The sequence below is a fragment of the Nomascus leucogenys genome, chromosome 23 (genome assembly GCF_006542625.1).
Source record: "Nomascus leucogenys isolate Asia chromosome 23, Asia_NLE_v1, whole genome shotgun sequence".
Taxonomy (NCBI): Eukaryota; Metazoa; Chordata; class Mammalia; order Primates; family Hylobatidae; genus Nomascus; species Nomascus leucogenys.
The window spans coordinates 26,220,465-26,360,689 of NC_044403.1; the positions used below are offsets into that span (position 1 = coordinate 26,220,465).

Here is a 140,225-nt window from a genome sequence, read left to right on the forward strand (position 1 = left end):
TTAGCATTTCCACTTCTAGGAGTCTATCCTAAGGAAATAAAATATGTGCAAAGATTTAGTTACAAGGATGGTCTGTGAATTTTTTTTTTTTTTTTTTGAGACAGAGTCTCACTTTGTCACCCAGGCTTGAGTGCAGTGGCGTGATCTCAGCTCACTGCAAATTCTGCCCCCCGGGCTCAAGGGATCCTCTGCCTCAGCTCCTTACAGGGATCCAAAGGGATCCCTGCCTTACAGGTGTGTGCCACCATGCCCAGCTAATTTTTTGTATTTTTAGTAGAGACGGGGTTTCGCCATGTTGGCCAGGCTGGTCTTGAACTCCTGACCTCCAGTGATCCGCCTGCCTTGGCCTCCCAAAGTGCTGGGATTACAGGCTTGAGCCACCACGCCCAGCCGCGGCTTATTTTTATCTAACTTCTTTTGCCCAACATAATGTTTTTGAGATTCAGCCATGTCGTTTTGTGTACCTGTGTATTACTACAGTGGAATATAGTAGGTTACTATTGTATGAATAGACCACAATTAGTTTATCCAGTAACCTGTTGATGGACATTTGCGTTGTTTCCAGTTTTTGACTATTATAAATAAAATCTGCTGTGAACATTCTTATACAAGTATTTTGGATATTTGTTTTTCTTTCTCTTGGATAAATACCTAGGAGTAGAATAGCTTGGTCATAGAGTAAGTGTATATTTAGCTTTATAAGCAACTCCTAAAGAGTTTTCCAAAGTAGCTGTAACATTTTAAACTTGCTGTGGTGTTATGATGTATATTGGATATCATCCACGGTTCCTGGCTCATAACTCCAATAGCCCCTGTTACAGTCTTTTGTTATAATGTTGGGTGCGTTGGGCCTCAGGGGCAGGCCTCTGACCTCCTGCCCTCTTTTTACCTGTTTCAAGGCAGGACTCTAATGATCCCCTCCTTTCTGATTGTGGGTCTAAATACTCTCCAATGAGAGGGTCCCACCCTATACCCTGGGAGAAGGAATGCTGATGACTTGAAGTGTCCATAAAAAACCAAGAGGACTGGGTGCAGAGAGCTTCTGGGTAGCTGAGCATGTGGAGGCTCCTGGAGGGTGATGCCCCCGGGGAGGGCATGGAATCTCCATGCCCCTTTTCCCATACTTCGCCCTGTGCATCTCTTCACCTGTATCCTCTGCAATATCCTTTATAATAAACCTGTAAACATAAGTAAGTTCCCTGGGTTCTGTGAGCCGCTTCAGCAAATTAATCGAACCCAAAGAGGGGGTCATGGGAACCCCAACTTGAAGCCAGTCGATCAGAAGTTCCAGAGGCTTGGGCTTGTGACTGGTGTGACGGGGCAGTCTTGGGGACTAAGCCCTCAACCTGTGGGAGACAGTGTCAGGAAGACAGTGTGGACATGAATTAGAGGACAGCCAGCTGGTGTCTGCCACTTGGTGTGTAGGGAACCCCCCGCAACACATTTGGCTATAGAAGTCTTCTTCTGTGTTGAATGTTGTGGTGTGAGAGTAGTGGAAAAACGCAGTTAGAGGGAGTTTCCCCCACACACTTGCACCAGCAATTTATGAGAGTTCCAGTTGCTCCATATCTTTGCTCAGATTTGGTATTGTCAACAACTGGATCTCTGTCATTGTAAAGAAGGATGTTGAGTTTTTTGGTGAAGATGGGTTCCATGTCATCTGTTGACAGCAAGAGCATGATGATGAGGTAGCATCTGGAAGTTTGCATAGAGGAGGTGTGAGCACTCATTGCATGGAGGGAAGGAGCAGGTTGGTCACTGGGATGTGGCAGGATCGCCAGGCAGTGTTAAGGCCCCGGTGGGACCGTAAACTTGAAGTCACAACATCTGCATTGACATGTGAGACTGTCCGTGGTATTCAGAGATTCACTGCAAACATAGAGAAGGAAATAGTTCAGTTCATCCAGAAGTGGGATGTTTCCATAAAGGTGTGATTAAAGTTCAGAAAAGCAAGGGACTTCATAGTATCAACAAAAGAGTGACAAAAACAGTGGGCTATAGGATGTAAGATGGACAGAAAAGGAAGTGAAAATGGAAGGAGCTGATGCCTGCAAACCAAGTAGAGGAGGCAGAGGACCGGCAGTCCTGAGAGAGGGGCTGAGGCATAGTGGGAATGGTTGAGCAAGAATTGAAGGTTGTGGTCAAAGAGTTTCCACATCTGAGAAGTGGAGGAAATGGCGAGTTGTAATGAGGATTAAAAGTGATAGAACATGTGCTTCATATGCTGTTACACATTGTATCAATGTTTGTTTGTTTCAATAGTCTACAAGCTTCTTGAAGGTAGGAATCATGTCGCAGACATTCCTGTCCCTAGCATGGTACCTGATGCCAGCAGGTGCTTAGTGAACCTATGAGTGAATCTCTTGGAAGGATGAAGGAAAGAACTGATTTCCCTGTAAGACTTTAGTGCTGTGAGAATTTTCTGGACTGTCTCATTTTAATTTTCTGGACTCTCTAATTTTATTTTTATTTTTATTTTTATGTTTTTGAGACAGAGTCTCGCTGTGCTGCCCAGGCTGGAGCGCAGTGGCACGATCTCGGCTCACTGCAACCTCTGCCTCTGGGGTTCAAGTGATACTCCCGTCTCAGCCTCCCAAGTAGCTGGAATTACAGGTGTGCACCACCACGCCTGGCTAATTTTTTGTATTTTTAGTAGAGATGGGGTTTCGCCATGTTACCCAGGCTGGTCTTGAACTCCTGAGCTCAGGCAGTCTGCCCACCTTGGCCTCCCAAAGTGCTAGGATTACAGGCGTGAGCCACCATGCCCAGCCATTTTTTTTTTTTTTTTAATTTTTAGTAGAGACAGGGTTTCGCCTTGTTGGCCAGGCTGGTCTTGAACTCCTGACCTCAAATGATTCACTCGCCTCGGCCTCCCAAAGTGCTGGGATTACAGGAGTGAGCCACTGCACCCGGCCTTTCTTGATCTTAATTGATCTAACAGGTAATGATTTGTTCAAAATAGTAATAGCATCAGTGTATTTGGTCATATATATATATATGTTATGCATAAGTAAAATGAATGATGGTAGTAATACAAAGGATGGGGGGAGGTAATTAGGATTATTTTGTTATTACAAGGTACTTGCACTACTTGTGAAGTAGTATAGTGTTATTTGAAAGTTGACTTGGATTAGTTTTAACTGTATATTTTAAACTCCACAGCAATCACTAAAATAAAAGAAATGGAAACAAATAAGTATAGCTGATATGCTAAGAGCAAGGAGAGAAAATGGAATAATACAAATGCTCACTTAAAATTACAAAAGCCAGAAAAAGAGCAGAAGACAAAAGTAGGAACAAACAAGAGCAACAAAGAGAAAACAGTAACAAATATGATAGGTATGAATCCAACTATATCAATAATCACCTTGAATGTCAGTGGGGTCTGAATGCATCAATTAAGAGACAGAGACTGTCAGAATGAATTTTTAAAAAGCCCCAACTATATGTTGTCTACAAGAAAACCATTTTAAATATAAAGGCACATACAGACCAAAAGTGAGTGGATGGAGAAAGATATAGTTAGCATTAATTAAAACATAGTGGGGCTGGGTGCAGTGGCTCACATCTGTAATCCCAACACTTTGGGAGGCTGAGGCGGGTGGATCATGAGGTCGGGAGTTCAAGACCAGCCTGCCCAACATGGTGAAACCCCGTCTCTGCTAAAAATACAAAAATTAGCCAGGCCTGGTGGCATGTGCCTGTAATCCCAGCTACTTGGGAGGCTGAGGCAGGAGAATTGCTTGAATCCGGGAGGCGGAGGTTGCAGTGAGCTGAGATTGTGCCACTGCACTCCAGCTCTGGGAGACAGAGCAAGACTCCATCTTGAAAAAAAAAAAGGAAAAAAAAAAAAAAACCAGTGGGAGTAGCTATATTAATTTCAGATGGAGCAAACTTCAGAGTAAGCAAAATTATCAGGCAGAAAGAGGGGCATTATATAATGATAAGGGGGTCAATTCTGCAAGAAGACATAATCCGTGCTGTGTTGCACCTAATAACAGAGCATCAAAAATACATGAGGCAAAAATTGTTACAATTGCAAGGAGAAATGATGAATCCACTATTAGAGATGGAGACTTCAACATCCTTCTTCCAGAAATGGACAGAGCCAGCAGGCAGAAAATCATTAAGGACGTAGTTGAAATCAGCAACACCATAAATAACGATATAATGAACATCAATAGACTGCTTCATTCAACAATGCATTCTTCTTACAGTCACATGGAACATTCACCAAGATAGACCACACTCTGGACCATACAGCACACCTTAACAAATTTAAGAGAATAGAAATTATACAATGCCTGCTCTCAAACTGCAATGAATTAAAGTAGAAATCAATAACAGAAAGATAGCTGAAAAATCTCAAAATACTTAGAAATTAAACAATGTGATTCAAATAACCCGTGGGTCAAAGAAGAAATCGCAAGAGAAATTTAAAAATATTTTGAACTAATGAAAATGAAAATACAACTTATCAAAATTTGTGGGATACAGCAAAAGTAGTGCTTAGAGGGAAATTTATAGCATTGCATGCATTATAGCAGGAAAGAAGAAAGATTTATTATACAATCAACTACCTTAGAAACTAGAAAAAGAAGAGTAAACTAAATCCAAAGCAAGCAGAAGAGAAGAAATATAAAGATTAGAACAGAAAGCAATAAAATTGAAAACAGGAAATCAATAGAGAAAATCAACAAAACCAACAGCTGGTTCTTTGAAAAGATTAATAAAATTGGTAAGCCTCTAGTGAGACTAAGAAAAAAATCAAGACAGAAATTACTAATGTCAGAAGTGAAAGAGCGGACATCACCACAGAGCCCATAGAAATTAAAAGGAGAGGACCAGGCGCAGTGGCTCACGCCTGTAATCCCAGCCCTTTGGGAGGCCGAGGCGGGTGGATCACTTGAGGTCAGGAGTTGAGACCAGCCTGGCTAACATGCTGAAACCCCATTTCCACTAAAAATACAAAAAATTAGCCGGGCATCTTGATGCGTGCCTATAATCCCAGCCACTAGGGAGGCTGAGGCAGGAGAATCCCTTGAACCTGGGAGGCAGAGGTTGCAGTAAGCCGAGATCACACCATTGCACTCCAGTTTGGGCAACAAAAGCGAAACTCCATCTCGAAAAAAAGGAGAATAAAGGCCAACTCTGTGCCCACAGATTTGATAACCTAGATGAAATGGATCAATTCCTTTAGAATACAATCTGCCAAAACTCACACAAGAAGAAATTGACAATCTGAATAGGCCTATATCTATAAAGAAATTCAATAAATAATAACCTTCCAAGACAAAAAGCATCATGCCCAGATGGGTTCACTGGTAATTCTATCAAACATTTAGTGAAGAAATTATACCAATTTTCTACAGTCTCTTCCAGAAGACAGACACAGAGGAAATACCCTAAATCATTCTATGGGTCCAGCATTACCCTACTACCAAAACCAGACAAAGGCATTACAAGGAAATACAACTACAGACTAATACATATATATTTTTGAAGCGGAGTCTTGCCTCTGTCGCTCAGGCTGGAGTGCAGTGGCATGATCTCGGCTCACTGCAACCTCTGCCTCCCTGGTTCAAGCGATTCTCCTACTTTGGCCTCCTGAGTAGCTGGGATTACAGGCACCCACCACCACGCGTGGCTAATTTTTGTGTTTGTAGTAGAGGCGGGGTTTCATCATGTTGGCCAGGCTGGTCTTGAACTCCTGACCTCAGGGGATCCCCCTGCCTCAGCCTCCCAAAGTGCTGGGATTACAGGGCATGGGCCACCATGCTCAGCCCCAGTAGACAATTATAGCAAGTTTTCAGGATACAAGGTTAATACACAAAGGTCAATTGCTTTCCTATATATCATCAATGAACAAATAGACTTTGAAATTAAATACACAGTACCAAGTATATTAGAAGCCTCCCCCCAAAGAAACACTTAGGTATAACAAAATATGTACAAGATCCATATGGGGGATGGGTGCAGTGGCTCACGCCTAGAATCCCAGCATTTTGGGAGGCCGAGGCAGGCGGATTACCTGAGGTCGAGAGTTTCAGACCAGCCTGGACAACATGGAGAAACCCCGTCACTATTAAAACTGCAAAATTAGCCAGTCGTGGTGGCAGGTGCCTGTAATCCCAGCTACTTGGGAGGCTGAGGCAGGAGAATTGCTTGAACCCAGGAGGCGGAGCTTGCAGTGAGCCAAGATCGTGCCACTGCACTCCAGCCTGGGCGATAGAGCGAGACTCCGTCTCAAAACAAAACAAAACAAAACAAAACAAAAAAATCATCTATATGAGGAAAACTACAAAATTGTGATGAAAGAAATCAAAGGAAATAAATGGAAGGAAATTCCATGTTCCTGGAGAAGAAGACTCAATATTGACAAGATGTCGGTTCTTTCCAACTTGATCTATAGATTCAATGCAATCCCAGTAAAAATCTTAGCAAGCTATTTTACGGACATTGCCAAACTGATTATAGTGTTTATATGGAGAAGCAAAAGATCCAGAATAGCCAACATGATATTGAAGAACAAAATTGGAGCACTGATACTACTGAGTTCTGTATAAAGCTAAGGTAGCAAAGATGATGTGGTGTTAGTGAAAGAATAGACAAAGGACTGGGCGTGGTGGCTCATGCTTGTAATCCCAGCACTTTGGGAGGCCGAGGCAGGCGGATCAACTGAGGCCAGGAGTTCAAGACCAGCCTGGCCAACATGGTGAAACCTCATGTCTACTAAAATACAAAAATTAGCCAGATCTGGTCGGGGGCACCTGTAATCCCAGCTACTCGGGAGGCTGGGAGGCTGAGGCAGGAGAATCACTGGAACCTGGGAGGCGGAGGTTGCAGTGAGTAGAGATCGTGCCATTGCATTCCAGCCTGGGCGACAAGAGCGAAACTCCATCTCAAAAAAAAAAAAAACTAAATAAAAAATAAAAAAAAAGAACAGACAAAGGAATTAATGGAACAGAATAGAAAGACCATAAGTAGACCCACATAAATATAGTCAACTGATATTTCACACAGGAGCAAAAGCGATACAATGGGGAAAAGATAGTCTTTTCAACAAAACATGCTGGAACAACTGGGCATCCACATGGAAAAAAAGATCTAAATGCAGACTTATGTCCTTCACGAAAATTAATATAAAATGCAAAATTAAAAAAACTCCTGGAAGATAACATGGAAAATCTGGATGACCTTGGGTTTGGTGATGACTTTTAGATATGACACGAAAGGCACAAGCCATAAAGGAAAGAACTGGTAAACTGGATTTCATTAAAATTGAAATTTTCTGGCCAGGCACTATGGATCACACCTGTAATCCCAGAACTTTGGGAGGCCGAGGTGGGCAGACCACTTGAGCTCAGAAGTTCAAGACCAACCTGTGCAACATGGCAAAACCTCATCTCTACAAAAAAAGGAAAAAAAAATACAAAAATTAGCTGGGCATGGTGGCACATGCCTATAATCCCAGCAACTAGGGAGGCTGAGGTGGGAGGATTGTTTGAGCTCAGGAGGTAGAGGTTGCAGTGAGCCAAGATGCACCACTGCACTCCAGCCTGGGCGATAGAGCCAGACCTTGTTCAAAAAAAAAAAAAAAAAAAAAAAAATTCTGGCTGGGTGCGGTGACTCATGCCTGTAATCCCAATACTTTGGGAGGCCAAGGCAGGAGCATTATTTGAGCCCGGAGTTTAAGACCAGCCTGGGCAACATGTGAAACCCCGTCCTACAAAAAAATTAAAAAATTCGTTAGGTGTGGTGGCTTAGACCTGTACTCCTAGCTACTTGAGAGGCTAAGGTGGAAGAATTGCTTGAGCCTGGGGGGTTGAGTCTGCAGTGAGTCATAATTGTGCCACTGTACTCCAGCTTGGGTGACAGTTGGGACCTTGTCTCGAATTAAAAAATAAAGTTAAAAGTTAAAAAAAAAATCTGAGTTGTGAAAGATGCTATCAAGAGAATGAAAAGACAAGCCATAAACTGGGAGAAAATATTTGCAAAAGACATCTGATAAAGGACCATTATCCAAAATTTACAAAGAGAAAAATTCAACAATGAGAAAACAATCAGACTAAAAAATGGATCAAAGACCTTAACAGACGCTTCACCAAGAGAGATATACAGATGGAAAATAAGCATATGAAAAGATTCTGCATATCATACGTCATCAGATAAATGCAAGTTAAAAACAACAGTGAAATACCTTACACACCTATTAGAATGGCCAGAATCCAGAACACTGACACCACCAAATGCCAGTGAGGTTGTGGAGCAACAGGAACTCTGATTCATTGCTTGTTGGAATGCAAAATGGTACAGCCACTTTGGAAGACATTTCGGTGTTTCTTACAAGGCTAAATGTACTCTTACCATATGATGCAGCAATCACACTCCTTGGTATTTACCTAAATAAGTTGAATATCCATACAAAACCCCACATATGTATGTTTTAGCGGCCTTATTCAAAATTGCCAAAATGTGGAAGCAACAGAGATGTTGTTCAGTAAGTGGATGGATAAATAAATTGTGGTTTCATCCAGACAATGGAGTATTATTCAGTGCTACAAAGAAATGAACTATCAAGCCATGAAAAAACACAGAGGAGCCTTAAATTCATATTGCAAAGTGAAAGAAGCCAATTTGAAAAGGCTACATACTGTGTGGTTCCAACTAGAGTCATGAGCTGCATAATGACATTGCAGTCAACAGCAGACTGCATATATGATGGTGGTCCCATATTTGTCCCATATGATTATAACACCATATTTTTACCATACCTTTTCTATGTTTAGATACACAAATACTTACATTGTGTTACGATTGTCTACATTATTCAGTACAGTAACATGCTGTACAGGTTTGTAGCCTAGGAGCAATGGGCTATGCCACCTAGCCTAGGTATGTAGTAGGCGATACCATCTAGATTTGTGAAAGTACACTGTGATGGTCACACAGTGACAGAGTCACCTAACGATGTATTTCTCAGAACACATCATCATCGCATGCCTACACATATGATATTCTGGAAAAGCAAAACTATAGAGGCAGTAAAAAGATCAGCGGTTCCCAAGGGCTTGGGGAGAAGAATGAACAGGTGGAGCACAGGGGAGGGTTTAGGAGTGTGAAACTGTGTGGTGTGATACAGTAACATGGATTCAGGGATATTATACATTTGTCAAGACCCACAGAACCTTACAACAGGAAGAACCCTAATGTAAACTAAGAACCTCAGTTGATAATAATATATAAATATTGGTTCATCTATTATAACAAATATATCACATTAATGGAAGATGTTAGCAGAAGGGGAAATTACATGTTTGGACGGGGAGAAAGGGTCTATGGGAACTCTCTGTATTTTCTGTGAAATTTTTCTGCAAATCTAAAACTTCTCTAAAAAACAGTCAAAATATTTGAAAAGCAAAAATAAAAAAACAAAAATAACTTCCCCGGCCCAGCGCAGTGGCTCACACCTGTAATCCCAGCACTTTGGGAGGCTAAGGCGGGTGGATCACTTGAAGTCAGGAGTTGGAGACCGGCCTGGCCAACATGGTGAAACCTTGTCTCTACTAAAAATACAAAAAAAAATTAGCCGGGCATGATGGTGCAGGCCTGTAATCCCAGCTACTAGGGAGGCTGAGGCAGGAAAATTGCTTGAACCTGGGAGGCGGAGGTTGCAGTGAGCCGAGATCGCATCACTGCACTCCAGCCTGGGAGACAGAACGAGACTCTGTCTCAAAAAAAAAAAAAAAAAAAAAAAAGAAAGAAACTTTCCCTTAATTCTGCATCTTCCTCCAGCTATTGTTTTATTTCTCTCCTTTCATAGCCAAGCTCCTTGAAAGAGTTGTCTAAGCAATACAGAAAATAAAAATTTACATTTATTGAATGCTTACTATGGGCCAAACCCTTCAACGTAGACTGATTTACTCCTCACAACAGTCCTACTGCATTAGTATTTTTTTTTACAGATTTGGACCCCAAGATGTAAAATATTTGAGTAACTTGGCCAAATGTACATTTTTAGTAAGGGGTAGAAGCAGCTTTGAAGATGAGCCGTTGGATCTTAGGGGTAGTGCCCTTAAATCACTTGAACCAAGGGCTACATTTCCTCACCAGGTTCTCTGCATTGGATAGCTCTATGGGCCACTGTTAAGCTATAGTCTGTGTTATTGGTGCTTCCAGGGGCATAATTTGAAAGGTGCTTTCTGGAATTGTGCAATCTGGTAGCCCAGTGTACCTCCCACCCAGCCTTCATTTAATTCCATCCCTGTCTCTTCATTGGATCTACTCTTGCTAAGGTCAATAACCACTTTTGCTAAATCCAATGGATACTTTTCCATCTTCATCTTACTTGATCTCTCAGTAGCTCTGGCATATTGACCACTCCCTTTAAAACATTTTTCTCCAGACATAATATTTCCTTGGTTTTCTTCCTGCATCTTTGGCTATTCTTTATTTTATTTTACTTTATTTTATTTTATTTTATTTGAGACAAGGTCTCACTCTGTCATCCAGGCTGGAATGCAGTGGTGCCATCTCAGCTCACTGCAACCTTTGCCTCCCGGGCTCAAACGGTCCTCCCACCTCAGCCTCCTAAGTGGCTGGAACTACAGTTGCATGCCACCATGCCCAGCTAATTTTTGTATTTTTAGTAGAGACGGAGTTTCACCGTGTTGGCCAGACTGGTCTCGAAATCCTGGGCTCAAGTGATCCACCCATCTCGGTCTCCCAAAGTGCTAGGATTACAAGCGTGAGCCACCGCGCCTGGCTGGCTACTCCTTCTTAGTCTCCTTTGCTAGCTCTTCCTCCTCTGCCTGACCGTTAAATGTGGGAGTTCCACAGGACCACATCTTAGGCCTTCTTCTCTTGTCACCCACATACATTCTGTAGGTGATCTTACATATTTTTGTCCTTCAATTTTTATCTTTATATCCAGGGTTCCTGAATTTACATCTCCAATCTTGTATGCTCACCATTTGATTGTCTCATAGGTATCTCATGTTGGTCAAAATGAGATCTTTCAGATCTTTTGCTATACTTAACCCAAGCTTGTTCCCTTTTATTTTACTTTATGTGTGAAATATACATCCCAGCAGAATACTGCGTAACTGTGTATGTATAGTTTAATAAATAATTATAAAATGAAATGATTATGTAATTACCACCTGGGTCAAGAAATGAAGCATTATTGGAAGTTCAGAAGTCATCCGTGCACCTCTCTCTGATCATAACCAACTTTCTCCTTCCCAGAGCAATGACTAAATAGCCTTTGGTGATTACCATTTCCTTGCTTTTTGTTTTATCAGCTTCACTACTTACACATACATCCCTAAACAATGTAGTTTAGTTTTTTAAAGTTTATGAATGGAATCAGATTGTATGTTTTCTGTCTTGCCTCTGTAGGGCAAGAAAAATCCTTTCCTTAATCCTCCTAGGTTCACTGGCTGGGTTCCTGAAAGTTAGGCTAACAAAAGTTTAACAAGAGTAAAACAAGTCGAATGTATTAATGCATGCATCGTGCATACATGCAGAAGAAACTTGGTGATGAGTAACTCAAAGGGGTGGTTAAAATTTGGGCCTGTATAGCATCTTAACAAAGATGCGTGTGCCTGTAATCCCAGCTACTTGGAAGGCTGAGGCACAAGAATTGCTTGAACCCAGGAGGTGGAGGTTGCAGTGAGCTGAGATCACACCACTGCACTCCAGCCTGGCGAGAAAGCGAGACTCCATCTCAAAAACAAACAAGCAAACAAACAACAGCAACAAAATGGCCTTATTTATTTATTTATTTATTTATTTTTGAGACAGAGTCTTGCTCTGTCACCCATGCTGGAGTGCAGCGATGCAATCTTGGCACACTGCAACCTCTGTCTCCCAAGTTCAAGCAATTCTTGTGCCTCAGCCTCCCGAGTAGCTGGAATTACAGGTGCCCGCAACATACCTGGCTAATTTTTGTATTTTTCATTTTTTTTTTTTTTTTGAGATGGAGTTTTGCTCTTGTTGCCAAGGCTGCATTGCAATGGCGTGATCTCGGCTCACCGCAACCTCTGCCTCCCAGGTTAAAGCAATTCTCCTGCCTCAGCCTCCCCAGTAGCTGGGATTACAGGCATGCACCACCATGCCTAGTTAATTTTGTATTTTTAGTAGAGACGGGCTTTCTCCACGTTGGTCAGGCTGGTCTTGAACTCCTGACCTCAGATGACCCACCCACCTCGGCCTCCCAAAGTGCTGGGATTACAGGCGTGATCCACCATTCCCAGCCTAATTTTTGTATTTTTAGTAGAGATGGGGTTTGACTGTGTTGGTCAGGCTGGTCTCGAACTCCTGAACTCAAGCGATTCAGCCGCCTAGGGCTTCCAAAGTGCTGAGATTATAGGTGTAAGCCACTGCACACTGCCGAATGTTCCAATTTAATAACAAGCAAAAGATCTAAAGAGACACTTCCAAAAATAAAATACCTGGATGGCAAATAAGCATATGAAAGTTGGTTAACAGCATTTGTCACTAGAGAAATGAAAATTAAAACCACAATGAGGTACCACTGCTCACCTACTACAATTTCTAGAACACTGGCACCAACCACCAAATGCTGGTCTTACTACAATTTCTAAAACACTGCCACCAACCACCAAATGCTGGTCTTACTAGCATTTCTAAAACACTGCCACCAACCACCAAATGCTGGTCTTACCAGAATTTCTAAAACACTGCCACCAACCACCAAATGCTGGTGAAGATGTGCAACAGGAACTCTCATTCATTGCTTTTGGGAATGCAAAATGATATAGTCACTTTGGAAGACAGGTTGGCAGTTGCTTTTTCCTTTTCCTTTTTTTTTTTTTCACTTTTTGAGACAGTCTCGCTCTGTCTCCCAGGCTGGAGTGCAGTGGTGCGATCACATCTCACTGCAGCCTCGACCTCCCGGGCTCTAGCAATCCTTTCACCTCAGCCCCTGCAAGCAGGTGGGACTAGAAGCACACATCAGCACACCAGGCTAATTTTTGTATTTTTTTTGTGAGATGGGGTTTAACCATGTTGCCTAGGCTAGTCTCGAACTTGTGGACTTAAGCGATCTGCCTGTCTCAGCCTCCCAAAATGCTAGGATTACAGGCGTGAGCCACGGTGCCTGGCCTAGGTTGGCAGTTTCTAATCGTGAGAAAACATCACATGAACCCAAATGGCGTGTCAGCCTACAAAATAATCAGAAAAGTGGAGTTTTTTTTGTTTGTTTGTTTGTTTTTTTGAGACGGAGTCTTGCTCTGTCGCCCAGGCTGGAGTGCAGTGGCGCAATCTCGGCTCACCGCAAGCTCCGCCTCCCAGGTTCACGCCATTCTCCTGCCTCAGCCTCTCTGAGTAGCTGGGACTACAGGTGCCTGCCACCACGCCCGGCTAATTTTTTTGTATTTTTTGTAGAGACGGGGTTTCACCGTGGTCTCTATCTCCTGACCTTGTGATCCGCCCACCTCAGCCTCCCAAAGTGCTGGGATTACAAGCGTGAGCCACCGCACCCAGCCTAAAAGTGGAGTTTTTAAAACTGCCAAGGTTAGTCATGTGTGTGGTGGCTCACGCTTGTAATCTCAGTGCTTTGGGAGGCTAAGGCGGGAGGATCGCTTGAGGCCAAGAGTTCAAGACAACATAGAAAGACCCCATCTCAAAAAAAAAAAAAACAAAAAACAAAAAACAGGTATAGTGGTGCATGCCTGTAGCCCTAGCTATTCAGTAGGCTAAGATGGAGAGAATTGCTTGAGCCCAGGAGTTCGAGGTTGCAGTGAACTATGATCACACCACTGAACTCTAGCCTGGGCGGCAGAGTGAGATCCTGTCTCTGAAAAAAAACAGAAACAAAAGCAAAAGAACTGTGAAGGTCATGAAAAAATAAGGAAAGACAGAAACTGTCACAGATCAGAGAAGACTAAATATTAAGGGATCATAATCACTAAGTGCAATGTGGTATCCTGGATTGGATTCTGGAACAGAAAAAGGATTTAAAGAAAGAACTGGTGAAATCTAAATAAAATCTGTAGTTTAGTTGCTATGTTTCAACAGTGTTAATTTCTTAATTAGTTTTGACAAATGTATCATGGCTATGTGAGATGTTAACATTAAAGGAAGCTGGGTGAAAGGTATACCAAAATCCTCTGTACTATCTTTGCAACTTTTCTGTAATTCTAAGATTTTTCCAAACTAAAAACTCATTAAGAAAAAAAACCCAAATGAGGCCAGGTGTGATGGTTCATGTCTGTAATCCCAGCACTTTAGGAGGCCGAAATGGGCAGATCACTTGAGGCCAGGAGTTCAAGGCCAGCTTGGCCAACATGGCAAAACTCTGTCTCTACTAAAAATACAAAAATTAGCCAGGTGTGGTGGTGGGCGCCTGTAATCCCAGCTACTTGGGAGGCTGAGGCAGGAGAATCGCTTGAACCTGGGAGGCAGAGCCAAGATTGCGCCACTGCACTCCAGCCTGAGCGACAAGAGTGAGACTCCATCTTAAAAACAAACAAACAAACAAACACACACACACTAACTGATGGGGATATAAGTCAAAATAGGAAAAAAAAAGTGGATATCTCTGGAATATCATATGTCTGCCAGAATATAAACTGGAACTCAAGCAGTAAGCATGACTGAGTGGAAAGTGGCATGAAGTTATCTTCTAAGGAACTAAAATGTTGCATATCTTCTGTGATGGTAAGATGGGTATATACCTATGTAATGCTTCTTCAGGCTATATACTTAAGATTAATATACTTTATATACTTTACAGACCAGGCGAAGTGGCTCATGACTGTAATCCCAGTACTTTGGGAGGCCAAGGCAGGTGGATCACTTGAGGTCAGGAGTTCGACACCAGCCTGGCCAACATGGTGAAACCCCATCGCTACTAATAACACAAAAATTAGCCAGGTGTAGTGGTGCACGCCTGTAGTCCCGGCTACTAGGGAAGCTGAGACAAGAGAATCTCTTGAACCTGGGAGGCAGAGGTTGCAGTGAGCCGAGATTATGCCACTGCACTTCAGCCTGGGCAGCAGAGTGAAAAAATATATATATTATATATATATTATATATACACACATACATATTTTATATATATGTGTGTATATATACACATATATATACATATTTTATATGTAGGTGTGTATATATATACACACACAGGCACACACACACATATATATAACACATATATATATATAATATATATACTTTACTACACGGGAAAAAATTTTACTGGTTTCTTATTGCTCTTAGGGTAAAGTTCAAAATTGTTGTAGTCTGTAAGTCTGAATGATGTGTTACCTGCCTACTTCTCTAGCTTCATCTCTCTATTCCTGAGCTCCAGCCAAACTATTCTTCCTATCACAGGGCCTTTGCACGTACCATTTAGCCCACCAGCAGAGCTCTCCTCTCCAACACCCCTTCGATTTAGCTAACCCTTATTTATTCTTCAGGTTGCATCTTAAATTTCCTCAGGGAGGGATTTCCTCAACTCCAGACCTAGAATCGGTCACTGGTTATATGTTGTGCTTCTCTTTTGTAGCACTTGTCTACAAAAGCAATAATTGTGATTATTTTACAAGCTCCAAAAGTTCATGTATCAGGTCTGTCTCGTTGGCTGTTGTATCTTAAGATGCCTAGTACATAGTAAATACTCAATGTTTACCAAATGTTAATTTGAATGTGAGCTCAGATTAAACAAACTAGTACCCAAGGCCATAAAATATGAGCTGGGACCCACGCCCACCAATAAATCCTGTTGACTCTATCTCTAAGGCATATCTCCAACCTTCCACCTTTCTCCATCTCCCTATTGCAGTAGCCTTCCATCTGGTCTTCCCATTTCTATTATTTATTCATTATCCATTGGATTATTATGAAATAATAAGATATGGATACTTCCTTAGCATAATAAAATAAATATATGTATTTCGACTGCTGCTTAATGAGAAAATACTGAAAGTATTGCCCTTAAAATCAGGATGGAGACAGAGCTGTCCATTACTATTTACTATTGTTCTGGAGGTACTATGCGATGCATTTAGATGAGATTTAAAAATATTAGGGCTGGGCGTGGTGGCTCACGCCTGTAATCCCAGCACTTTGGGAGGCCAAATTGGGCAGATTGCTTGAGGCTAGGAGTTCCATACCAGCCTGGGCAACATGGCAAGAACTTGTTTCTAGAAAAATTATTACAAAATTAGCATTATTTGTAGGTGATAACCTAAGAAAATTAATTGAAAAACTATTATAGGCCAGGCGCGGTGGCTCACGCTGGTAATCCCAACACTTTGGGAGGACGAGGCAGGTGGATCACGAGGTCAGGAGATCGACACCATCCTGGCTAACACGGTGAAACACCGTCTCTACTAAAAATTCAAAAAATTAGCCAGACGTGGTGGCGGGCTCCTGTAGTCCCAGCTACTTGGGAGGTTGAGGCAGGAGAATTGCTTGAACTCGGGAGGCGGAGCTTGCAGTGAGCTGAGATCGCGCCACTGCACTCCAGCCTGGGTGACAGAGCGAGACTCTGTCTCAGAAAAAAAACAAGAACAAAACAAAACTAAAAAACTGCTATAGATCATGAGGGAATTCAGTAGGTGGCTGGGGAAAAAGAAAGAAAACAAAACTAAAAAATCCCATTTTTATAGCACTTATAAAGGTAAAACACTAAGTAATGACTATAATGAGAAATGCCCATATTAAGGAAACATTAAAATGCTACTGAGGACACAAAGAGGAGGGTATCAACAAATAGAAAAGTATATCATGTTCTTGAAAAGAAGACCCGTCCCGGCACCGTGGCGCAGGCCTGTAATCCCAGCACTTTGGAAGGCTGAGGCGGGCGGAACATGAGGTCAGGAGTTCGAGACCAGCTTGGCCAACACGGTGAAACCCCGTCTCTACTAAAAATACAAAAATTAGTCGGGCATGGTAGCATGCACCTGTAATCCCAGCTACTTGGGAGGCTGAGGCAGGAGAATCGCTTGAACCCGGGAGGCAGAGGTTGCAGTGAGTCGAGATCGCACCACTGCACTTCAGCCTGGGTGACAGAGCGAGACTGCGTCTCAAATTAAAAACAAACAAACAAACCCAACACCCTAATTGATCTGTAAATTCAATACAATCTCAAAACACATCCTCAAAGGAGCCTTTCTTTTGGAGGGGGAGTGAACTAAATAAACAGATCCTAAAATTCATGTGGAAAAAGAAGAAAATATAGTTAGAAAGATTTTTAAAAAGAGAGAGTAAAAGGAGCTACTGGCCCTAATAGATATTAAAATATAAAGCTAAAACAATTGAAAGACTGTAATGTTGGCAAGTTGAAAAGATGGATCAATGAGAGAGAATTGAAAGTCCAGAAGTAAATTCAAACTTGCACAAAAATTTGGCTTATCATAACAGTAGTTTTAAATTAGTGAAGAAAAAATTATTGTTCAATAGATGACTGCAGATAAAAAGGTAACATTTGGAAACTAATAGAAATATAGAGGCCAGGTGTGATGGCTCACACCTGTAATCCCAGCACTTTGAAGACTGAGGCAGAAGCATCGCTTGAGCTCAGGAGTTTGAGACCAGCCTGGGCAACATGGTGAAACCTCATCTCTACAAAAAATTTAAAAAGTAACCTGGCATGGTGGTGTGTGTCTGTAGTCCCAGCTACTGGAGAGAGGCTGAGGTGGGAGAATCACTTGAGCCTGGGAGGTGGAGGCTGCAGAGAGTTATAACTGTGCCCCTGCACTCTAGCCTGGGTGACAGAGCAAGACCCTGTCAAAAAAAAGAAAAGAAAAATAGAAAGAGATATGAACAGTTAGTAGAAAATAAATTACAAATGGCTTTCTAACATATGAAATGTTCACTCATATGAAATGAAATGCTCATTCACAGTGAAATGAAAAACTTCACTCGCAATAAGAAATCCAAATAAAAATTACACTGAGATAACTTTTTTTTCTATCTTTCCATTTGGCAAAGATCAAAATATTTGATAACACTTCAAAGTTGGTGTTTATGTAAGGAAATGGACACTTAAAAATTTCCGATGTTCGGCCGGGCACGGTGGCTCATGCCTGTAATCCCAGCACTTTGGGAGGCCGAGACAGGCGGATCACAAGGTCAGGAGATCAACACCATCCTGGCTAACACGGTGAAACCCCGTCTCTACTAAAAATACAAAAAAATTAGCCGGGCATGGTGGCGGGCGCCTGTAGTCCCAGCTACTCGGGAGGCTGAGGCAGGAGAATGGCGTGAACCTGGGAGGTGGAGCTTGCAGTGAGCCGAGATTGTGCCACTGCACTCCAGCCTGGGCGACAGAGCAAGACTCCGTCTCAAAAAAAAAAAAAAATTTCCGATGTTCCAGCTCTATGGAGGACAAATTAGCAACATTTATCAAAACGAAATGTATGTACCTTCTAACCAGGAAATTTTATTTCCAGCAATTTTTTGGTAGCAGTACTTCCACATGTGCAAAATGACATAGGTTATTACTGTAGTGTTGCCTGTAATAGTAAAGGTTGGAAATGAATTAAAAATTATCAAAAGAGATCCAGTTAAATGGCACAGCCATGTGATAGAATACCACACAGACAGAAAAATGAATGAATGAGACAGTTTTTTTGGTACTAATATGGTATTATGGCCAAGCTATTTTAATAAATGAAAAAGGCACGGGGAAGAACTTACAGAACATCGTGTACAGTAGTCCACCCTCCTCCAAGGGGAATATGTTCCAAGACCCCCAGTGGATGCCTGAAACCGTGGATAACACTGAACCTGATTACTGTCAGTCAAAACACGTTTCTGTTCATGTCTTCCACCCACAAATTTGATGCCTTTTCCATCTTAACTAAGCACTTAGCATGCACCATGACTTTTGCAGTTTAAGGTGTGACAGCAAAACTAGTATGAATTTCTTTTTTTCTGCTTCACAATTGCATGAATAGAAGGTGCATTGTTACGTAAATATTAGCAAAGTCATCAAAGGAAGCATATTATGGCTTCTCTTTGGCATATCTAAACTACCAGTATCACCACTCTTGCACTTTGGGGCCATTATGAAGTAAAATAAGGGTGAGTTGAACACAAGCATGCAATACCTCAACAGTTGGTCTGATCACTGGGAAGGCTTGTAAGTGACTAAGAGGTAGGGAGCGTCTGCAGGGAGGAGACACTGGACAAGGAGAATTCATGTCTTGAAGGGACAGGAGTAGTGTTACCAACCATAGGGTCTTGGGGGTTGTTAATGCAATAGAAGTTAACATGAGGCCAAAACAGTTTTCCCAGACAAGGCTTTACCAGAGCTTATGCAGGGCATAAGGGAGGCAGCACAAGAGAGAGAAATCTCTGGCTGGCTCCTGGAAGAGACTCAAGAGAGTAATCTTAAAGGAGCTAAAGTGGGAAGGGAGTGAGTTTGAGCAGGCAGAGATGAGGAAATTTTGGCACCCGTTCAGTGTGATAACACGCTTCTTTATGCATCACGTGTCTCGTTAGCATGTTAAGTCTCCACCCTGGGTGTGATTTTTAGTATTATAATGAAGATAAGGCAAAGGAGCGCTCGTTCTTCTGGTCTTGTGGTGTACATACGGGAGATAGGGTTAACTCCTTTGAGTAAGATTTAAGGTGGGAGCTGCTTATTTTAATTTCTACAACTAGTGGGAATGGCACCTGGAGTAAGATTTATGGTGGGACGTTGTTCATCTTAGTCTCTCTAAGGGTCTGCAATGAGTGGCTATAGTACCTTGAGCAAGAGTCACGGTACAAGGTCTGGACAGTCTGGTTGGGGTCCTCACTGGCCACACCCCCCACCCCAGCTTACAATAGAGATTCTCGGTAGGGCACGAGTGGGGCCCAAGTCCCATCCCTACTCTGTCTCAGTAGGACAGCTTGAGGTTTCATCATGCTGTTCAGAACAGTGTACAATTTAAAACAGATGAATTGTTTCCTTCTGGAATTTTCCACTTAATATTTTTGGACCACAGTTGACAGCAGATAACTGAAACCATGGGAAGCAAAACCACAAATAAGGGGGGACTACTGTAGTACCATCTGTAGAAATAAAAAAGTAAAGGAGTATATTCATATATATTTGTTTGAATATGCATAAATTACCTCTGGAAAAGCATCAGAAACAGTAACATTGGTTGCTTCCAGGGCAGGGACCTTGGTGGTTGGGGGATAGGAGTGAAAGAGAGACATTTCACTGTTTACTCTTTGATACTTTTTGAATTTTGACCCATGTGAATAAATCACCCATCTGAAAGAGAGGAAATAAATACAATTAAAACTAAAAAAGAAAAGGAACACCAAACACTATGGTTTACACAAATGGGAACTTTTTTTTTCTCTCATAAAAAGAAGCCCAGAAGTAGGTGCTGTGCTTACTTACTGTTGATTTGCGTCTCAGTGATGCCTTGGGAGCCAGGTTCTTTCCTTTCTTCCAGGTCCTCAGAGGATTGGCTTTTTATCCCTGTGGCTGTTTCCTCATGATGGTAAGATGGCTGCCACAGCTCAGGAATGATGTTGTCTCACACAACATCCCCCAAACAAAAAATAAGGGCCAAGGCAGGCCAAAAACTTTCTCCTAATGGTGCTTTATATCCTGGAAAGGAAGACTTCCCTGTGCATGTCATTGTACAATTGCAAAGAAGAATGAGTTTATCGGCCCCTGGGACTGGGGGAAGGGCCTCTTCTCCTGATATCACGGAATCTCTGCTCTAGTACAAAAATGCGGTTCTGTCCTTAGGAAATGTGCAGAAGTCTGTTGGGCAGGCAGCAGAAAGAGTCCACCACAGCTCTCTATGTGAACCGCTTTATCTTTTGAAAAGGGAAGTTCTTACTGACCCTTGTTGGGCTGACCCTGCTGGTACTCACAGTGCTTCCTGCGGGAAAAGACTAGAGTGAGTCTCCTGTGAAGTCTCAGACTGGTGGGGAAGCCGAACGCCCACCTCCCATCCACTGTGTCCACTGGAGAAACCGAGCATCCAGGGACTCCTCTGCGTGTGGCACTGTGCGGGCTTGGGGAGGAGTGGCGTGGTCAGAGAGCAGCCATCCCCTTACCGTCCTCATGGTTTTTCTTGGCTCTGCCATCCCAGGGGATGCAAAGCTTCACTCCAAGTTCTGGGATATTCAGGATGGTAAACTTGCCACGGGATTGTTGCTAGTTGAAATTCTGTTGGGGAGGAGAGAAGCCGGAGAACTCCTACTTCAACATGGTGTTGATGCCACTCTCAAAAAGGGAAATTCTGAATTACCCCATCCTCCCCCATCTCCCTGTGCTACTGCTCTTTCCCCAGTTTCATCCACCTTTCTTCTGGACTACAGCCTTGGCCCCCTCACGGGTGTCCCACCCCCGTGTTGATGTGGGTTGGACTTGGTGTCAGCTTTCTCCTCCCTGTGGTAGAGCATTAGGGTTCTCACAACCAACAGTTATCCCATTGTCAACTGCCATTGCATCCTGTTGCATCTTTTGAAGACCACCCTCAAGAGGCTGTCTTTGCTGGCTTTCTGCCAGCTTTTCCTTCTAGACAGGAGCTCCCCTCTATGTGGCCTGTGCCCTGTGGATGTGTCCTGGAGCCTGTACTGACTCCACACTGGCAAAACAGACATGGGTAACGCTGTGGGTGGAACTGTGTCCCCCTCCAAAATCCAGGTGCTGAAGCCCTAACTCCCAGGACCTCAGAATGGGGCCTTATTTGGAGACAGGGGCTTTAAAGAGGTGATTAAGTTAAAATGGGGTCATCAGGATGGGCCCTCATCCACTAAGAGAAGATTAGGACACACTCATGCACAAAGGAAGGACCGTGTGAAGACATAGGTGGCAGGAAGGCCACCATTAGCAGGCCAAAGAGAGAGGCCTCAGAGGACACCAACCTTGCCAACACCTTGACCTCTGACTTCCAGCCTCCAGAGCTGTGAGAAGATAAATCTCTGCAGCTTAAGCTATCCTGTCTGCAGTACTTTGTTATGGCGGTCCTAGAAAATTAATTTAGGCAGCCTGGGTGCAGTGGCTCATACCTGCAATCTCAGCTCTTTGGGAGGCTGAGGTGGGAGGATCACTTGATCCCAGGAGTTTGAGACCAGCCTGGACAACATAGCAAGACCCCATTTCTTAAAAAAGAAAATTTTTAAAAAAATTAGCCAGGTGTGGTGGCATGCATCTATAGCTCTAGCTACGTGGGAGGCTGAGGTAGGAGGATCATTTGAGTCTAGGAGCTGAGGCTACATGAGCCATGATTGTACCACTGCACTCCAGCCAGGGTGACACAGTAAGACCCTGTCTCTAAAAAAATATAGGCAGGTATAAGCATAAATTTGAATGGTGTCACAAAGGGCTGTGCTTTAGCATCATTTCTTTCAAAATATTTTCCTCCTTTTATTTTGTTGAAAAAGATATATAAAATTTGTTTTTTGTCTAAACACATTAGAACAAGTATTAAGAATTCATGAGGTCTGGCCCCAGCATATTGCAGGGGCAGGAGGATTTAACTTTATTTAAAGATACAGCTCACCATTATTTACTTTTCAAAAAAGGAAGTTGGATGTGATATTTTCACAGTCAACCTTAAATGACCCATCCACTCCATCGGATCAGACGCCTTCTGAGGTGTGTGTTTTGCAGCCGCCCCACCCTGATGAGCCCCAACGGCAGAGTTCTTCATATCAGACCCATGACAGTGGCCTTTTATGGAAGGAGCAGCCGGCTGGCAGCAGCTCCCTAACAGTCCTGCAAGCTAAGATCCTCTCTATGGAGGGAGCACAGGAGAGAATTCGGGGGCGGGGAGGGGCAAACATTTACTAATAAGAGGGCTTGAGAAGATTTAAAGTCCTTTTGGGGGGAAAAATAAAAGAAGACAAAAAGAAACCAAAAAAGTAGAAATCATAAATACTCTTTGTGAACCAAAAGGAGGCCAGCCTAGATTTCTGTTCACCAACAGAATGTGAACTTGGCCTCTCTCATTTTATGTCTAAAGTGCACACCTCGGGTCAGGCACGGTGGCTGTCACGCCTGTAATCACCGCATGTTCAGAGGCCAAGGCAGGAGGATTGCTTGAGCCCAGGAGTTCGAGACCAGCCTGGGCAACACAGGGAGACCTGATCTCTACTAAAAATATAAAAAATTAGCCAGGCGTTGTGGCACACACCTATAGCCCCAGCTACTTGGGAGGCTGAGATGGGCGGATCCCTTGAGCCAGGAGTTCAACGTTGCCATGAGCCATAATAGTGCCACTGCACTACAGCCTGAGTGACAGAATTAGACCCTGTCTCAAAAAAAAAAAAAAAAAAAAGTGCACACATTTCCCTTCAACCAACCTTGGAGGACATTTTACACTTTGCGTGTGGCTGGATGTTTGAGACTTGACTGAGACTTAACACCTGCGGAACATGCAAGAGATCTGATTCCTGGAGAAGGCCAGACCATTCTCCCCGTTCAAAGAAATTCTGGAAGGGCGTGGTATATGAAGGTTTTTTTTCCCCTAAGAGGCCTCTAAAAGCCAGACGAACTAGGTGCAAATCCCAGCTTTGTCATTTGCAGCTGAATTGGGAAAGTTACCGCTCTGTGCCTCAGTTTCCTCATTTGTTAAATGGGGATCGTATCTACCTTATGGAGTTATTGTGCAGATTAAATAAGTTAGTACTGTAAAGCAGGCCCCATTCTGAGGTCCTGGGAGTTAGGGCTTCAGCACATGGATTTTGGAGGGGGACACAGTTCCACCCACAGCATTACCCATGTCTGTTTTGCCAGTGTGGAGTCAGTACAGGCTCCAGGACACATCCACAGAGCACAACTGCCTGGCACGTTGTCAGCCATCACTGACGAGACTGTTATTACCTGGACTATGCCCACCAGTTCCTCACTGAAATATCTTTATGGGATTATATTGTAGTGTCTTGACCTTTGTCTTTGAGATTGTCTCCATGGAATAGTGTTTCTGTATAAATCCCAAGAAAATAAATTATCTAGGTCCCATTCTTTTTATTTGCATGTGGTTACAATATAAATACACTCGCCATTTTCCTCCCCTTCCAAAACTCTTCCCCATACCTAGGAATCCTACCCAACCCCCTAGTTGTTAATGACTCCCTTTCCTCTCCTCTAGGAGGGGAGGGAAGGAGCGTCCTCCCTATATTTCATCTTCATGCAGGGTCTACCTCAGTCCATGTGAAGTGTGGAACCCCAAAGGGCCTCTGAAGCTTGGGGATGAGCACCACGAATCCTTTAGAGGGCCCGGTGACGTCCTTGCGGGTGACTGTGTGGCGGCTCCCTCGGTGTCGTGCTCCGGTGCAGCGTGCCATAGTGGGCAGCAGTTGGTATCATGTGCCCTGTCCGTGCCTGAGGCTGAGCAGCCCCAGAGGGTGGGTGGGTCTGCCAGGAGGCCTCAGGTTTGCTCAGGCAGTAGGGAGAGTCCTGTGGAGGGCACTGTACCCAGCCAGTGCCCACCTGCTCTCAGAGGTGTCTGAGCCTTAGTCCCTTAGGGCTCTGCCTCCCCGGGCCCTACTCAGCCCCCCTGTGAATCTCACATGGGCAGGGCGGCCTCAACGGAGAAGGTGCCCTTGTGCCTCCCTTCTTCTGCCTTTTCTCAGACACCGTCAGTCATGGGTGATAAATTGGTTCCTTGGGCCCCTGTTAGAGGGTGTGGCACCACAGTGCTCTGTCTCCGCCAGGTGCCAAGCCTTGCCATCTTCCTGGTGGGGTGTAGAGAGACCGGGAGGGCCAGGGTCCCCCTCTTCGGGAATGGGGTATGGAGGTTCGGGGGTAGCTGGGAGGTCTCCAGGACCCGGTGGTCCCCCCAGTACTGGTCCATTGTAGATGTAGATGTTGCCAGTGATAGTCATAGACCCGCCAGTGACATGAATGCCATTGGTACCTGTAGGAAGGGAGGCAGAGTGTTGAGGAAGGAAGGCCCCCAGTTCAGGCCCCCGCTTCTTGAATTCTTGCCTTCTTCTCACCTTTCCCCTGGCCCCACCCCTCTCCTGCTTGCTGCTGGTTTATTGAGCTTCTGTGTTCATTTCTCTGTTTCTGGGTTTTCCAGTCTCTTCTCTCTTCTCTAGTTGTGACACTGACTGGCAGCAGAGTCTCTGTCTGCCTCTGTTTTGGTCTTTTTATGTCATCTGGCCCACAGTCTCTCCCTGCCAGCCATCCCTCCCTCCCCATCCTTCCCAATCCTTCCTCTCTTCTCCGTGCCCCAGGCTCACCGTGGGCCACCTGGCTCTGCTCCCCAGGTTCCAACTGCGGCTCCCTGGTCAGGTCCAGGGGACTCTGCTGTTGCGGCACCCCTGCCTCCAAAACTGGGGCTGTGGGGAGCCCAGTGGATACTGGGGAAACATCTCCAGAGATGGGTAGCAGTGGCTCTACCAGGTCAGGGAAGTGTGGATGGGCCTTTGGAGGCTCCCAGCTTCCAGCTACAGGGTTGGGTCCCTCTCCCTGCAGGAAAGAGATGGAGACCCAAACAATGACGAGGGCCCCAGACCCTTTTTTCTCTCTCCCTCCTTCCCTCCCTCTTCTTCCTTCCTTCCTTCCTTCCTTCCTTCCTTCCTTCCTTCCTTCCTTCCTTCCTTCCTCTCTCTCTCTCTCTTTCTTTCTTTCCAGACAGGGTCAGGCTCTGTCACCCAGGCTACAGTGCAGTGGTGCAATCATAGCTCACTGGAGGCTCACGAACTCTTGGACTCAAGTGATCCTCTAGCCTCAGCCTCCTGAGTAGCTGGGACATTTTTAGTAGAGGTGGGGTTTCACCATGTTGGCCAGGCTGATCTCAAACCCCTGACCTCAGGTGATCCACCCTCCTTGGCCTCCCAAAGTGCTGGGATTACATGTATCATGGATGGGCATGTTTGGGGGCGGTGCGGGTGCCCTCCTGCTCAGAGACCAGGACTGGGCAGGCTTGTGCGTGCAGGATGGGAGCTTGGGCATGAGCCACTGCACCTGGCCCTGCCTGGCCAACTTGAAACAACATTTTGGGTAGAGATGGAGTCTGGCTGTGTTGCCCAGGCTGGCTCATCTTTCTTTAGTTCCCACACCCCACCGCATGCTTTGGCAACTCACCACCCACCTCTGCTCCTCCCCATGCCCCCTGCCTCAGGGTCTTTGCACTGGATGCTCCCTCCTCCTGGAGCACTTTCTCCCCAGATAACCCCATGGCTGGCTCCTTGCTTCTTCAGCTCTCCGCTCAGACATCAGGTTCTCAGAGAGGCCTTCACTGTCCACTCTGTTAAAATACCCCCATCCTTTGCCACTGTCACTCATTGACCCCTTCCCTGCTTTATTTAGCAATTATACCACCCGATATATAGTTTAACTTTATTCTTGCTCCATGGGCATGTGAACTCCAGGAGACGAGGTACTGTGTTTTGCTCACTGCTGTACAGTAGCTCACGAGGTACTGTTTTACTCACAGTGCCTGGTACATGGCATGTTCAGTAAATCATCAGTTGAATGAATGAATGAGTGTGGAGTCAGCCTGCAGACTCTCTTCCTGTCTGCTCCACCCTGTACCCTCATCACCTCTTCCCCTTCTTGCTGCCTTCTCAGCCCCTGCCATTACCTGTGGACGCCTCTTGAGCAGCGATCCTGCAATGGAGAACGAAATGGGTGTAGGCTCCCCGGCAGGCCTCAGACCTAGCCTTTCAGCCTCCACACCCCAGCACAATGTGTGGCAACTTGACCACCCGGGGGCCCAGAGGAACAAGCCACCGTCACTCTCATCTCCCGCCTCAGAATAAGCAGCTGGATGAAGATAAGGATGTCTATGTTGGGGGTAGGCATTGGGAGTCTTGAGGGTGTGGAGGGTTGCACCGGGGAAGTTGAATATTCCTCCCTCCGGCTCCCACTGCCAACCCATCCACTGCATCCGACCCCTTCCTACCCAGTTTCCTGCAGAGAGAAGGGTGGCTCTTCCAGATGCAGGCGAAGACGGTGGCAAGGAGCAGAAAGAAGGCCAGCGGCAGCAGGATGGCCAGCATCAGCATGGTTCCTGCCAGGACAGCAGACAGGTGGGTGATCACAGCCCCAAGAAGGGCAGAGGGGAGGAGGAGAAGGAATAGCTTTCCAGATCCCTGGGCAACCCAGACAGAGAAAAGGGAGCAGCTTTTTTCCTTGTAGCCACAATGCAGCTCCTAAAGGCAGAATGAGAGAAACTTCCCTTGGGTTATAGAGAAGGGGAACTAAGTTGGATTTGAAGACCTCTTGGCAGCGAGGAGAGACTGTATCATGGATGGGCATGTTTGGGGGTGGTGTGGGTGCCCTCCTGCTCAGAGACCAGGATTGGGCAGGCTTGCACGTGCAGGATGGGAGCTTGGGCAGTTGATTTTCAAGGTCTGGAAGTGGGATTGGGAGACAGTAGGGAAGGGTGGGGCTTGGAGTTGTAAACAGACACAGGCTAGAGCCACATTTCTGTGGCCTCAGCCATCGTACAGAGGGGCCGCTGTAGAGGAGCTAGGGTTGCCCTGCTGTACCTGTACCTGTGGGGGTGTTTACAGGGGTGAGAGAGTAGGGAACCTTGCTTCAGAACTGCCTGTGGCCGCCTGGTAGAGCAGGGCTTGCAAGTTCTCCGCCCCCTTGCTCAGGGCAGGTTCTAGGAGGGGAAGAGAAAGAGAGGCTGGAGTTCGGCTTCTCCAGCTGTGATCTGTAGCAGTGGGTAATTTCTCTTTCTCTGGGTTCCAGCGCTGCCAGCAATAGCATGGAGCCTCCAGTGTCCATCAGCTACGCCTGGGGAAGGGCAGGAGAACTTGCGCATTTCTATGCTGGGCATTTTTTTGCCTCTTCTCATTCATGTAAATCTGTAGTCTAAGGGAATATGGGATGGGAGGCCTGGGGAGAAACTGGACTGGGAGTCTGGGCCATGGTTTCCTGCCCAGCTGTGTGACTTTTAAGTCATTTCACTTCTTTGAGCATCAGTTTTTCCATATATAAGATGAGAAGGTTAGCTTACACACTCTCTAAAATTCCAGCTCTAAAATGCCAGTTGTATTTGATACATAGTTAAAAATTAACAGGGCACAGAAAAATACTTAGATTGTGGAATGAAAAAATCAGATTATGAAATATTAAAATTACTTCACTTTTAGTTAAACAACAACAAAACCCAGTATGTATAAACATGCATAGAAAAATGTCTGGGAGGATATATACCACAATGTAAAGAGTGGGTGAGTTTTTAGTTTTGCTTATCTGAAGTCTCTAATTTTCTTTTTTTTTTTTTTTTTTTTTTTTTTTTTGAGACGGAGTCTCGCTCTGTCGCCCAGGCTGGAGTGCAGTGGTGCAGTCTCGGCTCACTGCAAGCTCCGCCTCCCGGGTTCACGCCATTCTCCTGCCTCGGCCTCTCCGAGTAGCTTGGACTACAGGCGCCCGCCACCACGCCCGGCTAATTTTTTGTATTTTTAGTAGAGACGGGGTTTCACTGTAGTCTCGATCTCCTGACCTCGTGATCCGCCCGCCTCGGCCTCCCAAAGTGCTGGGATTACAAGCGTGAGCCACCGCGCCCGGCCTGAAGTCTCTAATTTTCTGTAGTGCATGCATTATGACGTGGGCTCTGGAGTAAGAAAACCTGAGTACAGTTTCTTATAACACCAGTGACCACCTGGGTGGGTGATCTTGAGTATCTCACTTAACCTCATTGAGCCTAGGTTTCTTCCTTCAGTCCGTGAGGATGATAATAGAATCTACTTCATAGCACCATTAAGAAGATTAAATGAGTTAGTAAATGTAAAGTGGTTACAGAGTGCCCAACACACACAGTGAACCTTCTGCCAATTGGTGATGTTACAGTCATTAGAAACAACCTGTAGTCATCTACTAGGCTAGCAAGCCAATCAATCCACAGGAAACAGTCAAGAAAGAGTCAAATGGGAATCTTCTGTCTAATAATACAAGTATATAGTCTTATAAAGAGGGTTTGGCCTAGTTAATGGATTGTGTGATGTTGATATGCCCAAGATGATGACAATAGTAGTTATCATTACATCTCAGTGTGGGACGTGTTCCCTGACATAGTATTACAGTATATATAATTTTAAAAGTGTGTGTGTGTGTGTAAACTAGCCTAGAGATATTCCAATTTTTTCTGTAAGGAACTTTTCTTCTTGCCCCAATTCTGGGAGGGAAGGGTTAATCTTTTCCCCATTTTTTTTAAGATGTGGAGCATTAAGGCATTTTCCAAGGCACCCCCCCTGTGTCCCTCAGCCCTGGTCCCTCACCTGACATCTCTGGGGGCAGTGGCTCTGATGGATTTCCGCAGGTTGTGTCGGACTGGGCAGTGCCTGGAGCTGCCTCCACCAGACCTTGGTCCTCACACCTGCAGAGGAAAAAAGAGATGATGACCTTTTCGTGCCCTGGCCCACCAGTGTCCCGACTCCAGTGGGCATGCAGGGAGGCTGAAAGTGGTGGGTCAAGTCCGTGGTGTCAAGGATAGGGGCTGGGGGTTGTTAGCAGCTCAGGCGTCTCAGAGGGTGGAAGGAGCATGGGTGGGGCCACACTCACCTGGTGTGGGGCTGGCAGCGGGCGCTGGGGGAGGAGGTATTCTGGAAGTGCCCTGCCTTGCAGGGGACACAGTGGTTGTTACCCTTCCCAGCGTCATCTGGCAAGAGAAAGGCAGGCCAGCCAGGGTGAATGAGCAAAAGGGAGGAGCCCTTTGCTGGGCTGTGAGTTTCCTTTAAGCCTCAGGATGGCCTCCTCCGTGCCCATCCACCCCATTCTGTAGCTCTCACCTTTCCCAAGCTCTGCTTTGCTACCTTTTTTTTTTTTGGAGGTGGAGTCTTGCTCTGTGGCCCAGGCTGGAGTGCAGTGGGGCGATCTCGGCTCACTGCAAGCTCTGCCTCCCAAATTCACGCCATTCTCCTGCCTCAGCCTCCCAAGTAGCTGGGACTACAGGCGCCCGCCACCACACCCGGCTAATTTTTTGTATTTTTAGTAGAGACAGGGTTTCACCGTGTTAGCCAGGATGGTCTCCAACTCCTGACCTCGTGATCTGCCTGCCTCAGCCTCCCAAAGTGCTGGGATTACAGGCGTGGGCCACCACACCAGGCCTGCTGCCTACCATTTTGCCCAAGCTTCCCAGTACTGAGAAGAACCCCCTCCTGTGCCCCCTGCACCTGCCCCAGTTCCATGTCCCTCCAGAACCCTTCTGTGAGCCTCTGCATGGAATGAGAAGAGAAATTTTAAGCCAAGGATCTGGGGGGTCGCCGTGGACACAGTACCATATTCCCTGCTCCCACTTGAGATCCCTGGCACCCAGCCTCCTTTTCACATCCAGCCCCTCAGGGACCTCTGACCTTTGAGCTCGGCTTCAGTGCCAGGCGGGCAGTCAGAAAGTAGCTCGCAGTGTGTACACTCGAGGGCCCAGGCAGCACAGAACATTCCCGGCTGGCAGCGGCACTGGGTCTTCCGTTTGCTTGTGCAGGGGGCAATCTCCTCGAGGCCCATCACTGGTGGGGAGACGGGAGGGCTCAGGGAGGGGCCGAGCTCCAGGGGATCCAGCCCCCCAGCAGGCACATCCCTACTCACCTGGGTCACAGGGGCGGCACAGCTGGCAGATGGTCAGGTAGTTCCAGTGCTCGTTGTAGGAATTTTCGGCACATGTGGCACAAACTGTGTCCCGGATGCGGCTACATTTAGCTGAGACATAGGTGCCTAGAACGTGAGTGGAGCAGTCGAGCCTCAGGAGGCAGGGCTCCACCCTCACCTCCGCGGCCCGTAGTGTGACCCCGGCCTTTCCTTCGGTCTCTCTGGCCCGCCATCATCCTGCCCGTGGCCCTCCAGCTCCCTCTCAGTGAGGTAAGGAAAGAGGAGGCCCAGTGGGGAGGGCCAGTCCCATCTCCTCCACGTGATGTCCAGGGTTTCCCACGCTCGTCTCCAGCAGCCAGTTTTCCTGGGGGACAGTGCCCACCTTCCCTCTGAGGCCGCAAGGGGGCTGGAGCCCCCGTGACCCACTTCCGAGGCCCAGGTTCGTCCTGCCATTGCCTCTCACCTGGCGGGCAGCGGGAGCAGCAGATGCGGTGCTGGGGCTCATAGTATTCCTTTCCCTGGTCCCTGCAGGTCTGGTTCTCCGACCCATATGGAGGTACCTTCAAAGGGAGATGGAGAAGAGGAGAGAAGAATTAGTCAGGGGTCAGCTTGGGAGGGCAGAGGGAATGAAGCGAAGGCTGCCCAGATCCCTCTTCCCCACCCTCGCCCACTCCTACCAGGCCCCTTCCTCACCACCTGGGGCTGGGATGCTGCCAGTAGCCCGAAGAGGCCCAGCACCAGAGGCCCCCAGGCCAGGCCGGGGGCAGAGGTGGCCCAAGGCAGGAGCATGGCGGCCACTCGGCCAGGCGGCCAGCAGCGTGGGGGCCTGGGAGGAAGGCAGGAGGCCCGACGCCCTGGGCAGCGGTGGCGGCAGCAGCCCGAGTCCAGAGCCTGGGACGGGACTCAGGGCCGATGTGCCCCCCAGGGCCGGGAGCGGCCAGGCCGGGCCTCCAGGGCTCCCACGGCGGAGCTCAGGAAGTGGGAGTGGAGCGAGCTGGCCGCGGGGCGGGGACAGGGAGCGCTGGGAGCCAGGCCGGCCTGTCGCAATCGCAGCCAAGGGAAGAGGAACAGGCTTGTCTGCCTCGATGCGGGGCGGGAGGGGCGGCCGGGAAAGCACGTGAGGGCCGCGGGGCCGGAACCGGCCTCCTCCCTTCTTCGGAAGCCCGATCGGGACAGCGGACTGCGGACAGCCCTGATCCAGCCGAGGAAAGGGCGGCAGGCCCGGGGTCAGCTCTTGGACAAGCCTCGCAGGGAGAGCAGAGGAGTTCCAGAGAGCGCAAGGGACAGCGGGGTGCGGGATCTGGAAAGCGAGGGGCCCAGGACGGGCAGTCATGGAGAGGGCAGGGCGCAGGGACTGCAAGGCCGCAGAAGCAGCTCTGAGACCAAGGAGAGCCGGCTGGCAGATGCCCGGGTTCCTCCCCTGTTGTCCTGCCCTACTGTGGGACTTTTTCAGACAAATTAGAAGGGACTAGCAAATCAGCCAGCCCCCCACGCTACCAACCCAGCCCAATCCGCACAGGAGTGGGCACAGGTCACCTAGGAGACCCTTGAGAGCTGTGCAGCTTGCCCTGTTCCCTGTCCTCAGGGAACCTCCCTCCCGAAGAGAGGGGGAGGATATGCGGAGGGGAGTCCTGGGGCCAGCAGGCTGGACCTGGGCACTCAAGCCCTCTGCTCTGGCTTCTTTGCCCATGAACCTTCAAACCCCTTAGAACTGGAGAAAGCTGAGAGCCCACGCAGTCCAGCCCCCTCACCTTAAGCATGGAGAGGGAGGCTAAGGGTGATACATAAGGGGACCGGGATTCCAGGGTGGCTTGGTCTGGTTCCTGCCCCCTTTCATCCTCCCATCTCCCTCAACCCAATGGCCCATCCACCTGTGGAGCTACTTGCAGCTGCCCCCTTTTACACGTGGTTCTCTGGTCCCCACGTTTTGGTCTTCCTAACTCCCACCTGTCCTTGAGGCTTCACTGAGGCTCTGGAAGGCGTCCTCTGCCCTAGGTTGCACAGTCCCCATGAAGACTGCCCTCTGTACCTGGCTGTCTTGTCTGCCTCCCACCAGGCTGTGAGTGCCGCCATGGCCCAGGCTGAATCTTCAATTCTGTGTGTTCCCCATGCTTAGCAGAGTCTGGCACATACCATGTGCCCAATAGGTATTTATGGAATAAACGAGTGATGGCCACATCACAGAGCGGGTCCACCGCAGAGCCAGCTACAGTCTGGGTGTCCTGATGTCTAGGTCCCAACTCAATTCCAGCAGTCCTGCCACCTCCTTGTGGCTCAGGGATGTCTCCCTTGGGATGAGGGGCTAACTTCTCTTGAGAGAGGTCACTTGGGCACCATCTCCCTCCCTGAAGGACTCTGTTCAGCACTCATCCTTACACTGGTCTGTCTAACTTCAGGTCTGATGTCTGGACAGGTGCAGGTGATGGGAAGTGTGCAAGGAAAGGAGAGGTCACAAAAGGGGGAAAGGACCTGCCTAGGCTGTAGGCATTTCACTCTGTGAGCCTCTCTCCCCTCACCTGGTGCAGGCAGCTCACTGTACAGGTGGGCCAAAGATGACTGGAAAGGGCAGAAGTATCAGAACAGCGTGCACTGCATGGGGCTGCTGAGCCTTCCAGGGCCCTAGCGCTGGGGGCTGGGATGACAGTCCCCACTGAGCTCTTAAATGCATAAAGGAATGTGTGTGTAGTGACCCTAGGTCTTTTTTTCTCTCTCTTCTTTTTACTTTTTACTGTGGAAATTCCACATGCAAGATAATATACCAAAAGAGAAAAAGTAATGTTGGGAGTCTCCCATATACTCCTTACCCAGCTTCAACTCGCTGTCAGTTTCATTTATTCTGTATACCCCCTCCCCCACCAACGCAACACTCTTCGAATCCCTCATGATTATTTTGAAGTAAATCCCAGACATCATATCATTTCATTTGAAAATATTTCAGGACTTTACTCTAAAAGACAGGGACTCTTTCTCTTTTCTATTTTTCTTTTTTTCCCCACCCTGTCTTATGCTGCTGAGACCCTTTCTTTTAATAGAGGTGTAACATATAATACAATGAAACACATAAGGTACACTGATCTTACAGATACAGCTCAGAGTCTTCACTTTTGTGTATTCTTGCATATCCCCCAACTGTTCCAGAACGTCTCTGTTCCCTTCCCTTCCCTTCCCTTCCCTTCCCTTCCCTTCCCTTCCCTTCCCTTCCCCTCCCCTCCCCCTCCCCTCCCCTTCCCCTCCCCTCCCCCCTTCCCCTCCCCTCCCCTCCCCTTCCCTTCTTTTCTCTTTTTTTTTTTTTTTTTTTTTGAGACAGAGTCTTGCTGTCGCCCAGGCTGGAGTGCAATGGCGTGATCTCGGCTCACTGCAGGCTCCGCCCCCCGGGGTTCATGCCATTCTCCTGCCTCAGCCTCCCGAGTAGCTGGGACTACAGGCACCTGCCACCTCGCCCGGCTAATTTTTTGTATTTTTAGTAGAGACGGGGTTTCACCGTGTTAGCCAGGATGGTCTCGATCTCCTGACCTCGTGATCTGCCCGCCTCGGCCTCCCAAAGTGCTGGGATTACAGGTGTGAGCCACTGCGCCCGGCTCTCTTCTCTTCTCTTCTCTTTTCTCTTTTCTTTTCCTTTCTATACAGAGTCTCGCTCTGTCGCCCAGGCTGGAGTGCAATGGTGCGATCTCGGCTCACTGCAACCTCTGCCTCCTGGATTCAAACAATTCTCTGCCTCAGCCTCCCGAGTAGCTGGGATTACAGGCGCCCACCACCACGCCTGGCTGATTTTTGTATTTTTAGTAGAGACAGGGTTTCACCATGTTGGCCAGGCTGGTCTTGAACTCCTGATCTCATGACCCACCCGCCTTGGCCTCCCAAAATGCTGGGATTACAGGTGTGAGCCACGGCACCCGGCCCCAAAATGTTCCTTGCCCTACAAAAGTTCGCTACATGCCCTTCCCAGTCAAAGCTTCCTGCTTCACAGGTAACCACTATGTCAGACCCCTTTTAACCCCAGCTGGCTGGACTGTATGCTTCTTTCTGCTGCCAGCCCTAAGCTGGTGCTTCAGCCCTCACAGACTCTCTACACCCTAAGGAACAAGCCCTGAGATCTGGGTTTTGATCCTGGCCCTGTCGCTTTATCTCTGTGTGCCTCTTTTTTTTTTTTTTTTTTTTTTTTTTGAGACGGAGTCTCGCTCTGTCGCCCAGGCTGGAGTGCAGTGGCACGATCTCGGCTCACTGCAAGCTCCACCTCCCGGGTTCAAGCCATTCTCCTGCCTCAGCCTCTCCGAGTAGCTGGGACTACAGGCGCCCGCCACCACGCCCGGCTAATTTTTTGTATTTTTAGTAGAGACGGGGTTTCACCGTGGTCTCGATCTCCTGACCTCGTGATCCGCCCGCCTCGGCCTCCCAAAGTGCTGGGATTACAAGTGTGAGCCACCGCGCCCGGCCTTCTGTGTGCCTCTTTATTGTGCCAGTCAGCTACTGGTTTGCTTGCAGGTTTGTGGGATGGAGGTGGGGTGGGAGGAGAGAAGCAGCCAGGCTATTTCTCCCCTCTCTGCTTTCTGGCTTCACCTGTAGTTGGTTGTCTTCCTTCCTTCCCCACTTCCATAATCCCATCTCCTACCAGTAGTCCACACTATTTAGTTCCTGCCAAATGGCTCCGGAGGCTTCTTGGTCTTTGATGCTACATCACCCTGCCGTCTTTCCAGGCCTAGAGATGGTAGCTGCTTCCTGCTCTGCTGTTGTCTGAGCTGCCTCCCATTGGCTTCTCAGCTCCTCTATCACCCATGTACCAGTTCTCTGTGTTAAACTTCTTCTGTTTGAAAGACTTAGGGTGTTTCTTGTTTCCCAGCTGGATCACAAAAGACAAATCCTACCAATAAATGGCTACTATAATGCCCAGCCATCCCCAGGAGGATAAAGGGAGACTCCCAGGGGTGAGAAATCCACAGGTTCACCGTGGGCAGGGGATTGTCTTTACTCCTTTCCTTTTGTGTTTTTCACCAGAGTCTCCTGAGACTAATTTGCGCTGGGCAACACCAGACCTAGACCAAGCACCCCAGGACTCCTAGAAGGTGTGTGAGGGTGGGACTCTTCTCCCAGGCCTTCTTCCGAAGGAGCTGCTGAGAGAGCCTTCTTTCCATAGGCCCATGAGGCATCCAGAAAGGGGGTTGGTGGAAATGGATTCTTCTGCTTCTTTTTTTTTTTTTTTTTGAGACAGAGTCTCAGTCTGTCGCCCAGGCTGGAGTGCAATGATGCAATCTCAGCTCACTGCAACCTCCGCCTCCCAGGTTCAAGTGATTTTCCTGGCCTCAGCCTCCCAAGTTGAGTAGCTGGGACTACAGGCATGCGCCAACAGGCCCGGCTAATTTTTGTATTTTTAGTAGAGATGGTGTTTTGCCATGTCGGCCAGGCTGTTTTTGAATTCCTGGCCTCAAGTCATTCGCCCACCTTAGCCTCCCAAAGTGCTGGGATTACAGGCATGAGCCACTGCACCCGGCCAGGAATGGATTCTTCTAAATACTTTTTCTTTCTCTCTTCATCTCCACTCTGCTCTTAGCTGACTAGTGCTCTTGGAAATGGTCTGGCAAACACCCAGAAGTGCATAACTGATGAGGGTTGTCCTTTTCCAGAGTGTTTGCATTTTCAGTGGTGACAATGCCTTAACCCAGTCTTTTCAGTAGGGACAACTTTGCCCCCCAGAAGTCATTTGGCAAATTTGGAGATGTTTTGGTCACAGTGACTCAGGAGGTGCTACTAGCATCTAATAGATGGAAGCCAGGGATGCTGCCGAACATCCTACAATGCCCAGGATTGTAGATAGGACAGAATCATCCTGTCCCACCACAAAGAATGATACAGCTGAAAATGTCAATAGTGCCAAGGTTGATAAACCTGGTCTTCACTCACAGTGATAAACTTCTAGTTGTGAACTTCTTTTTTTTTTTTTTTTTTTTGAGACGGAGTCTCACTTTGTCTCCCAGGCTGGAGTGCAGTGGCACAATCTCGGCTCACTGCAAGCTCCGCCTCCCTGGTTTTACGCCATTCTCCTGCCTCAGCCTCCTGAGTAGCTGGGACTACAGGCATGCACCACCTATGCCCGGCTAATTTTTTTTGTATTTTCAGTAGAGACGGGGTTTCACCGTGTTAGCCAGGATGGCCTCAATCCCCTGACCTCATGATCTGCCCGCCTCCGCCTCCCAAAGTGCTGGGATTACAGGCATGAGCCACCGTGCCTGGCCAACTTCTAGTAGTGAACTTCTAAGTAAACTGCCAGGGAACTAGATGAAAAGTGGCATTTTTCTGGTCCATCATTTTAAATGAAAGAGAAATCTGTACCACGTAAGGGCAGCTGAAAGGACTGTTGTCTTCCACAGTGGGCAGCCCCCATTGTGAAGTGGCTAATTAGCTCCAAGTAGTAAGAATAAAGAGTTGCATTTAACTAAGTAACTGATTCTTATCCTGGAAAGGATAGAAGTGAACAGGGAAAAGTGAAGAAAATTTAGATAAATTAATAGACCACAAATAAATGGGTTGTCAGAGGAAGTTAGGATGTTTGAAGTTTTGCAGATGCTTTTTCGTAGCATATCCCACTCTGTCAAAGATAAACTAGCAAAGATGCCAGTTCTGCTGTCTTCTGCAGAGTGGGTGGCAAACAGTGACCACTAGACACTGAGGTCACCAAGATGAATACGCCTGGTCTCTGTCCTTGTGTTGTGGGAAGTCAGGGACCCCAAACGGATGTATATGTACAAACACACATACATCAGGATAATAGTAAATAATAATAATAAATAATAGTAAACAGTGGTAAGTGCAGAGATAGGCTCTCCCTAGGAGGGTGGAGTGATTACTTCCGTCATCTCCTGTCCACGGAGAACAAGAGGCAGGAAGACCCTTTGCACTCATAACCCTCATCCCACGGCAGCCCCTCTGGTTTCACTTCTCTCCCTGCAGCCGTGCATATTTTATGGCCACACCACAGGGTTAGAGGATAGCTGGTGTTGGGAGGGGAAGGCAGCCCTGGGTTGGTGGGAAGGGCTGGGGCTCTGGGGGAGTCTGGGGGTAGTCCTGGGAAGGCAGGGGGTCCTTCCAAGACAGAGTCTACAAAGCTCTTGACTTCTAGAACAAAACTGTACTTCTCTCAAAGTCAGAGAAGGAGAACTGGGCTTGGAAAGGAGTGGCCCAGTTTTCAGTCTGACCCCACCCCTAACTCCTGGGTGACTGTGGCCAAGTCACTTTGCTTCTGTGGGCCTCAGTACCCCCATGCATGAAGCAGGGGGCTAGATGCAAGATCAGCTGGAAAAAGTCTTTGTGCCCATCTGGGTTGCCTTCCCCATCCCTTCTTGCCCTTTCATTTTCTCAGGTAAGATCACCGGGGCCCATAGAGGTCAAGTGCCTTTCTCAAAGTCACATAGCTTAAAAGCAAAAATAGGGGCTGAGTATGGTGGCTCACACTTGTAATCCCAGCACTTTGGGAGGCTGAGGCAGGAGGACTGCTTGAGCCTAGGAGTTGGAGGCTGCAGTGAGCCATGATCATGCTGCTGTACTCCAGCCTAGAGGACAGTGCATGATCCTGTCTCTAAAATAAATAAGAAAATAAAAGCAAAAATGGAAGTTGTAGAAACATACCTATAGCATGGTCCCTCTTATAAAAAAGAACTATATATTTTGTTTTTTAAAAATACATGTAAGTTTACAAAGGCACACAAAAAGATATAGACAGATATACAAATTACGGTGGCTCCCCTTGGGGGAGGGAAAGGAAGGGGACAAAGGGAAGCTTTTATTGTTCTATATACTTCTGTATTGCTGAAAAATTGTACTGTGACAAAAACATATTTGTGTATTATTTGTACACTTTAAAAGATCATCTTTAAAATGGACTTCTGACCAAAGTGCAGGTCTCAGATTTCTATTTTCCTCACAACACCAAGCCTGCTCCAGTCCACTCCGGGTCTACAATGCTGCAGCACTAGGCTCGCATTGCCACTCCCATACCCGGCAGGACGTGGCAGGGTCACCACCCTCTGGCTCAGCCCAGACCAGGCATTGCAATTCTTTTCACAGAGCCCTTGATACGAAAACTATTTGCCATGCTGCCTTAAGCTAGTGGTTGGATTTCAGGCATGAGCTAGCAAATAGAAAAGGCAGGGAGGTGCTTTTCAGAACCTTTGAGATCAAACAGCCAGGGTGCTGAGCACCTTATTTGCAGGGAGGACCATACCCAATGTAAGGACCTGGCTCAGGGGAGACTGGAGTTTCTAGGGGTCTCTGGGATCTGTGGGGCCGTGGGGACAGCGCAGAGACCTTTTCAGAGAGCCAAGGAGATAACCCAGCACCCAGAGAGCGGACGAATCCATGGGCTCCGTGTGGGAGTGAGGGAGGCCTTCCAGGCTTTCACATCCAGGTGCACCCGAGCCCCGATCCCCCATGAGTCTGTCTCAGGAAGTAAATGGCAAAAGCGCCAAGTAGATAACCCCAGAGGAGGAGGAGAATTCTGAATTCTGTTTATAGCTCTGCCCCTATTTTGTTTTCTAACCTCAGAAAACTAATTTATCCTTGGGAAGGGTCAGTTTCTTCATTAGGACAATGAAGAAAAATCCAGCTGTCCCTTCCAAGGGGAGGTATCATGAGCAGTATCAAGGTAAGCAAGGGAACCTGGTTTGGAATCCTGGTTGACACCAGCTCTCACTTTAAGAAGTCACAAGAGACAGCCGCAAGAGGAAGCCACAGCCCAGGTTGGACCCTGAGCCTGGAGTACCGCCTTTTCTCTTCTTTGCCTGTTAAACTCCTTGCTCCTCAAGATTCAGCAGAGATGACACATTCTCTGGGAAGGCTTCCTGAGTCTCCTGCAGCGAGCCCCTAGGCTCCCCTAGCCCTTGGCTCTTATTTCTTGGCTCTTCTCTCTTATCTCTGAGAAATCTGAGATCTGCACTTTGGTTGGAAGTCCCTTTTAAAGATGATCTTTTAAAGTGTACAAATGGAAACCTTATCTTATTGTATTGCAGCTACCTATTTGCAGGCCTATCTCCTCCCCCGGTGTGTATCAGTGCTCAGGCTGGGCCTCTGTCTGCTGGCTTGTAGAGGGAGGCAGGACAAGCCAGTGACCACATTCCTGCACTCTGGGCTGCCTCCTGTGGGGCCCGCGAGGGAGCGGCAGCCCTCCCTGTTGCGTGCAGGGCCTGGATTGTGTGGGTGGCTCTCCCGAGTCTCCTCCAGCCCTTTTTGGGTCTGATTCTCTGACCCTCCTCTCCTTGCTCACCACTTGGCACTCCACTCCTTATCCTTTTGCTGCATTAAGTTTGGAAAGAGATTTTGGAGAAATATGTAGCCCCTATCAATGAATTTCTCCTCCTCCCAGGGCCTGTCCAGGCGTGCGCCATGCCCACCCTCTTCCTTTCCAGCCCTGGCCACATCCTCCCTGCACCTTCAGTGCCTGCTTTCCCTGCCTCTTCCTGCGCTCCGGGTCTGTGCCCACAGTGTCCTGCCTGGCCCTCACGCTGCCTTTGGTTGCCCACATTCCTGCAACTCCGTGACCACAACAGGGGCGATTACACATTCCTGGCCTGGCAGCCAAGGTGTAAAAAGGAACAGAATGTCCTAGGGCCCCGCCTAGCCCCCAGCTTCACCTGGGCCCCTCCCGGGTCTGGACAAGGTTGGAGGGGGTGGTGAGGAATCAGCAGGAAAGAGGAGGGACGAGGAGGAGGCAGATGCGCTCCACCTGAGTGCGCTCCTCCCACTTAGTGAGCGGGGAGACTTGCAGAGATCTCTCTTCTCTGCAGGGCCTGAGGGTGAGGCTGACCTGTGGGTGCCCTTGGAGGGTTGCCCACTTGCTGAGACTCTAGCTCCTGGAAGCACACTTGGGACTCCCCCCTTGCTCTCCTTCCTGGAGACAGACTCCCTTTGGTGCTGGCTCCTTCTATTTGCCCCCACCACCGCCCCCCACCTGCCTCTACTCACTCAGTGCCCCTCCTCCATCCCTATCTCTCTGTCCTTTGCTGCCCTCTCTATTGTCTCCGTTTTTCTGCCCTCCTGTCCTCTGGGTTCCCCACCCAGGCCCTCTCAGCCTGGCTGGCCCCTTCTCCTTGTGTTGCCCTCCTGGCTGTGGGCTCAGGATCCTTCTACTTGTTCAGATCTTTGCCCCTCACCTGCCATCCTGTCCCCCAGCCTCCTTGCCTGTCTGCATCCAAAGCCCCTGCCCGGAGTCCGCCTTCTCAGGCCCAGTACTCCCAGTTCACCTGCCCTCGGGAGCCCTCCTTCCTCTGGCAAACTCCCAGCTCTGACTCCTCCTCAGCCCCTCCCCCCACCTTGCTCACCTTTAATTGAGATGCTAATGAGACTCCTGCCGCTTCCATCCCTGGCCGGCCGGCGGGCGGGCTCCCCAGCCAGGCCGCTGCACCTGTCAGGTGAGGGGGAGGAGAGGTTTGGCTGCCGGATTCAACTGGAAAGGAACCAGTCCCAGTCCAGCCGCAACCTGGGAGTGGGAAGCTGGAGGCAGCCCAGACCTCCTGGAGCCCTGCAGTCCTGGGGCAGGGACAGAATCAGGACACAGCTCGAGGTCAGGGCCAGAGGCTGGAGGTGAGGGCCTAGAGTGAGAGGGGGCAAGGCAAGGGGGGAAGAGGAAGAGAGGCAGGATTAGAGAGAGGAGCCAGGCCAGGAAGAGGAGAGCTGGGAGAGACCCAAAGAGAAACAGAAGGCAGATAGAGAGGGAGTGAGAGGCAGGAGCTGAGACACAGATCCTGGAGGAAGAAGACCAAAGGAAGAGGGCAGAGACAGAAAGGGAGGTGCTAGGACAAAAACCAAAAGGTGGCCCTATCAGGGAAGCAGAGGAGAGGCTGTTCTAGGGAAGCCCAGCTCCGGCACTTTTGGCCCCAACTCCCGCAGGTCTGCTGGCTCCAGGGAAGGTGGAGGAGGGAGGGAGGAGTGGGAGAATGTGGGCGCAGGGTGGGACATGGGCATGGTCAGGGGCAGCCTCAGTCGGGTTCCAGGGGTGATGGGAGAGGGCACTCAGGGCCCAGAGCTCAGCCTTGACCCTGACCCTTGCTCTCCCCAATCCACTCCGGGGCTCATGAAGGGGAACAAGCTGGAGGAGCAGGATCCTAGACCTCTGCCGCCCACACCAGGGCTCATGGAGGGGAACAAGCTGGAGGAGCAGGACTCTAGCCCTCCACAGCCCACCCCAGGGCTCATGAAGGGGGACAAGCGTGAGGAGCAGGGGCTGGGCCCCGAACCCGCGGCACCCCAGCAGCCCACGGCGGAGGAGGAGGCCCTGATCGAGTTCCACCGCTCCTACCGAGAGCTCTTCGAGTTCTTCTGCAGCAACACCACCATCCACGGCGCCATCCGCCTGGTGTGCTCCCAGCATAATCGCATGAAGACGGCCTTCTGGGCAGTGCTGTGGCTCTGCACCTTTGGCATGATGTACTGGCAATTCGGCCTGCTTTTCGGAGAGTACTTCAGCTACCCTGTCAGCCTCAACATCAACCTCAACTCGGACAAGCTCGTCTTCCCCGCAGTGACCATCTGCACCCTTAATCCCTACAGGTCGGTTAGTCCCTCTGCCCCTTCCCTGGCGCCTGCGCCTGGAAGGGTAGTCCAGGGTGCTAAGGTGCTCGCTGGGCAGGCAGAGCCTCAGACCTGTGGGTGGGAACTGACACCCCTGTCCCAGGTAGAGCTCACTGCTGGCAAAATGAGGAGCCTCCAGCTTGCTGGACTGGCGTCCCTGCCCAGTGGAGCCATCTTAGCACCCCAGGCTCCCCCAGAGTGTGGTTGTTGGAGCAGCATTGCCCTCCCCTGCCCCCTCTTCTCCTTCCCTCCCATTCCTTTCTCCCTTCTGCAAGTGGGAGGGAGTGCTTGCAAAAGGGCAGGGGTGTGCTCAGCTGCATCCCTTTTCTGGAGCAAGATGCCAGCAAAGTATAAGGCCTCATCCACCTCAGCAGGAGCATCTGATGGAGGAGCGAGGCTAGGTGAGGGGAGGCGAGACCGTGCAGGTGCTGTGGAGGTGGGTGCTGTCAGTCTTTGTTTAGAAGGGGAATTTGTTATGGAGAAAGCAAAGTGGGGGATCGTGGAGGTTAGGGCTGCAAGTGAGCCCAAAGGCTGGGGGCAGGGGCCTTACAGAACAAGGAGAATGGGTCAGGCTAGAGAGCAGCCCCTTGTGAAGCTGTTCCCCCAGAAGACCCAGGCTAAAATGCTGCACTGTTGACCTGCCCAGGTGCCTGACCTTTACGTGCTTGGGTGTGTCCTGAAGTTTTGGGTTTCATCAGTGCTCTTTGCCAATGTCAGGTCTGGAAACCGGAGTGGGTGGTAAGCTTGGAGAAGAGAGGAGGGCAGGGCTGAGTGTTTTTATATACCTTTTATTTGTATTCACTCAGCCATGCCACACCTTGGGGACACCTGCGTCAAGCCAGACACAGGGCTAGGCACCTGGCAAAATGGATTCATGAATAATTCATAAGCCCTTTATTGAAGGCCAGGTAGTTTGCTGTGTTCTGGAGACAGAAAGATAAGATAGCAGAGACAGGCATATAAGCCAGTAACTGTGGCACACTGGGATAAGTATGATAAAAATGGTGAGTTAGTGTGCCTTCAAGGAGTGTAAAATCTTTATGGGTGTGAGTGTGAGTGTGTGTGTGCACAAATTGGTGTGTGTGCGATTATGGATGCTGGGGCTTGGTCATGCTGTGGGTGGAGCATATATTCCATCATGTCCAAAGGTGTGTTACGGACTAAGAAAGGGTGGGACGTCCTGTCCCGGAGAAGAAAAAAAAAAAAAAGCCGGGCCATTTCGTTGATTAACCTCTGTATAATGTCCCAGGTAGGGACCATTTCTTTAGGAAGCTGCCTTGTGCACAGACGCTGCGAAGGTGTCTTGGGTATCTCATTTCATTCTCACATCTTACCAGGCCGGTGCTATTGTTATCCCTATTTTACACTTGAGGAAACTAAGGCAAAGAGAGGCAAGTCACAACATCACAGAGAGAGTGACTGAGCTGTGACTCAGCCTGTTTACGCCTAATCCCAAAACTCTGCCTCTTTTTAATACCCAAGATGTGGGGCTTTGAGTGAATGAAATTTCCAGTCAGATGTGACTTCCATCTCATTTCAGAGCTCTCTGGGATCCTTCCCCTTAGCCTCATTTTTCTCCCCCTGGTGCCTGCAGACATCTTCACCCCTTTAGGCCTTGGTGGAGGGGAGGGACCCAGCAGGAAGGGGAAGGACAGCAGGCGGGGCAGTGGGCACTCAATAAATATTTGTGGTTGAAAGTATGTCAGTGAGAGATGGAGAGGGAGGGCAGGGGTGAATCGGGTGAGGCCTGCACAGTTCTTAGGTTCTGCTGGATGCAGGGCCCTAGACAGTGCAGGAAAAAGCCGGGGAAAGGAAGCCATAAGCCCTGCCTCTGGGGCCTGCAGGCTGGGAGGCAGCCATCTGCCCAGAAAGAATCCCTCCTTCTTGAAGGGTTGCTGTGGAGTCAGGAGGGAGAGAACACCTAGGAGAGGAGAGGAGTCGGGGAAGGCTCCCCAGCACAGCGGGAGGAGATTCAACACCCACCAAGCACTATGCACTTGACCTTGTAGTCACATTATGTGCTACACCCTAAAACTGGGTGCTTTATAGACACTCTCTCATTTAATACTGACAAGTCCAGGGAGGTGGGCAGTATTATTCCCATTTTTTTAGATGAGGAAATTAAGGCTTGGCAAGAGGAAATAATTTGAGCAAAGGAACATACATATTTATTTATTTATTTATTAAATTAAAACATAACCACTGGGCGTGGTGGCTCACGCCTGTAATCCCAGCACTTTGGGAAGCCAAGGCAGGCATTGAGGGGTCTGGGACGGAGCCCAAACAAGGTTGTTTAAAAGAGCCCCTCACTTGAGGCCAGGAGTTCAAGACCAGCCTGGCCATCATGGTGAAACCCCCATCTCTACTAAAAATACAAAAATCAGCCAGGCGTGGTGGCGCATGCCTGTAGTCCCAGCTACGTGGGAGGCTGAGGCAGGAGAATCACCTCAGGAGGCCGAGGCTGCAGTGAGCCGAGATCACGCCACTGCATTCCAGCCTGGGCCACAGAGTGAGACACAGTCCCAAAGAAAAAAAAAAAACAAACAGTAATAACGTTTGTATATATTTATGTGCCAGACTTTTTACAAATGAATCTAAATCAAATGATTCTGCTTTAAATTATTTAATTCTCACAACACACCTTGGAAGTAGGTATCATGATTACTCTTATTTTATGGATGAGGAAACTGAGGCCCAGAGAGTTAAGTAACTGCCTCAACCTCGGACAGACAGCAAGTGGTGAAACTGGGACTCAAAAATCATCCCCCGCCCCCCCTGCCCCCCCAACCCCCGCCACGCTCCAACGAAAAGCCAGGGCATCTCAGGTTAGCAGCTGAGTCACAAACTGAGTGTGTTTGATTTCAAAGCTCTTTTTTCCATTATACTTTAAGTAGGGATCAGGCAAAGACCTCCCAGGGTCGGGGGCAGCTGGTGGGAGCCCAGAGGGCAGAGCAGCAGTCATTGGAGGACAATTTGTCAGGCGTGCAGGAGGGAGGGATCCAGGGCCACTCCTACTCGGGAGAGAGGCAGGGAGGTAAACAGGTTAATGAGCCCCAGAGAGTGAATCACCGGGAGCGGGAGCGTGGTGAGTGACTCCTACCGAGGAGATTGGTTGATGAGTTAGAGGAACCCAAGTGAGGCAGAGCTGCCCAGGACTGCCTACCTGCTGAGGGTCGCCACCAGCAGAGAGGAGGAAAGTGGACACGCAGGACTCTGTGCTGCTTTCTAACTTCAAGGAAAGGGGACAAAGCACTGAAGACCTTTCATGCTAAGCAAGGAAGTGCTAAGTCCAAAGGGAAGGGTTGGCCACTGCAGCCCCTTTCTCTCTGGTCAACAAAGGGCTTCTTCACTGAAAGGAGAGGGCCAGTCATACCTACAGTCATGGAAAACAGCCCACAGACATATTTTTCCTCCAGTCCCAGGAACGGTTTAGGCTGGACCTAAGAACTTGGGGTTCTTGAACAATGAAGGAGGTCATGGTAGCTTCTTTCCTGGAAATGGCACAGCAGGAGGCCAGGAGTGGGTGAAGCAAGGGGCAATTTCCCAGAGAGAGCTCCTGTGGGGAGGGTGGGAAAGCCCTGAGCTAGGGAGGCCATCCCTGCCTGCGGTCCCCTGACGGGGCGGGCAGACCCTGCACTCCCTGGGCAGTCTGGACACCAGGCTTTGCTCAGCAGGGCTGGCAGGAAAAAAGCCTGGACTCTTAAGAGTTGACTCCCCTCTAACCCTGCCACGGTGGTTGGATCCTTCTCATGTCAGGAACCTTGCTACCTTTGTGGCAGATGCTATTAAAAAATTCTTCCTGGCCAGGCACTGTGGCTCACGTCTGTAATCCCAGAACTTTGGGAGGCCAAGGTGGGCAGATCCCTTGAGCTCAGTAGTTCAAGAGCAGCCTGGGCAACATAGTAAAACCCCATCTGTACAAAAATACAAAAAAATAAAAATAAAAAATTAGCCGGGCGTGGTGGTGTGCACCTGTGGGGAGGGATGAGAATCACTTGAACCCAGGAGGTGGAGGTTGCAGTTAGCTGAGATAGCGCCACTACACTTCAGCCTGGGCGACAGAGCGAGACTCTGTCGCAATAAATAAATAAAAATAAAAATAAATAAGAAAGCTCTTCTTTAGGTAAAGCTACAGTTTACCTTGTGATAACTTCTGCCCTCTGGTTCTGGTTCTGTGTCTTTGAAGCAACCCTAAAGACGTCTCCTCCTTCCTCTGGCTATCAGTTCAGGTGCACTGAACTCCACATATGATCTGAGAGCTCAGAACAGGCTCTAGTGGGGCGATCTCTGTTACCTGGCGTCTGTCCTCAGAGGGACTCACGGGTTTGGAGCACCTGTCTGTGAACACACTCTGGTGCGGGCTGAGCTTGTAGAGGTCGAGTGTGGGGAGGACTCCATTGGGCTTGTGTGCTCACAGCCCCCTGGGAGACAAGGCTGGAGATGCTGAGAGGTGGAGAACGGGGCTAGGGAAGGGGCCAAAGAAGGGGAAGTCAAGGCTTCTAGGTGGTCCCTGGAGGTGGGAGAGAGCACTGCGGAGAGGAAGTTGGTGCATTTCCTGTGCCCAGCTCTGCCTGGTAATCTGGGAATGCTGGCTGAGTGCTCCAGTAGGGCCTCCGTGTGGGATGGGGCATGGGCAGGTCCCACGGCTGCCAGGGTGAGCATGGGCTCTTCTGTGAGAGGAGGCCACGGGGGGTAAGAGGGAGGGAAGAGGAGGAGAGAGCAGGGTGTCAGCCTCCAAGTCTCCCAGGGTCCTTGCACACTGCTGGTCTGTCCTGGACACAGAAGAGGGGCTAGAGGGGAGAGGGCCAGCTGCAGAGAAAGGAGATTTTGCTGCCTGATCCCAGATGCTTCATAGCTGGGAGGCAGGCACAGTGGAAAAAGCAGGGGCCATGGAGTGAATAGGCCTGGGTTCACATCTTGGCTCCAGTCCTTCCTGGCTGAGTGACCCTAGGGAACTTGCCTAGTTGATAGGCCTCAGTTTCCTCAACTGTAAAATGGGGAAAATAATGCCTGACCGATGGAATTGTGTAAGGGTTGACTCACCCTCCAATGCAGGGTTGACTCACCCTCCAATGTAGGGCTGCCTGCCAGAGCAGATGGGAGTGAGGGCAGTGAGCATGACCTGAGAAGGATGTCAAGGCTAGAAGGGCTGGACTGTCTGGAGGAACCCACTGTGGGCATTCATTATCCCTTCCCTCTAGCCACTGGTCTCCTCAAAACAAGATGAGATGTCTTCAGTGTGCTTTCTGTTTAGTGGTCAATTCTCTTAGCTCTAGGTGTCATCTCAAAGGCTCTGCCTCCTGCTATAGGAATTTCTAGTATTACGGGGTCAGGGAGGGAGTTTTTGTTTTGTTTTTTTTTTTTTTTTGAGATGGAGTCTCGCTCTGTCCCCCAGGCTGGAGTGCAGTGGCGCAATCTCAGCTCACGGCAAGCTCCGCCTCCCGGGTTCACGCCATTCTCCTGCCTCAGCCTCCAGAGTAGCTGGGACTACAGGTGCCCGCCACCATGCCCGGCTAATTTTTTGTACTTTTTTAGTAGAGATGGGGTTTCGCTGTGTTAGCCAGGATGGTCTCAATTTCCTGACCTCGTGATCCGCCCGCCTCGGCCTCCCAAAGTGCTGGGATTACAGGCGTGAGCCACCGCGCCTGGCCATTCCGTCTTACCTTATGCCAAAAAAGAGGAGCAGTAGACCTTTTGGGAGAGTGAAGGCAAGGCCCTATGGAGGCCTTGTCACAGGTGTGTGTGTGTGGGATAAAGGGCTGGGAGCCCAGGCTGTGCTCAGTGAGGGGCTCATCAGTGAGGCCAGGCAGGAGGGAGGTGCATAGGGTGGCAGAAGGGAGGTGCATAGGGTGGCAGGAGGGAGGTGCATAGGGTGGCAGGAGGGAGGTGCATAGGGTGGCAGGAGGGAGGTGCATAGGGTGGCAGGAGGGAGGTGCATAGGGTGGCAGCATGGAGGAGAAAGCCGGGCACAGAGATGGCATGGGGGCTCCCCAGGGGAGAGGAGTGTGGCCAGAGAAGTGACAACCAGATTGAAGTGGTGATGAGAGAGAGGGAGGAGCAGGAGGCAGAAGGGACTTGAGCCAGCTTGGGGAAGGAGTGGAAAGGGAGGCCCAGCCAGGATATGGTGGAAATAACTCCAGGCAAGTGGGGGATCTGGATTCTTCCTGTGTGACCTTGAGAAAGGCAATTCGCTTTCCTGGGCTCCTGGCTCCTCTGTGTCTTCCTAATAGTCGATGGTCTCTTCACTTTGTGTCACTGAGTATTTTCTCACTTAACCCTCCAACAGCTTCACGTGGTAGGCAGATCTAGTGTTATGCCCATTTTACAGATAAGGAACTCAGACTGAGATTCAGAAAGGCTGGATCACTTACTCAGAGTTACATAAACAGAAAGTGTGTGGCTGAAACACCAGGCCCTACATCTCAGAGAGATTCTGGCTTGGGTGCTCTTTCTGGGGCACCATGTGGCCCTCCTAAAATAGCCAGAGGTAGCAGGGACAGACCAGAGGGCAGTGTGGTGGTTGGAGTGCTGTCTGACCCATTTGCTAGCTGTGCCAACTGGAATAAGTCATCATGCCTCAGGTTTTTCACCTGGGAAAGAGAATGACAATTGTGTTAGCTAACAGTGGCTAACGGTATACTGCGTTACACTGAAGATTAAATCATGTTAAATAAGTTTTAGCCTAAAGTTGCCTCTTTACATTTTTGAAGTTTGGCCTAAAGGTTTCTTCGTGCATAGTGAACTGCTACCTAACTAGATATGTAAACACACTATAACCTACCTTTATAGCAATCACAGAGTTTTGGCCAACGAAAGGCAGCCCACTGTTCAAACCTTGTCCAAATAAGGCAAACGCCGGGGGTGTAACCAATCCGGGTGTTTCTGTACCTCACTTCCGTTTTCTGTGGGTCACTTGCCTTTTCCTGTCCACGAATATTATCTAATCATGCAGGAGCCCCCAGAGTCACTCTGAACCTATTCTGGTTGCAGGGGGCACTCGATTCAAGGTTCATTGTTTGCTCAGTGAAACTCAAGTTAAATTTAATTTGTTTAAAGTTTTTCTTTTTTCTTTTTTTTTTTTTTGAGACGGAGTGTCGCTCTGTCACCCAGGCTGGAGTGCAGTGGCGTGATCTCTGCTCACTGCAAGCTCTGCCTCCCGGGCTCACGCCATTCTCCTGCCTCAGCCTCTCTGAGTAGCTGGGACTACAGGCGCCCGCCACCACGCCCGGCTAATTTTTTGTATTTTTAGTAGAGACGGGGTTTCACCGTGGTCTCGATCTCCTGACCTCGTGATCCACCCGCCTCGGCCTCCCAAAGTGCTGGGATTACAAGCGTGAGCCACCGTGCCCGGCTAAAGTTTTTCTTTTAACAATTAAATAATGTACATTCTAATACCACAGTGCCTGGCTCATAATAAGTGCTCGATAAATGCTAGCTATGCTTGCCATTCTTTTAATTATTAATAACAAGCAAGTCTCTTAGAATGCCAAACACACCTTCGACCAGAGCTACATTTTCTCCTGTGAGAAGTTTAGGGGCTGCCAGAGCTGATGCCTAAGGCCCAGCCAGCTAGACTTCTCTGGTAGAGATGGAAATAGAGCTGAATGGAAGAGGAAGTGAAGATCTGGACTAGACAGTGGTTAATGTAGCTGCACGTTAGGACCACGTGGGGGCTCTTTTAAACAACCTTGTTCTGGCTCCGTCCCAGACCCATTAAATCTGAATCTGGCAAGTAAGACCCTGCACTGGTATTTTTTTTCTTTAAGTGAGGCATAATTGACATACAATAAAATGAACAAATCTTGAGTGCCCACTCAGGTTTGACAGTCGAGATATTGAACACTCCCACTACCCGGTGCCCCCTTTCCATCAATTCCTTTTCCTCTCCCACTATCATTTTCTGATGCTATCACTATTAACTAGTTTTGTCTGTTCATAGAATTCATATAAATGGGATCATACAGTATGTATTTTCTTGTATGTGTGTCTGACTTATTTTGCTTAACGTTTCTGGAATTCTTCCCTGTTTTTTTGCATGTATCAGTTCCTTTTTATTGCTGAGTGGTTTTGATGAGCCTATTCTGGTTGAGGGGCTGCCTGATTTGAGCATCGTTCCTTGCTCAAGTCAACTCTGCTAAATTTAATTTTGCCTAACGTTCTTGTTTTAACAATTAAATAATGCAAATTCTAATACCATAGTTCCTGGCTCATAGTAAGTGCTCAATAAATGCTAGCTATGATTGCCATTCTTTTTTATTTTTTTAAGACAGGGTCTTGCTCTGTTGCCCAGGCTGGAGTGCAGTCACACGATCACGGCTCACTGTAGCCTCAAACTCCCAGGATCAGGCAATTCTCCTGCCTCAGTCTTCTGAGTAGCTGGGACTACAGGTGTGCACCACCACATCTGGCTAATTTTTGTATTTTTTGTAGATACAAGGTTTCGTCGTGTTGCCCAGGCTGGTCTCAAACTTCTGAGCTCAAGTGATCCACCCACTTGGCCTTCCAAAGTTCTGGAATTACAGGTGTGAGCCACCATGCCCCGCGGATTGCCATTCTTTTAATTAGCAGTAATGAGCAAGTTTTATAGAATGCCAAACACACACCTTCAATACACCTTTGAGTTGCTTCAGGCTTTTTGGCTATTATAAATAAAATGGCTATGAACATTCATGTACAAATCTTTTTTTTTTTTTTTTTTTTTTTGAGATGGAGTTTCGCTCTGGTTGCCCAGGCTGGAGTGCAATGGCGAGATCTCAGCTCACTGCAACCTCTGCCTCCCGGGTTCAAGCGATTCTTCTGCCTCAGCCTCCCGAGTAGCTGGGATTACAGGCATGTGCTACCACGCCCGGCTAATTTTGCATTTTTAGTAGAGACAGGGTTTCTCCATGTTGGTCAGTCTGGTCTCGAACTCTTGACCTCAGTGATCCACCCGCCTTGCCTTCCCAAAGTGCTGGGATTACAGGTGTGAGCCACTGCACCCAGCCTCATGTACAAATCTTTATGTTTGTCTTGCTCTTGTGTAGCAGCTAGGAGTGGACCTGGTAAAATATTCAGAAATGAAATGACTGGGTCATAAAGTAGATATGCATGTTTAAAATTATAAGCAATTACTAACTGGTCCTCCAAAGCAGTGGTACCATTTTATACTCCCATTAGCAGCTTAGAAGAATTCCAGTTGCTCTCTGCATCCTCACCAACACTTGGTATTGTCAGTCTTTTTAATTTTAACCTTTCTAATGGTACCTTCTTATGGATTTAATTAGCATTTCCCTGAGGACTAATTATGTTGGGTAGCTTTTCAGGTGTTTAGTGACCATTTGTATATGTTTTTTGGTCATTTAAAAATTTTTTTAATTGTTAATTTACAAGAATTCTTTATATATCAAGATGATCTTTTCATTAGGTATTTTTCCTTTAAAAAACAGCTTTATTGAGATATAATTCACATACCATACAATTTACCTACTTAAAATTCAATCGTTTTAAAAATATTTCACAGAATCATGCAATTATTACTACAATCAATTTTAGAACATTTTCATCACCCCCAAAAGAAACTCCATACCCATTTGCAGGCATTCATCTTTCCCTCCCATCTACCTAACCCCTAGCCCTGCACGACCACTAATCTACTTTCTGTCTATAGATTTGCTTATTCTGGATATTTCCTATAAATAGAATCATGCTATATGTCATCTTCTGTGAATGGCTTCTTTCATTTAGTATAATGTTTTCAAGCATCATCCATGTTGTAGCATAGATCAGTACTTAATTCCTTTTTATCTGCCAAATATTATTCCAGTGTATGGATCCACCACATTTTATTTGTATGTTCATCAATTGATGGACATTTGGGTTATTTCTACTTTTTGGCTATTAGGAATAATACTGGTATGAACAGTTGTGCATTTGTGTGTGTGTGGTTGGGGGGCATATGCTTTCATTTCTCTTGGGAGTGGAATAGATGGGTTATATGGTAACTCTATATCTAACTTTTTGAGGAACTTCCAGATTGTTTTCCAAAGTGATTGTATCATTTTATATTCTCACTAGCTGTGTACAGGGTCAGAATCTTTTAAAAATGTAGTTCTGATCGGCTGGGCATGGTGGCTCACGCCTGTAACCCCAACACTTTGGGAGGCCGAGGCAGGCGGATCACGAGGTCAGGAGATCGAGACCATCCTGGCTAACACGGTGAAACCCCATCTCTACTAAAAATACAAAAAATTGGCCGGGCGTGGTGGCGGGCGCCTGTAGTCCCAGCTACTCCGGAGGCTGAGGCAGGAGAATGGCGTGAACCCGGGAGGCAGAGCTTGTGAGCCAAGATCACGCCACTGCAGTCCATCCTGGGCAACTGAGACTCCGTCTCAAAAAAAAAAAAAAAAAAAAAGTGTAGGTCTGTTCATAAAGTGCCTACTACATAGGGTTGTTGTAGGGATTATTTGTTAGATATTTTTCTTACAAGATAGTTTTGCCTACCCCAAGGTCAGGAAGCTATCTTCCATCTTCTAGAGTGTTTATGGTTCTGAACTTCATGTTTATGTTATGATCCATCTTGAATTAATGTTTGCCTGTATAGTATAAGGTAGAGATTGAGGGTCATTTTTTTTTTCCAATACAGTATTCAGTTGTTCTAGCAGAATCTGCTAACAAATTTTATTTTCTACACTGAATTGAATTGGTGTTTTGGCCAAAAATCAGTTGACCATCTATGCATAAGTTTATTTCCGGACTCTATTCTGTTCCATTGATCTATTGTCTGTCCTTACCAGGAACCACATTGTTTTGATTACTGTGGCTCTATAGTAAATACTAAAGTCAGGAGGTATACATTTTCCAACTCGACTCTTCTTTTCTAAAATTTTCTGGCTATTCTAGATTGTTTGCATTTCCAAATAAATCTTAGAACCAGTATGTCAATTTCTTTAAAAATATCTGCTGGGGCCGGGTGCAGTGGTTCATGCCTGCAATCCCAGCACTTTAGGAGGCTGAGGCTGGTGACTGCTTGGGCTCAGGAGTTGGAGTCCAGCCTGGGCAACCTGGTGAAACCCCCTCTCTACAAAAAATATAAAAATTAGCTTGGTGTGGTGGTGGCACACTTTTGGTCTCAGCTACTAGGGAGGCTGAGACGGGAGGATTGCTTGAGCCCAGGAGGAGGCTGCAGTGAGCGGTGATTGTGTCACTGCACTCCAGCTTGGGTGACAGAGCAAGATCCTGTCCAAAAAAAAAAAAAAAAAGCTGGAATTTTGATAGGGATTCTGTTGAATCCATGTGTGTGTGTATATATATATATATCCACTTATTCTGATCTTTGATCTATTTCAGCAGGGATTTCAATATATTTTTCAGTCTTGCACATCTTTTGTTACATTTATTTCTATGTATTTGATGTTGTTTATGTTATTTAATATTGCTGTTGTATTTCTGGTTTTCCAGTTTTCTGTTGCCAGCATGTAGAAATGCAATTAATTTTTTTTGAGACGGAAATGCAATTAATTTTTTTTTTTTTTTGAGATAGAGTCTCGCTCTGTCGCCCAGACTGGAGTGTAGTGGCGCGATCTCGGCTCACTGCAAGCTCCGTCTCCCAGGTTCACACCATTCTCCTGCCTCAGCCTCCCGAGTAGCTGGGACTACAGGCGCCCGCCACCAAGCCCGGCTAATTTTTTTGTATTTTTTTTTAGTAAAGACGGGGTTTCACCGTGTTAGCCAGGGTGGTCTCGATCCCTTGACCCCGTGATCTGCCCACCTCGGCCTCCCAAAGTGCTGGGATTACAGGCATAAGCCACCACACCCGGCCTAAATGCAATTAATTTTTTTGTGTGTATTTGTTTTGTACCCTGCAACCTTGTTCAGTTTATTAGTTCTGCATTTGTTTGGTTTTGGTAGATTACATGCCTAAGGCCCTGCTACTCTGGACTTTCATGATGGAGATGGTAATAGGAGCTGTATTAAGAAGGAATTTAGGGATTTACAGTGAGCTGTGTTTAATTTGTGGTGTTTAGGCCGCACCCGAAACACATTAGAACAGTCTTTGGAGGAGGGAGGCGGGGTGGGTGTGGCATCCTGTATTTTTAGAGTTGGAGATTCTAAAAGTGCAGTTGTGAACTCTTGATTTCGGTGCCAAGCGGCTCTCAAGCCGAAAGGCCACCGACACTCGCCTAGCGGGGATCAGGGCGGGATGACCTGGGCACCGCGGTCACGCCAAGGCCGAGGTCCCCTCCCTTCCCCTCTTTGGGAAAGGGCAGACAAGTTCCGGGTTCCCTTCCAGGTCCGGGCGAGGGGGAGGAGAGCGCCCCACAGACGACAGGCGCCTCCTGCCTCTCTCCTTCAATAAACAGTCCACAGTGTCCCGGCTGGGCTCGCCGCGGCCTCCGCCTTCCCAGCGGACACACCTGTTTACCCTTCACCGCTGGCCGGCCGGGAGGCGCCACGACGACCCCAGCCCCGCCCAGGCTTCTCCGGGATGGACCGGCCTCCCCGGGCACAGATGAGGACCCTGATCCCCGGAGGGGCCAGACACAGATGAGGACCCTGATCCCCGGAGGGGCCGGACACTCGCTCCAGGGCTCCTGTCCTGACCCTCTTCCCCTCGCCCCTTCAGGTATCCGGAAATTAAAGAGGAGCTGGAGGAGCTGGACCGCATCACCGAGCAGACGCTCTTTGACCTGTACAAATACAACTCCTTCACCACTCTCGTGGCCGGCTCCCGCGGCCGTCGCGACCTGCGGGGGACTCTGCCGCACCCCTTGCAGCGCCTGAGGGTTCAGCCCCCGCCTCACGGGGCCCGTCGAGCCCGTAGCGTGGCCTCCAGCGTGCGGGACAACAATCCCCAAGTGGACTGGAAGGACTGGAAGATCGGCTTCCAGCTGGTGAGGCTCGCAGCGCCCAGGGGCCCGCCCCGCCCCTCGCCAGCCCCTGGCCCCGCCCACCCATGGGCTCCGCTCCTTTCCGGACCCGCCTGCGCAGCCCAGTGACACCACGCGGGGCCTCGTGGGCTTGCGGGCAAAAAAATAAGTAAATAAATACAAACAATAACTAGATAATTAAAATAACACCTCTTGGTGCCCCAGCTTTTGGGGCCTCCTCCCTGGGGTCCTATGTAGAAGCGTTTCAAGGGTAGGAAGTCAAATTTATTATGGAAAATGCACTTTTATTATTTTTATTTTATTATTATTATTATTGTTTTACTGTTTCTGGTCCTTGATTCAGGAAGGAAAATGCAACTTTCTGAATTCCAGTCCCCACTAGTGGAACTCAGTTGGGACCCTCCAGCGTGATGGAGAACTGGGCTAACAGCCCAAGATAGAGAATAAGGAGACAGTAAAAAAAGGAAACTTAGCTGGGGGCGGTGGCTCATGCCTGTAATCCCAGCACTTTGGGAGGCTGAGGCGGGTGGATCACCTGAGGTCAGGAGTTCGAGACCAGCCTGGCCAACATGGTAAAACCCCATCTCTATTAAAAATACAAAAATTAACCGGGCTTGGTGGCACACACCTGTAATCCCAGCTACTTGGGAAACTGAGCCAGGAGAATTGCTTGAACCTGAGAGGCAGAGGTTGCAGTGAGCCGAGATTGAGCCACTGCACTCCAGCCTGGGCAACAGAGCAAGACTCCATCTCAAAAAACAACAAAAAACGGAAACTTAATTTTTTTTTTTTTGAAACGGAGTCTTGCTCTTGTTGCCCAGGCTGGAGTGCAATGGCGCAATCTCGGCTCACTGCAACCTCCACCTCCTAGGTTCAAGCGATTGTCCTGCCTCAGTCTCCTGAGTAGCTGGGATTACAGTCATGCACCACCACGCCTGGCTAATTTTTAATATTTTTAGTAGAGACGGGGTTTCTCCATGTCGGTCAGGCTGGTCTGGAACTCCCAACCTCAGGTGATCTGCCCGCCTCAGCCTCCCAAAGTGCCCGATTACAGGAGTGAGCCACCACAGCCGGCCCAATTTTTTTTTTTTTTTAATATAAAATAAGGCTGGGTGCAGTGACTCCCGCCTGTAATCCTAGCACTTGGGAGGCCAAAGCGTGCAGATCACCTGAGCCCAGGAGTTTTAGACCAGCCTGGGCAACATAGTGAAACCCCATCTCTACAAAAAATATACAAAAATTAGCCTGTGTGGTGGCACAAGCCTGTAGTTCCAGCTACTTAGGCGGCTGAGATGGGAGAATCGCTTGAACTCAGAAGATGGAGACTGCAGTGAGCCTTGATCACACCACTGTACTCCAGCCTAAGTGACAGAGTGAGCTCCTCTGCCAAAAAAAAAAGAAAGGAGCAAGAGAGAATGAGGGAGGAGCCAAGGAAAGGAGACAGGGAAGTTCCCGCTAGTATGAGTGGGCTGGGGACTGGAGTTCTAGTCCCAGCTCTTGCTGGGACAAATCTCTTGATCCCTCAGTCTTCCCATCAGTGAAATGGGAGGGAAAGTCTTGCTCCTTCCACCCCCGGCAGGGGAGGTATGAATGAACCGAAACCGTGTGTGTGCAGCTACTGGTCTCCTTTCCTGGCCTGCAACTCCCTTAATCCCATGCTCCCCTGGTCCATGCTCCTGGGGACTTTTGCTTCTCTTCCACTTCTCTCTTTCCCTACTCCTGGCTTCCAACCCCTGTCCATCAGTCCTCAGAACCCCAGCTCACTCATTCTTTGCCCTTGGCCCTGCCAAGGGGCTTATCCCCCCTGCGTTTCCCGTCTGACTCTGGTCTCTGTGTCCAGTGCAACCAGAACAAATCGGACTGCTTCTACCAGACATACTCATCAGGGGTGGATGCAGTGAGGGAGTGGTACCGCTTCCACTACATCAACATCCTGTCGAGGCTGCCAGAGACTCTGCCATCCCTGGAGGAGGACACGCTGGGCAACTTCATCTTCGCCTGCCGCTTCAACCAGGTCTCCTGCAACCAGGCGTGAGTCAGTCCTGCCTGGCTCCTTGGTCTCTGCGGAGTCAGCTTCCCTGGGTCAGCCTCACACCCTGCATGGGCAGGGCCCAGGAAATGCTTGTTAACTAAAAGAATGCCAGTGCCAGCAGGCCAGGGGGAAGCACTGGCTTTGGGCCCACACCCTGCCCCAGAGAGCGCCCTACGAACTCCTGCTGCTCCCTGCACTGCTGGATCTGAGGGAAGTGGCTTCACAGGATGCCTTGGGAAAACTGGGGCTTTGAGAAACCAAAGGCTGGAAGCATGGGTGTTGGTATTTTTCTTTTCTTTTTTTTTTTTTTTTTGAGATGGAGTTTCACTCTTGTTGCTCAGGCTGCAGTGCAATGGCATGATCTCGGCTCTCTGCAACCTCCACCTCCCAGGTTCAAGCGATTCTCCTGCCTCAGCCTCCCGAGTAGCTGGGATTACAGTCATGCGCCACCACACCCGGCTAATTTTTTGTATTTTTAGTAGAGACGTTGGTCATCGTCCATGTGGATCAGGCTGGTCTCCAATTCCCGACCTCAGGTGATCTGCCCGCCTTGGCCTCCCAAAGTGCTGGGATAACAGGCGTAAGCCACCACACCTGGCCAGGGTCTTGGTCTTTCTAAGGCCCCTTTCTCCCTAGCATCAAAGTTCAAAAGGGCCTAGGTCATCTGTCTCATAGTCTGTTTCCTGAGCTGAGGCTGGCAGTAGTAGTGAGGTGGAGTGGCATGGGTTGAGGGACTAAACCTAAGTTCCCACTCTAGGTCTGTCACTTCCTGGCCAGGTGACTCTGGATGTATCACATCATTTTTCAGAGCCTATTTCTTAGATTGTAAAATGGAAGTGAAACAAAAAATGAGATTCATTCAATGTTCATTCAACAAATAGTTTTGACTATCTGGGTTACGTGCCAGTCACTGTTCTAGGCATTTGGACTACATCAAAGGAAAAATTATATAATCCGTGCCCCTTTGGCACTTTTGCTCAAGTGATGTAGATTATGATGATAACACTCATCTCAAGAGCTGTACCAAGTGCGTGAGATACAAACGTGAGGGCACTTTATAGACCGCAGTAAATGATGGGTTTCATCACTCTTGCACTGAAACAGGTGAAGTGACTTGCCCTTGGGAATGAGCCGGCCCTGGCTAAGGATTCTTCTCACCCCACTGCCCCTCGGGCATTCATTCTGTGAGGACCCCTGTTATAATGTCCTCGCAAGCAGCTCATAGCAGCTGCAGGTTCTCTGAGGGCTGGGAGAGGCTGAGGTGAGGGGGGTCCCCTTCTGTAACCTCTGGCCCACTCCTCCCCTGCCTTCTCCTCCTGCTCGTTGATTTGCCAGAGCCATCTCCCTGCCTCTGCCTGGCTCCACTCTACAGGGGGCATTCCCTCCCCTGTTGCTGAAGAATGGCCACAGGGCAAGGTGTCACTTCTTACCCTTCACACACACTCTGCCCAGTACACGATTTTGTTCTGTTTTTAGTCTTTGCGTTTGTTTGAGGACAGAAACTACCAGCTGGGAAGTAAGAGGGTAGCAACACCTAAGCCTGAGTCAGCCCACACCTGCCACCAAGTTCCTCTAACCGTCACCTGGACACCTGTGCTTTCCCCACGCCCTCACCCGATGCCCTTCCTTTGCTCTGTGTGCCTGCCTCCCCCTCAACAGAAAGTCCATGGTTCATCTTTATCTTGGCACTTAGGCACTTAGGTCAGCTCAGAGCCTCATTTCTCACCTGGGTTGTTATACCCACCCCTCCACCCTACTGTGTTCTTCTGCCTCCAAATCCTCCCTTCCTTCTGCAACCACAGGAATCTTTGTACTTCATCCTTACTTCACGTCACCACACGTAACTATTCCAGTTAGTCCTGTGTGTTAGTCCATTTTGCGTTGCTATAAAGGAATATCTCACCAGGCACGGTGGCTCATGCCTGTAATCCCAGCACTTTGGGAGACCGAGATGGGTGGATCACCTGAGGTCAGGAGTTAGAGATCAGCCTGGCCAACATGGCGAAACCCCGTCTCTACTGAAAATATAAAAATTAGCTGGGTGTGGTGGCGCACACCTGTGGCCGCAGCTACTTAGGAGGCTGAGGCAGGAGGATCGCTTGAACCCAAGAGGTGGAGGTTGCAGTGAGCCGAGATTGCACCACTGCACTCCAGCCTGGGCGACAGAGCGAGACTCCATCTGAAAAAAAAAAAAAAAAAAAAGGAATATCTGAGTCTGGGTAATTTATAAAAAAAAGAGGTTTAATTGGCTCAGGGTTCTGCAGATTGTACAAGCGTGGCACCAGCATCTGCTCAGCTTCTGGGGAGGCCTCAGGAAACTTTTACTCATGGTGGAAGGGGAGGAGAGGGGGCAAGAGAGAGAGACCAGGCTCTTTTAAACAACCAACTATCAGGTGAACTAATTAATAGTGTGAGAATTCACTCATTACTGTGAGGAGGGCACCCCTGTGACCCAAACACCTCCCACTAGGATCACCTCCAATATTGGGGATCACATGTCAACATGAGATTTAGAGGGGCAAACATCCAAACTGTATCCTCCTGTTTAAAATCCTTCAGTGTCTCTCATGGCCTCCAGCATCAAGTTGGAGCTCCTTAGCATGGCTTTCTCACCCCTCTCCTCCCCGATAACTACACCCTTTCCCCACCCTATAATCTTTTTTTAATAACACTTTTATTGAGATATAATTTACAAACCATAAATGTATCCTTTTAATATGTATAATTTAGTGATTTTTAATATATTCAGAGTTGTGTAACCATTACCACTACCTGTTTTTAGAATATTTTCCTCACCCCAAAAAGAAACCCTGTACCCATTAGCAGTTCTTCCCCATTTTCTCCCCTCCTCCAATCCCTGAGAGCCACTCTTCTGCTTTCTGTCTCTATGGATTGCCTATGGTGGACATTTCACATAAGTGGAATCATACAATATGTGGTCTTTTGTGAGTGGCCTCTTTCATTTAGCATAATGTTTTCAAAGCTTATCCATGTTGTAGCATGGATCAGAACTTCATTTTTATGGCTGAATGCTATTATATTGTGTGGATATACCACTTTTTTTTTTTTGAGACAGGTTCTCACTCTGTCACCCAGGCTGAAATACAGTGGCACAATCAGACCTCACTGCAGCCTTGATTTCCTGGGCTGAAACGATCCTCCTGATTCAGCCTCCCAAGTAGCTGGGACTACAGGCTCATGCCACCATGCCCAGCTAATTTTTTTAAATTTTAGTAGACACTAGGTCTCACTGTGTTGCCCAGGCTGATCTCGAACTCCTGAGCTGAAGCCATCCTCCTGCCTTGGCCTCCCAAAGTGCTGGGATTATAGGCGTAAGCCACCACGCCGGCCCACATTTTTGCTTATCCATTCTCAGTTGATGGACATTTGAATTGTTTCTACTTTTTGGCTATTATGAATAATGCTGCTATGAACGTTCCTGTACATGTTTTTGTGGATTCTGTACATGGATCTATGTTTTTATTTCTCTTGAGTGTTTACCTACGAGTGGAACTGCTGGGTCATGTGGTAACTCTATATTTAACATTTTGAGGAACTGCCAGACTTTTCCAAATGGCCACACCATTTAACATTCCCAACAGCAATGTATGAAGATTCTAAATTCTCTACCTCCTCCTCATGTTGTTTTCTGTCTTTTTGACTTTAGCCATCTTAATGAATCCCTGTAATCGTACTAGTGAGCTAATACAGCTCTTACTAAGGCTAAACACCATTCTAAGCATAATTTCATGTTCAACACCCCTGTGAGGTTGATATTTTTATTATCCCCATTTTACAGCTGAGGAAACTGAGGTACAGAGAGATTAAGTGAGTAACTTGTTTGGTCCCACATCTAATACTTGTTAGAGCCCCAGGATTCAAATACAAGGAATTTAATTCTGGAGTCTGTGCTCTTTCTTTTTCTTTTTTGGAGATGGAGTTTCGCTCTTACTGGCCAGGCTGGAGCACAATGGCGCAATCTCAGCTCATGACAACCTCCACCTCCTGGGTTCAAGTGATTCTCCTGCCTCAGCCTCCTGAGTAGCTGGGATTACAGGCATGCGCCGCCATGCCAGGCTAATTTTGTGTTTTTAGTAGAGATGGGGTTTCACCATGTTGGCCAGGCTGGTCTCAAACTCCTGACCTCAGGTGACCCCACCCGCCTCAGCCTTCCAAAGTGCTGGGATTATAGGCGTCAGCCACTGCGCCCGGCTGAGTCTGTGCTCTTAACCATCACATTATACTGATTATCACAGGCCACTATATTAATGTGCTTAATGTGTATCTCTATGTGTTTTTGCAAAATCTGTATTTAATTTACATAAATGGTATTGTGTTATAGATCTCATTTCACCTCTTACTATGTTTTTTTTGAGACAGAGTCTCATGTAGAGTGCAGTGGTGCAATCTCAGCTCACTGCAACCTCCCAAGTTCAAGGGATTCTTCTGCCTCAGCCTCCCGAGTAGCTGAGATAATAGGCGCCCACCACCACGCCTGGCTAATTTTTGTATTTTTGGTAGAGACGGGGTTTCACCATGTTGGCCAGGCTGGTCTCGAACTTCTGACTTCAACTGATCCACCCGTCTCAGCCTCCCAAAGTGTTGGGATTACAGGCGTGAGCCACTGTGCCCCGCCACTTTTTTTTTTTTTCCGAAGCTCTATGTTTTAAAATCCGTCTGTGTTGCTCCACCTCACCGGCTGATGGAACTTGTGCCTGCTTCCCATGGGGGCGGCACCCACCACACTGTGCTTGTCCCCTCTCTGTGTGCGAAGGGCTCACCGGCCTTCAGGACTGGCCACTTCTGTAGCCTCTCCTTCAGTCCTTCCCTGCATCTAGCCTGGGCTCTAGAAGTGCTGACTTCCCAGTACATCCTAGAATGTGCACCAGTATGTCACACCTCTGTGCCACCAGTGGAATATCCCGGATCACCTCGTTCCAATCTCCTCATGTTACAGAATCATCCTACATTTTACAGAGGAGGACAATAAGCTTAGAAACAATGACTTGCTCAAGACCGTACAACCAGAACCCCGCCCTTTATCTCTGGCCAGCCTCTTCTCCCTCTTCCCTTTAGTCCTCCTCTGCTGCTCACTGGCCGAAGTCCCCTTTCCGTCTTTGCCCTGCTCCCGTCGCTAGCTCCGAGATGGCAGGGTAGCAGGACACAGATCCTCTCTGTGCCGTGTAGCACATGTGCTGTGCTACAACCCACGCAGCCTCCCTGTTCTGGAACCTGTGATTTGCTGTGAAATTGCAGTCCTACTGCAGCTGTGTTGCCTCTGTGATTGCTTTCTCTCTGTCCCCACACCTGTCACAGATGAGTTTTGGACCTACCATTCTGAGACATACTGATGCAAGAGGCTCCCAGGAAACACTTGGTACTGATCTTCCTCCCCTCAGCTCCATGCTCACCACTGGTCACGCTTTCTCCTTTAACCCTGCTCCCCTCCTCCCCTTCATTCATTCATTCATTCATTCATTCCTCACTCAACAACTATTTATTAATCATCTCCTCTATCTCCTAGATGACAGGAACTATGCAACTAACCCAGAGATGACAGATGAATGAGATGTGGCTCCTGTCATCAAGGAGCTCATGATTCAATGGGGAACTAACATTTAGATGCATGGGCAGTTAGGGACATGCAAGAATCTTTATAGTGCAGCAAGAGAGAAGTTACAAGGCAGCACTGAAGTCAAGGCCGGTGAACTCAGATGGCCTGGTGAGAGGAGCCTGGACTAGAAGGTAGATGTGTGACCTTGGGCCAGCTATTTGAGCTCTCTGAGCCTTAGCTTCCTTCTCTGTGATATGAGGATGAGACTCTCACAGACTGTTGGTTGGAGTGACTGAGGGAGTGTGAGTAAAGCTCTCAGCATTGTGCCAGCACATAGTAGGTGATCAGGAAACAAATGGCTCTGAAAGGCACAAGTCCTGTAGGAGTTTAAGGGAGTGGACATTTCTCTCTGCCTCATCTCCCTGTTCCCTGGACCACCTACACTTTCCTCTCTGACCCTACTCTCTCTTTCCTGATAAGGAATTACTCTCACTTCCACCACCCGATGTATGGAAACTGCTATACTTTCAATGACAAGAACAACTCCAACCTCTGGATGTCTTCCATGCCTGGAATCAACAATGGTGAGCAACTCCCTGCTTGCTCCACGGCGCCCTCTGCCTCAGCGACTCACTTGTACTCACCTTGAGCTCACCTCCTAGAGCTTCTGGGAGGGCTCCTGTCTGCTGTCTCAGAGACTGGGCAAGGAAGGGAGAGTGGATTTCCATCTTCTAACTCTTCTCTAGGATTCCCGCCTCTGCCAACTCTGCTCTCTCTGCACCCCTAGGTCTGTCCCTGATGCTGCGCACAGAGCAGAATGACTTCATTCCCCTGCTGTCCACAGTGACTGGGGCCCGGGTAATGGTGCACGGGCAGGATGAACCTGCCTTTATGGATGATGGTGGCTTTAACTTACGGCCTGGCGTGGAGACCTCCATCAGCATGCGGAAGGCAAGGATGCTGACCGGGAGGCCTGGAAGGAGCGCCTCAGATTGCAGAGGGGCAAGGGGGAGGCATGGGAGGCTGGAGAGGGAGAGCATGTGGGGTGGGCCTTCAGCATGTGGAGGTCTTCAGGAGCAGGAATGAGGGGCAGAGGGGCTGGCACTGGGAAGTAAAGCCCTGCAGGGTGGACCCTGGGGAACAAGTGCTGAGAAGGCATTCAGGGCATGCTTAGGATTTCTGGGGATGCTCTGGACCCAGTGGCCTTGAAATGAGCAGTGGGTGGGCATGGGGGTGGCTGGAGGCATGTATTGAGAGGGCGAGGCCGGTAGGAGGGGCTGGCAGGTGTGAGATACAACCTGGAACTGAGGGAAGGCAGAGAACCCAGAGGCACTTGCTCTGTCCTCTGATCTCTTGGTGTATGTGGGTTCATAGGAAGCCCTGGACAGACTCGGGGGCGATTATGGCGACTGCACCAAGAATGGCAGTGATGTCCCTGTCAAGAACCTTTACCCTTCAAAGTACACGCAGCAGGTGAGGCCCAACCTGATTCCGTGGCAGCCACTCCCAGGCCTGCCCTGGCTGGTCCTGCAAAGCTGGAGGGGTTGTGTATGTGAGAGAGAGAGAGGGAAACTGGGGGCTGGTGGAAAGAGGATGGAGGCTCTGTGCAGAGAACTGCTGAGTTCAGGCCTGAACCCCCTCTCCTCTCCACCCTCCTCCCTTCCAGGTGTGTATTCACTCCTGCTTCCAGGAGAGCATGATCAAGGCGTGTGGCTGTGCCTACATCTTCTATCCGCGGCCCCAGACTGTGGAGTACTGTGATTACAGAAAGCACAGTTCCTGGGGTGAGACTCCAGGGAGCCCCCGCCCTGCCCCACTGACCCCAGTACTCACTGAGGCGCTTCTTCCTCTCAGTCCTCTGTTTGTGGGGATGACTTCCGGCTCCCACCTGCTGGGATGAATCCTCCTTCTCTTGTTTTTCAGCCTTTAGTCTCTGCCTCTGTCAGTTTCCCTGTCTCTCAGTCTCTCTCTCTTTTTTTCTTTTTTTTTGATATGGAGTCTCGCTCTGTCGCCCAGGCTGGAGTGCAGTGGCACGATCTCGGTTCACTGCAAGCTCCGTCTCCCGGGTTCACGCCATTCTCCTGCCTCAGCCTCCCAAGTAGCTGGGACTACAGGTGCCTGTCACCACGCCTGGCTAATTTTTTTGGTATTTTTAGTAGAGACGGGGTTTCACCCTGTTAGCCAGGATGGTCTCAATCTCCTGACCTCATGATCCGCCCGCCTTGGCCTCCCTCTCTCTTCTATCTCTGTTCCTCCATCTCAGTGTTGCAGTCTCTCTGTTTTGGCCTTTGTGTGTTTGTCAAGGAATTGTCCCATTTAAAAACAACCTGCAGCAGAAGGAAGGAAGAGCACGTGAGAAAACCTCCAGCGGTTCTTCGCTGGCTGCTAAGGTTTCAGTGCATGCTCTGCCCACAGCTTCCCTGCCCAGTGCCCAGGGCGCTTAGCTGGGCAGGCTCCGGAGGGGCTGGGTGGGGTACACAACACTTCCCTGGGGAGCAGGAAGAAACTATTAGAAGTTACATGGGTCTGTCTCATTCCTTCAAATTTTCCATCTTATGTGCTTTAGAATGGACATACTGTATCCATTCAATAGTAGAAGTATGTAATTTATAAATCAAATACATGTGTTGGACCAGCAGGTCCAAGATTTTTTTTTTTTTTTTTACCTGAACAAGGGCACAATCAGTAAAGTTTGGAGCACCTTGGAATCTCCTCCTTATCCTGGTATAGGAGTAGACAAATCTCTTTCCTTTTGACTACGGTTGAGTTGTTTGGCAGGGAATTTGTGTGCCAGGAAGCTGAGAGAGAAAGAAAATCACAAAAAGAAAATGTGGAAGCTGCAAGGGTTTGCATTCCTGGAGTGCATGCCCTTCCCTGGCACAGCTGGCCTGTTCCCCCTGCAGTTCCTCCTCCCAGGGCTCTCCCCTGGGCCCAGCTGTCCCACAGGGTGGGCCGAGGGCCATCATGGGAGGTGACACGGTAGTGAGCACTGGAGACATGGAGGCCCTCAAAGGCAGCGGATTGTCTCACCCCAGAGTTCAGCGGCCATCCCTGCCTTGTTCCTGTCTGTGGTGACTTTTCCGCTTCTGTCCTTCCCTGGGCTGGCTCCGCAGTTCTCTTCTGCCTGGACTTTCCAGTCGTGGCCTCCTGGTTCCTGTCTCTCTGACCTTAGAGGATTGTAGCACATCAGAACTGGGGGAAACCCAAAGGCCATCTGGCCTCACCTCCTGTCTCAGATGAGCAAATTGAGGTCCAGGGGGAGGATGTGACACGTCCCAGGGTATACAGGACTGGGACAGAGGAGATGCCACCCGTGATTTCTCCCTCCCCTCAAATAATTATTTCTATGTTGTGGGTTTGCACATCTGTGAGTGAAAAATAACAATATTGATTGCTGAGAAGTTGTGAGGATGAGAGAGGAAGTAAGGCTAAAAGCACAGTCTGTTGCATTTCCTAGGGTTTACTTCCCCGGAGAAGAGGGCCACCTGCTTCCCCTTCTTCCTAAAGATCTCCAGCCCCGGTAGGGATTTGGGTCAGAAATGAAGAAGGACTTCAGAGTGAGGAACTAAAAGTAGCAATAATGACAAAATAACCTTACTTAGAATTTGGGAAACGGGAGGAGGGGAATCTACAGTTCCATTATTATTATTATTATTATTATTTTGGTAATAGCTTTATTGAGATAATTTATATCCCATACAATTCACTCATTTAAAATGTACAGCTTCATTTTCGTCAAATTTTAGTTTTTAATTTTAGGTTTTAAGTATAGTCCCAGAGTTGTGCAATCATCATATAATCAATTTTGGAATATTTTTAGTGTTCCCAAAAGAAACCTTGTACTCACTCAGGCCAGGCACGGTGGTTCATGCCTGTAATCGCAGCTCTTTGAGAGGCCAAGGTGGGCAGATCACTTGAGCCCAGGAGTTCGACACCAGCCTGGGCAACGTGGCGAAACCCTGTCTTTACAAAAATTAGCTGGGCATGGTGGTGCACACCTGCAGCCCCAGCCACTTGGGATGCTGAGGTGGGAGAATCACCTGAGCCCAGGAGGTCAAGGCTGCAGTGAGCCATGATCAGGCCACTGCACTCCAGCCTGGGCAACGGAGGGAGACCCTGTCTCAAATAAATAAATAAATAAATAAATAAACCTTGTACTCATTAGCAAGTCCCAAGCTTCCCTCCCCTCCTCCACCACTGCCAGCCCTTGGGCAACCATGATTCTTTCTTTCTCTATGGATTTGCCTATTCTGAATCTTTTTTTTTTTTTTTTTTTTTTTTTGAGACAGAATCTCCCTCTGTCGCCCAGACTGGAGTGCAGTGGTGCAATCTCGGCTCACTGCAACCTCCGCCTCTCAGGTTCAAGCGATTCTTCTGTCTCAGCCTCCCGAGTTCCTGGGACTACAGGCTCATGCCCCCATACCCGGCTAATTTTTGTATTTTTTAGTAAAGATGGGGTTTCACCATATTGGTCAGGCTGGTCTGAAACTCCTGATCTCAGGTGATCCGCCTGCCTCAGCCTCCCAAAGTGCTGGGATTACAGGCGTGAGCCACTGTGCCCGGCTATTCTGAATCTTTCATATAGATGGATCTTACAGTGTGTGACCCTCATGTCTGCCTTATTTCACTTAGCGTAATATTTTCGAGGTTCATCCATATTGTAGCAATAGCAGTGCCTCATTCCTTTATATGGCTGAATAACAACACTCCCTTGTATGGATAGACCACACTTTGTTTACCTATTTATCAGTTAGTGGACATTTGTGTTGTTGCCACTTTTTGGTTATTGTGAATAATGCTGCTGTGAGCATTTGTGTACCAGTTTTTGTGTGGACACGTTTTCCATTTTCTTGGGTGTATACCTAGGAGTGGAATTGCTAGGTCATATGGTAATCTATGTTTAACCTTTTGTGAGGAGCTGCCAGGCTGTTTTCCAAAGTGACATCACCATTGTACATCCCTAGCAGCAGTATAAGAGGTTTTCAGTTTCTCCACATCCTGCCAGTTCTTGTTATTGTCTTTTTAAATTTTTATTTATTTTATTTATTTATTTTTTTTTTGAGAAGACTCTCACTCTGTTGCCCAGGCTGGAGTGCAGTGGCATGATCTTGGCTCACTACAACCTCCACCTCCTGGGTTCAAGTGATTCTCCTGCCTCAGCCTCCCAAGTAGCTGGGATTACAGGCTTGCACCACCGCACGCGGCTAATTTTTGTATTTTTAGTAGACTGGATTTCACCATGTTGGCCAGGCTGGTTTTGAATTCCTGACCTCAGGTAATCCACCTGCCTCAGCCTCCCAAAGTGTTGGTATTACAGGCGTGAGTCACCGTGCCCAGCCTATTGTCTTTTTTTAAGTAATACACATCTTAATGGGCATGAAGTGATATCTTATTGTGGCTTAATTCCCTTATTCTTATAAAATTATTGTTCCCATTTTTCTTTTTTCTTTTTTTTTTTTTTTGAGACGGAGTCTTGCTCAGTCACCCAGGCTGGAGTGCAGTGGCGCGATCTCAGCTCACTCTAAGCTCCACCTCCCGGGTTCACACCATTCTCCTGCCTCAGCCTCCCAAGTAGCTGGGACTACAGGCAACCGCCACCATGCCCGGCTAATTTTTTGTATTTTTAGTAGAGACGGGGTTTCACCGTGTTAGCCAGGATGGTCTCGATCTCCTGACCTCGTGATCCGCCCGCCTCAGCCTCCCAAAGTGCTGGGATTACAGGCGTGAGCCACCGCATCCGGCCTGTTCCCATTTTTCTTTATGGCATTTACGTTTTTGTCCGTAGCATGTATTTCCTTACACTGGTGTGTCCTGTTTTGTTTTTCACCTGACTTAGCTTATTTTCTTTCTTTATTAATTTATGTTTTAGGCCAGGTGCGTTGGCTCACGCCTGTAATCCCAGAACTTGGGGAGGCCCAGGCGGGTGGATCACGAGGTCAGGAGATCGAAACCATCCTGGCTAACACAGAGAAACCTCATTTCTACTAAAAATACAAAAAATTAGCCGGGCGTAGTGGCGGGTGCCTGTAGTCCCAGCTACTCGGGAGGCTGAGGCAGGAGAATGGTGTGAACCCAGGAGGCGGAGCTTGCCATGAGCCAAGATCACGCCACTGTACTCCAGCCTGGGCAACAGAGCGAGACTCTGTCTAAAAAAAATAATAATTTATTTAAAAAAAATTTTTTTTTTGAGACAAGGTCTCACTCTGTTGCCAGGGTTGGAGTACAAAGGCACACTCATAGCTCACTTGCAGCCTTGAACTCCTGGCCTCAAACGACCCTCCCACCTCGGCCTCCCAAAGTGCTGAGCCATTGTCCCTGGCCTAGCTTAATATCTTAAACACTTCTTGGTACTGCCACTCATAAGGCATCATTATAATGCTAAATAATGCTCTTGTAAAGTAAGTACCCAGGGATCTTGGGAGACCTCTTGGGTGTGGGATAGAGAAAGTTGAGGTGCCCTAGGAGAACAGGCATCTCTCTGTACCCACAGGCTACTGCTACTATAAGCTCCAGGTTGACTTCTCCTCAGACCACCTGGGCTGTTTCACCAAGTGCCGGAAGCCGTGCAGGTTAGTGTCCCCTTCCCCGGGGACAGGTTGGGTGGAATACAGGTTACCGAGCCAAGCCTTCGGGAGAGCTCTGCCCCGACACTGAGCACCTTTCTCCATCCCCAGCGTGACCAGCTACCAGCTCTCTGCTGGTTACTCACGATGGCCCTCGGTGACATCCCAGGTAGAGTGTGGGGAAGGGACGGGTGGGGGATGTGTGTGCCCATGTAATGCTGTGGCCTTCTCTGGGTATTATGTGTATGAGTGTGTTTGACACAACCCTATTCCGGTAACCCTGAAGCATATGGGAGTGACCTTGATGACACCCCCATTCCTTCCTAGGAATGGGTCTTCCAGATGCTATCGCGACAGAACAATTACACCATCAACAACAAGAGGTCAGTCCTGCCCTGGTCCCAGCCGCAAGAAAGGAATCTGTGGGAGGGAAAATAGACCTAGGAAGAGGGATCCATATGGTTGATTAGAGGAAGGTCCAGGAAGTTCATCCTCTACCATTTCTTCCCACCCTCTGCCCCACACCTAAGAAATGGAGTGGCCAAAGTCAACATCTTCTTCAAAGAGCTGAACTACAAAACCAATTCTGAGTCTCCCTCTGTCACGGTAGGTCGTGCCTGGATGGAGCCTGTGATGCTCTGGGGGTCTTACTTAGCAGGGCGGCTGTCAGGGAAAACCAGAAGGTTGTCTCTGTGGGCCAGAAGGCTCTGAGTCTCAAAGGCAGGACACCAAAGAAGAGGGTCAAGGGAGAGGTTGGGAGGGTTAGAAGAAGGAGCTCGGCCGGGGCATAAAGTCTCTGGGGGTGGTGGGAGGGACAGGCATGCTAGATGCTGGGGTGAAGGTGCTTGAGCCATGCCCCCATTTCAGCTGCCCCTGACTGTGGGCCAGTTATCAGTTTTCTCTGGGTGACACTGGCCAGAAGCAGAGATAGGGAGCCCAGGGGGCTGCTGAGAGGCTGAGAGGACTCGGGGGTCCCCGGGGATGAAGGGAGACAGCTTGGTGAGGAGGGATGGGGGCTCCTCTGCCAGAGTCCATCCAGAACCCTTTGTCCCATCGTCAGTGTACCTCTCCTCTCACAGATGGTCACCCTCTTGTCCAACCTGGGCAGCCAGTGGAGCCTGTGGTTCGGCTCGTCGGTGTTGTCTGTGGTGGAGATGGCCGAACTCATCTTTGACCTGCTGGTCATCACGTTCCTCATGCTGCTCCGAAGGTTCCGAAGCCGATACTGGTCTCCAGGCCGAGGGGGCAGGGGTGCGCAGGAGGTAGCCTCCACCCCGGCATCCTCCCCTCCTTCCCACTTCTGCCCCCACCCCACGTCTCTGTCCTTGTCCCAGGCAGGCCCTGCTCCCTCCCCAGCCTTGACAGCCCCTCCCCCTGCCTATGCCACCCTGGGCCCCTGCCCGTCTCCGGGGGGCTCTGCCTGTCCTCTGGGGGGGCCCTGAGAGGGAAGGGGAGGTTCCTCGCACCAAGGCAGATGCTCCTCTGGTGGGAGGGTGCTGGCCCTGGCAAGATTGAAGGGATGTGCAGGGCTTCCTCTCAGAGCTGCCCAAGCTGCCTTTGATGTGTGGAGGGGAAGCAAGATGGGTAAGGGGCTCAGGAAGTTTCTCCAAGAACAGTGGCTGATGAAACTGCCCAGAAGTGCCCTGGCTCCAGCCCTGTACCCCTTGGTACTGCCTCTGAACACTCTGGTTTCCCCACCCAACTGCAGCTAAGACTCTTTTTCCCTTGGATCAGCCAAGCCAAACTTGGAGCTCTGACAAGGAACTTTCCTAAGAAACGGCTGATAACCAGGACAAAACACAACCAAGGGTACATACAGGCATGCATGGGTTTCCTGCCCAGCGACAGCTTCAGCCAGCCGCCGACTGGCCTGGCCACACTGCTCTCCAGTAGCACAGATGTCTGCTCCTCCTCTTGAACTTGGGTGGGAAACCCCACCCAAAAGCCCCCTTTGTTACTTAGGCAATTCCCCTTCCCTGACTCCCGAGGGCTAGGGCTGGAGCAGACCCGTGTAAGTAAAGGCGGCCCCAGGGCTCCTCTAGCCTCATACCTGTGCCCTCACAGAGCCATGCCCCGGCGCCTCTGCCCTGTGTCTTTCATACCTCTACATGTCTGCTCGAGATATTTCCTCAGCCTGAAAGTTTCCCCAACCATCTGCCAGAGAACTCCTATGCATCCCTTGGAACCCTGCTCAGACACCATTACTTTTGTGAACGCTTCTGCCACATCTTGTCTTCCCCAAAATGGATCACTTCCCTTTCTCCTGGGCTCCCGTAGCACACTGTAACATCTGCTGGCGCATTGCTGTTGCACCATACTTTCTTGTACATTTGTGTCTCTCTCCCCAACTAGACTGTAAGGGCCTTGTGGTCAGGGAGTGAATCTTGCCCGTTTATGTATGCTCCATGTCTAGCCCATCATCCTGCTTGGAGCAAGTAGGCAGGAGCTCAATAAATGTTTGTTGCATAAAGGAATGTCCAGAGAGCTGGATGGGGCATCATGAAGAGGGCAGGGAGTGGATACAAGTCACCACCCAAGCTCTGGGAGGTCCTGGGGCTGGGGGAGGGTACAGACTCCCATGCCCCTTGGCTGTACTACGGAAGTGACCATTCTTCACGGGGTCTTAAGAGGGACAAACGTTCTGGTGAATTCCTCCATGGGCGTTGCTGAGCGTCTGCTATGTGCCCGTGGCCATGTTAGGGTGGAAGGGGGAAGACATGATGCCACCCCTTCAGGGGACCTACCTCACAGTGTTTGGGGAGACTTGCCCTCTCCAGTGTCTGAACCTCCTTTTCCTTCTCTGCTTTAGTCACCATCATCACTAACCTCCCCAACCCCCACTCCATTTGCTGAGTCCCACTTACCACCTGGCAGCAATGAATCCTCATCTGCCTGCCTCCCATCAGCTGCCTGGTGGTGGTGGAGGATGATGAGGGTCAGGCCAGTTTCTCCTGGAAATGCAAAGCCTTATATGGTCTTACTGGTACATGATTGAAGAGAGGGGCACAGGGAATCCTCCCAGCTTTAGTAAAGGAGAGACTGAGGTCCAGGGAGGGGCTGAAGGATGTGCGAGTGGAACTCCAGCTCTCTCATCCTGGTTTCTCCCCCACTCCAGCATAAGACCTGGAATCCAGAAGTGACCCTTTCTCACCATCTTTGGGGATTCTGTCCCTGCCACCTTAGTCTTATTCATCTTAATTGGAGTCTCCCTGTTCTGAGGAGCCAAAGGAGAAAGAGACTTTTGGGGAAAGAGGAGAAGGAGCTGGTGACAGGGGTAGGAAGGTAGATAGGGTCATGACCTGAAACAGTGTGATGACTGCTGACTTCCCTTTCCTGGACTTGAGCTGATGAAGGGGAAATGGTGTTGCAGTCTCCTCCGTCAGAGCCCTCAGGTGCAGACGGCACTTGTCTGCCCCCTCGGCCTCAGCCTTGGCCCACCTGGTCCCCAGTGCCCTCTCCTCTGGCTGGGGCAGGAGGACCTGCCGGACATAGCCAGATGTATTACGGATGACCGCAGTCAGCTCCCCCAGGCTCCTGCTTCTCCTGCCTCCTGCTTTTTTCCCCAGAGCTGTCTCCTTATCTCCGTTTGCTTGTCTATGGATTACTCCTGTACCCTGGGGTTAGGAGTTGGAATCAGGCTGTTAGCGATAAAAGGGTTCAAGTTGACTCATTTGCCTTATCAGGCTTAGTAGTTGAAGTGACTTGCTGAACTTCATAATTCTTAGAGAACCTGCCATGAACCCAGCTCCCTTTCTATGACTCACCCTGCCACACTGTGACACACAGAGTCCGAATGGCAGGTCTGGGGCTAGAACCCACGTCACCTGGACTTGGAGTCCAGTGACGCTTTGGGTTAAGCATGTGCGTGTGTGTGTATGTGTGTGTGTGTGTGTGTGTGCCATGATGGGGGAGGAAGGTCCCTGCTCTCTGTAGCTGTTTTTTTCATCCTTTGCTCTACAAGCCCTAACAGCCAATTCTGTCATCCCTAGTCTGCCCCTCTCCTGTTTCTCCATCTCTGACCACGATGAGGGATGATGGTCTCATTCTCACCTCCTCCACGAAATGTGTTAGCTTTTCATATTCCTAGATCCACCCACTTCTCACCATCTTTTCTTTTTTTCGAAACAAAATTTTATTGAAAAATGTAATATGACATGTCAAAGTTGTAAAGTTATTGAGTAAATACGCATTTATCCTAAATATTGAAAAATATTCTCCTTTTGTGCCAGGCTATGTGTCACGGCTTCGGCACTTTGCACAGACTATTAGAAATACCTTATAACATTAAAAATAGGATATTGAGGCTGGGTGTGGTGGCTCATGCCTGTAATCCCAGCACTTTGGGAGGCCAGGGTGGGTGGATCACCTGAAGTCAGGAGTTTGAGACCAACCTGGCTAACACGGTGAAACCCCGTCTCTATTAAATACAAAAAATTAGCCGGGCGTGATGGCACATGCCTATAATCCCAGCTACTTGGGAGGCTGAGGCAGGAGAATTGCTTAAACCCGAGAGGCAGAGGTTGCAGTGAGCCAAGATTGCGCCACTGCACTTCGGCCTGGGCAACAAGAGTGAAACTCTATCAAAAAAAAAAAAAAAAAAAAAATAGGACATTGAAGTTGGTTTCTTTTTTTGATACAGAGACTTGCTCTGTTGCCCAGGCTGGAGTGCAGTGGCAGGATCTCGGCTCACTACAACCTCTGCCTCCCGGGTTCAAGCAATTCTCCTGCCTCAGCCTCCTGAGTAGCTGGGATTACAGGCACGCGCCACCATGCCTGGCTAATTTTTGTATTTTTAGTAGAGACAGTGTTTCACCATGTTGGTCAGGTTGGTCTCGAACTCCTGACCTTGTGATCCACCCGCCTCAGCCTCCCAAAGTGCTGGGATTACAGGTGTGAGCCACCGTGCTCTGCCTTTTTTTTTTTTTTTTTTTTGCTGCGCTCTCACATACCACACTCCCATGTATCACTTATCCTTCTGAAGTTGTTATTAATCATTAATACAACTAGCTGGGCATAGTGGTGTGCGATGGTAGTCTTAGCCACTCAGAAGGCTGAGGTGGTAGGCTAGCTTGAGGCCAGGAGTTCTAGGTTAGGTGAGCTATGATTGCACCATTGCACTTTAGCCTGGGTGAGAGCAAGCTCCTGTTTAAAAAAAAAATAATAATTGCTACCACTTATTAAATGCTTAATATATAGCAAACACTTGCTAAACACTTTATATGCTTGATTTAAGCATCAAGCCAGCTCTATGAAGGGTACCAGCAGGTTTCCCATTTTTTAGATGAGCAGACCGAGGTTCTTCTCGCTGCTCCATACTGGAAACTTGCACTTGATTCTAAGGCCCTTGCTTCTTCAAGAACACTGCTTTGGTTTCGCTTCTACTGTCCCTGGGGTCTCCCTTTGTGATGGTGGTGAGCTGCTTCCTTTCTGAATCCAGCTTCAACCCTACAGGTCTCCAGAAGCTGGACAATGGGGTGAAGTAAAGTCGGCCCCCCCCGCAGTGAGGGACACCGAAGCTCCATTCTCATCTACGGATCACAGAAGGGAAGCCAGGAAGAGCCAGGGGACGGTGGACTTGGGGATGGGAGGTCATCTCAGAGGAAGAAGGGGTGAGGAGCTCTGGTTTCAAGTTCCAAAGCCCTAGGACCTCCCCCTTCTCTGCCTGCCTGCATTTCTAGCAGCCTCAGCAGCTGCAGGCCCTTGGGGAGGGCTGAGTGTAGGGAAGGTCATTGTACCAAGAAGATAGTTGGGTAAATGTGGTACCTTTGTTGTAGGATTCTCTTGGGAGATGTCTGCATCAATGAGGATGGCATAAAGTAACCAGAGTCAGGATGCGGGGTCTGACTCAGCGACAGAAAAAGTGGTAGTGTGTCTCTCATAGCCAAAGGGGCGCTTGGACCGGGAGTCGGGAGTCCGGGGTTCTCTCTTGGCTCTGCCTCCTGGCACATGGGGTTTCTGGACCTCAGTTTTCTCCTCTATAAAACTGGGCAGTTGGCCGGGCATGGTGGCTCACACCTGTAATCCTAGCACTTTAGGAGGCTGAGGTGGGCAGATCGTTTGGGCCCAGGAGTTCAAGACCTGCCTGTGTAACATGGTGAGACCCTGTCTCTACAAAAAATACAAACATTACCCGGGCATAGTGGTATGCACCTATAGTCCCAGCTACTTGGGAGGCTGAGTTGGGAGGATTACTTGAGCCTGGGAGGTCGAGGCTGCAGTGAGCTGTGATGGTACCACTGCACTCCAGACTGGGAAACAGAGCGGACCCTCAAAACAAAAACAAAAATGAAAAACAAGCAAACGAAGAAATAAAAAAAACCTAGGGGGTTGTAGTAGATGATCTCTAAGGTGAGTTATAATTGATGTATTGGAATATTTAGGAAAAGGGCACTGGGAATATGCTAGGAACACCTGATGGAGATATTTTTATTTCCACAGCAGCAGCGTGGATATGTCTCATTGATTCTCATGGCATTACTTTCCCCATGTAGGTGGGTGGGCATCGTTACCCCTATTTAATAAATGAGGAACCAACAGAGGCTTAGGAGAGGAGTTGCCTGATGTCCCATGATTGGTGGCAGAGCCAGGATCAACAGTGGGGCAGGGTGGGGGGACCTGGCCAGGCAGAGACTGGATGAGACCTGGGGTGAGGAGTGGCAGGGACCCAGTCAGAGCAGAAAACGAGGGTTAGGACTTACTTTGAAGTTTGGATAGGATCAGTAAATTCCCAAGAAAGAGGGAGACTAGGAGGCTAGTGAAGAACTCTGGAGTAAAGGGGAGGATTACTAAGGGACATGGAGTACCTATCATGTGTCAGACACTTATCTATATCTCTCCCATCTGAACAAATCCTCACAGGAACCCCAGGAGACAGGTTATCTCCACTCTGCAAATTGGAAAACAGACCCAGAGAGCTTCAGTTACGTGTCTGAGAGGTTCAGTTATGTGTCGAAGACACATTCTTAGCTAAAAAGCTAAGCATTCTGAACTGGAACCCAGAGAATTTGACTCCCAAACTCTGGGTCTTTTCACTGCTGTGATCCATTTGGGAAAGGCTAGTGATGCGGGCAAGGGGCTTATTGCCCCTTGGTGTTTGGTTGCGAGTGGTCGGATTGGTGGGTTAGGGGCGCAAGGCAGCCAGATCTGGGACTTCTGTGCTTGTGACTGGACTACAAAGAGTTAAAGAACGTTGGGCCTCCTCCTCCCGCCTCCTCTGGCCTCCTCCTCCAGCTCTTCCTGTCCCGCTGTTGCAACACCGCCTCACTCTTCCCCTCCCACCTTCTCTCGCCTCCTCTCTGCTTTAATTTTCTCAGAATTCTCTGGACTCAGGCTCCAGTTCTGGCCTTTGGGGTTCAAGATCACTGGGACCAGGCCGTGATCTCTATGCCCGAGTCTGAACCCTCAACTGTCACCCCAAGGCACTTGGGACGTCCTGGACAGACCGAGTCCCGGGAAGCCGCCAGCACTGCCGCTGCCACACTGCCCTGAGCCCAAATGGGGGAGTGAGAGGCCATAGCTGTCTGGCATGGGCCTCTCCACCGTGCCTGACCTGCTGCTGCCACTGGTGAGACCAGGGACAAAGGGAAGAGTGGGCTGGTGGGCGAGGCACCGTCCGGCCGGCATGGGCCCTCTCCTGCCCGGGCCTGGTCCTGGCGCCAGCCTCAGGCCTGCAGGTCCTAACCTCAGCCACTGCCAGTGTGGGGTTCCGATTCATCCGCCTCTTGGAGTAGGGGCTGCACTGAGGCAGGGCAATGGGAGAAGTTTGAAAGGGAGAGAGTAAAAGGAAGCCCTGGCCCCTGACAGCCGTGGAAGTTTGCGGGGGGCCAAGGGAATGTGGGCAGGAGATAGGCCCAGGGTGGGGCAGATTTGGCGGGGAAAGGAAGGGAGTGGGAGTAGAAAAGTTAGCGCTCGGGGAGTCCAGACGGTTCTGAATTCTGTCCCTCCGGTCAGCTGGCTGGCCTGGAATGTGTTGGGCTGTGGGGAGGCGAGGCTGCCTGTGGAACCTGGTGGAGCACACCCCGTAGTGCAGGATTTTGGCGGCTGGTGAAGTGGGGGAGTGAGTTGAGGAGCGGGGATGGGGTGGTGTGGTGGGTTTGGGATGCTCGTGGTGGGAGGTATTTGAGAATGGGCTGGGACACTGGTGGGGCAGGGCAACCCAGTGGACAGTGTCCCCAGTGCCCTGGCCAAGCCCCGGCCTCTCACCTGGGGACATTCTTTACCCTTTTGCCTGCTGCTAGGCAGGTGGCCTCTGTGGGACTGAGCCTTCCCAGGGAGCTAGCCCTACCCCCACCTGGTCAGTGTCCCTGGGCCTGTGCTCCAGCTTCCCCTCCCCGCTGCTTCCCACAGACCTAAGCAACAATCCCTTGGTTTCTTATTCTACAGTTCAGTTTGGGGAAGTTGGTAGAAAGTTGTTTTCGTCACTGGAAAATGTCCCTTTCTCTGGCCTCAGCCTTGTTTCAGTGTATCCTTGATCGTCCTCCATGTCTTGGTCCGGGAATCATCCTGTTCAGATGCCCTGGGCCCATCTGGTCGGGCAGATTTTCCCTGCCCTGTTGTGGCCCTGCCCTGCCCGGCCTCTGAAGGCTGCGCCTACCTCCCCTCTCTTTAGTGCCTTATACTCTTCTTCTCCCACCATTCCTCTCTTCCAACAATCTCCCCAGACTCTCCTCAGACTTCTCAGAGCCTCTTTTTTTGAAATCTTTTCTCGCTAATAATCCTCCTTCCCCTCCTCTCTGCTCCACTCTGGTCCCAGCCCCAGGTCCCCAGGCAGCACATCTCTTGTCAGGGTCTCACTCTTCTTCTGCCTCCTGCTGCCTCCTTAGTCCCACCCCCTCTTCCCTTCTTCCCACTGTCCTTCCCCTATGGTCTCCACACCAGCCAGCTGCCCTGACATCCTGCTTCTGTTTTCTGTTTGGCGGTGGCCCTGGCTCCCTCACATACCTCCTGCATGAACAAGAGCAGCTTATATAACCTAACCTTCCATGCCTTCGTTTCTTTATCTCCAAAATGGGTGTCACAGTCGTGACCTCATACTGTTGTTTTGAAGATTGAATAGACTGATACATGTTAAGTGTTCATTTGATTTATTAAATGTGTGCTCTGGACTAGACACTGTGATAGGTGCTGGGATTACAGCAGAGAACAAAATCCCTGCCCACAGCTTTGACAGCTCATCGGGGGAATAGGTTGTAGCAAATAGAAAGCACTCAACAAAGTTTTTATATTGCTGTGATTAGTAGTGATTACTGGGTGGCTACCTGTGTTTGGAAAACAGAGGGTAAAGGTAGCCTGAACAGGTGAAGGGAAGTGCCTGCGTCCTGGGGTGCTTCAGCCCAGGTGGGATTATGTCTCCTAAGGGACAGAAGCCTGGCCTGGAGCTGGAGGAAAGGGGAAACAAAGGGAATGCAACACCCTTCTGAATTTCTCACCATTCAATGGGCACTGCAGAGCTCACAGTGTGTGTGTGTGTGTGTGTGTGTGTGTGTGTGTGTGGTGTGTGGGTGAGAGAGAGAGAGAGAGAGAGAGAGAAGTGGGGTAGGAGAGTAGGGAAGAATGATACAGGAGAGATTGTGGCAAAGCAAACAGGATTTTGCTGCTCTCAAAGAGCTTCCATCCTGGTAACCAAGATGGCTTACAGTGAAAAAATGATTTCAGAGCAATTCCCAGGAAAATATCCACAAATGCATTGTGATGTGGTGTCCTGCAGCACCAGGGGGAGGAGGAGGAACTGGGGAAGGAGATGAGCCTTAGTCCACTGTCTTGCCTTGCTTAGCAGGTCTCAGCTCCTGTGCTCAGCTCCAGAAAATTCAGGAGCTTCCCCACGCTGCTTCAGTGTCCTTCCCTGTGCAACTGCAGCACTCCCTGTATAGATCTCAGTGCCTACAACTGACTGTCTTTGACTCAAGCCAGAGCTCTTGAGAACACGAGCTGTGTATTATCCACCTCAACATCCCTAGCACCCATACAGGACCTGTCACATAAACTGTGTCCCTTAACTATCTGCTGAATGAATTAAGGAACAAGAGATGGGTCAGATGGGATGGGGGAGGGAAAGCCTCATAGAAAAGTGGATGTGGAGCTGACACCTGAAGTCACTGCCTGTCAGAGAGCTATAAAGGAGGGAAGCAGAGTTGGACACTGATGTGAGGAAGAGGAGAGGAATGGAGAGATGGGATTTTGTGTTGATGGGCAGGGTGGCAGGAAGCCAGGCACCTTGGTTCGGGAGTGGCAAGACCATGTTGAGAAACACTAAGAAATGTGAATGGGAAAATTAGAGGGAGTGGGGGAGAGGATGGAGGAAGAGTGTTGAATATGGCTCCAGGTGGAGGAATTCATTCATTCGTTTATTCAGAAGCTGTTCACCTAGGGCACACTCTCTGCCCGGATTGCGATTAGAAGTGAGGTGAGGCATCTCAGATGGGTGCCGTGGCTCATGCCTGTAATTCCAGCACTTCAGGAGGCCGAGGAGTCTGGATTGGTTGAGTCCAGGAGTTCGAGACCAGCCTGGACAACACAGCAAAACCCTGTCTCTACAAAAAACACAAAGATTAGCGGGGCATGGCGGGGCGTGCTTGTCATCCCAGCTATTCGGGAGACTGAGCTCGGGAGGATGGCTTGGGCCCAGGAGGTGGAGGCTGTAGTGAGCCCTGACCACACCACTACATTCCATCCTGGTGGAGAAGGTTGCAGTGAGCTATGATTGTGCCACTGCACTTCACCCTGGACGACAGAGTGAGACCCTGTTTCAAAAAAAAAAAAAAAAAGTAGTGAGGCATCTCTGGAAGCGCTTATTCAGACCATTTCCATGACCATGGACATGCTGTTTGGAGCCAGGTCCTGGAGATGCAGAGGAAGGTTCACACACTTGTGCGTGCAAGTGAAAGCCTGAATGAAGATAAAAAAAAGTGTGTAGGATGGATGGGAGCAGGAGAGAGGCTAGAAGACACCTGCAATAACCCAGGTGTGAGGCAACCCAGGGATGTGGAGAGGACTGAGAGATCACAGCGGGAGGCCTGGCAAGATGAACTCACATATGGGATGGCGGCAGGGATAGGGATGGGGCCCTGGGGAGAGAGCGTGGCAAGTTCGCAGCATTTGTCCGGGAAGTCGATGGTGTGTCATCTGTCTAGGTGAGGAGATGGATGAATTCCGTCTGGGGCATGTTAAGGGTCAGGGAGTGGTCATGTGGAAGGGTGCGCCTACCAAGCTAGAGGAGACGTGCTGCAACTTCTTTCTGCCTTTGTATCATTCGGACACTGTGTTCACTCATCAGGGGTTCTCAAAAGGAGAGGAGCACACCAGACTCTTCAGTCAGGGTGTATGTGCTTGTGTGTGGGGAGGTGGGGGGATGGTCTGAAAACTCTCCCCCGGAGATAAATATATTCCTACCAGGGGTGCTGTCTCCTCACCTCCCTCTTTGGGAATCACTGGCTTCTACTAGAGTGGAAGACAGATGAGTCATTAGATCCATCAGTTGATCCATATTTATCTGCTCCCAGTCTGGAGGCCTGGTTCTGGAACCTGAGAGGACACCTAGGGAGGATAAGACACTTTCTGACCAAGACATTCTTTGATCTCTCATCTTACAAGGTTCATGGTCACTTTGGGGAGATCATATCTGTCACCCAGCATAACCATATTATGATAAGAGCCAAAAGTCGATAGGGTCAGTTCACGTGCTTCCAGTTCACAGGGGCTATGGGTTTCTAAGGAGCTGGGGTGGAGGAAACAGACATCATCAATGGAGGCTTCACGGGAGGGAGATGGGATCTCAACTGGGCCCTTGGAGGAGAAGCTGCCATGACCTCCCCAACACCTTGACATTAAATGAACAGACACATGAATGAGGGGAAAGGAAGACTAATTGGGTCCCTGCAAGGTGGCTGGATCAGGGTCAGACCACAAGGCCGATCTCAGCATCGCCTCCTCACTCTGCAGCCCCAGCACAGGAAGTCACACTTTAAAGCCTCCTCTGGCGGAAACTGTGGGGGAGTTGGAGGGGTGTTGGGCCACCCCCTCAACTGTCTCTCCACAGGCACCCCAGCTTCCTGCCCTTCTGCTCCAGGCTGGAGTCTGGGCCTAAAGAGCTCACCTCCTGTTTCTGCTGTTTTGCTTCATTTACGCAACTGCTGAGGACTGGGCTCACTGGGGCCAGCTGGTGCCAGCAGTGGTGTCCAGTAGTGGGGAGTCTGAGGGCCCTGGCTCCTAGGGATCAGAGAGGGCTGACCTGGTGCATTCTGGGGGCCAGGGGAAGCCTGGGAAGCAGGGCTGGTTCTTCCATCCGGCATCCCTTCTTGCCTGCTCCCTTCCTGGAACACTTCCTGGAACACTTCCTGGAAGTGGGTGTTCAGGGCTCTGGAGGCTTTCCTGTATTGCCAGTGGGCTTGGGGAGGGGCTGTGGAGACTCAGAACCGGCCTTGTTTCCTAAGGATTGTCTGGGGACCCCAGAGAGGCCCCCAAACCCAGCACAACTGGTCAGAACCAGCCAGGCTGTGGGAATGCGGTGAACCCAGGGTGGGAGGGCAGCCTTGGCTTGCTTCCTGCTGGGACTGGGGAGTGTTGGGGGATGGAGTGAGAGCTCACGGAACGGGTTTAGCTGTTGGAGACTTGTTGAGCTGGGAGGAGGAGCTGGGGTGGGGCCTCAGCTAAAGGCCACTGAGGGGCTAGGAGGAGCCAAGTGGCCCTCAGGGAAGGGAGGGCGCAGACCTGATGGGCGGAAGCCAGGGTCGAGGGAGACTTCCCTTTGGGATGGAATGGGGAGAGGGAGGCATTTCCCGGAACACATGGGCCAAGTGGGACAAGGGTCTGTGGCCTGGCTCTTTGAATGGGGAGGGGTTGAAAGGGGGTTGAGTGGGGATGGGAAGGAGGGACTGGGCCATAGGAAGAAGGGATTAGATGGAGTCCCACTTGCAGGCTGGTGCCTTCTGCCTTTCTGCTGACTCATGACCCTTGAGGAGCTGGGGAAGCTGCTAGTTCCCTCTCCCCTCCCTAGGTCTCCCTCCCTCTGGCCTGAGTCACTGGGGCGGAGTTGCTGGGAAAAGATTTCCCTTTCCCGGATCTGACTTAACCCCCAGAGTGCTGGAAAGAGAAGGGAACACGTGGCCTGAGAAAGCCTCTCTCCCTTCCTCCCTCCAGGGATGCTCATCCCCCACTGGCCAGAGGTCCCTTAAAAAGCTCCCTTTAAGGCTGTCTGGGCTGGCGTCCCCCAGTTCTTCGTCATGACTCTGTCTCTGCCTGTTGACTCTGCTTCAAGCCCCCTGGATGGGATTCAAAGTGCCAGTGACCTTAGGTGCTCCAGTGGCTTCTTCGGGGAAAGGAACCACACTTCAGGATTGGGAAGTTCTTCCCATCACCACCCCAAACCCTTCCTGTTGCCCTGGAAGCCCCAGTCCTGTTCTCAGGGGAGGTGGCACGGTGTCGGCTGGCGTGGGCAGGGGAAGGTTGTTGTCCTCTGAGCAGGGGCACACGCCTCCACCTGCGGGGCTGCTGTTGTGTTTCTGTGTGTGGCTTCCCATGTTTGCGGCTGAGGCTTGAACTTCCGGGCCTGCACAGCTACAGCTGCAGCGTCTCCCCGTGGCTGACTCAGGTGTGACTGGCCTCCTGCTCCGAAATGTGGAGTTGGTGAGGCTGGGTGGCTGTGGGCTGCCTGACCCTCCTTCCCTGCCCTGGGGTTTCTGTGATCTGGAGTGAGTCAGTTGCTCCCCGGTGTTTAACAGACGTTGAGGACACCCTCTTATCTTTACACAAAATGTCTCTTATAGTAGAAAAAAAAAAAACTGAAGCCCAGGGAAAACCAGAAATGAAGCTGGCAGAGATCAAAGTCCAAGTTAGAGCTAAATATTCACTCCTGGCTTTGCTTTCCTGGCACTGATGCCAGAACAGGACAAGCCGTTTAGCGGCTGTGGGGTTGGCCTGAGACTGCAAAGCATACCTTCCGGAATGCCATGGCATGCAGGGGGCTCCAGGACTCCCCAGCACGCCCTCAGCTCTGACCTGACAGTCATCCAAGCTGGGTCACTAGCCTTGGCCAGCTCTCTTTGCCTGTGTCCTGCACACCTTTGCCCACTCCTGCCCCCATCTCAACTTTGTCCCCCGTCTACCCATGCGGGATCCCCAACCTTTCCCTTTTACTCTCCTCCCCGTTTGTCCTTGCCAACCCCGGGTGTTTGTAAATTTTGAGGTGGAGGGGATGGGCCAGGGAATGTGAGGACAGGAGGCAGAGTAAGGTTTGATACAAACATGTAAATAAACTTCCTTCTGCTTCTGCCCACTCCCCGGGAGTGGTGCTCACGGGAACATCACTCGCCCCCACCACCAGCTGACTTTTTCAGAAAGCTTTTCATGGTGTAACATACTCCCGGGATGTGCATAGATCCTCATTGTTTACCTCTGTGAATGTTCACAAAGTGATCACACGGTGAACCCAGCACCCAGATGGAGAAACACCACCCCAATCTTCAGGGCTTCTTGTTGGAAGAAAGGGCCATCACTGAAGTAACCTGCCAATTCCCAATCAAAAACACATCCTTTCAACATCTGCCCTGTGTCCGGCACTGTTAGCTGCTGTGGGGGATTTCACAGTAAGGATAAAATACAGGGCTGGGCTCACGCCTGTAATCCTAGCACTTTGAGAAGCCAAGGTGGGAGGATCACTTGAGCCCAGGATTTTGAGACCAGTCTGAGCAACAGAACAAGACCCTGCCTCTACTAAAAATAAAAAAAAATGAGCTGGGCATGGTGGTGCACGCCTGTAGTCCCAGCTGTTCAGGAGGCTAAGGTGGGAGGACTGCTTGAGCGTGGGTGGTGGAGGCTGCAGTGATTGCATCACTGCACTCCAGCCTGGACAACAGAGCAAGATCCTGCCTCAAAAAAAAATACAGCTTAGATCTGGGGCCTACTAGCTTTGAGTTGAGGGAACAAAAATGAACACACAGGACAACTAGAGAACAATGAAGCATCAGACTGTATGGTCCCAACTGTCTGAGTTTCAAGGAAGAACTCTAAACGCCATGAGTGGGGTGGCCTGGGCAGAATGTTTCACTGAGGAAAGCCTTGAGCCTGGGAAATTTTAGATCTGCTGCCCCTAAGCTTCCCATCCTTCCCTCTCCTGATGGTGTCTCCTCTACCTGATTCTTCCCCAGGTGCTCCTGGAGCTGTTGGTGGGAATACACCCCTCAGGGGTTATTGGACTGGTCCCTCACCTCAGGGACAGGGAGAAGAGAGATAGTGTGTGTCCCCAAGGAAAATATATCCACCCTCAAAATAATTCCATTTGCTGTACCAAGTGCCACAAAGGTAGGGGCAAGTGGAAATGGTGAATGCCCTCAGGTTTGGGGTGCTGCTTCTTCCTCTGCATGTTCTTCCCTAACTTTGCTGCCTCTCCTGGGCTGAGATTTTCTCCCTCCCTCCTCTCCTAGAGACTTCAGGGAATCGGCCCTGGCTGTTGTCCCTAGCATGGGGCTCCTTCCTTGAGCTCTCACCCGCAGCCTAACTCTGCTGCCCCATTCACAGGAACCTACTTGTACAATGACTGTCCAGGCCCGGGGCAGGATACGGACTGCAGGGAGTGTGAGGGCGGCTCCTTCACCGCTTCAGAGAACCACCTCAGACACTGCCTCAGCTGCTCCAAATGCCGAAAGGGTGAGTGTGCACAGGCTGGAGAGTCAGGTGGGTCTTGAGCGGTGTGTGCATGCCTGTCTGTGTGCGGGCTGGTGAGTGTGAGCAGGAAGGTATGTGTGTCGGTGGGACACTGCATGGATGTGAGTGTGTGTTACAGAGACAGACGCACACTTAGGGGTATGTCAGGAAGGGGATGCAGGGACAGGAGGATGCAGGACTCATACCCCATCTTCTCCCCTCACCAGAAATGGGCCAGGTGGAGATTTCTTCTTGCACAGTGGACCGGGACACCGTGTGTGGCTGCAGGAAGAACCAGTACCGGCATTATTGGAGTGAAAACCTTTTCCAGTGCTTCAATTGCAGCCTCTGCCTCAATGGGACCGTGCACCTGTCCTGTGAGCACAGCTCTCCTGACGCCAAGCCCTCTCCCCACCCCAGGGGTTGGCCCCTTCCCCATGTGGTGGCACTTCCTTTCCTTCCCCCTCCTGTAGTCTGTGGGTCTGACAACCAACCCCTCTCTGGCCACCCCCACCCTGTCCCTCGTCACTTCCTCTGTCCTGTGGGGTGGGGGTGCAGGCGCTCCTCCTTTAGCTGTGCCGCACTTCTCCCTACAGGCCAGGAGAAACAGAACACCGTGTGCACCTGCCATGCAGGCTTCTTTCTAAGAGAAAACGAGTGTGTCTCCTGTAGTAAGTGAGTATCTCTGAGAGCTGCTGGGCACTGGAGGGTAGCATGGGTTGGGACGGGTGACTGTGGTGGGAGCCATTAGCGGGGCAACGGATGCCAGGATGCCCCAGAGTGCTCAGGCTCCTACTGGCTGAGTAGGAGACACTTCATTAAGACACCAGGCAGTCCTTCCCCTTGCTCTTCAAATCTGAAGAAGTCTTTGAGGATAGAAGATCATGCCCCAAGGACTTGCAGCCCTTCCAACTCAGATATGTAGATTCTTGGATCTACGGTAGTTCATTGGTTCTAGGACATACACTCTTACAGCTCTGAAATCAAACTTCCTATAATTGATGATTCGTCATGGTTGAATTGGCAGCTTTGTTTGTGTCTGGGTAGTAATGTAAAGAAAAGTGCCTTTTATTCTTGATGGCGTCTTAGGTTTGATGCAATATGGTATTTCCTCCTTAGTCACTTTGTCTAGGCCTCCTCACTCCTGGCTCCACAGAGGCTGTTCTTGTCACTCACTTGCAAAGAATAAACTCTGACGGCTCTCAGAGTTTGAACCCCAGCATAGCCACTTACTGGCTATGTGACCTCGGGCAAGTTTCTTAACATCTCTGAGCCCGACTTTTCTTTTGGCTTTTTTTTTTTTTTTTTTTTTGAGGCAGGGTTTCACTCTGTCACCCAGGCTGGAGTGCAGTGGCGCAACCATGGCTCAGCCTCCACCTCCAGGACTCAAGCTATCCTCTTGCCTTAGCCTCCTGAGTAGCTGGGATTACAGGCACACACCACTTCACCCAGCTAATTTTTTACTTTTTGTAGAGACAGGGTCCTACTATGTTGCCCAGGCTGGCCTCAGACTCCTGGGCTCAAGCAGTCTTCCTCCTTGGCCTCCCAAATTGCTAGGATTACAGGCATGAGCCGCCACCACGCCTGGCCTGGGCCTTACCGTTCTTATATTTAAAGTAAGCATAATGACATTCATTTGGTGAATTTGTGAGAACCAAAAACAAACAAACAAAACCTACAACACGTCTGACACAAAGCTATTTATTTTCCATTGATCTTCATCTTTTTTTTTTTTTTTTTTTTTTTGAGACAGAGTCCTGCTCTGTCGCCCAGGCTGGAATGCAGTGGCGCGATCTCGGCTCACTGCAACCTCTGCCTCCCAGGTTCAAGCAATTCTCCTGCCTCAGCCTCCCGAGTATCTGGGATTACAGGCACGTGCCACCATGCCTGGCTAATTTTTGTATTTTTAGTAGAGATGGGGTTTCACCATCTTGGTCAGGCTGGTCTCAAACTCCTGGTGATCCACCTGCCTCTGCCTCCCAAAGTGCTGAGATTACAGGCGTGAGCCACTGTGCCTGGCCGGCTTCATCTCTTCTTGAAATCACTTTTATACCATTCTATGTGGTTCTCACCATGAGCATGAGAGATGGGCTAAAGTGCCTCTCCCTGCTTTCAGCTTCCTGCTGGGAACTCACTCTCTCAAGTTCCTTCCAGCACCATCCCACAGAGTTCTTATCACTCCACACTGTCCAGTGACAACTCCCAACATGGAAGATCTGCTAGTTCTACAGGGTGCTCTCTGGCTGCCCCAGTAACATGTGTTTTTAAATTTTTCACATGCATGTTTGACCCCAACTCCCCGAAGTCAGGTACTGTAACTAGCAGTGTCATTTAAGAAAAAGCCCTTTAACCTGTCTTTGCCAAAGGATTCTTATCAGCAAAACAGTGATGAAACAGCAATCCCATAACAGCTAGCTAGCTACCTTCTCAAGCACTTATTAAATGAGGCATAATGATTTGGCTTAATCCTCAATCCTGAGAGGTGGGTGATCCCTGTGGTGATGAGGAAACCGAGGCTTGGGGGTTAATGGCTCGCCTAGATTCACACTGCTAGCCAAGGAATGAACTGGAATTTACACCCTGACCCTGACTGCTTTTCACATTTTCTACACAGTCTTTTCAAGATCCCTGCCAATTCTAAAATTAAATGATTCTATGATTAACTGTGTTTCATTCTTCTGCATCAGTTCCCAAAACAAATTATATCAAGAGACAGCAAAAATATTTGTAAAGAAAGGATGTCCAACAATCCGTGTGGTTGTTTTTCTGTGTTCCTCCAATGGTAGGGCCTCTATTCACCAGTGCCATCTCTTCTTTTAGCTGTAAGAAAAGCCTGGAGTGCACGAAGTTGTGCTTACCCCAGATTGAGAATGTTAAGAGCACTGAGGACTCGGGTGAGGAGAAGTGACCTGGTGCCCATGCTCACCTGCCCTCTCCCTCTCCTTGCCGCCCCCCGTCCATCCATCCCACCCATCCATCTATCTGTGCGGCCACCCTCTGCCCACTCCTCTGACCAACACCTGCTTTGCCTGCAGGCACCACAGTGCTGCTGCCCCTGGTCATCTTCTTTGGTCTTTGCCTTTTATCCCTCCTCTTCATTGGTTTAATGTATCGCTACCAGCGGTGGAAGTCCAAGCTCTACTCCATTGGTGAGTGGGGCCTTTGGGAGGGAGAGGGAGCTGGTGGGGGTGAGGGAGGATGTGGGTGGGTGCAATGGACATGTGTGGAGGGAGGTGAGGAGTGTCCCCTCAGTTCATACCGCTGGGGACTCTGGGCAGAAGGTGGCCCTGGATGGCTGGGGAGAGGTCGAGCTGCATCAGTAGCTCTCTCGTCCCTGGGGCCACATAGGCCCTGAGGCATGTCACCACAAGTCCCCGCTGCCAGCTGAGTCCAGGGTGCCAGGGCTGAGAGAGGAAGTGAAATTTATGATGCTTTCTTTCTTTTTCCTCAGTTTGTGGGAAATCGACACCTGAAAAAGAGGTGAGATGAAATCAGAGTTACTCCCGAATGTCCCTGACCATTCCTTATAATTGCCTAATACTCAGATCCCCTTCTGAGTCATCTGAGAGTGAAGTGAAGGAAGGAATCATCCTTCACTTCCCCCGGGGGCTCGCCTCATTCCCTCTAAGTCCCAACCCCCATCCAGAATAAAGAGGGCCGGGGCTGGTTTTCGCTCACGCACTAATGCAGCGCCACCTTCTCTCTTTCAGGGGGAGCTTGAAGGAACTACTACTAAGCCCCTGGCCCCAACCCCAAGCTTCAGTCCCACTCCAGGCTTCACCCCCACCCTAAGCTTCAATCCCATGCTCAGTTCCACCTTCACCTCCAGCTTCACCTATACCCCCGGTGACTGTCCCAACTTCGCGGCTCCCCGCAGAGAGGTGGCACCACCCTACCAGGGGGCTGACCCCATCCTTGCGACAGCCCTCGCCTCCGACCCCATCCCCACCCCCCTTCAGAAGTGGGAGGACAGCGCCCACAAGCCACAGAGCCTAGACAGTGAGTTTCTCCTGCGGCTGGAGACGAGGAGGCTGGGGGAGGGCCGGGGGAGCGCGGGAGGCGCCCCCAGAGGGGACCAGGAGAGGCGGAGGGCGCGGGATGCGGGGCGGGGCCTGGGGTTGCCGCCCGAGGCTCACCGGCCCTCGTCCGTCCCCGCAGCTGATGACCCCGCGACGCTGTACGCCGTGGTGGAGAACGTGCCCCCATTGCGCTGGAAGGAATTCGTGCGGCGCCTAGGGCTGAGCGACCACGAGATCGATCGGCTGGAGCTGCAGAACGGGCGCTGCCTGCGCGAGGCGCAATACAGCATGCTGGCGGCCTGGAGGCGGCGCACACCGCGGCGCGAGGCCACGCTGGAGCTGCTGGGACGCGTGCTCCGCGACATGGACCTGCTGGGCTGCCTGGAGGACATCGAGGAGGCGCTTTGCGGCCCCGCCGCCCTCCCGCCCGAGCCCGGTCTTCTCAGATGAGGCTGCGCCCCTGCGGGCAGCTCTAAGGACCGTCCTGCGAGATCCCCTTCCAACCCCACTTTTTTCTGGAGAGGAGGGGTCCTGGAGGGGCAAGCAGGGGCTAGCAGCCGCCTCCTTGGTGCTAACCCCTCGATGTACATAGCTTTTCTCAGCTGCCTGCGCGCCGCCGACAGTCAGCGTTGCGTGCGCGGTGAGAGGTGCGCCGTGGGCTCAAGAGCCTGAGTGGGCGGTTGCGAGGATGAGGGACGCTATGCCTCATGCCCGTTTTGGGTGTCCTCACCAGCAAGGCTGCTCAGGGGCCCCTGGTTCGTCCCTGAGCCTTTTTCACAGTACATAAGCAGTTTTTTTGTTTTTGTTTTGTTTTGTTTTGAAATCAATCATGTTACACTAATAGAAACTTGGCACTCCTGTGCCCTCTGCCTGGACAAGCACAGAGCAAGCTGAACTGTCCCAAGGCAGGGGCGAGCACGGAACAATGGGGCCTTCAGCTGGAGCTGTGGACTTTTGTAAATACACTAAAACTCTGAAGTTAAAGCTCTGCTCTTGGAGACAGTGGTCTGTCGGGATGGGAGGTGGGGGCAGAGGCCCAGATCCTGAGGGGTGAGACGGGAAAAGGCCTGCACTAGGGCCAGGTAGCCCACCACCCTCACGCCAGCTGACAGAGGAGTAGCAGGTTCTTGTTCTGACCACCCTCATCTGTTGCCCAAGCTGGAGTGTGCTCACTGCAGCCTCCAACCCTGGGGCTCATGGGGTCCTCCCACCTCAGCCTACAGACACAGGCACACCACCACACCTGGGTAATTTTTTAAAAATTGTTTTGTAAAGACAGGGTTTCCCTATATTGTCCAGGCTGGTCTGGAACTCCTGGGCTCAAGGGATCCTCCCACCTCAGCCTCCCGAAGTGCTGGGATTACAGGCAGGCATGCCCAGCCAGGGCAATCATTTTTATGCATAACTTTCTGTGGGGCTCAGGTGCACCTATGATACATAAATTTACAGTTCTTGATCCCCAAAGTCCTCAGAGCAGGAGGCAGGGTGCCTGGGCCAGGCTTCCTTTGGGAAATGTGGTCCTTGAGGTAGAGTCACGGATGCCGGAGGGTGACCAGCACTACTGGGGAGAGATCTCCTCTGGGAGGGATGCATGCCAAAGGTCCTCTGCATTCCTCACACCTCTCTGAAAAGACAGGAGGGGGTGTTAGGCGACAGTCAGTGCAATGGGTGAGGGTCGGGTGAAGAGTGAGGCAAAGAGCCCTTCCTGCCTCAGCCCCTGCTCCTGCACTGCCCTCTTCTATACTGCACCCCCCCACCACCATACAGACATCCCCGTCCGCCCCCTCCCAGGCCAGCTTCCCTCAACACTTACGATGTGGATAGAGGGGTGTCCAGCTGAATGATGTGGGGCCCCCGCATCCTCTGTAGCTGGGCCCTAGTCAGCTTCCGTGGCCTGCTGTCCCGGGGCTCCTCGGCCCCCTCAATCCTTTGGCTGGCCAGCTCCTCCCGGATCTCTCTGAGCATGTCCTCAGCCCGCATTGGGCGCAGTGATGTGTGGCCAGCTTTCAGGAACACAGGCCCCTCGTCTTCCTCCTCCCCCGAGGACTCCCAGGGGCTTTCCCCGGCCGAGTCAGCATGGGCTGGGGAGGAGGGAAGCTGGCCCCGAAGCCGGGCCCTGTGCAGTGTTTCCACCACCACATTCCCTCGCTCGGAGGCCCCATCTTCTTCCTCAGACCAGGTTGGTGGGTCTCCCCGGGGAAGACTGCCTCCTTTTAGGATTCCTTCTGGCAGTTCGGGGGCACTTCGGCGTTGAGGAGCTTGGGGGTTGGGAGGGTGGGGACGCAGAGGGACGTCCCGGAGGTCCAGGGTGGAGAAGGTGAGGCGAGGGTCCCGCCGAAGGGCTCTTTGGCGTAGACGGCTCAGCGGGGAGCGGGACCTTGTGGGGGTGCCTGGGATCAAAGTGCCGTAGCCAGAGTCCGAGTTATCATCTGGCACAAAGGGAGCATCTTCATCTGTGTCTTCCGTCACCACCAGGTGGGGGATAACGGTCGAGAACTCAGGAGTCCTACAATTAATGGCGAAGAGTCAGATGCATGGGGTCAAGTTCGAGTCCAGGGAGTTTCCCTTGATCACTACATCCAGAAATGGCCCCTCCTCCAAACTTATTTTGGTATCGTCTTTCCATCGCACTGTGATCGTTTTTCTCATCTGGCTGGCTAGATTTTAAGCTCCTAAGAGAGTACGGGCTGCCTCTACACTGTTTTATCCATAGCATCTGGTCCAGGATCTTGTGTCAAGTGGGGAGTCAGGTTTTTGCTGAGTGGTTCCTGAACTTACCTGATATTATCCTCAATGATCGATTCTTCTTTTCTCCTTAAGCTGCTGCCAAGCAGTGGTGCTATCCTAGATGAACCTCACACTCCCCAGGGATTTGGCAGCTCCGATATTCTGCAGATCCACACCTACCTTCACTCTCGAGCTTGCTCCGCTCAGGTGCTCCTGTGTGACTCTAGGCGGGCTAACTCTGTAGGCTGTCAGTGCCCTATCCCCCACCTCCGACCCAACACGGCTGGTACCAACCTTCCCTACCCTGCCCTACAGCCTGCATTCCTCTGTCTATTCCCAATTCCACCAAAAGAGCGCAGTAATGCCATTTCTCAGCCTTATGGCTCCCTCCTCCTACTTGGGGAGACCCTGTAGTCCGTGTGAGCCTTACCTCCCCTCTGCGCTGCTCTGAGAGCCCTCCAGGGAAGGCGTGGAGGGCCTGGTGCTGGGGGACTCCCTGTCCTGGTCCCGATAGAGGGCCAGGAGCTCCCTCTTCTGTTGAACATACTCCTCTGCCTTCAGCTTCTGTAGGGTGGCCTGGGACAGGACACTTTCATTATTAAGAGCTCTTGTTTATTGAGCACTTGCTGTTTGCCAGGCACCCTGCTAAGTGCATTACATATATTATCTTATTTTATTTTATTAGTATTATTTTTTGAGACGGAGTCTTGCTCTGTCACCCAGACTAGAGTGCAGTGGCGGAATCTTGGCTCATTGCAACCTCCACCTCCTGGGTTCAAGCAATTCTCCTGCCTCAGCCTCCTGAGTAGCTGGGATTACAGGCGCCTGCCATCGTGCCCGGCTAATTTTTGTGTTTTTAGTAGAGACGGGTTTCACCATCTTGGCCAGGCTGGTCTCAAACTCCTGACCTTGTGATCCACCCCCCTTGGCCTCCCAAAGTGCTGGGATTACAGGCATGAGCCACCGTGCCTGGCCTACATTACCTTATTTAATCTTTACAAAACCCCCATGAACCAGATATTTTTACCCCTACCTTACTACTGAGACATGGAGACGCTAAGGTTAAGTAACTGCCCGAGGGGGTACTTCTTACAGTAAGAAAGTGGGGTGGTGCCGGGATTTGGTGGCACAAACTCTGGAGCTAGTGGTGGGAGTGAGTGGGGTGAACAGAATGGCCCTTTTCCTACCTGTACAGGTATTCCTGCTTCTCATGTCCCATTGGCAGACCTGTTATCAGGTCTGCCCCCTACTTCAGGAAGCCCTCCCTGGTTGGTGGTGATGGTAGAATAAGTGTTCTGAATTGGTACTGGTTGCTCCTTCAAGAGCATCCCTCTCCTACCACCTGGGCCTCTGCCCTGAAGCTGGGAGGAGCAGGAGGACAGAACATGGGCAGAGGTGGGCTTTGTACCGGGCTGAGGACTCTGCTGTCCTTCAGAGGGAGGAAAGTTCCTAGAAGGCTGAGGAAAGGACGCATTATATTGCCTGTCTTCTCCCTCCCTCAGCGATTTCATACAGGTACCATCAGAATGAAACAGCGCCATCTGAGAAAAAATTTTCAAAGCACTTTTGCACGTGTGGTCATTTGATACACACCATTGCCCTGTGGTGTGGAGAACATGAATGTTCACCCATTTTACAGATAAGAAACCTAGACCTAGAGAGGTGAAGTGACTTGCTCAAGGTACCACAGGTATGGAGAAGCAGAGCTGGGACAGGGCCTTGCTCTTTGAGTCCTAGTTCAGTCACTGCAACACTTTCAAGGACAGCCTTGAAGGGTAAAGAGTTGGCTTGGGGAGGGGGAGGGGGAGGGGGAGGGAGAGGGAAGAGAAGGTGGCAGAGCTGAGGTTGGAGGCGGAGGCAAGCCTTGGCAAAAGGGAGGTACCGGTGGCTGCCGTGGGTAGCACTGATGTCAGCACTTGCTGGTATGGCCATATCCTTGTTAAAATATTGAAGTCTTCCATGCTGGTAAGGGAATGGCTGCTGCCTGGGCCTCATCCACTTCCCCCATCCCCATGATCTAGCAACTAGGGGGATAACATCTGGCACAGCAGAGGACCTCTAGTGCAACGCTCCCTTCTGATTGGTTGATGCCCATGCTATACTAATTGTTAAATATTTCCAATATCTCCCCAGCTTGAAGTATATGAGCCAGCAACTCCTGGGCACCTGGACTTTCCCAAAGCCTCTCAAGAAACCCTGGGGGCAGCTGGGTCAGGACAAGAGATGAAATGGATGAACAGGGATAGGAAAATGACATCAGGCTTATATTTCCAATTCTGGAATTGGCTCTCCAGTCATTTTTTCTGGCTCTCCAGTCACTTATTCCCAAGGGTGACAGCATTCTCAAGATGTGGTCTGTTGGCCGGAGCAGGGGAGGGTGCCTGGGGGCAGGAAACCTGCCAGGGCCAGGACCTGGGGCAGACTCCCTCTTTCCCAGGCCTCATCTCCCAACTCCATGTGAATTGAGGGAAGAAGTGAGAGAAAAGAGGGTGGAGGTGCTGGGCCGATCTGCTTTTCCTGCTGGGGTGCCCTTTTGCCCCACAGGACCCAAATTCAGGTTTGTGTTTGGGGTGCCAGGGAAGGGATGTTATGTGAAAGGAAAGAACTGGAAGGAAGCAGGGTTTCTGTAAGCGACGTTCAATGCCAGCATCTCCGCTAAACTTGCCCCTTGCCCGACCCCAGGAAGAGGCTGGAGGTGGGGGGAGCCCTGAGCAGGGGGCGGGGCGTCGGGGGAATGGGCGGGATGAGGCTCTTGGAGGTGCTTCCCGGCGAGCCCAAAGCCTCTCCAGCAACCCTGGGAGGATTTTCTCGGCTTGGATAAGAGGAGAGACACACAGGGGGCAGAGGAGAGGATGGGAAAGGAAAAGGAGATTGGTGCTTAAGCCAGAATGTGACGCCCCTACCAAACTGAGAAGAGGAAGGGAGGGCCCCCAGCAGGATTCTTCTTCCTTTGTCCCCGTGGAGAGGAAATGCCTCCTTTCCCTGCTGTCTCTGGGCTGGCTCCTAGATTCACCCACTCTCCTCCCAGAACTCCCCAGTGCCGGACTAAAACCAAACTCTGAAAGGTGCCCACTGACTTCTGAGCGACAGATGCGGATGCGTTTCCCCAGTCAGCAGCAGGTCCTACCCAGGCCCCAAAGACCACCCCTTTCTTCTAATGATGACAATGGCAAACATTGATGGAGTGCGTATACAGTGCTGGGCCTCGTGCCTGGCCACTTGCGGACTGTCTGTCCTGCGTGCACTGCAACTCCCCAAGAGGTGAAGTGACTGCCTGACAGCTGCTCGGGCCTCTCCTTCAGACCCTGGCTCTTAGCCTCGGCTGCCTCCTTCAGTCTCCCTGCTTTAATTTCTTGGTCGCCATATCTGACAGCTCTTTCTGTTCCTGTCCCTGTTCCTTTTCCTCTTCTCAGTCCGTGGGCATTCCCCAAGATTCAGTCTCTTCTCCCTGGAGAAGCTTACTTTCTCTGAAAGTGTGAATCATCACAGCTAGACCCGCTAGGAATAAATCTGCAAGTCAACATTTCTGCCAGGGTGAGAAAACAATAGTCTGCCCCCCTGGGGATTGCTCTATGAAAGGGACCAACAGAGCTTCTACTGCCCTCTTCAGTTTATAAAGACTGATGGCTCTAGAGAGGATTCCCTAAGAATTTGGTGTGAGACAATAGCAGGAAAAGTAATTTCAAAGTTTCAGTTTTCTTTGTTTTGCTAAGGAAGGCCAGCGAGCCTTGGTGTGTATCTTGGTTATAGATCTTGACAGATCTTTCCTGTTAGCCTGGAGTGAGACTACCAGGGGGCTGAGTTGTTTCGCATAGTAAAATACCCGTAATGTTTAGTAGCGCTGGGCGTTCTAAAGGGAGAAGGTGAGGGTCTGGCTATGTTCTGTGACTAAAAACCAAAAAACAGGAGAAAATTCTGAAGGTAGAGGTGGCAGTTCTGAAGGAAAAAAGGCAGCCTGGCATTCACTGCCAGCCCCACTGGCTATCCTGGGGAGTTGGGGCTCTAGGAACACTGATGCCACTAGCTTCCGCTTTTGTCCCTGGGCTCCCCGTGAGCCTCTAGCCTTCAGGAAAATTTTTTATTTAACTTTTTTTTTTTTTTTTTTAGACAAGGTACTCACCCCGTTGTGTAGGTTGTAGTGCAGCGGTGGGAACATAGCTCACCACAGGCTCTACCTCCCGGGTTCAAGCGATCCTCCCACCCCAGCCTCCTGAGTAGCTGAGACTACTGGCGCACGCCACCAGGCCCAGCTAATTTTTGTATTTTTTGTAAAGATGGGGTTTTGCCATGTTGGCCAGGCTGGGTCTTGAACTTTTGGGCTCAAGCCATCTGCCTGCCTCAGCCTCTCAAAGTGCTGGGATTAGAAGAGGTGAGCCACTATGCCTGGCCAAGGAAATTTGATTAACCACCAGAATGATGTCACTTGCCAGTCAGTCCAGCCTAGTGGAAAGTGTGTTTAGGCTTAGGTGGAAGTGGTGGAGAGAAGTCCCTGCCATGCAGAGGGGACTGTGAACCGAGCCGGAAGCAGGGGGCAGGGCAGATGGGAGACCACGCTCATCAGAAAACCCACCTGCCTCCCCTTGGGGTGTGTCTTTTGTCCTTCTTTTTCACCTGAATTCCAGGTCTTTGTTTCTGTATTTCCCAAAGACCCTAAGATATCTCCACTAGGGTATATCTTGGCTGCCTCAATTTCAAAGCGCTGCTGTTTAAATATTGCTACCCTAAAGCCACCTCACCGAGGAAGCAATAACTAAACAAACACCTTTCCCTTTCCCTTTCTAATGACTGCATTTCTGTCTGGGGTCCCATTGCCAATGCTGTCTTCCAAACTGAAGCTTTGGGAGGCCAGTTGTGCTCTTTGCCACTGGCTATCTGGAGTTCCTGAGCCTGTGCCCAGTGCTGGCACCAGACTGTGTGCCTAAGCAGAATGACAGCTTTGAACCTCCCTAGGAAGCAGGTACTGTCATTGTGTATATCTGTTTTGCAGTTGAAGAAATTGAAGTTGAGGGAGGTCATATAACTTACCCAAGGTCACATGGCTAGGACCTGATAGGACCGGTGTCTGAACCTGGATTTTTCTGAATTCAGTATAGACTTTAACCACAGTATCCCTAAGGCTCCCCTGTCTCTTCCCTCTTCTTTAGCTCCTTTCTTCTCCTTTGTTTTTTGTCCCTTTTTGCAATGTCTCCCTAAGGCTGTGGCACTAAACCTTCCATGTTTCACACCCAAACTAGTACAATAAACCTCCTGTCACCAATTTCTCCCTCCTCCAGCCCACCTAGCACACTGCTACCTGATTTCCTGAAAACCTAATTCAAGAGGAAACACGCTGATTTCACCCTTGCTCAAGAATTCATGGCACGGCCATGCACGGTGGCTCACGCCTGTAATCTCAGCACTTTGGGAGGCCGAGATATGCAGATTGCTTAAGCTCAGGAGTTCAAGACCAGCCTGGGCAACATGGAAAGACCCTGTCTCTACAAAAAAAATGCAAAAAATTAGCCAGGTGTGGTAGTACACACCTGCAGTCCCAGCTACTTGGGGGGCTAAGGTGGGAGACTCACCTGAGCCCAGGAAGTTGAGGTGGCAGTGAGCTGTGATCATGCCACTGCACTCTAGCCTGGGTGATGGAGTAAGATTCTGTCTCAAAAAAAAAAAAAAAAGAATTCACAGTGGCTGTCTCTTGTTGACCCTATTCAACTCAAGCCCATCCAGGCTACAGGGTTCTGCAGCTCTGAGATTCTGTAGAATCTGGCCTCTTACCACGCACTCACACAAACCCTGTGCTCCAGACTTAGGCAGATATGGCTGTTATTCCAGAAATATATCCAGCCCAATTGGTCCTCTGATTCTTCTGCTCATGGTCTTCCCATCCTTAAAAGTCCAACTCAAATCTTCACCTCTCTTTGGCCACTCCGTTCCTGTGGTGGGTTGAATAGTGGCCCCCCCAAAAGATAGATATATCTAAGTCCTACCCTCTGGAACCTGTGAATGTGACCTGATTTCGAAAAAGAGTCTTTGCAGATTTGCAGAGATCCTAAGAGCTCAAGGTGAGCTCTCCCTGGATTTAGGGTGGGCTCGAAATCTAATACTCATGTCTTTGTAAGAGAAAGGAGGGGGAAAGTTGGACACAGAGACATACAGAGAGGAAGGCCATGGGAAGACAGAGAAAGAGTTTGGAATTTTGTTGCCACAAGCCACGGAACACCTGGGGCAACCAGGAGCTGGAAGAGGCAAGGATGGATTCTCCCCCAGAGGAAACTCAGCTCCGCCAACACCTTGATTCGAAACTTCCGGCCTCCCGAACTGTGAGAGAGTGAGCTCCCAATGCATTTTAGGCCACCCAGTTTGTGGGACCTAATACAGCTCCATTTGCATCTCTCTTCTTTGAACTCCTCCTGCTTTTTATCTGCTCACATCACTCCCCTGCCCGACTTCTTCACTGGCCCTCTCTCATCCAAAGGACAAAGCTCATCTATAGGATGCCTTATCATGACATGCAGAGATGGGCATGACCTGGTGGTACCTACCCCCCAGCCTCTCCCTGCTGCGTCTACTCTCGTACTTTATACTGTAGCAACACCAATGCAGGCAGTTCTGTCAACACACACAACTGTTTCACAATTCTGGCCTTTGCACTTTCTGCTCCTCCATGTGGAATGCCCTTCCCTTCCGCCCTTGACTCCCTGACGTACTCCCAGGCATCCTCCCAAATGGTGCTCAGACATCAGCTCCTCTGTGTCCCTTCCAAACAGACCCAGTAGACAATGCCTTGCTCCCTTCTCTGTCCCAGCTTCATTCTACATAACTTCTTTCTATTATTTGTATACTAATTACTCAACTAGGCTGCAGCACCTATGCCTTGAGGGCAGGAATGGTGGTTTATTTTCTGATTCCCTAGCACCTAGCCCTAGTGTCTGTACTCAGCAAGTGCCCTGTAAATGTCTGCGAATGGAAGATGACTTCTAGAAGTTAATCATTTCAGGCTGTACAAACCTTCAGGGGATGCGGTATCTTGGGCTCTCCCAGTGGCTGGCACAGTAGCTGGCCAAAGGCTTTTTCTGTCTTCTGATGGATGGTGGAGGCTCTGCCTCCCTCTTTGGGGTACATCAGATTGTCCAGTCTGAACCTGAATTCACCCCAGCCTCTCTCTCCTCCTCCCCTCTGTGCTCCCATGTTCGTTCATTCCTTCCTTCCTTCCTTCGTTCTTTTTTTCTTTTTTCTTCTTCTTCGGAGTCTTACTCTGTCACCCAGGCTAGAGTGCAGTGGCACGATCTCAGGTCACTGCAACCTCCCCTTCCTGGGCTTAAGTGATTCTCCTGCCTCAGCCTCCCAAGTAATTGGGACTACAGGCACACATCACCATGCATGGCTACTTTTTGTATTTTTAGTAGAGACAGGGTTTCACCATGTTGGCCAGGCTGGTCTCAAACTCCTGACCTCAGGTGATCCGCCTGCCTTGGCCTCCCAAAGTGCTGAGATTACAGGTGTGAGCCACCACTGTGCTCCCATTTCTGAGCTCCAGGGACCCCTGCCCATGCCTCCCCATTGCTGGCTTTCCCATACCTGGGCCTGCTGGGTCTTCTCCAGCCACCGGGCACGGTCTGTAGGACTGGGACAGTGCACAAGGAGGGCGCTGGAGACACACTGGAATTCAGTGAGGTGGATCAGCAGGAAGCTGTCTGGGTGGAGGAGACAACCTTCAAGAGGCCAGCCTTTATTTGATCTCCATCCCAGCTCCTCCTTCCCCTCACTGAGAAGAGCGAGAAGAAAAGACTCCCTGAAGGAAGGACGTACTAGGGTCTCGCAGGGGTTGGCACACGAGCTTCTCCAGCATAAGAGGGGGGCGGATGACCTTAGCTTTGTCCGCCTTGCGCTGGGGCTTGGTCACGAGGAGCACATCAGAGAAGAGGAACAGGTACACGTCCAGCTGGGGGTGGGGGCGTAGGGGAAAGAGACAGGGTCAGCTGGAGCCAGGGGCAGGGCTGGTCCGGGAGGAGGCTGAGGCATGATGCTCAGGCACACAGGGACACATGCAGAGCCCAAATGCGGGAGTGGCCAGGGGCGTCGCTTTGGTCCCATCTCTCGCTTTACAGGCAGGGAAAGTGGCTGGCTCAGGGTCACACAAATGACTGGGGCTTGGCCAGAACTACATCCTCTTCCCAAAACCCCTCTTCTCCCACTTCTGGCATTTCTGCCTCTTACCTTCTCCCATCATGGCCCGTCCCCTCCACTCTGTCCGCAGCACCCTCACCTTCCCTTCTCGCCCCTCCTTCACTCGCACGGGTCCCTCCAGCAGCAGCTGTCTGGTGTGCTCAGACGCAACCCCCAGCATGGGGGACGTCAGGTCCAGGGTGGAGAACGGACGCAGGTTCTGAGGGACACAGAGGGGAGGGGTGAGGGCGCTCGGTAGTCTGCCTGGACTTCCTGGTCAAGGGCGGCTCCTGTTCTGCCACCAACACCTTTCTGTTTGTATCCTTCCCCCATGGGCTACAGAAAGCCTCCCAGGGCCTCCTTTTTACTCTTCTGACCTCTACCCCTTGGACTGCCATCACCGGGTAGGAATGTTGGACACCCTTGTAGCACCCAAGTACGGGGTGTTCTGGCCTCTCCAGCCCTCCCCTTCATCAGTATCCCTGGGACCTTGCTTTTCCTGGGTCCCTTCCCTCTGCCCTCTCACCTTCTCCACTTCATCACTGGGTGGCTCCAGCACCTCGTAGGGCCCGATGCGTTGTGCTGCAGCCACCAAGCTCTCTTGCTCTTCGCCCTGGCGGACCTGCCCATTGATGTGTCGCAGGAATGACTCCACGGCTTCGATCTAGGTGAGGTTGGGGATGTGGGAGGAGGGACGGCTCAGCACCCCTCCCAACCAATGCCAGCCACAGCACAGTGCCACACTGTCACAGACACACTAAGAAAGAGACCCCCCTCCCAGTCCCCGATTCACCAGAGTCCTAGCCCCACTGGGGCACCTACCATGGCATTCAGGGCCTCTTGGGCTCGTGCCTCGGGGCTCCTCTTGAGCACAGCATGAAGCAGCAGTGGGTACTTGGTGATGCGCTGGTGGGGCTTGATGAGCAAGTCACAGAGCATCTGCCTCCCAGAGCGCTTGTGCTTCTCACACCACTGCAGGGAAGGTGGGTGGGGCTCAGGGTTTGCTCCCTCCCGCCCTGCCAGTGGTGAACTCAGCCTCAGGCTCAGCTGGAGACCGGCCAGCTAAGATGCACCCGTCCCCCTCCCCAGCACCCCTTCTCCCACCTGCACGAAGGCATGGAAGAGAGGGTTAGTTTCTTGCTGCTCTCGGGCGTAAGCCATGGTCTGCTTCACTCGGAGGCAGTACTGGACATAGGGGTGGAACCGCTGGCCAAACTGGAGAGACAGATACGGGAGGTGGGGATCAGGCACGGGGAGAAGGCCATGAATACAGGCTCTGGCTGCAGGACCCAGGAGCAGGTGAAGAGAGCCTCACAGAGGCCCTTAGCCCAGCTCCTGACAGTCCCTCCATCGCAGGATCCTCCCAGGAATGCTCTTGAGGCTAGGCCCCTCTCTCTGGATTCCAGGAAGGAGCCTGAGGTCCCAGCACTGACCTAGAGCTCTCTGAGCTCCCTCCATCCACAGTGCTACTGGGCCTGCTGCTCTGGACTTACTCTCCCACCATCAATAATTCAGCTGGACCGTTGTCAGGACATCGCAGATCCCATTTCACCCTGGGGGTGGGGTGGTGACCTAAGAGTTTGCTCAGAAGCCATGCTCCTATGGAGGGGGTACCTAAGGCTCCCAGGAGCAGTATGCCTACCTCTCTACCCCACTGCAACTTTTTCCTGCAGGGCCCACATTTTCCTGGCTAGGTAACATTGTAGAAGAAAGTCAGACCCTAGGCCCTCTTGCTTTCTCTTGTCACTCTTCACCATGCCCCGGGTGCCTCCTGTGGCCTTTTACACCCACCCAGGTCCTCTTAAGGGTCCCTTCACTTTGGACCCAGTTGCTGCACCCAGCTTTTGTAGTTGATGGTAGCCAAGGTGTGACCATTCTCTGTGTCAGCTGCATTTTAATTTCATAAGGGCCTCCAGAAGAACAAGGAGCCTGTGGCACAGAGGTCAGACTTGTGGCATGAAGGGAGGAGGTGAGGTGATATTAGGGGTAGGGGCTGTGTCCTGAGGCCCCTAAAATCACAGAGACTTGCATACTGTGGGCATGCCCTACACACAGGACCCCTGAGGGCTCCCAGTCCTGCCCCATCCAGACACAGCCCTTCACAGGCCTCACCGTCAGGAAGCCACTTTGCAGACCAACTGGGTCCAGGGGCTGGCCCGAGGCCCGAGTCTCCTCCAGGGTGGGCCCCAGCACCTCCTCCCAAAAGCTCCGGTGGGTTCGAATCAGGCTGGGGACATTTCCAAACAGGGTCTCAGCTGACACCTGGAGGAGGGAGCAGAACTGAGCAGCATGCCTTTGGAAGGTCACCGGGGTGGCACTGGCCGAGGAAAGGTGAGGACCTTAAGCTTGGACAGCAGGGGCGGGGGTGAAGAGGGATGAACCGGGCACTGGGCCTGGAAGATCTCAAGGATGCCAGTCTGGGAAATGGGGGGCCTGTGGCCTGCTTGGAGTCCCCAGTAACAGGGAAGTAGGGAGGGCAAGGCGTCCCAAAAAACGGGGCAGTGGGAATTCAGACACGGATGGCTGGAGGGCCCACCCTCATCCGCAGGCTCAGAGGTCGGGCTGTGCCAGGGTCCCCTCCTGAGCACCCACTCACTTCCATCAGCAGTCCCACTCGCTGCAGGTTCAGCAGGCCGGCGGCTAGCAGCTGCAGGGAGGGAAATGAGGGTCTCAGGACCCAGCGTAGCCCTTCAGTGTCACCTCCCCCCCCCCCCCAACTTCAGTACTGCTGACCTATCTCCCTGGATCCCAGACGGGCCTGAAATCCTGCCCCTCCCTCCCCCAGTGACCTGCCTTCCAGTCTGGGAGGATGGGGGCTCATGCAGGGAAGATGGGGCCGGGGCTGGGGCTGAGGGAGGCTCACATCAGTCATGATCTTGAGCTTTCTCACGTAGATCAGCTCGGTGGTCAGGAGCTCCCACAGGGCCTCCTGTTGGTGGCAGAGCTCCCGGCTCATCTCCTGGGGTGGGGAGAATGCTGGTTCAGTTGGGGAATAATTAGAATGGCAAGTACCAGCTGTTAAGTGCTGCTGGCTCCACTTCATAGGTTCTAGGCACTTCGTACATGACCATGACCTTTTAATCCTCAAACCAATGCTCCGATGTGTAGGTGGTATTATCCCCACTTTACATATGTGGCAACTGAGGCCCAGAGAACTCTACTGTCTTGACCAAGGTCTCACTAGTAAGTGGCAGAGCTGGGATCTGAACCCAGATCAACGCGTTTCCAGATGTTTTCTCCACATGACTCCACTTCCCAAGGCCTTTCCCTCCTCTAGAGCAGAATCTGTTGTGCATTCACGCCCCGGGGACGGACTCACCTTGTGAGTTTCAGGCTCACCTTGTGCCCAGGCACCAGCTCCCTCCAGGACTTCTCGATGGTCAGGCCGCTGTCGCCACCCTCTCCTATCTCCCAGTGCCGCCGGTCCTCAGGGGGCAGCCGGGGCATCCCAAACATGCTGAAAGTGTGCAGCCTCACCTCCAGCTCATGGGCCTTGGCGACTTCCTGGGGGAGCCAAGAAGGGCATCAGCTCTGGCCACATCCTTGGCACCCAGCCACAGGGCCCCGGGAGGGCTGTGTGTGTGCATGTGTGTTTAAGTGTGTGCGTGTGTGTGTGTCTGGAATGGGAGATGGCAAGCAGCACTGAGTATGAGTGGGGACATGGAGGCCTAGAGGACAGGGGTTGGCCCCAGCTGGAATTCCAGGGAAAAGGGCATTGCTGGAATGTGGGTGAAGAGGCGCCCTGGTCTACAGAAAGGTCCCTGGAGAGGGGTCTGATCTAGGCTCCCTGACAGGAAAGAGGCCTTCCATGGGTCTCCTGAATCAGAATGAGGTAGGGGAGGGACAGAAACAGACACTTCAGAGGGAACTTCAAGTGAATCAGAACAAGACTTAGAGAACCAGTGGTCTCAGGCACCACTTTGACATTTGCCTATAAAATGGCATTTTTTATGAAGCAGCATGGCTTACATTTTACAGGTTTCTTTTTTTTTTTTCTTTTGAGACAGAGTTTTGCTCTTGTCACCCAGGCTGGAGTGCAGTGGTGCAATCTCGGCTCACTGCAACCTCCACCTCCCGGGTTCAAGCAATTCTTCTGCCTCGGCCTCCTTAGTAGCTGGATTACAGGTGCCCACCATGACACCCAGCTAATTTTTTTTTGCATTTTTAGCAGAGACGGGATTTCACCATGTTGGCCAGGCTGGTCTCGAACTCCTGACCTCAGGTGATCCGCCCGTCTCGGCCTCCCAAAGTGCTGGGATTACAGGCATGAGCCACCGCGCCCGGCCCATTTTACAGGTTTCTTTGGTACCAAGAATGTGAGCAATAGACACTCCTGACCCTCACTCACTCCATCCGGATGTGGCTCAGGAGGAGAGGTGAGGCTCACAGCGGCGGTGAAGGATGATGTGGCACTGAGGATAGAGGGAGGACACCTGACTCTCAGCAACTTGGTAATTTGACTTGGTAATTTCAAAGACTGAAAGCTCAATATCAACCGTTTATCCACATTTAATCAAAGGGTCTCAAGTCAAAGTCCCTGGTTGCCATGCATGGACCAAGGAGAGATATATCCCTGAGAGGTCCTAGGCAGAGCCATGTCTGACTGGCAGGCAGCAGCCTCCCGGACCTGTGTTCTCAGCCCCCGGGGCTTGCTGGTCATCTGTGGAGCCGTCGCAACTGGGGCTGTATGCGTGGGGATGGAGGAGAGGGACCCCCTTACCTTGAGTTTGGGGGAGTGAAGCAGGCCAGCCCCCACATGGCCCCCGTGCCTCTTCTCGGGCTCTGGATCTCGCAGTCTCATGGGTGACAGGCCTCGGGCCTGGCCAGAACCCCTGGCAAAGGGGACATACTGCTGGAGGCGTCGGCGACTGGGATCCTGGGAGAGGAGCAGGGGAAGTTCTGGGGGTGCCTCCATTTCCGCAGAAATCCCAGAGAGGTAGTAGGGGGGCAGGCTTGGCTCTAGATGTTGTTCCCCCACCCTGGTAAGTCAGGCTGGCTCACTTGTCCCCACAAACCAGTTTGGTGTGGGCTGCTCCTGCCCTGAGTCACAGCGGCCACTGCCAGCAAGGCTAAGCTGAGTGGGCAGAGGCATGACAGCCTGGCTTCCTGAGTGGGCCGGGGGAAGAAGGGGGGCCGCCTGCCGAGCAGGTGCACAGGCACGCACATGCCTGGGCTCTGGTGTGTGTGCCCCCACTGCCTCCTGCTCTCCGTACCACCGGGGGTGCATGGACAAGGCGTGGTGCACACGGCATTCTGGTCTCTCGGAACTCTCCTTGTCTATGACCAGCCTCCCTCACACTGGGACGAGGGCACTCACATGTGCTGCCTCTTCCCCAGGGGCGTGCAGCCTGCATCCCATCTAGCTGGGAGTGGCTGCCCTTCTGTGTGAAAGGCTGAGGCCACAGCCACACGGCTCCTCCCAGGGCAGGCCTGGTCACATTCCTTCATTTGCCTATGGCCTGAATTACCCCACATACTTCCTAGTCTCCCTTCTCACCCACAGCCTAGGAAAGTCCCATCTCCAAGGGCAAAATTCTCGTGCAGTGAGGCAGGGGATGTCCCAGCCACAAGCAGAACTGTCCTCAAGGTGGAGGGGAAACCTGCAGGCTGAGGGACAGATCTGGCTTCCACACCCCTCTCCTTGGTCAGGATTGGAGGAGGGCCAGGCAGGTGGAGCCAGGGGTGGAGCCAAGGCAGGCACCCTCCTGTCCCTACCCACCGCTGGAGGAGTAGGGACACCCTGAACCTTTACTCATCTTCATCCTGACTCAGGGAGAGGCAGATCTCAGGAAGCCCTCAAACTCCTGCCAAGCAGAGGAGGGAGCCTGGGAGGCGCCAGCTCTGGGGTTTGATGACCTTACCCGCAGCTCTTTGTCTGAGACCTGTCTAACAGCACTCCTCTGAGGGCCTGGCTTCTCCTGGCTCTGCCTCTGCTGCCCAGCTGTCTGGGACTGGGGTGTGACGTCCCTGGAGCCTGGCCCTGTCACTGCCCTCCTCTTTCCCGCAACCCAGGAAAGAAGAGCAGGGTAAGGGGCAGGAATAGCTCAACCTCTGAACCTGTAAGGGGACAGAGACTCCACAGCCTAGGTGTCCTCCCTCCTGCCCCACCAGGTCACTTTTGGGGCACAGCCTGGACTCACCAGCACAGGGTGTCCTCGGGGATAGAGACTGCCAGCAGTGCTCTGAGCAGAGGCTCGATGCCGGCCCCCATAAGTCTCAATGCGGGAAGCCACGAGTCCTTGGAGGGGGCCCTCATGTGGAGGACCAAAGGCCTTCATCCCTTCTCTCCTGGGTCACCTCCAAAGGGCCATATCTTCAACGTCCAGGAGAAAGAGGTCCCCTAGGGCTGCAAGAGAGAAAAGAGAGGAATGGAAGGGCCACCCCCAATCAGTGAACGGCACGAGGCGGTGGGGGGCCTGGGCGGGAGGGTATAGTGGGGGAGGAGAGGGCCAAGGGCTTGGTCACTTGTTGAGGGGAACATGGCTGCCTCATCTATGACTTGGTGGGAGTAGGGTAGGTCCAGGTACATACTGGGTAGGAAGCCCCTTGGAGATGTACCTCCTCTCTCACATGTGTGCATATTTGGGGTACAAGCTCCTGCACTGGTCTCAAATGGGAACAAGGGTCACAGACAGGTCTCGGGCTTTCTGGATACACCCAGGTGGGAGGGTTCTCCTTGCACCTAGATATAACCCCATCCCCTTCCCCGTATAAAGCCGGGGAAAAAGCTGGAGGGAGGCCATGGTGGGTGGGGTGGGCTGGGAGTGGGGGTGGCTGGAGACAGCCCAGTCTGCCACCAGTTTTTGTACAGCCTGTAAGCCTTTACACATTTATGTAGTTGAAACGACTGCTGCCCCCCTGCAAAAAACCCACCAATATTTTGGGACAAGTAAATATTATATGATATTCAAATTCAGTGTCCATAAACACAGTTTTGTTGGAATCCATCCTCCTCTGCTGGTCTCCTAATAACCTGTGACTGCTTTCTTGCTAGTTGGGACAGAAAGTGTAGGCTGCAAAGTCTAATATTTACTGTCTGGCCTTTACTGAAAGGCTTGCCCATCTCCTACCTGAATCCTCCTGGCCACAGACAGGGAGGTGAGTGGGGCCAGCTGTCCGGCCACTGGCCTTAGAGACCAGCCAAATAGAAGACGAGTTTCTCCAGTTTCGGGCTATATATTTGGTCCTCCCTAGACTCTGGGAATACCACCATGGAGCTGGGGGCCAGGCGTGGGGCTCCATCTCCCCCCTAAACCTGGAGGGAGGGCCTGCCCTCGAGTAGGCAGGGCCTGGAAGAGGAGAGGCCTCCTGAGGGGCGGTGGGCTCAAGAAGGCTGCGCAGGTGTTTGTGCCCCGACCAGGTGGGCCTGAGGTCCTGCCTCAGCCCTCCCTTACCTTCCTCCGATTTAGGAGCAGAGGAGGAAACGTTCACTGTCCCTCCTGCCGCCTCCCAATAGTCGTCCCTCTGCGGGCGCTGTCTCCCTCGCACTGCTCCCTACCCAGGGTCCTTTCTCAGCCCAGCCCCCGGCTCCCCTCCTCCCGCCTTCGGGAGGCCAGGCCTTCCTTCCCCTTCGCCCCGGCTTCCAGGCCCCGGGTCCCAGCCGCCCCGCCCCCGGGCCGCGTAGCCCTCCCGCCGCTCACCTGTGCCCACAGGTGTCACCGCGCCCGCTGCCCTGCGCCGCCCTCCCCGCCCGCGGGGTCCCCGTTGCCGTCGGCTCCCCGGCGATGCCAGCCAGCCCCGATGCCCAGCCTGGGACTGGGATCGAGCGGCCCGCGGGAGCCGGGCAGCGCGGGGCCGGGCGCGGAGGGCGGGGACCGGGCTGGCCCCTCCCTACCTCCCGCACTGCTCCGGGCAGAGGGGCGGGGCCCTGGGGACCGAGCAGCCCGCGCCCTGACGCAGCCACCGCCTCCCCCGGCGAGGACAGCTCACGTGGCGGTGCCCTCCTTTCCCCTTTTCGGTCGCACCTGAACTTAACAACCGCCGGCCGAGCGGGAGGGCTGGGACCGCGCGCCCTCCCCTCCAGGTCAGACCCCCGCGAGGCGCTGCAGTAATGAGGGCTGAGTGCGGGGCGGGACGCAGCCGGGGGAGGCGGCGAGGGTGACGACCTGTGGCAGGCACCCCTCTCTCCTGCTGGTCGCGGCGAGTGGCCGGCTCTCCCGTCCTCCCCCTGCCTCGGCCTAGACCCCTAAGCAGGCAGGGAGCCCGCCTGCCAGCTGGAGGGGCAGGGGGCCCCATCGCTGCTGTGGAGTCCAAAGTGTGAGCCTTATCTCTCAGAGGGTCGGCTGGCCTGCCTGGTGGAAGGTGATAGTGGAAGCCTGTCCTGGACTTTGCCTTTGCTCCAGGGATAGGGCCTGGTGTCCAGCTGAGGCCTGACCCGCACTTCTCCTATGACCTAAGACTCAGGTGGGGGCACCCTCCCACTTCACCTGCAAATAAGCCCACTCCCGGCTACACCAGGGTCACCCAGCCCTTGCAGTGGCTGCTAAAATAGATGCTGTGGGGCCAGGCGCGGTGGCTCACGCCTGTAATCCCAACCCCTTGGGGGGCCGAGGCGGGTGGATCACAAGATCAGGAGTTCGAGACCAGCCTGGCCAATATGATGAAACTCCGACTCTACTAAAAATACAAAAATTAGCTGAGCGTGGTGACGGGAGCCTGTAGTCCCAGCTACTTGGGAGGCTGAGGCGGGAGAATCGCTTGAACCTGGGAGGTGGAGGTTGCAGTGAGCCAAGACAGCACCACTGCACTCCAGCCTGGGCAACAGAGCGAAACTCCATCTCAAAAAAAAAAAGATGCTGTGGAAGGACTGACATGTGCTGGGCATGGCATGAAAGAACCATACTTTATTTTCTTTATTTTTTATTTTTAAAATTTATTTTTTAAAAAGAAAATAGAGACAATATCTTGCTGTGTGGCCCAGGATGGTCTCCAACTCCTGGGTTCAAGCGATCCTCCTGCTTCAGTTTCCCCACCTTTTCACTTCTCCAAATCATGGCACCTCGTCTGACAGAAGCACTGGATATCTGAGATAGAAGTGTCCTGTGGATGTGTGGTCATTATAATCTTACAACCATGAAACCCAAGACCCTGTAGTGGGCAGGTGGCAAGTCTGAGGCTCCCAGCCCCTCACCCTGCCTGTGGCCTATTTCCTGCCAATGAACTCAACAGTGATTGATACGGCTCCTTACTTCTTCAGAGCATCCTGAAGTTCAGGAAACACTTTCAGAAGCAGAATCTCCTTGAGTTGCCAGGGGAAAAGGCCTCTATTCCCCTTTCCCATCTGGGGTATGAAACGCATACATGATCAGAGTGTTCTAGTCCTCACTCGGACTCTGGTGACTCTATTTCGTTTGGAGGAGGAATCTATATCTTTGGACGGTTTCGAATTTTGTATTCCCCGTGTCCATCCTCAAATCTGCCCTCTGGGATTCTCTTTCTCTGAGCTTGCTGTTGTGTGATTGCTCTGCTGGTTCAGAAGTGTCCTCTGTTCCTCCAGCTCCTTGAACCAGCCTGTCTCCTGCTCCTGCCTCCCAGCTGGTGGTGGGACCAGTTTTCAGGGGGTGAAGTCAGGTGGGAAAGGAACTGCAGTGGCAGGAAACCAGAGTTTGCCTAGTTCCTAGCCCTTCCCTCTTCCCATTCACTGTGTGTGTGTGTTTGTGTGTGTGTGGTGAGAGCTAGACAGATAGAGAGACGTCCAGGGATGACAAGAGTAGCCGTGAGGGAAAGAGTTAATAAGCCAGGAAAGGAGGTGGTGATTACGGACAGTATTAAATGGCACCCCAGAGACAGCTGGTGCCAATGGCCCCTAGCTTCTCCTCCGAGTGTCTCCCAGAAGGAGTGGGAAGGAGGAATAAGAGGGAAGATGAAATTGAGAGAGCACCAAAGACAAGCCTGGCCTTACAGTGCTCTGGGGTGAGCTGGCTAGACTGGCCCAGTGGAAGGTGGTGGTGGGTGGCGGGGTGGTTTACCCTTTCACTTCCCTCTAAGCGCTGAGGTCCACTTTCCACCCACCACTGCCCAGGGCCTGTCTTCAGCCTCCCTGGGAGGAGAGGTTCCCAGGGAAAGCTGGAGTCTAGAAGCCAGAGGTGTGGCCGGGCACGGGTGTGTGGCCTGGGAGGCAGGCCTCCATGTTCTGTTTCTTCTCTTCTGTCACTCTCACAGTCTCCACTTCCATGATTCCTCTGTGCTATGGAGGGCACACTCCTACGGCAGGATGAGGGGAGCATTCTCAGGGAGCTGAATGAAATCTAAAGAACTGGGAGGCTGGAGGCTTGGCCTCTGCCAAGTGAGGCTAGGGGCCACCTAGTCCTTGGACTAGACTATGCCATCTGGATACTTCTCTTTATTCCTGGTTATCCTAGCCTTTCCTCACATGTCTAGCTTGAGTCATAGCCCTCACTTTCTCCCAGGTAAGATGCTCCTCATTAGGCCCCCGGATGGACCCCATAACTGATGGTAAAGTGTGTGTCCACGGTCAGAGCTCTGAGGATCAAATGCTTCTGTCCAATAGCAGCCTGAGGATAACTGCCTGGGGTTGGCATAAGGGGCTCACCAGGCAGGAAGGTCAGGGAAACTCATTTGTGCCTCGACCTCTGCTGAGCCCACATCTCTCAGGGCAGAAGTCGGGACCATCTGGGCTAATGAGGGGCTGGCAGGCACTAGCAACAGGAGGCAGCTAATGGGAGCTGTGTCCTCCCTGCCCAGAGCGAGGCAGAAACTGAGGGTTCAAGCTAGGAGGCGCCAGGTCATGTGAGGCAGATGAATACCAGGAGGCCAGGCCACAGGGCACAGCCTCTGGTGCCTCAGGCCAGAACTGGTGCTTCCTGTTTCTTCTTTCCTCCCCTTCTCCCTTCCTTCCACATTTACTGGCAATGTGCAAGACAGTAGGAATATAGAAAAGAATATAGAAACGACTAAGTCAGGAGCTGTGGGAACACTTTGGAGCGGCCGGTTACTACATAGGGGAGCCAGGGATGGCTTCTAGAGGAAGCGAGCTCTGCGCTGGGACTCGAAGGATGAGTAGCAGTCAGCTGGGCTGAGAAGGAGGAAAGGGCATTTCTGGAGGAGGGGAAGAGCATGTTTAAAAAGGAACTTTTAGGGAAGGGCAGACTTCCCTAAAGGCCTCCTGGGGGTCTACCCTGCTGGCTCCCTGGGAACATCCCAGCTTCCGAGCTGAGGATCTCTGGGTGGTGGCTTAGGAGGACGAACTTTCTTTTTGGCCTTCCAGGACCTCCACAATTTGACCTCAGTTATACTTCCCTACTCGATCCCTACCTGTGTCCCCATTCCCTGGGGCTGCCTCGACATTCCTGACTCCATGCCTTTGCTCAGGCTGTTCCCCTCAGCTGGGTGCCTTGTCCTCCGATTCCACTTACCTCCTTCGAGGTCTTTCCTAGGACTGCCTCCTTCACGAAGCCTTTCCTAATAATCCCACAGCCAGGCTGATCACTTTCTTCCCTGCTTGCAACTGCCTTGACCGCTATGTTTCTTTAAAAGGCACTACTCTTGTTCTGCCTACTACTGTTGATATTAGCATATGCCACCTATGCCTGAGGGCAGAGACCAGCCTAACACAAGACTGGCATGGTGTTTGGGAAATGAACTGGTTTGACTTGCTAGAAGACCCAGACAGAATGACTTGCAGATAGACTGGCCTGTACTGTTCTATCCCTACCCAAAGGAACCACATTTGCTTTTTAGATACCTGGAATTCTTCCATAATTTCAGTTTGGCATTCATGATTGATTACTGTAGCATCAGCACATCTTTTATGCACCTAAATGTTTCTCCCCATTAGGACAAACATACCATGTAAGTTTACCTTGCAGGCCAATTCTTTTTTCTTTTTCTTTTTTTTAAATTCCAGATTCTCTCAGATCCTGAATTGCAGGCCAATTCTGATAGGTGGTGGTTTCCTAGAACATTAAATTAAGAAGGATTCTGTAGCTGGCTCAGCAGAAAGAATGCTAAGATAGCTTAGCAATGTCTGCCTCAGGGGAAAGAGGGCTCTTTCTGCCTTAGCGTGAGGTTTATCAGTCACTTGTCTTGCACTGAGCCAAGACTGGGACACTGAGAATGTAAGGCCTTTGCCTGTGTTGGAAGCTGATGGCAAAAGTGACTAGAAGACAATCGGGTAGATCTACCTTCTTGGGATTTATGGTGGCATACCTTCCAGTCAGATGTCTGGATGTCCAGGTCTGTGCTCTGAGGCACCCTTTTGACATGTGGCCCCAGAGAGGCTGTGGAATTTTTTTTTTTTTTTTTTTTTGAGACAGGGTCTCGCTCTGTCACCCAGACTGGAGTGCAGTAGCGCCATCACAGCTCTCTGCAGCCTAGACCTCCGAGGCTCCAGCGATCCTCCCACCTCAGCCTCCCGAGTAGCTGGGACTACAGGCACATGCCAGCATGCCCTGTAGTGAACAGAACATTGAATGAACAGATTGGGTGAATAGAATATTGATATGGAAGTTAGACATAGAAGGGATAAACTGGGAGCTGCAGGAACACTTTGGAAGGACCAGTTACTACATAGGGGAGCTAGTGATGGCTTCTAGAGGAGGCAAGCTTTTGTTTTTTTTTTGAGATGGAGTCTCGCTCTGTCGCCCAGGCTGCAGTGCAGTGGTGCGATCTCGGCTCACTGCAAGCTCCACTTCCCGGGTTCAGGCCATTCTCCTGCCTCAGCCTCCCAAGTAGCTGGGACTACAGGCGCCTGCAACCATGCCCGGCTAATTTTTTGTATTTTTAGTAGAGACGGGGTTTCACCGTGTTAGCCAGGACCATCTCGATCTCCTGACCTCGTGATCCGCCCGCCTCAGCCTCCCAAAGTGCTGGGATTACAGGCGTGAGCCACCGCGCCCAGCCGAGGAGGCAAGCTTTGTGCTGGGACTTGAGGGATGAGTAGTAGTCGGCTGGGTAGAGAAGGAGGAAAGGGGGCTGGACCAAGAGCTGTGGAATCTTTTTTCTTTTTCTTTTGTTTGTTTGTTTGTTTGTTTGTTTGTTTTGAGATGGAGTCTTGCTCTGTCGCCAGGCTGGAGTGCAGTGGTGGCGCAATCTTGGCTCACTGCAACCTCTGCCTCCCGGGTTCAAGCGATTCTCCTGCCTCAGCCTCCCAAGTAGCTGGAACTACAGTCGCGCACCACCACGCCCAGCTAAATTTTTGTATTTTTAGTAGAGACGGGGTTTCACCATGTTGGCCAGGATGGTCTTGTTCTCTTGACCTCGTGATCTGCCCGCGTTGGCCTCCCAAAGTGCTAGGATTACAGGCGTGAGCCACCGTACCAAGCCAAGGGCTGTGGAATCTTAACAAGACCTATAGGGCCTTTGTGGCTCAGGAGCCCCAGCAGGTTCCTTAGCAGGTGACGTTGAGGCCATGGCACCGAATTTCCCAGCTGTGGAAATGTTCCCAATCCTTCTCTCTTTCCAGGCTGCTCAGGCCTTCAGAAATGACAAGGGCATATCCAAAGTGAAAGATGTCCGGAGCCATTTTATTTCTTGGCCTTCTGTCTTTGCCACATGGCACCCGACAGCCATAGTCTCCCCTAGTGGCCTCCCCTGGGAATGCAATGAACCCTCACTGCATTGTCTGTCTTTGTAGGCAGGAGCGGACAAGCTTCCCAGGCCTGGCCTTCCTGGGTCGGGTGGGCCCCGAGTGGTCTGTAGTCCAACACTTCCACCCACACAGGAGCGCAGGCTGATGTCCTTTGCGGATGGCTCCTGCCTGTGCCCAACACCTCCAGCAATGCTTCTTCCAGGGTCAGTGCCTTTGTTCAAGTGGCTCTGCTCAGTGAGTGGGGTCACTTCCTTCAAGCCCCCTTCCTTCCAGTGGTCATTTGATTTCCTCCCTCAGGTCTGCGCTGACACTGGGTCCTCTCAGGTTTCTTCCACCTGAGGATGACTCAAACATCCACGCACCTAGGCAGTTTAAGGCTCTGGGTCAACCCTTGCAAATGTCTTCAAAGCTAGAACCGCCCTTCCCCTTGGCCAACTTCTACTAGCTCTGTGGCCCTTGTCACTTAGTCCAGGGTCACAGCCAGCCCTCACTTGGGGCACATGTATTTTGAGGCCCATTTGCCCAGGGTGGCTGACTGTCTGGGTCCATGTCATTATGGCACACCTTGCCTAGCCCAGGCAGGTGAGCTGGTATTCTCCTGTGAGAGTAGACGCTAGCAGCACAACAGTCGTAAATCATCATTACCAATTTAATTTGACAACCCTGACTTTCAGGAAGTTCTTTCTCATCTCTGACCCAAATACCTCCAGCTTAAATTTAATTTCCTCGTACTCTGGGGAATATGCTTCTCTGTATCATGAACCTCTCTTTGGATAACTGAACCACAGTTCAGTCGTTTTAGCAGGTTTAGAAGCCCTGGATCCTTTTGCCTTCCTTCAGAGACTATGTTCTCAGTTTGTGTTCATACGGGCAGACAACAAGGTCTGAGGAACCACCCTGTGCACCAGACACTGAGTGGGATGCTCAGAAGACATCAATCCATTTCTCCTTACAACAATCCAAGAGGCAGATGCTACCGGTATCATCCTACTTAGTTGGTGTGAGACTGAATCTCAGAGGTAAAATAGCTTCACCAAGGTCACAAAGCCAGGATGTGGAAGAGCTGGCTCAATTCCTATACCTAACAAGGCTTTAGAGCGGACATTTGGTCCAGCCGCCAGCTGCCAAACAGGAGACCACTGTGAGTATGTAGGACAGATGTCTGCCTCTGAATTTGCATCCATTTTGTGTCGGTTTCTTTTTTTTTTTCTTTTTCTTTTTTTGAGCGGAGTCTTGCTCTGTCGCCCAGGCTGGAGTGCAGCAGCACAATCTTGGCTCACTGCAAGCTCTGCCTCCCTAGTTCATGCCATTCTCCTGCCTCAGCCTCCCAAGTAGCTGGGACTACAGGCGCCTGCCACCACGCCTGGCTAATTTTTTCTATTTTTTAGTAGAGACGGGGTTTCACCGTGTTAGCCAGGATGGTGTCGATCTCCTGACCTTGTGATCCACCCGCCTCAGCCTTCCAAAGTGCTGGGATTAGAGGCGTGAGCCACTGCGCCCGGCGCATTTTGTGTCGGTTTCTACCTTGATTTTGCATTAATCATTTCTGCCTGCCTAAATGACCTTCAGTTATGGATCTCTGCCGCCCTTACTGATCCTGCACTTGTTGGTTTGTTGTTTTTCGAGTACAAATGCACTGTGCAGGGCTCAGAGGCTTGGAGCCATCTCGTCTCATGCCAGGGTCTTGGTTCATAGGGAAACCCTTCATCAGGCTTTGGGGGCAGCTGGATTTGATTTGTCTATATCTATATATTGATTTGTCTATATATAAAATGAGGATGAAATAACTACATTTTGGAATCATTGGATCATCACAATAATAACAATAGCTAACATTTATTTATTTATTTATTTAAGAGACAGGGTCTTGCTCTGTCATCCAGGCTGGAGTACAGTGGTGCAATCATGGCTTACTGCAGCCTCAACCTCCTGGGCTCAAGTGATCCTCCCACCTCAGCCTCCCAAGTAGCTGAGACCACAGGGGTGTGCCACCACACCTGGCTAATTTTTAATTTTTTGTAGAGAAGGGGGTCTCCCTCTCTGCCCAGGTTTGTCTTGAATTCCTGGCCTCAAGGGATCCTCCTGAGTTGGCCTCCCAAAGTGCTCAGATTACAGGCATGAGCCACTGCGCCCAGCCAGAGCTAGCTTATTAAAGCAATAATTATGTGCAAGGCACATAGTTTATATGTTTTATTTTATTTAATCCTCACAAAAATCCTGTGAGGTGGATACTATAATACTCCTATCACAGGGGAGGAAACAGGCTCAGAGAGGTTATACGACATGTTCAAGATGACAAAGTTAGCAAGAGAAAAAGTCAGGATTTAAACTCAATTGTCTCATTCCTAAGCTGGCACCTTTAACTACTATCCAATAGGAAATAAACAAGTTGCTCTAGGTAAGCCTAGTGTATGGAAAGGAAACCAGATAAAACTGACTGCTTTGTTTCAGCCCAAAAGGTCATCTCAGCATTTGAAGACACAAGAAATCTAACTCCTAAAGATTTGAGAAATATTTACTGAAGGCTGCTGGTCAGGGCTGGTCTTTACTGAAGGCTGCTGGCTGGAGCCCGAGCCCAGGGCTCTGTTGCTCATTACACAGCATCGTTTCCTAACAAGCATCTTCACTCCTCTCTTCCCAAAATATTCTTCCTCATAGTATCTATTCAGTCCTCTCCTCTCCTGCTCCCTCTTCTGTCTCCTTCCAACCCCTCTTCCTGATCTTCTCCCTCCCATGGCTCCATTCCCTTTCCTTTATGGAGCCATCTACTCTTGTCCTCCCTTTGGTAATCTTGTCTGCCCTTCTGCTCACTAAAGCAAAGATGTTTCACCCACGTCCTCAAAAGGAGGATAGTAAATCCATGTAACAACGAAATATGGTTGTCCTCGGCATGCTGGGCTCTCAATGCATGGCCAAGGCAGATAAAAGGAAACCCTAAGGGGCTGAGGAGACAACAGAGAGGGGATTTAGAAAACTGCTTTCCTCAGGCCGGGCGCGGTGTAATCCCAGCACTTTGGGAGGCTGAGGCAGGCAGATCACGAGGACAGGAGATCGAGACCATCCTGGCTAACACGGTGAAACCCCATCTCTACCAAAAATACAAAAAATTGGCCGGGCGTGGTGGCGGGCGCCTGTAATCCCAGCTACTCGGGAGGCTGAGGCAGGAGAATGTCGTGAACCCAGGAGGTGGAGCTTGCAGTGAGCCGAGATCGTGCCACTGCACTTCAATCTGGGCAACAGAGCAAGACTCCATCTCAAAAAAAAAAACAAAACAAAAAATTAGTTGGGCTTGGTGGCTTGCCCCTGTAGTCTCAGCTACTCAGGAGGCTGAGGCAGGAGAATCACTTGAATCCGGGAGGTGGAGGTTGCAGTGAGCTGAGATCACGCCACTGCACTCCAGCCTGGGTGACCCAGAGCAAGACTCCGTCTCAAAAAATTAAAAAAGAAAGAAAACTACTTTCTTCACAGGCCCTGCAGTCTGTCTCTTTTCCTTCCTTTCCCTCCATCAGTACCAGGGGGAGAAGGAGGAGGAGGAGCTGCGGGTATGAATCCCTCCTTACCATCGGACTCAAGTCTGCACATTCTCCAAGACCTGAATTAATCCCTGCCCAGACCCTCCTGGACCAACGTGGGCCACAGTACCTCCTCTGCCCCTGATTCCTGCTGCATTTGCCCCTCTTACGTTGGCCCTTTCTTGTTACCAAACTTTCGTGGTGGGTGTCTCGTCTCCTTATCTAGGCCGTAAACTCCTTAAAAGCAGGACCTTGCTCTTTCACAGTGCCAGGTTAGGTGGAACTTGACATAGATACTAATTAAAGATTTGCTTGGGAGATGACTGTGGAGTAAGACCTCTAGGAGTGAGGTCTCTGGAGTTTGCATTCGGGCTCCATCACTATGGTTGCTTGTCCCTGATTTTTCACGTCTCTGAGTGTCTATGCCATTTGGTAAGATCCTTCCGCACTGACTGCGCTTGGCCTTGTGATTTGCTTTGGCCAATAGAATGTGGTAGAAGTGATGATGGACTCGTTCTAGTCTTGGAGCTCTACAGGCTTTGTCCACATTCATTGTCTCGGAAGCTTCCCACCATGATGAGGAACAGGTTCAGGAGGACAAGAGACCACGTGCAGGAGAGTACGTCATCCTAGCTAAGGCCATCCTAGACCAGGCAGAGGAAAGCTGACCCATAGCCACAAACGCACGAGGGAGCCCAGCCGAAATCTTACTAACTTGGACCAAATCAGCAGAACGACTTAGCCAACCTGATTGATTCATGTGCAAAAGTACATTTTTATTGTTATTAGCCTGTTAGTAGACATTTTTGGGTGCTTGTTATGCAGCACTAATGTGGTGTTGGAGAATGGATACAACCGTTTACCAGCTCTGTGATCTTGGGAAAGTTATTTAATTGCTATACTCTTTTTTTTTTTTTTTTTTTTTGAGACAGGGTCTTGCTTTGTTTCCCGGGATGGAGTGCAGTGGTGTGATCTCGGTTCACTGCAATGTCAGTCTCCTGGGCTCAGGTGAGCCTTCTGCTGCAGCCCCCCGAGCTGCTGGGAGTACAGGCACGTGCCCCCACGCCTGGTTAATTTTTGTATTTTTAGTAGAGACAGAATTTCACATTGTTGGCCAGGCTGGTCTCGAACTCCTGACCTCAAGTGATCCACCCACCTTGGCCTCCCAAAGTGCTGGGATTACAACCACCACACGCAGCTGATTGCTATATACCTCAACTTCCTTGTCTGTAAAATGAGAATGTAGTGGAGACTGTTGACAGCTTCAGCTGTGTCTCCTCTCCCAGTGATTGCTTCAGCTGAAGAACTGCTTCACCCAAGGTTCTGCTCCCTTTCCTGGGGCTGCCTGTATCCACTGGATGGCTGATGTGGAAGTATTAAAGTCTGGGCCCCTTGTTCCAGTTGGGGGCAACTCTGCAGGGCCATCCTAGCTGCAGAGCTGCCTGTGGCTACTGCATCATTCTCCTACTGCCTGATCCTGCTTCATTTCTCCACAAGGGTCAAATTCAAGAGACTTCCAAATCAACCTCTTACATTCATATCCCCATCTTAGAATCTGATTTCCTGGAACTAACCTGTGGGGAGTGGATACAAGTGACTACGTAGCAAGATCTGGCCAATGAGATAAAAGCAGGTATGTTCCTTAAAACTGCGGGTAGCTCACGCCTGTAATCCTATCACTTTGGGAGGCCGAGGCAGGTGGATTGCCTGAGCTCAGGGGTTCATGACCAGCCTGGGCAACACAGTGAAACCCCGTCTCTACTAAAATACAAAAAATTAGCTGGGCGTGGTGGTGTGCACCTGTAATCCCAGTTACCCTGGAGGATGAGACAGGAGAATCGCTTGAACCTGGGAGGCGGAGGTTGCAGTGAGCCCAGATCACGCCACTGCACTCCAGCCTGGGCGACAGAGCGAGACTCCATCTCAAAAAAAAAAAAAAAAAAGAAAAGACTGTTTTGCCTTCAAACTTTGGATCTATTACTACTATCAATAGCATTTTGAAAAACTGCATACATCTTTGTATATTTTTGAATCTAAAATCTTTTCTTATATTTTAAAATGTAACACTTGGCATATTATTAATGTTAACATTTAAGATGAAATAATTCCCTTTAAACTGTTTATTTAAAAAATTCAAAGTTTTAGAAATTTGCAAGAATAATATAATGACCTTTTGTATACCCTTTACCTACAATTACTGATATTTTGCCCCATTTGGTCTCTCACATTCTCTCTGCGTATCACTAGAATTATTGATATATAATTAAAACAGAAATATATATATATATATATATATTTTTTTTGAGACAGGGTCTTGCTCTGTTGCCCAGGCTGGAATGCAGTGGTGTGATCATGGCTCACTGTAGCCTTGACCTCCCTGGACTCAAGTGATCCTCTCACCTCAGCCTCCCAGGTACCTGGGACCACAGGCACCTGCCACTGCACCTGGATAATTTTTGTATTTTTTGTAGAGACAAAGTTTCACTGTGCTGTCCAGGATGGCAGAAATATATCTTAAATATATATTCAACTTAAAAAGAAAAATTTAATTGAGATTGTACTCTTCCCCAGTGAGATGGACAGAGCTACCTCTGTACCCCCAAATTTTTTCAAAGAGAGGCAATATGTGCGGGGGTTTGGCTCATGTGTGGATTTAGGCAGCCTTGGTCTGAATATTGGTTTTGCTGCTTACGGGCTGTGTGGTCTTAGACAGATTATTTAACCTCTTTGTGCCACAGAATCTTCATAATATTTGTGTCTACGTCATATGGTTGTGGTAAGGACCAAATGAGTTAATATATAAAGTACTTAGTTAGAACATTACCTGATCTATTGTAAGTATCGTTTATGTTTATGATATAATCGAGTGTATCAGTGAATGAATAATTATTTATTGCTAGAATAATTAGGGTGCAGAGCAAATTAACAAGAAGATATATCACTAGGAAGTCGGAGGTTTCCAAAAGATGTATTCATGATCATTGTTCGATGCATTATTTACAGTAGAATCATATCTCAGTGGTAAGTTAATCTAAGAACATGGTAGGAATAAATAAATGAGCAGAGAAGTGATTGATAAATGATAGCAAATTGGAGACATGTAAAAAAAATTTTTTTAATGACTGAGGTAGGTTCAGTGGCTGACGCTTGTAATCCCAGCACTTTGGGAGACCGAGGCAGGTGGATCACTTGAAGCCAGGAGTTTGAGACCAGCCTGGACAACATGGTGAAAACCCTCTATAAAAAAACAAAAATTAGCCGGGTGTGGTGGCTCCCGCCTGTAGTCCCAGCTACTTGGGGGGCGGAGGTGGAAGGATCGCTTGAGCCTGGGAGGTGGAGGTTGCAGTGAGTCAAGATCATGCCACTGCACTCCAGCCTGGGTGACAGAGTGAAACCCTGTCTCAAAAAAAAAAAAAAAAATGTGACTTTCCATCATTCAATAATTGGGAGCAAAAGGGAATGAAGATTTTTTTCCTACAAGTCTTAGTAAATATAGAACACTAAAGTGCCTTTGATGTATGTTCGTTTAACTGGAAGAGGCAGTGTTCATCTATTGAAAGTAAATGTGAAACTTTTCACTTCCCCCTTCTTTTTTTTTTTTGGAGACAGAGTCTCGCTCTGTTGCCCAGGCTGGAGTGCAGTAGGTGCGATCTCGGCTCACTGCAACCTCCACCTCCTGGGTTCAAGCAATTTTCCTGCCTCAGCCTTCTGAGTAGCTGGGATTACAGGTGCCCACTGCCCACGCCCGACTAATTTTTGTATTTTTAGTAGACACAGGGTTTCACCATGTTGGTCAGGCTGGTCTCGAACTCCTGACCTCGTGATCCGCCTGCCTCAGCCTCCCAAAGTGCTGGGATTACAGGCGTGAGCCACTGCACCTGGCCTCACTTCCCCCTTCTTGAAGTTGTGCAAAATATTCGGAGAAGAGCAGTCCCGCCAGGGTGGCGGACATCCTGGCCCTGGGCTCCATGTAAGGGCTCAGAAGCTGCTCTGCGGCAGATCTGCCTCAAGCTTCACAGGAGATCGGCGTGGTCCGGGTACTTTTAAGAATCATGATGGTCTTCAAGATAGACAAGGCATGGAGCTCTGCCTGGAGCTTATCACATGCATGACGTAAGGTGCCATCACTATCAGTATTTACTACTGACTCTCCCTCGGCACTCAAGTATTCCTGGAGAGCTTTGGGGGTATGGAAAGTTAATACTGTCCCTACTCCTGCTTCACCCTATCTGAGCCCACAACATCCCAACACATCTTCTTAACTTCACATTTTGCCCTTTACAAAAATATATACAGGACAGAGAAGACACGAAGACCTACAAGAGGTTTGTGGTGATTTCATTAAATGAAGACTCGCCCACACCGATATTAGTATTACTTATTTTTTAAAATTTTATTTCAATAGTTTTTGGGGAACAGGTGGTGTTTGGTTACCTGGATAAGTTCTTTAGTGGTGGTTTCTGAGATTTTGGTGCACTCATCACCCGAGCAGTGTACACTGTACCCAGTGAGTAGTCTTTTATCCCTCACCCTCTCCCACCCTTTCCCCTGAGTCCCCAAAGTCCATCATATCATTCTTATGCCTTTGCGTCCTCATAGCTTAGCTCCCACTTATAAGTGAGAACATATGATGTTTGGTTTTCCATTCCTGAGTTACTTCACTTAGAATCATGGTCTCCAACTCCCTAATATATATCACATTTTCTTTATCCACTCGTTGGTTCAACTCAAACCGATGTTATGAAGCATCCTTTCTTCAGGGCCATGGAGCTTTTACGCTGCAAGCATTCTATCTTAAAATTTGGGAAAGTTGAGAGGTTGTGTGGTGCCTGAAGTGTTCTATGTGGCATGGGTTACTATTATGATTGTTTGTAGAGACAGGTTCTTATTGTGCTCAAGAGAGTCACCTGCCTGGCCTCCCATAGTGCTGGGATTACAGGCATGAGCCACCGCGCCTGACCAGCATGGATTATTTCTTAACACCCCCTTCCTCTACAAAAGTTATTTTCAGCAATAATCATGAATTGAAGTTTTCATACTGGCCCTCATAAAACAAAAATATTACAACTTGTAGTTTGCCTTCCATTTCACTGCTTTTTTTTTTTTTTGACAGAGTCTCACTCTGTCACCCAGGCTGGAGTACAATCTCAGCTCACTGAAACCCCTGCCTCCTGGGTTTAAGTAGGTCTCATGCCTCAGCCTCCCAAGTAGCTGGGATTACAGGCACGTGCCACCACACCCAGCTAATTTTTGTATTTTTAGTATAGACAAGGTTTCGCCCTGTGGGCCAGGTGGGTCTTGAACTCCTGGCCTCAAGTTATTCTCCCACGTGGCCTCCCAATGTGCTGGGATTACAGGTGTGAGCCACCACACCCAGCCTCCTTTTCACTGTTTTAAATTTTTAACACAACTAGAAAGTCCAAGTAGATAAGAGGAAAATGATTCAAGTTATTCCTTTGTCTTTGCAATCATGGCACTATCATTGTGTCTTTTGAATCTACCTTTGAAAGGCAGAGATATGTGGTTCTGTTAGTGGGAAAAAGGGTCTTGATCCAGAGCCCAGAGGGTTCTTGGATCTCGTGCAGCAAATAATTCAAGGCGAGTCACAGAGTGCAGTAAGAAGAGAGTTTATTGAAAGCTGTTCTGTTACACAGGAGGGCGTCCTCAGAAAGCCAGCAGAGGACTGCCCCGGCTTTGTTTTAAGTTTTTCTCCTATAGGGGTCTTGTCGATGTAAAGGTTAAACTAAGCTGCGTCTACATGTGGGTGAGCAGACTGCATGAGAGAGTTTATTACTCTGTTGACTTAAAGAAAACTCTCCTTGACGTTTTAGTGTGTAAGTGTTAATACATGAAGGTATAACTATGATTATCTTCAGAGCATATGTTGATACGGGTATCAGGACATGTGGACTCTCCATTGTTGTCAGAGCGTGTCTTTGTAGGCATCTTAGACTGTTTCCTCAACTATAAACACACCATGACTATAGGCTGTGACCAGCGAGGAATGTGCCTTTCTAGGTTTTTGTGTGTGTGTGCCTTTCTAGTTTTAAGATGGAGTTGATTGGCCAGGTGCCGTGGCTCATACCTATAATCTCAGCACTTTGGGAGGCTGAGTCGGGAGGATTGCTTAAGACCAGGAGTTGAGACCAGCCAGGAAACATGGGGAGACCCTGTCTCTAAATTAAAAAACAAAACAAAACAAAACAAAACAAAAAGATGGAGTTGAATGTAAAATGGTGTCACTCTGGCTCTCCCAAGCTGCTGCTTCCATAGCAGCTCCACAGGAACGGAGGCACTGACCAGCCAGAAGGAAGAAGCCCGTGTAGCTGTCTGCGGGTGTCGGGGGCCCACGGAATAACTGGAGTTTTCAGCTTTAATTTCTGCATAGGAGATAATGTTACTTAAATGCTAAGCTATAAAAACAAGTTAATTCTTAATTAACTTAAGATTAACTTAATTAACTTAAGATTTAATGTTACTTAATGTTATTTAATGTTACTTAAATGCTAAGTTATAAAAACAAAAACAAGTTATTGGTCTAAGATTTAGAACTTAGACCAATAAAATACTTTTTCAGGGAGGAATGTTTTATCACTGACATTGTTTAGGATTGCTGGCCCAGGGGATAACAAAGAACTTTCGGTTGGTTACTCTTTTACAATTCTCTTTTTTTTTTTTTTTTTTTTGAGACGGAGTCTTGCTCTGTCGCCCATGCTGGAGTGCAATGGCGCAATCTCAGCTCACTGCAAGCTCCGCCTCCCGGGTTCACGCCATTCTCCTGCCTCAGCCTCCCGAGTAGCTGGGACTACAGGCGCCCGCCAACACGTCCGGCTAATTTTTTGTATTTTAGTAGAGACGGGGTTTCACCGTGTTAGCCAGGATGGTCTCGATCTCCTGACCTCGTGATCCGCCCGCCTCGGCCTCCCAAAGTGCTGGGATTACAGGCTTGAGCCACCGCGCCCGGCTCTTTTACAATTCTCTATGGACAATGCAGCCTCTATTCCCTGCCTTGGCGGTGGTGGGGAAACGGTTTTCACTACCCTGCTATTGCCTACCACCAATAAGAGGCCTACCTTTCTTTCATAAAGTGGCGGAAGGGTGACTCATGTAAAAAGGCTGGCAGGACGCCAGCCAGCATGAGTCCTTGGCCCCTCTCCTACTTCGTTCCTATCCTGTCCTGTCTCCATCCTGCTGTTTGGACAGATGTTGCAGTCCTGGACCTTGAGGCTGAGAGACGTGCCCTAGGGCTGGCACACCGGAAGGAGCCTAGGACCCGGCACTTCATCAGCACTCCATGGGAAGTGCTGCATCTTCAGACTATGTGAGGGAGAAGTAAGATCTCATCTTTTCCGGGGTCTCACTCTCCCGCCCAGGCTGGAGTGCAGTGGTGAGATCTCGGCTCACTGTAACCTCCGCCTCCTGGGTTCAAGCAATTCTCCTGCCTCAGCCTCCCAAGTGGCTGGGATTACAGGTGCCTGCCACCACGCCCAGCTAATTTTTGTATTTTTAGTAGAGACAGGGTTTCACCATGTTGGCCAGGCTGGTCTTGAACTCCTGACCTCAAGTTATCCACCCACCTCAGCCTCCCAAAGTGGTGGGATTACAGGAATGAGCCACCATGCCTGGCCCTCTTTTCTGAGGTTTCTGACACTTTCAGGGATCAGGAACATTTATACCAGAGTCCTGACATTTAAGCTGAGGTCTGAAGAATGAATAGGTATTTTGTGAGTAAGAAGAGGGAAGAGAATTTCAAGGAGCTGGGAGCTTGGGTAGGAAAGCTAAGAGCCAAGAGACCACATGGTGAGTTTGAGGAGTGGAAAGAAGCTTTGCATGGGGGAGCTCAGCGTGCCAGGGCGTCTGGAATAGGAACCCCAGAAGGACTTACTTGTGCAGATGACTGATCTGTGCTTGTTGGCATTACCTAATATTCTGTCTGGGAGTTCTGGGGTGCTAGGAGGTTCTCAGAGGCCAGACCACGAAATCCAGGGCCTCACCTTCCCAGGGTTGCCCCAGGCAACCTCTGTTTGTAAAGAATCCTGTTTATTATCTACTGACTCATGGTCATCTGTGGTTTCTATGGTTCCCACCAACAATGAAGCATAAATCCATTCCTGGAAGGTGGAGTCTGCAAGGTGGGGCCGTCCTCTCCCTTTGCTGGCTCAGAGCTCCTCGCAGCTTCCCAGCCTGCAGCAGCGGGGGTGGGGGGAGAGCCTTTGTCTGTGGAATCTCAGATGTGGGGCTCCTTGGAAGGGGGGGACAAGGAGCTGAGTGGAGTGAAGGGACAGATCTCTGCAGTCAGGGCCGGGGCCACGTCCATCGAGTGAGAGAGAACCGGGCAGCTCTAAGCTGATCAGAAGCCCTGTTCTCTCTGCATAACTAGAGGAGGGGCCCAGGAGATGGAGAGAGAGACTCCAGGAAGAGTTAGAGCAGGATTAGGAGACCTGGCCCCTTTCTTCACCAGGGACAAGCAGAGTTTATTCCCCGAAGTGGTGGCAGATATATAAATGCGAAGCTGGGAGGGGCAGTTGTTTGGCAACTAGCAGAAACGTATATGTGATGTATAAAGGAACCAAGAGAAAGGGAAGCCAGAGGGACAGGTGGACTTTGGAAAGATTATTTCATTTCACACATTTGCACAAAGCCTTATAGGTTACAAAGCATTTGTGCATCTATTTTCTCATTTGCTTGTCACAGAAGCCCTGTGAGGAAGCCAGGGCAACAAATATCATTCCATTTGAAAATGAGTAACATTGGCTTATAAAGGTTGCTTAACACAGCCAAGGTCAAAAACAGGACTAGAATTTAAGAGCTCCTGGCTCTTAGTTCAGTGCTTTCTTTAAACTTTTTTTTTTTTTTTTTTTTAACAGAGATGGGTCTCTCTGTGTTGCCCAGACTTGTCTTTAACTCTTAGGCTCAAGCAATCCTCCTGCCTTGGCTTTCCAAAGTGTTGGGATTACAGGTCCAGTGCTCGCTCTTTCTTTTCTGTCTTTCTCTCTTTCTCCCTTTCTCTATTTCTCTCTTCCTCTCTCTCTCTCTCTTTCTCTCTCTCTCTCTTTCTTTTTTGACTGAGTCTTGAGTCACCACACCTGGCCCAGTGCTCGCTCGCTCCTTCCTTCCTCCCTTCCTCCCTTCCTTCCTTCCTTCCTTCCTTCCTTCCTTCCTTCCTTCCTTCCTTCCTTCCCTCCTTCCTTCCTTCCCTCCTTCCTTCCTTTCTCTCTCTCTCTTTCTTTTTTTCAGAGTCTTGCTCTGTCACCCAGGCTGGAGTGCAATGGCAGGATCTCAGCTCACTGCAACCTCCACCTCTTGGGTTCAAGCAATTCTCCTGCCTCAGCCTCCCAAGTGGCTGGGATTACGGGCGCCTGCCACCACGCCCAGCTAATTTTTTTGTATTTTTAGTAGAGATAGGGTTTCACCATGTTGGCCAGACTGGTCTCGAACTCCTAACCTCAGGTGATCCACCCGTCTCGGCCTCCCAAAGTGCTGGGATTACAGGTGTGAGCCACCATGCCGGGTCGCCCAGTGCTCTTTCTGTCAAATGAATGTCTCAAACTTGGGCTTTCGTGGGCCATTTTAATGGGTGTTTAACACACACCAAGTGCCAAAATTTGGGGTCAACTTAAAAAATTGTCAGCTAGGCGCCACCAGTGGGTCATGCCTGTAATCCGTGTGCTTTGAGAGGCCAAGGTGGGCAGACCACTTGAGGTCAGGAGTTCGTGACCAGCCTGGCCAATATGGCAAAACCCCGTCTCTACTAAAAATACAAAAATTAGCCGGGCATGGTGGTGGGCGCCTGTAATCCCAGCCACTTGAGAGGCTGAGGTGGGAGAACCACTTGAACCCAGGAGGCGAAGGTTGCAGTGAGCCAAGATCATGCCACTGCGCTCCAGCTTGGGTGATACAGTGATACTCTGTCTTGGAAAAAAAATAAATTGTCACTGCTGGTGTGGTGGTACACCACCTGTGGTCCCAGTTGCCTGCAGAGGCTGAGGTGGTCGGACAGCTGGAGCCTGGGAGGTCAAGGCTGCAGTAAGCTATGATGACACCACTGCACTCCAGCCTGGGCATCAGAGCAAGATCCCGTCTCAAAAAAATTTTTGTCTCAAATTTTAAAATAATGTATTAAAACACGAAAAAAGTAACAACAGTGTCTCTGTTTTAAATCAAGGAGAAGGACACTGTCATCTTCATTAGATTGTTTATATTCGGCTTGGTGTCAGACTTTGGGAAGGACATCCAGTGCTTTGTGGCTGTTAGACGGTCCTAGATAAGCTGATGAAACTTGAACTCAGAACTGTGGTGGACATTCTCAGGGAAGGTGATTTGCCACATGACCAGGAACTACATCTGTAAGTACACTACACTCAAAATTTGGAAGATTGTTTTAACCCTGGGTGACGGTGGAAAATAGATTTCTTATCCAACGCTTGGCTTTGTTGGAAAGTACTTCATGTTCTGATGTTGAATTTCAACTGCTTTTTTATTGTGGTAAAATATACATAACATGACGTTTACCTTTTAATCTCAGTGGTTTTAAAATATACTCAATAATATGTTTTTGATTTCTTTCTAAAAAAAATTCAAATGTTGGGAAACAGTAAAGTGTTGATGTTGCAACTGTGACAGAGTTCTAAGTTCAAGAAATCCTGGTGTTTTATTTCTAACATTAAGGTTGTAAAATGCTGGTCCTGAGTCATAGGTTCTGGTGTGTCACTAAGATACACTACTTGAGCAAACCCTTTGCAATTAGATGAATGCTCTTCGTTAGCATGTCAATGTCACAAAGTGTCATCCTGCATTTAAAAAAACTTGTGTGATGGAAAGGAAGAAGTAAAACTATCTCTGTTTGCAAATGACGTGATATTATATATAGAAAACCCTAAGGAATCTATAAAAATAATTAGAATCTACAAAAAATAATTAGAGCTATAAACCAGTTCAACAGAGTTGCAGGACACAAGATCAGTTACATTACTAGTTCCGGGCTCTTCTGTATACAAAAATCAGTTGCATTTCTATGCACTAGCAATGAATAACCTGAAAATGAAATTAAGAAGACCGTCTGCTTAGAATAGTATCAAAATGAATAGAATACTTAGGAATAAATTTTTTTATTTTTTATTTTATTTTTATTATTTTTTTTTGAGACGGAGTCTCACTCTGTCGCCCAGGCTGGAGTGCAGTGGAACCATCCTGGCTCACTGCAAGCTCTGCCTCCCGGGTTCACACCATTCTCCTGCCTCAGCCTCCCAAGTAGCTGGGACTACAGGTGCCTGCCACCACGCCCGGCTAATTTTTTGTATTTTTAGTAGAGACAGGGTTTCACTGTGTTAGCCACGATGGTCTCTATCTCCTGACTTTGTGATCTGCCCGCCTCGGCCTCCCAATGTGCTGGGATTACAGGCGTGAGCCACTGCGCCCGGCCAGGAATAAATTTAACCAAAGAAATGCAATAATTGTACACCAAAAAATATTGTTGAAAGAAATTAAACAAGGTCTAAATAAAATCAAAGGACAGCCTATGTTTATTGTTTAAAAACTTAATATTGTTAAGATGTTGACACCAAATTTATCTACAGATTCAATGCAATCCCTATTGAAACTGTCCCCCCAAGCCCCAGAAATGGACATGCCAATCCTAAAATTCATACAGAATTGCATGGGACCTAAAATAAAAAAAAAATCTTGAAAAAGAACACAGTTGAAGGATTCATACTTCCTACTTTTCAAAACTTACTACAAATCTACTGTAATCAAGACGATGTGATGTTGGCATAAGGATAGATAAATAGACGGATGGAACAGAATCCAGTCCACGCACCGACAGAACAGAATCCAGTCCACACACGGATGGAAGAGAATCCAGTCCACACACCAATGGAACAGAATCCAGTCCACACACCAACGGGAATAGAATCCAGTCCACACACCAACAGAATAGAATCCAGTCCACACACCAACGGAACAGAATCCAGTCCACACACCAACCGGAATAGAATCCAGTCCACACACCAACGGAACAGAACCCAGTCCACACACCAACGGGAATAGAATCCAGTCTACACACCAACGGGAATAGAATCCAGTCCACACACCAACGGAATAGAATCCAGTCCACACACCAACGGAACAGAATCCAGTCCACACACCAACCGGAGCAGAATCCAGTCCACACATCAACTGGAATAGAATCCAGTCCACACACCAACGGAACAGAATCCAGTCCTCACACTGACGGAACAGAATCCAGTCCACACACCAACGGAACAGAATCCAGTCCACACACCAACGGGAATAGAATCCAGTCCACACACCAACGGAACAGAATCCAGTCCACACATCAACTGGAATAGAATCCAGTCCACACACCGATGGGAATAGAATCCAGTCCACACACCAACGGAACAGAATCCAGTCCACACACTGACAGAACAGAATCCATTCCACACACCGACGGAATAGAATCCAGTCCACACACCGACGGGAATAGAATCCAGTCCACACACCAACGGAACAGAATCCAGTCCACACACCAACGGAACAGAATCCAGTCCACACACCGACGGGAATAGAATTCAGTCCACACACTGATGGAATAGAATCCAGTCCACACACCAACAGAATAGAATCCAGTCCACACACCAATGGGAATAGAATCCAGTCCACACACCAACAGAATAGAATCCAGTCCACACACCAATGGGAATAGAATCCAGTCCACACACCAACAGAACAGAATCCAGTCCACACACCAATGGGAATATAATCCAGTCCACACACCAACGGAACAGAATCCAGTCCACACACCGATGGGAAGAGAATCCAGTCCACACACCAACGGGAATAGAATTCAGTCCACACACCAACGGAACAGAATCCAGTCCACACACCAACGGAACAGAATCCAGTCCACACACCGACGGAACAGAATCCAGTCCACACACCAACGGAACAGAATCCAGTCCACACACCAACGGAACAGAATCCAGTCCACACACCGACGGGAATAGAATCCAGTCCACACACCAACAGAATAGAATCCAGTCCACACACCAACGGAACAGAATCCAGTCCATACACCGACGGGAATAGAATCCAGTCCACACACCAACGGAACAGAATCCAGTCCACACACCGACGGGAATAGAATCCAGTCCACACACCAACAGAATAGAATCCAGTCCACACACCAACGGAACAGAATCCAGTCCACACACCGACGGGAATAGAATCCAGTCCACACACCAACAGAATAGAATCCAGTCCACACACCAACGGAACAGAATCCAGTCCATACACCGACGGAACAGAATCCAGTCCACACACCGACAGAACAGAATCCAGTCCACACACCAGCAGGATAGAATCCATTCCACACACCGACGGAATAGAATCCAGTCCACACACCGACGGGAATAGAATCCAGTCCACACACCGACGGAACAGAATCCAGTCCACACACCGACGGAACAGAATCCAGTCCACACACCGACGGGAATAGAATTCAGTCCACACACCGACGGAACAGAATCCAGTCCACACACCGACGGGAATAGAATCCAGTCCACACACCAACAGAATAGAATCCAGTCCACACACCAACGGAACAGAATCCAGTCCATACACCGACGGGAATAGAATCCAGTCCACACACCGATGGAACAGAATCCAGTCCACACACCGACAGAACAGAATCCAGTCCACACACCAGCAGGATAGAATCCATTCCACACACCGACGGAATAGAATCCAGTCCACACACCGACGGGAATAGAATCCAGTCCACACACCAACGGAACAGAATCCAGTCCACACACCAACGGAACAGAATCCAGTCCACACACCGACGGGAACAGAATCCAGTCCACACATCAACGGAACAGAATCCAGTCCACACACCAATGGGAATAGAATCCAGTCCACACACCAACGGAACAGAATCCAGTCCACACACCGATGGGAAGAGAATCCAGTCCACACACCAACAGAATAGAATCCAGTCCACACACCAACGGAACAGAATCCAGTCCATACACCGACGGGAATAGAATCCAGTCCACACACCGACAGAACAGAATCCAGTCCACACACCAACAGGATAGAATCCAGTCCGCACACCAACAGAATAGAATCCAGTCCACACACCAACAGAACAGAATCCAGTCCGCACACCGATGGAAGAGAATCCCGTCCACACACCGATGGAAGAGAATCCAGTCCACACACCAACAGAATAGAATCCAGTCTGCACACCAACAGAATAGAATCCAGTCCACACACCAACAGAACAGAATCCAGTCCACACACCAACAGAATAGAATCCGGTCCCCACACCAATGGAAGAGAATCCCGTCCACACACCAACAGAATAGAATCCGGTCCACACACCAACAGAACAGAATCCAGTCCACACACCGATGGAAGAGAATCCAGTCCACACATCTATGGTCGATTGACTTCTACCAACATTACCAAAACCATTCAGTGGGGGAAAGAATAGCCTTTTCAACAAACGATGCTGAAACAAATTGATGTCCACATGCAAAAGAATGAATTTGAACTAATATCATACCATACATAAAACTTAACTCAAAATATATCAAAAAATCTAAATGTAAGAGCTAAAACTATAAAAGTCTGAGAAGGAAACATAGGTGGAGCCTGGGCAACATAGTGAGACCCTGTCTCTACAAAATATAAAAAAAAATTAGCCAGGCATGATGGTGTGCTACTTGGGAGGCTGAGGTGGAAGGAGCACTTGAGCCTGGGAGGTTGAGGCTGCAGTGAGCCGACATCGCACCATTGTACTCCAGCCTGGGCAGTGGAAGGAGACAGTCTCAAAAAAAAACAGAAGAAAAAAAGGGGGAAACAGGTGAAAATCTCTATGATTTTGAATTAGGAAATGGTTTCTTAGAAATGAGCACAAGAATCAAAGAAAAAATAAAATAAATTAAGAGAAATCAAACTTTACTAAAATTTAAAACATTGTAGGTTAAAGGATACCAATAAGACGGTGAAAAGACAATCCACAGAATAGAAGACTGTATTTGCAAAATATCTATCTGATAAGAGCCTAACATCCAGAATATGCAAACAACTCTTTTTTTTTTTGAGATGGAATCTTGCTCTGTCTCCCAGGCTGGAGTGCAATGGCGCAATCTCAGCTCATTGCAACCTCCACCTCCTGGGTTCAAGTGATTCTCCTGCCTCAGCCTCTCAAGTAGCTGAGACTGCAGGTGCACGCCACCATGCCCGGCTATTTTGTTGTTGTTGTTGTTATTTTAGTAGAGACGGGGTTTCACCATATTGGTCAGGCTGGTCTTGAACTCCTGACCTCAGGTGATCCACCCACCTTGGCCTCCCAAAGTGCTGGGATTACAGGTGTGAGCCACCGTGCCTGGCCTATACAAAGAACTCTTACAACTCAACAGTCAAGACAACCCAATTTGAAAAATGAGCAAAGCATCTGAATAGGCTTCAAAGAAGATATAAAAATGGCTAATGAACACATGTGAGAATGGTCAACATCGTTAGTTATTAGGGAAATGTAAATCAAAACCACAATGAGATATCCCTTCACATCCACTAGGATAGCTATACAATAAAAAAAATAAAACAGGCTGGGCGCAGTGGCTCATGCCTGTAATCCCAGCACTTTCGGAAGCCGAGGCGGGCGGATCACAAGGTCAGGAGATCGAGACCATCCTGGCTAACACACAGTGAAACTCCGTCTCTACTAAAAATACAAAAAATTAGCCAGGCGTGGTGGCGGGCACCTTTAGTCCCAGCTACTAGGGAGCCTGAGGCAGGAGAATGGGGTGAACCTGGGAGGCGGAGCTCGCAGTGTTGCAGTGAGCTGAGATCGCGCCACTGCAGTCCAGCCTGGGCGACAGAGCGAGACTCCGTCTCAAAAAAAAAAAAAAAAAACCAGTGTTGGTGTGAATACAGAGCAATCGGAACCCTCATACACTGGTGGTGGGAATGTAAAGTGATTCAGCTGCTGTGGAATACAGTTTGGCAGCTCCTCAAAAGGTTAAATATAGAATCACCATATAACTCAGCAATTGCACTTGTTGGTATATATCTGAGAGAAGAGAAAACATGTTCACACAAAGACTTGTACATGCATGTTCACAGCAGCATTATTCATAACACCAAAAAGTAGTAACAACCCCAACATCCATCAAGCAATGTGATGAATGAATGGACTAAATGTGGCATGTGTGGTCCCAGCTATGTGAGAGCCTGAGGCGGGAGGATCTCTTGAGCCTGCTAGGTTGAGGCTGCAGAGAGCCAAGATCACGCCACTGCACTCCAGCCTGAGCAACAGAGTGAGAACCTGTCTTCAAAAAAAAAAAAAAAAATTAGCCAAGGTAATTCAAATGTCCATCCAGTGATGTGATTAATGAATGAACAAAATGTGGCATAACCATACAATAGAATGTTATTCAGCCGTAAAGAGGAATGAAGTTCTGTTGCATACTACAACATGCATGAAGCTTGAAAACATTTTGTTAAGAAGCCGGTCAGATATCGTATGATTCCATTTATATAAAAAGTCCAGAATAGGCAAATCCATAGCGACAGAAAATAGATTAGCAGTTGCCAGGGGAAGGCATAGGGAGAGAATTCGGACTAACTGTTTTTTTGTTTTTGTTTTTGTTTTTTAAATATGGTCTCACTCTTTCGCTCAAGCTGGAGTGCACTGGCACAATCAGAGGTCACTGCAGCCTCAACCTCCCAGGCTCAAGTGATCCTCCCACCTCAGGTGCACACCACCACACCGGGCTAATTATTTTATTTTTTGTAGAGATGGAGTTTGGCCATGTTGTCCAGGCTGGTCTCAAACCCCTGAGCTCAAGCGATCTGCCTGCCTTGTTCTCCCAAAGTGTTGGTATTACAGGTGTGAGCCACTGTGCCTGGTCTTTAAAATGGTGACTATTTTTTTTTTTTGAGACAGAGTCTTGCTCTGTCGCCCAGGCTGGAGTGCAGTGGCGTGATCTTGGCTTACTGCAAGCTCTGCCTCCCGGGTTCACGCCATTCTCATGCCTCAGCCTCCCAAATAGCTGGGACTACAGGTGCCCGCCACCACGCCCAACTAATTTTTTGTATTTTTAGTAGAGATGGGGTTTCACCGTGTTAGCCAGGATGGTCTCTATTTCTTGACCTCGTGATCCGCCCACCTCGGCCTCCCAAAGTGCTGGGATTACAGGCGTGAATCACTGCGCCTGGCCTAAAATGGTGACTTTTAAATTATGTGAATTATATCTCAATAAAAATGCCAAATTAAAACAAAACGCAGTTCACCTTTGCCCTCTAGGGTCAGAGTAGCTCATGGTGTGTGTGTCGGGTGGGGCGTTGGAGTGACAGGGAAGCATTCCCTTGTACATGCTACCTGTTTCCACATGACCATGTTGAAAGGAATGTGTCCTTCATGACTGCAGCCTGAGTCACATGAAAGCCATTTCAGTCTGTACATCAGGAGTTTAGCCAGCCATAAAGAGGACACTTGATGGGCGCGGTGGCTCACGCCTGTAATCCCAGCACTTTGGGAGGCTGAGGTAGGAGGATTGCTTGAGCCCAAGAGTTGGAGACCAGCCTGGGAAACACAGTGAGACCTTGTCCCCACAAAAATAAAATTAGCCAGGCATGGTGGTGCATGCCTATGGTCCCAGCTACCTGGGAGGCTGAGGTGGGAGGATCTCTTGAGCCCTGGAGGTTGAGGCTGCAGTGAGCTGAGATTGAGCCACTGCACTCCAGCCTGGGCAACAGAGTGAGACCCTGTTTCAAAAAACAAACAAGCCAACAAAAGGATTAGTCAAGGTAATTCAAGCAGTCCTGGAAACCCCTTGTGCCAATTTTTTTTTTTTTTTTTTTTTTTTTTTTTTTTTTTGAGACGGAGTCTCGCTCTGTCGCCCAGGCTGGAGTGCAGTGGCGCAATCTCGGCTCACTGCGAGCTCCGCCTCCCGGGTTCACGCCATTCTCCTGCCTCAGCCTCTCCGAGTAGCTGGGACTACAGGCGCCCGCCACCACGCCCGGCTAATTTTTTTGTATTTTTAGTAGAGACGGGGTTTCACCATGGTCTCGATCTCCTGACCTCGTGATCCGCCCACCTCGGCCTCCCAAAGTGCTGGGATTACAAGCGTGAGCCACCGCGCCCGGCCCCCTTGTGCCAATTTTAAGATTGTAATAATTATTAAAAACATAATCATTATTAGAACATAATGATATTTCTGTGACAGCCATAATCTCTGTCATTTTTCAGATCTGTGAAAAGTCGGGGAACAAAATTGTTGATCACTTTGTCCTCTGAAACTGTCTACTTGAGGACCTGTTGAGTGAACTGTCCTTGGGCCTCACTCTGAGAAACATTTCACTGCCTTAAGAGATACCAAATTCCTAAGAGATGGGCTGTGGGGAAGATGATTGAAGGACAGATGGGTGTACAGAGGCCATCTGGAGGCTTGAGGGGAGACAGAGTGGACTCGGGCATTTGCCGAGTCCGCCATTTCTTCCTCTGGCCTCGGAGTACGCTGCAATAATTATGATCTACCACCAGAGGGCACTGCGGCACTAGGGACGCCAGCCTTGGACCCCCTGGATCTGGCGTTCCTATTCTTCTCCACGTGTTCTTGACGGCTACCCACCTTTCAGTTCTTTAACCGCATTAGTTTCGTTTCTTTCCTTATATTCAGGGTTCTTAACCTGGCAACCATGGTAGGACTTTTTATGGTCAGTGAACCTCAGAATTTATATAGATGTCTGATTAAGTGTATATACTTCTATCTAGAGGTAGTTTATAGTTGTAATCAAGTTCTCAAAGGTGTATGTGACCGTCTCCTCCCACCAAAAGTCCAGAATTTTGCCTAAGTAGTAGTATCCTCTTGAAGGGGCAGAATACAGTGATGTTAGGGACCAATTGGTTGACCGGGGCAAACACTTTATATAGGTTATTTAATACAAGCCCCAAACTACCTTGCAGGATTTCTCCATTTTACCAATGAAGAGCCTGAAGTTCAAAGAGCCTAAAGACTGCCCAGGTGACACAGCTAGGAAGTGGTGAGGCTGGGGCTCAGTTCCTGGAGTGTCCAACTCTGCGCTGTTGCTGCACTGAGAGAGAGCCTCACCCATCTATCAGCAAAGATGTGGAAGGCACCAAGGACGTGCCCAGAGCTGTGCTGGGTGCTGGGGATAGTCTGGCGACCAAACAGCCTTGGTTCCTGCCTTCAGGGAGCTTCATGCCTGGAGGAGGTGGTGATGGCATTCATGGGGGTGGGAAATAGACACTAAACACACCAGCGTTTGTTTAGTTTAGGAACACTAGCTACACCCTGGGAACTGTGCTCCAGAAGAAATGAACAGGGCACAGCAAGAGACCGTGGGGAAACCTGCAGGTACACTGGCTAGGGGAGGCCTGTCCGAGGAAACAGCATATTAGCTCAAGGTGAAGCTGGGACAGTCTTCAGGGAGGGCCAGCCCGGCCTGGCTGGGCAGGTGGTACAGTCAGCAGGGCTTTCTAGGCCAGGTCAGTAATTCAGATTTTATTCTAAGTGAAACAGGACACCATCGTGGAGTTTAAAGCAAGGGAGAGGCTGGGCCAGTGGCTCACGCCTGTAATCCCAGAACTTTGGGAAGCCAAGGCAGGTGGATCACCTGAGGTCAGGAGCTGGAGACCAGCATGACCGACATGGTGAAAGCTGAGGCGGGAGAATCACTTGAACCCGGGAGGCAGAGTGAGCCGAAATCCCGCCATTGCACTGCACCCTGGGCGACAGAGCAAGACTTCCTCTGAAAAAACCAAAAAGTAAAAGCAAGGGAGAAGAAACTTGAGCTAATTTATGGGTTTTTCTTTTTAATCATGGCAAAAAAAAAAAAAAAATACATAAAATGTACCATCTTAACCTTTTTTTTTTTTTTGAGACGGAGTTTCGCTCTTGTTGCTCAGGCTGCAGTGCAATGGCGCGATCTCGGCTCACGGCAACCTCCACCTCCTGGGTTCGAGTGATTCTCCTGCCTCAGCCTCCTGAGTAGCTGGGATTGCAGGCATGTGCCACCACGCCCAGCTAATTTTGTATTTTTAGTAGAGATGGGGTTTCTTCAGGTTGGTCAGGATGGTCTCAAACTCCTGACTTCAGGTGATCCACCCGCCTCAGCCTCCCAAAGTGCTAGGATTACAGGCATGAGCCACTACGCCCGGCCTCATCTTAACCATTTTTAAGGGTACATTTCAGTTGTGCTAAATGCATTCACACTGCAGTGCAACCTATTTCCAGAACTCTTTGCACCTTGCCAAGCGGAAACTCTGAACCCATTAAACAATAACCCCCCATTCTCCTCTCCCCCGGCAACCGCCATTCTACTTCTGACTCTGTGATCTTGACGGCACTGAGTGGAATCATACAGTACTTGTCCTTGGCTTATTCCACTTTGCATAATGTCCTCACTGTTCATTCATGTTATAGCATGTGTCAGAATTTCCTTCCTTTTTAAGGCTGAATAATATTCCACTGTATGTAGCATTTTGTTTATCCACTCATCTGCTGATGGACACTGGGAAGGTTCCTTTTTTGTTTTGTTTTGTTTTGTTTTTGCAGCAGAGTTTCACACTGTTGCCCAGGCTGGAGTGCCGTGGCACAACATAGCTCACTGCATCTTCAACCTCCTGGGCTCAAGTGATCCTCCTGCGTCAGCCTCCCGAGTAGCTGGGACTACAGGCAAGTACCACCACACCAAGCTAATTTTTAAAATTAAAAAAATTTTTTGTACAGACAGAGCCTTGCCATGTTGCCCAGGCTGGTCTTGAACTCCTGGGCTCAGGCGATCCTCCTGCCTTGGCCTCCCAAAGTGCTGGGATTATGGGTGTGAGCCACCGTGCCCCGGCAGGTTCCATCTTTTGGCCGTTGCGAATAATGCTGCTATAAACCTGGGTGTACAGGTATCTCTTTGATACCCTGCTTTCAAGTTTTTTTTATTTTTAATTAATGTTTTAGAAATTATAAAATACATGAACTTGGTACAAATTCCAGAATCACTGTGGCTGGGGTGGAGGAGAGAGTGGGCGCAGTGAAAAGTGCAAGGGTGTTTTGTGGTCCGGGTCAGAGTTAGGCTGGCCTGTCACGTGGTGTGGGCCTGCTGATGGGACGGGTGGACAGTGAGGCTCTGTTTTAAGGTCCTGGAGGCTTTCAAGTGGTGAGGTCAAGTAGGCAGTCAGGTATGAGTCTTAAGCTGAGTGGAAGTCTGTGCGGGAGAGAGACTTTGGGAGTCAAGGTGCTGGGGATGGTATCTAAGGTAAGCGATGGCCTAGGCCTAGGCAGATTGCAAATGGAGAGGAAGGGGGCCGAGACCAGCCCCTGATGCTTCGAGTTGGGTGGAGGAGGCACAGAGTGGGAGGAAAAGCAGGAGGCTCAGTGCCAGGAGCTGACTGAGTGGGGAGTGGCCCACAATGGAGGCGTCCACTGTGAAGGACGATGGGGAGAGGACGAGGCACCCACTGTGCTCGGCAGCGCAGAGGCTGTTGGTGACTTGGACAGGAGCAGTTTCAGCCGGGAGGGAGCGGCAGGGGCCAGGCAAGAGAGAATGGAGGTAAGGGAGTGCGGCCTCCTGAGCAGGCAGCTCCGGAGAAGCTGGGCTCTGAAAGACAGCAGAGAAATGGGGCAGTCGTGAGTGAGGGGGAGGTGGAAAGGAGGGAGCTTTGGGTGATCGTTTTGGCTTTTTAAGATGCCCATGTTACCAAATGCATGTTTTTTGTTTGTTTTGTTTTGTGTTGTTTTGTTTTGTTTTGAGACAGTCTCACTTCTTCACCCAGGCTGTAGAGAAGTAGCACGATCTCGGCTCACTGCAACCTCCATCTCCTGGTTTCAAGCAATTCTCCTGCCTCAGCCCCCCGAGTAGCTGGGATTACAGGCGAGTGCCACCACGCCCAGCTAATTTTTGTATTTTTAGTAAAGATGAGATTTCCCCACATTGGCCAGGCTGGTCTCGAACATCTAACCTCAGGTGATCTGCCCGCCTTGGCCTCCCAAAGTGCTGGGATGACAGGTGTGAGCCACTGCACCCAGCCCCCAAATGCATGTTTTGATGCTGAAGGGAAGATGTGGCAGGGAGAGGGTAAAGATGCAGTCAGCAGAGTGGGGACGCGTGAGAGGACAGAGCCCAGGGCGCCTGTGGACGGCTGGCTTTTGGGGGCCCCTCTTTTGTGCTATCAGGAAAGAAATAGGAGACAGGGTCTCATGTAAGTGGTGAATTTGGCCTTAGGAAGTTCAGAAAGTTCTTGTCTGATGATTCTACATTCCCCACGAAGGGAGAAGTGTGTCAGGTGAAATCGGGGGTGTGGTTGGGGGAGAAGAGTTGTAGGCTGCTGGAGACTGTGCATGGTGGCTACAGCGGAGAGTGGGTGAGAACCGCCTTCACAAACATCTTAGGTCTGTTGGTGCCACTGGGAGCCCACTGGAGGGTGGCAACAAGAAGTGACAGTGCCGTTGTCTGCTCCGGTGGTTGTGTTTCCTCCACCAATGCTGGGCGCTGTTGGCGTGGCCTGGAGCGGTTCATCTGGGGCCAGGCTTTGTCAGGAGAGTATGACGGGAGGGAGAGAGAGGGAAGGGAATGCGGGACTTCTGCAAAGGAGTGGCTCTCATGAGGAACACTTGACTCTCTGCTGGTTGAAGTGAGAAGAGAAGCTATAGGAGGGATGGCCTTGGGGGACAGGTGGACAGAGAGGGGGATGGAGCCAGGGCCCCGGAGGTAGGTCAGTTTCAGGTAAACGACAAGGTCAGGATGTGCCCCAGGAGTGGGAGGCTGGGGTGGAGGAAGTGGTCATCAGAGCAGAAGAGGACAAGAAACAAGGAGGACCTGGTGGCAGACAGGTCCCCCTCGCGGATGGGGAGGCTGCCTGGAATAATGAGAGGAGTGGGTACAGAGCAAGCCGGGAGCCAGGGGCTGAGCCTTCGGGAAATGAGGGGTGAGCAGGAGGCCAGAGGAAGACAGTGACAAGGAGAGAGCGCTGGAACGGGCTGCCCGGCTTCTTAAAGAATGTTCATAAGGAGGGGGTGGGGTGGGGGTGGGGGTGGGGCTTAACTTCTGGAAGCAGCCATGGGGAGCCAGGAGGACACCAACCTCACTTCCTGCTCCTAAGGTGTGTGGGGAATGTGAGCATAAGATCAAGGCTAGATTTGAGGAAGAATGTTCTGACCCCATAGGATATGAGGCATGAAGACTGGCCACTAAAGGAATGCTAGGAAGAATCTCTTTTCTTTCTGGGAAGGTTTAGGACCAGAAGTGACCCCAACCCCCACTCCTTCCCTCCCCTCCCCTCCGGTCTTTCTGAGGTCTGTTAGGCCCTGCCTGGCGTCCTTTGATCTAGGTTTCATTCACTCAGCAAACCTATTGAGTCCCAGGAGCTGGCCATTCTAGGAACTGGAGACACAGCAGGAACAAAACAGAAGGAGGAGTTCACTTCCCAGCAGAGGGTTTGTTTAGGTTTGCTCTTGGTGCAACGCTATCCAAAGGGAGGGTTACTCATGGGTGCTGGAACCGGCATGTGGAGTGAGTTCAGAGAGTGAGTCACTCTTGCTGCCTAGGGG

General features: G+C 50.0%; 3 protein-coding genes and 1 long non-coding RNA gene across 16 annotated transcripts; 1 reads left to right on the forward strand and 3 right to left on the reverse strand.

Annotated features, from left to right (window-relative positions):
• Positions 1-317: 317 nt before the first annotated feature.
• LOC115832914 lies at positions 318-21,439 on the reverse strand. Its single transcript, XR_004028316.1, has 3 exons — positions 20,375-21,439; positions 20,098-20,242; positions 318-1,869 (listed from the first exon to the last, which is right to left on the reverse strand). It is a non-coding gene; the product is annotated as an uncharacterized LOC115832914 (long non-coding RNA).
• Positions 21,440-23,942: 2,503 nt separating this feature from the next.
• On the reverse strand, positions 23,943-41,339 carry LTBR (lymphotoxin beta receptor). 8 transcript variants are annotated; one of them, XM_030804735.1, is made up of 10 exons: positions 40,789-41,339; positions 30,948-31,044; positions 30,485-30,610; positions 30,253-30,405; positions 29,462-29,558; positions 29,179-29,276; positions 26,850-26,957; positions 26,529-26,710; positions 25,183-25,411; positions 23,943-24,854 (listed from the first exon to the last, which is right to left on the reverse strand). In XM_030804735.1, exons 1-10 carry the CDS (start codon positions 40,825-40,827, stop codon positions 24,577-24,579), a joined length of 1,407 nt encoding a protein of 468 aa, XP_030660595.1. In that variant the 5' UTR covers positions 40,828-41,339; the 3' UTR covers positions 23,943-24,576. The 8 variants fall into 8 exon arrangements, with proteins under 8 accessions (XP_030660595.1, XP_030660597.1, XP_030660596.1 ...); XM_030804737.1 differs by having other exon boundaries at positions 26,529-26,554; positions 40,789-41,224; XM_030804736.1 differs by lacking the exon at positions 40,789-41,339 and adding an exon at positions 31,178-31,599 and having other exon boundaries at positions 26,529-26,554.
• TNFRSF1A (TNF receptor superfamily member 1A) lies at positions 40,978-89,695 on the forward strand. 4 transcript variants are annotated; one of them, XM_030804730.1, is made up of 22 exons: positions 40,978-41,050; positions 41,547-42,016; positions 54,639-54,906; positions 56,744-56,934; positions 62,970-63,073; positions 63,277-63,440; positions 63,864-63,962; positions 64,156-64,273; positions 68,980-69,058; positions 69,164-69,221; positions 69,380-69,435; positions 69,583-69,658; positions 70,132-70,314; positions 84,193-84,346; positions 84,563-84,691; positions 84,916-85,065; positions 85,285-85,363; positions 87,509-87,582; positions 87,724-87,837; positions 88,140-88,168; positions 88,399-88,687; positions 88,847-89,695. In XM_030804730.1, exons 2-22 carry the CDS (start codon positions 41,601-41,603, stop codon positions 89,155-89,157), a joined length of 3,141 nt encoding a protein of 1,046 aa, XP_030660590.1. In that variant the 5' UTR covers positions 40,978-41,050; positions 41,547-41,600; the 3' UTR covers positions 89,158-89,695. The 4 variants fall into 4 exon arrangements, with proteins under 4 accessions (XP_030660590.1, XP_030660589.1, XP_030660591.1 ...); XM_030804729.1 differs by lacking the exon at positions 40,978-41,050 and having other exon boundaries at positions 41,340-42,016; XM_030804731.1 differs by lacking the exons at positions 40,978-41,050; positions 41,547-42,016 and having other exon boundaries at positions 54,724-54,906; positions 56,744-56,917.
• A 277-nt stretch (positions 89,696-89,972) lies between these two features.
• PLEKHG6 (pleckstrin homology and RhoGEF domain containing G6) lies at positions 89,973-107,632 on the reverse strand. 3 transcript variants are annotated; one of them, XM_030804560.1, is made up of 16 exons: positions 107,553-107,632; positions 105,729-105,934; positions 104,309-104,464; positions 102,928-103,092; positions 102,452-102,547; positions 102,185-102,235; positions 101,701-101,850; positions 100,693-100,803; positions 100,411-100,560; positions 100,115-100,252; positions 99,689-99,808; positions 99,232-99,364; positions 99,001-99,116; positions 91,865-92,010; positions 90,521-91,213; positions 89,973-90,331 (listed from the first exon to the last, which is right to left on the reverse strand). In XM_030804560.1, exons 2-16 carry the CDS (start codon positions 105,864-105,866, stop codon positions 90,322-90,324), a joined length of 2,373 nt encoding a protein of 790 aa, XP_030660420.1. In that variant the 5' UTR covers positions 105,867-105,934; positions 107,553-107,632; the 3' UTR covers positions 89,973-90,321. The 3 variants fall into 3 exon arrangements, with proteins under 3 accessions (XP_030660420.1, XP_003273763.1, XP_030660421.1); XM_003273715.2 differs by lacking the exon at positions 107,553-107,632 and adding an exon at positions 106,983-107,144; XM_030804561.1 differs by lacking the exons at positions 105,729-105,934; positions 107,553-107,632 and adding an exon at positions 104,906-105,441.
• Between the last annotated feature and the right edge of the window lie 32,593 nt (positions 107,633-140,225).

Excerpts from the sequence above, each read along its gene's own strand:
- LTBR (XM_030804733.1), bottom strand. The coding sequence starts at position 31,273 with ATGCTCCTGCCTTGGGCCACCTCTGCCCCCGGCCTGGCCTGGGGGCCT. Across the intron at positions 25,412-26,528 it reads TGCTCAAGAGGCGTCCACAG|GGAGAGGGACCCAACCCTGT; the intron begins GTAATGGCAGGG and ends TCTTTCCTGCAG. Across the intron at positions 24,855-25,182 it reads GCAGAGCCAGGTGGCCCACG|GTACCAATGGCATTCATGTC; the intron begins GTGAGCCTGGGG and ends CCCTTCCTACAG.
- TNFRSF1A (XM_030804729.1), top strand. The coding sequence starts at position 41,424 with ATGGGCATGGTCAGGGGCAGCCTCAGTCGGGTTCCAGGGGTGATGGGA. Across the intron at positions 54,907-56,743 it reads GGAAGATCGGCTTCCAGCTG|TGCAACCAGAACAAATCGGA; the intron begins GTGAGGCTCGCA and ends CTCTGTGTCCAG. Across the intron at positions 87,583-87,723 it reads TAAGAGCACTGAGGACTCGG|GCACCACAGTGCTGCTGCCC; the intron begins GTGAGGAGAAGT and ends CTTTGCCTGCAG.
- PLEKHG6 (XM_030804560.1), bottom strand. The coding sequence starts at position 105,866 with ATGAAGGCCTTTGGTCCTCCACATGAGGGCCCCCTCCAAGGACTCGTG. Across the intron at positions 101,851-102,184 it reads GAGTGGGACTGCTGATGGAA|GTGTCAGCTGAGACCCTGTT; the intron begins GTGAGTGGGTGC and ends TCCCTCCTCCAG. Across the intron at positions 91,214-91,864 it reads CAGAGCAGCGCAGAGGGGAG|GACTCCTGAGTTCTCGACCG; the intron begins GTAAGGCTCACA and ends CATTAATTGTAG.